This window comes from Gavia stellata, chromosome 17 (genome assembly GCF_030936135.1).
Source record: "Gavia stellata isolate bGavSte3 chromosome 17, bGavSte3.hap2, whole genome shotgun sequence".
NCBI lineage: Eukaryota > Metazoa > Chordata > Aves > Gaviiformes > Gaviidae > Gavia > Gavia stellata.
In genome coordinates, this window is record NC_082610.1 from 13396988 (window position 1) to 13508033 (window position 111046).

The 111046-nt window shown below is 41.6% G+C and overlaps 1 protein-coding gene across 5 annotated transcripts; it reads left to right on the forward strand.

Annotated features, from left to right (window-relative positions):
* The first annotated feature begins 36047 nt into the window (after positions 1-36047).
* On the forward strand, positions 36048-110138 carry DENND2B (DENN domain containing 2B). Of its 5 annotated transcripts, XM_059825668.1 has the most exons (19): positions 36048-36703; positions 48629-48639; positions 49590-49618; positions 54783-54926; positions 57642-57857; positions 60757-60853; positions 61797-61841; positions 64030-64214; positions 64871-64980; positions 67209-67278; positions 76884-76961; positions 80925-81065; positions 84068-84216; positions 104129-104306; positions 105398-105439; positions 106447-106558; positions 107560-107799; positions 108912-108998; positions 109395-110138. In XM_059825668.1, exons 1-19 carry the CDS (start codon positions 36063-36065, stop codon positions 109427-109429), a joined length of 2610 nt encoding a protein of 869 aa, XP_059681651.1. In that variant the 5' UTR covers positions 36048-36062; the 3' UTR covers positions 109430-110138. The 5 variants fall into 5 exon arrangements, with proteins under 5 accessions (XP_059681651.1, XP_059681650.1, XP_059681652.1 ...); XM_059825667.1 differs by lacking the exons at positions 48629-48639; positions 49590-49618 and adding an exon at positions 40564-40700 and having other exon boundaries at positions 54778-54926; XM_059825671.1 differs by lacking the exons at positions 36048-36703; positions 48629-48639; positions 49590-49618; positions 57642-57857 and having other exon boundaries at positions 54870-54926.
* Positions 110139-111046: the final 908 nt, after the last annotated feature.

Consider the following 111046-nt stretch of genomic DNA (forward strand, 5'->3'; position numbering starts at 1 on the left):
ATGTCAGAGAGAAAATGTCTTGATGAATGTTTTTATCCTTTTTGTTCTCAAAAAATTAAGATCAAATATAGCCTGCATGTTTGCCAGGCCAATATTTTATTTTATACACTGTAGGAACATATTTATAATGTTTAGAGTGCTGTCCACAATCAAAAATATTTCTGTCTTAAAGAGAAAGCGTGCAAATTTAGTTTTAACTAACACATATTTTGAAGGCACTTTTAAGGTATGTTTTCTGACAGTCCAGAAGAACCCAAATGAATGGCTGAAAAATCAGCCTCACCAAAACAAAAAAAACTCCAAATGGTTGATTTTCAGATTAATCAGTTCCCTGAACCAGATACCTGCATGAGTGTGATGGGGTGAGAATGTGTGGCTAGTGTAGGCATGAGAAAATAAGACCGTAGCATTTCAGATTGACATCAGTTTTAAGGGCAGTGTGAAGGTGTGTTTCATGACCAGCTAAAGCCATGTGAGTTCACACCACCACCAAAATGTATAGTTAAGATTCCTCTGAGCTTATAATAGTACCAGTTAATTGTATTGTTAAGTATTGTAAACTCTTTCTACCCTGATGTCTCAAATCAAGATAGTTAAGCTTGAATTAGTCAATGTATTTTTTAGAATACAAAGCTTTTCTTCAACATACACAGGGAAATACTAACTTCTGATTCAATGGCAGCCATATTTTTTTTGTTAATGTCTCCTTCTTGCTTCCCTGGGGAGCAGTCACTTTTAAAGGAACCTTCAGTTTATTCCAGTTTGATTTGTCAATAAATGTGAACTTGTTATATTCAGTGAGAGCTCTTTAAACACTCATTTAGCACAAACGAATCAGAAGAAGTCACAGTGAAGTTACTTCCTTGCTGGTACAATAGCTGTAATTTATCTAAATTGGAAAGAAGTCTTGTACGGGCTACTAACTAGATGAAAAGCGGCTGTTGGAGACTGTACTAGATGTGGCACAAATCAATACATCTTTCCCTGATGCAGAGAGGAAGAAAGATTCAGTCCAAAGGCTGGATTCAGTCCACGTTCTTCAGCTGAGATACAATTCCAGTGACGTAAGAGAGCAAAGAACAAACAAAACCTTATTGGTCCTTTTTAATACTGAAGCAAGCAAGATAAAGCAAATGCCCTAAGCGCCAGAGAGTTCCCATAATTATATTCAAAAGTTTTTCAAATACAATGTGCCCTCTGTAGTCTGAGAACCATGGTCACCCTAGTATTAGTGAAAATTCCTTCATAAAAGACAAGCGAGTATGCAAGGTACAACTGGTCTCTTTGATTTTCATGTTGTTTTCCTTCCATTTCAAAGCTGTGATTGACGTAGCAGTGCTGAAGGTAATAGAAGAGCTTAGCACTGAATTCTTACATTTGGACACAAGTTTTGGACTGCAGTGTACTTCAAGTGAGGTCTGTTCTCTCCACCAGGTATTGCCTGCTTTCAATTCAAGGGAAAAAACAGCTTGAGGGAAGATAAATGGAGTAATAGGAAGGTAAAAAAGGGTGAGGGGGACAAAATGAGAAAGGCACGAAATAGGCAAGTGCAAGAATATCAGAAGAAGGGGAAGGCATTTTAAGTGGTAGAAAAATAGGAAAGGAGGATTAGGAGTGAGTGGAGAGCTGTCCTTGCTCTAGGCAGCATGCTTGCTTTTCACCTGTCTGGTTCTGCAGCCGCCCAGGTCTACCAGCCTACACTGCGGGGAGGTAACTTCCTTCGCCTCCAATACGTGCCACAACATCAGTTTCCTAACGTTACCAGTTTCAGTTCAGTGGGGACTTAACTGCTGAAAAGATGCAAGGTTGCAACAACAACCAAGTCCACCACCACTATTGGTTGAACTAGGAAGTTTGTGCTGGAAGTAAACTTGTCACCTAGCTGTGAAAGCCTAGCAGAGAGACCATTTATTGACTTAATTGGAAACAGGCTGTCTGTGGATTGTAGGGAGGGAAACCTTGGATGAGATTGTGGAGTTAATACCAGTTAAAATCTGTGCCTTTTGCAGTGTCATAAAGATGAGAAGTTTGACAAACCCTCTTCCTTTGGCTCTGTTATCCACAAACATTGTCACTTGTTCTCAATCAGGGACTTGGGCATACGTAGCTGTGTGAATGGCTTGGTCTTGTTTTCTCACTTAGAGATTACACTAATTAGAGCATAATATGGCTCAGACGTGTACACATTGCTGATAGCACAAGCTCTGTTTCTCCAGTCTTTAGGACTAGCCTTGAAGGCAGTTAATTCTCGTGTCTTGTAAGAAGCCTGTTGATGTGATCATAGTTAGGCTATCTGTGTGCTGCAAAGACTAAACTTGGGATGATATAGTTGAATTAATACTTTCTGAATATCTTCATGCCAAGTCCTTGCTCAGCAGGTCATTTAGCTCTTTATATTGGTTTGTAAGGTATTGCATGGCTAAACTTACAGTGGCCCAGCTTAGAGAAGAGGTATACCTGATAAAAGCACGTAGTTCTTATAAAAATGTTCTTTGGAGTCTCTACAGAAGCCCTCTGAAGGCAGAAGTCTTCAAAGATTTTATTGGACTTTCCAGTTCATCAAAACTGACGTCGTTCTGGGAGGACAAAATTATCTGTTTTACTGGAAGGGAGTAGGCAAATTGCCACAAAGCTAAGATGCGACTCTTAAACAAAAGTTCAGCTATACAACACCTCTTGAAATGTGGGCAAGATTTCCTTAAAGCACTCAGAAAAGCATAATAATGTTTTAAACTAACTTCTCAATGCCTAAATACATTCTGCTGTAGCTACTGTTAAGAGAGAAATAGGTAGACCAAATCCGTTATTATTAATAATATGTTTTGGAGAACTTGTCTTTATTACAAGGTACTTTTTCAAAAGCATGAGGTTGTCTTAGCAGCCTGTAGTTCTTCCTGGTAATGCCTTCCTGTTATGTCTCCAGGTCTCTGCCCTGTGGGACAGACCAAAGCAGTAATAGTTCCCCATATTTCCCAGATCAGTGGAATTTCAAGAGGAAAATCATCTGCCTTAAAAGGCTTCAGATCATAAGCAGATCTCAAGAATCCAAATTATACCTTATAAATTATATTGATTGCAGTACAGATTGGTTCGGCCTAGGACAGTTAGGTGTAGTTTAATCTTTGCAACGTGTGAGGTGACAAGGGCTTTACACACAGTGAACTGTCACTGACAAACCTCCCTCAAAAATAACAGCAGAAGTCCAGAGCAGAGAAGTGTTATGTACACACTTGATGTCCTGGCTGGACATACGCATTTTCTTTGTAGAATTTGCACCTGTGTTAGTGATAATGCCAGGAGAGAACTCGGGAGCCTATATTCAAAGGCTCCTTTCTCAAGTCATTAGAAACCCTATATATATATATGCTTCTTTGCCACCTTCCTAAATTCATCTTCTCTGTGCTGCAGCCTGGGTCCCAGCGAATGCCTGGCTGAGAGGGCTGGAGCCACGTATGCATTGTCTTCTGCTTATGCGAGTTCAGTGTTCATCAGTAAGCAGCAGAATCTGGATTCTTTTTCATTAAGCTGCCAGAGAAACAGTGCTAGTGTTCCTGATGCTCAGAAAAAAAACTGGCTTTGAAGCATTGCAACATACTCTAAGGACTTTTTATTGGAACTGTATATTTAATGGAGAATATGCTTTAGAAATGAGTGCAGAAAAGGCAGTGCAATGAATCTGTTTTAACTCTAAGTAGAGAAAAGGACCATATGGATAGGAAGAGATATTGAGCATAGTATTAAAAACAACAAAAAAACCCCAACAAACAAACAAAAATCATGCATGTCTGTTAAGCTGAAGAAATTTCAAATGAAAAGTCCTCTTTTGCTCCCATTATACTAACAGAATGGAAGATGGAATGATTCAAATTATGAAAATGTTTTGTCTAAGACATCTGTTGATCTAATACATGTATAAGACATCTGATCCTAGACATGAATAACTAGGCTCAATGTTATTCACCTTACACAGAAGGAGAGGATGCAATCTGTTCCTGCAATGCAGAAACTGGTGGATACATTGTGGGTAAAAAAGCAGAAAGTTTTCTTGAGACCTCAAGAGGTTCTCAGATAGTACAAATAAAGCACTCTTGATTGCTGTGACTTTTCAGGTGTTTGCTCCAAGCCTAGCCCTAGCTCTGAACCACTTGTGAATGGGAGTGGGCTAAGGAAAAACTTGCATTGTAGTGGGACTGGGAGTGGCTCTTCTGAAGTGTTGGGATGCTTTAGGAAATTAAGAATAATTTTAAACTGCAGAGGGGAGGAGCGTAGGATTTACACCTCCCCTATTAATACCTGTTAATGGAATTAAAGATTCAGTACTGCCATAGGGTTCACTAGCACGAAGTGTGATGGTTTTCAGTGCCCCACCTGTCTGTAAAAAAAACTCCAGGCCACACTTTCATTTCTACCATTTTGGAAGTGGAAGGAAACCTTTAAGAGGTGGGGAGGTGGTCCACAAGGAATATTCTGTCATCTGGGCTTCCTGCAATGATAAAAAGCTGTTAGGAAATACCTGCATTGCAGCAGTCATTTTCAGTCAAGATGATGAACCTTGCCTGGTCCTAGCAGCAGATCCCATGTTGCCATCACACCATTTTTTTTATATTTGTCTGTTGTCTTTACTCTTTGATCCTGCCAAATGGTTTGTGGAGGTTTTAGACAAAATGGATGTAATAATGAAGAAGGTCCAGGTTCTACCATCTGGGCTCATTAAATTACCCATTTGAGAGTTGTCCTACTGAAATTAGGGAGACCACGCCTGGAGTAAAGCACAAATGATGACTAAATAAGGATTTCAGAGTAATTATTTACATTTACAAATAAAAAAGAATTCTGCATTTTTAGGCAAAGTGTAGTTTGATGGTTAACTAGGCAATGTGGAATCTGTGTGACATGACTATTTTTGGATTTGTTTTTAACAGTATGTCACAATACTTGAGAGATTTTGGTTTTCCTTGCTTTGTGAAGAATAATTTGCAAATACTGTGATGGAGAATGCTCTCTCACAAGCCCAAGGGATGTGATTCTTACCATTCAATGAGTCATATAAACTTACGGGGCTGTCAGACTCATTTGAAGGCTCTGAAATAACTTTCTACATGACCATAAAATTTAGTTTAGTGTTTTTTTCTGTCTCTGTTTTGGTTTTGGGGTTGGGGATTTTTTTGGTATTAAGCCCTTGCTTCCAGACACTTCTATAAATTGTTGATTGACTTTTTTTTTCCCCCAAGTTATTTGGATTTTCTCTGCATATGCTGGGATGATACCAGCATCATCTGCAGTAAAATATTCATGCAAAATAAACATTAAAGAAAAAATGCATAGAAAAGTCAGTTGATGTCACCATATACACCTGACTCTCAACTGCATGGGAAGAAACACACTTATGTCACTAAATTTAACATATCTTGTGAGATTTTCTTTTAGAACTCAATTCCTCTTTTGCATGAAAACAAACCAGTTTGGCCTATTTGACATTTAAGGTAGCTTTGAAATGTGGGGTTTAAATAATCAGGTTTTTTTTATATTGACCCAATAATTTTTATCAAACTTTTGGGAAGCTGAAGTTTGAGAAGGACAAACCTCCCATGAAAAGCAAACATGCTGATGCATATGTATGCTTACCTTTTTTTCCATTGGATTTTGGGTATGGGAAAAGTGGACTCTTAGTATGCTTTTATGTTGCTGTTTTCTATCTTTTTTTCCTATGTGCCAGGTCAGTATCCCATCTTTTTGAGGGTCTATTCAGCTTCTTTTGGTCTTAAGCAGAAAAGCAAATCATGGAAAATGAATGTAACACATGCATTATAACAGTTGTTATTCACCCTATGCCACATTTATATCTCTTATTTTTCTCACCGTAATTGCTAATAAGTGATTCAGATTTAACACAGTAAAGGCATTGAACAGGTGAGTGGAAAACATTAAAAAAGCTGCTGGTTCCCTGTGGAATGCACAGTCCTGGAAAGCTTGGCCAGCATCAGCAGGTTTCCTTTCTTGTCCTAAGCAAGCCCTTTTCCAATCAGAACAGGCAGTTCTTTACAGTCCCGTTATCTTGATAGTGTAACACTAACAATAACACTGAGGCACTGGAGGAACTTGGGGAGCTACATTTTCTACATTTGTAGAAAAAATGTTACCAACTGGGGAAAAAAAATATCTCCACTTAATCTGGGAAAATCCATACACATAAGACAATCGGAGAAGGACAAGTAGACCTGGAGTCTGTGGTCAGCATGACTGACTCTGCCTCTGGAGCTGCAATCCGCAGGAGATTTTCTAACCTTATTTGTGGCAGAACAATTTGGAATAAAGTGGTTTGGAGAATGTCCTCCTCACCATGATGGGTCTGTTTGTACAAGGGTTTTGTGTTGTCTGTACCCAGCTTGCTTTTAGCATCACATTACAGTTGGTTTCTCAAGCAGTCTGGACTTACTGTGTGTTTGAGTAAATAAGAAGTTTTTGTAATGCTCCTTATTTTTGCATTAACTATGCCATTAATGGTTGTAAAAATTGGTAGTTCTGGTCAGACCCCGAGTGGCAGTGCTGCAAACCATGGTAGATATTTTAGCCTATAAACTAAGGAGCACATCAGAAACCACCCAGAGTGTGTGCCAGCAGAGGTTACCACTTTTACATCCTTGGGATTACATCTTGGCCCATAGCCATATCATCATATTCTCCCTTCACTCGCAGCACAGCGTTCCTGTTAAGATAGTGATGAGGGCAAAATAAATCATGGTACTGGGCTGTTTCTTTGCCAGTATGCAGCAACATCACAGAAGTAAGGCCCATCTTTTGGGCACTTAACTGGATATATAGGTTTTTTACCATGGCTGAAATGAAATTTAGAGCTTTTTGGGTTGTTACCAAATTACTAGGAAATAACTAGGAATTAGTAATGATTCTTTGTATTACCCGAGGTCTTAAAAGTGTCCTAAGACAGTTTTACTTAAAGAATCATGGGGCCAATAGAGAAAACTATTTGTAGATATTTTCATATCACAAGCGGATTTGATAATTATATTCAACATATTTGCTATTGAATATATTTCACTATTAGAAAATATTTCCATAATAGAGCTGCACTTTAAAATTGCAAAAAGTTTCTTTGTTCCTTGGAATAGCTTTTGTGTGGCCAAAATGGCAGTGTTTGCAAGTATCACACAGTGCAGTTACTGGGTTCTCCGCGTGTACTGATGGATGGAAGAACCACACCAAACCTGTGATATTTTGTGAACTTGGTATCAAGCTCTGTACATCAGACATGCCAGAACCTGAGGCATACACCTAATTCCCATAAAATATCTGTCTTTGTAGCACTGGGCTCTGATAAACTTGGCTGTGGATGTGAAAGAGCAGCAGTAGACAGGTAGGGTGTAGTTTTTTAGGTTCATAACTAGACTGATTGCATTTTATAGAATGAAAAGCAGGCCAGAGTTCTGCCTTTGCACAGCATAGTACTTCTAGTAGTCTTGAAGGTTAATTGTCATTTGGGCTTGTTGGAGCTTAATTAACTTCTCTTCTCACAGATATCCGCATTTCTAGAAAGCAGAAATGACCATGACTGCCAACAAGAATGCCAGTGTCAACAGCAGAGCTGGAGGGAATAAAGTGCCTCAGGATACTCTGGATAGGTAAGTGGTGAACTGCAGGCTTTGTAGATTCTGAGGAAGGTTTGTCTGTGTTTGGAACAAAATCTCTGTTCAAAGGTAAGCAACCTCTATTCTGACACAGAGAGAGCTTTGCAGGGCTGAGAGAAGTTTTTGGTAGGGATTGGAGGAACCAAGGTATGAAAAAAGGTCTGCTTCTGGTGTATTTCTGTCAAGCTATTGCCGCTCGCTGGCTGGTTATGATGAAAGTGATTGCAAGGAAGGGCCTGGGGGGAAGGCACTGTGTACGCTTCAGGAGGTTTGAACTAAATTTCTTGGCCATATGACTGCATGTCAACTTTTCTCCACTGCCAATCTCCAGTTTGTATTTTGTATTGGTTTCTGTCACATTTTTTCTGCTGTATCTGCCTTGACAGACAGTGGGCAGAGACTGCCTCCTGTTGCAGGTCAGGCAGCAAGTGTGAAAGGGCTGAATGTAAAGTATAGGGCTCATCTCTGTCACTTCGCTTATTTGTCCTCCTTTCTGTAGCATTAAGTAATTTACAGAGTAAGTAGATCAACTTAGTCATTCACAGCTAAGGGAAAACTGTAGCCAAGGACATCTTAGGTCCCCAAGCCTGGCAATCCTGAGGGAATCAGTCTATTTAGAGACTAGACCAGTAAACAAAGTTCTCTTGCAAATTTGTGTGTGTTGACTTGTGGCTAAGAAACACTATCCTAAATAAAGTTCCAGTCCATCAGAAGGTTGTGATGTGACTGCATGCAGTGATGCAGATGCCTGTAAATAACAGAGACCTTTCACTCATGAATTAGTACAGTGAAATGCCAAGAAGGGTAGAGTCAGTTATTGCTCCCTTGTCCTTCAGTTTACACTGATCAAAGGCAGTGCTTTGAGGACAAGAAGTTTTTCTTTGGGCAACTCTACTTTGGAATATTGCTTTCATATGCAAGTAGCCAACTCACCTGCAGCCAGCAAGTTCACATATCAGTGTCAGAAGGTGTCTTGTTCTCAGCCACAGCCTTTACAAAGTAATGCTGACTGATTCAGCCTGTGGCCTTCACACAGGACAAGCCCACCAGCTCCTCTTGTTCTGGGACTGACAGTTGCAAAACCCACAGTTAAATCTGCAGTCCCACTAGGGCAGCCTTGGTATGCTTTGACTGGGAAAGTTTAGACAACAATTGGATTAAAGAACCTTTACAAATTAACTGTTTGAACACAGCAGCAAAGCTCTAGACTTTGGATGTCATCTTAGTGAGGTGAGCAGAAAGCCACACAAACTGTGGAGGGTCTTTCTTCAAATGCATGAAAAGTCTGTTGACATATCTCTCTGTCCTTGCTGTAGCATTCTGTCCAGCTCTCCATCAGATTCTTGCATGGATATATTGTCCTATTCCGTTTTTAGGGGCTGCTCTACACCACCTTACACAATAACATGCCAATGTCTTAATTTTTCTTGTGTTTTGGCTCAAAACAAGACTTTAACCCCATTATAAATAGCATAGAGTAGGAACGTGCAAATAACTTGCACTGACCTTATAGAGTCTCTGTATTGCAGTAATACCTTTATGCGAGGTATTGGACATAGAAACAAGGAAGACACTCTTTGCCTTAAAAAGTTCAACATGTAACTCTGTAAGCCATTAAGTAGGCTGCAGTAAAATGTGTCTGTGCCCAGAAATGAATGTTGTAGAGGAAAAAAGCTGTGGAGGTCCTGTTTATTTGTTGGACACTTTGGGATAGGAGTGTGGGTTGTACCAATGTCAATGAAACGCTCCAACGACTTTGGCCAGGCCAGTCTGCATCTGTTCTAGCCATACCTGACTGAGGGTGCCACACCTGATAAGCTGTACCAGGGTTACTCCTAGCTGACAGCAGTACAGTCTAAACCATGTCTAAACCTTTCATTAGGCTGATTTGCCTTTCTTCCTTCTGGTGCTGTTCTCCTTTCACTTTTTAAATTGTGCAGTCAACTAAAGATATAGATAACCAGCATCCATTCTAGTGTCTTTTATTAGGCATATTATGCTGTGTTAAAGCTCAGCAGAAATGGACTCAATATCTTTGTACGCTTCCCAGTTTGTGTGTTTGGCACCTCTTAGTACAAAACAGTAAAAACATAAAATAAAGTGGGGGGGGACGGTGGCTAGAGGAATTTCTAGAGAGATATTCATATGTGGATATTAAAACCAGATCCCTAATGATATCTGGCATTCTCAAGTTGTTTATCATCCTTCCATCAGTGCAGACAGATTGGTGCTGGGAACTTGGGTCTAGACTTTAGAAAGCTTTGGACCTACTCTTTTGTTTTAAAATCTTTTCCATTCTGAATAGCTTAGAAAGTACTGTGGGATACTAAGTTATTGGATAATAACTGTCAAATAAACTGTCTTTCCATATCATCACCATCTGTTTTGATAAGAATTGGTCAGGAAAAGATTTTGTAAGTACAAGTATGGACCTGAAGCTAAGGAAAATCTTTGAGTTGCACTTGCATGACAGGTGAGGAGATGAATAGGTTGTCATCCACCAGTTCTCCATCCGTTATTTTGCCTTATGTAATATTCTTCACTTGTCTTTGTGAAACCCTGTAAGAGGACGTTATTTGAGTCAACCATGAGGATTCTTCATTTTAGTTAGACTGTAAATCAGTGGATTAAGTGCTGGCATAATAAAAGTTTAAGGCTTGCAGAATTTATTGCAAACGTGTTCAAAGATCCACTTACACTGAACAGTCATTGTCTCTGTTTAGTATGGAATATGACTGGAGATTTGGAAATCTGCAAATGTGCTTTCTCTGTAATTTGTGGGAGTAGAGTTTCAGTAAGGGCTGATACTGGCATAACACAGGTGTATTGGTCTCCTAGTGGCTAAGACATCTTCTTAGTGTTATTTTCTTGTCAGTCCTAGTTTTGGTGGGGTTTATTGTTGCAAGGCTGTTCGGTTGGACTCAATGATCTTAAAGGTCTTTTCCAACCTAAATGGTTCTATGATTCTAAGATGCAAGGTATGTTCCAGTGATACAGTGTCACCATCTGGTTCAACCTTTTGTGAATCCTTATGGGTCAGAAACAAAAATCAGTAAAGTCTATAGAAGTATTTCTAATTGCTTTGGCTCTGAATCAGACCCTCATAGATGAAGGTTTTAAATTTTAATAATGAAAATCTTCAGTGGAAAGGAGGTATCTACAAGTAAACATCTATACAACTGCAAGCTTTGCAAGCATCAACATTCTTGCAGTAAGTAAGATTCTCTTGGTCCTCACTGGAGTGTGGATCCACTGGTGTGAGGCACCACAGCCATTTTTCCACCAGAGTTGTGCTCATGGTAGTTTAGGAAATGAGGGAGAGACAGAACAGACTGAGGACATTATATGGGAGGAAAACCATGAATCTCACTTGAGAAACTGGTTGTGGGATTCACAAGTTTCTGCTGTGAGCACAGGAGGGGGAAACCTTTGGATCTGAAGAAAGTGAAGTGATTTAAATAAACATCCACACTAATGCATTCTTTCTGAAGTTATCTGAAGTTCATTCGCCACTTGTTACAAATGGAGATTTTTGTCTTAGTTGAGACAAACTTGACTGCTCTCTGAATAGGAAAATACTGTAGAAAGATGACAAGGGTGGTCAAAGGTATGGAACATTTTCACTACAAGGCAAGAATGGATAGACTGAGACTCTTCATTCTGGAAAGGAAAGGTTTGGAGGGGAAAAAAGGGTAATAGAAGTCTCTGAAATGATATATGGAACAGATATGGTAAATAGTGGAAAAAATCCCTTTCCATTTAAGAACGAATACAAATCAAATGAAAATAGAAGACGACAGGTTGAAAATCAGTTGAAAAGAAGGTACTTCTCTGCAGCATGTTTTTAAACTATGGAACTTACCACTCCAGGATGTTGCAATCAGAAAAATTCATGGAAGAAAAATCTACCAAAGGCTTTTAGCCACTGAAGCAAAATTTGTGAATCACCAGACTGTTAAGCTGGTTAGGTAGTACTGCATGCTCATCATCTTCTTACTCTCTTCTGTAGGAACCTGCTAACCATCACGGTCAGTGACAGATCCTGGACTAGGAATGCTCTTAGGCCCAAGCCAGTGGGGACATTCTGATGTTGTTTGGAACAAGAGTCAATTATAGGAAGCAAATATTATAGAGTTTGCAAAAGGATTGTTATACTTACGAAATGAGACTTTCTGGCTTTCAGTGAACTTCAGGGACACAACTTTAATCCTTCCTTGTGAGTCACTGAGGTGAACGCCAAGGAACAGGAGGTTAGGAAAGCACCTTACATGTAGCTGAAAGCGACTTCTCAGCAATTATGTCAGGAAGCAGCTCTGTGAAATCTTATTAACTCTTCAATAGGAGACAAAGGAGCTCATAGCATGCTTGCAACTGGTGCGTGACCCTTTTGCATCAAATGACTACTTGGTTTGATTGCACCATGCTTAAGAGGATCAGTGTAACTCTGAGGAAACCTTAAGAGAACAGAAGTCAAAGAAAAGGCATAGCAGTGTTTGTAGCTCTCTCCCCACAACATGGCTTGCTTTCCCTCAGCAGATGATTTAATATTTATCTGGGGTCTTTGTGTTTTATGCAGAAACTTTATTTGAATTAATGAATTGATTTATAAAGTATTCGTCCTAATCTTGTGTTTGCTCCAGTGCAAAGGTAAATGTAGAAATGGTACTACGAGCAAAATTTAATTTAAAACTCACCTCAATGCTATACTGTATTAAAATGGGCCTGTAGTTATGTTTATGAGGTCACGCTCTACTGAACAAAATACAGGTTTCAAACTTGTAGTCTGTTTAGTCTAACAGAGAAAAAGAGAAAAAAATTCTGAACAAAATAATTATATATTAACGTGTCATTATATCTTTAAATTGCAACCTAGTTTGAGATGCTAGATGTGACAATGACCAGTCCAGAGCTGAAAAATATTTAGAGCAAGTGTGGCTACATAACTTCTGTAAATCATTCCTAATGTTTTCACTTGTGGTTAATATGCCATCCCTTAACTCGGGGTCTCAAGGCATGTTTTATACACTTAACTTCAGTCGTCTCACCTGCTGCAGTATACCACTAGAGTACAGGAAGGGTTTGTTTTTAGAGGAGCCCATCGATTTACAGTTTTTTATCTGAGGGTATTGCATAAGGCATAATCAATTTCAGAATTTGGAGATATAGACTTCTTCCAATGTATTTGTGAGTAACTGGTAGAATTTCCCTTTACCTCCAACGTTTTCTCTGGTGCAGGCTGTCCCTGACCTATGGCTCTCACCTTGTGTGCTGGATGCAGAGCTGGAAATAGAAGAACTGTGCTCCTGCCAGGTGGTGTTGTCCTAACAGAGGCAGCGTTGGAATGAGAAACAGAATAAATATTACAAGACACATTTTTACTATAGGATAAGATTTTAAAATAAATGATCTAATTAAAAATATTTTAAAACATGGCAGTATCCTTCTGCTGTAAGCACAGATTATATCCCTGCAAGCAGGATTACTTAGACATTGATCTGATGTACTTTCTCGATTAATAGCTTTTGGCTAAATTTCTGTTAATCTGGAAAAAAAATTATACACATTAATATCTATTTTTGTAAATGGAATACTTAATGTAGACAAAAATAGGAAGATATTTTGATTAATTAAACAATAAATGCACTTTTCAGGATATCTCAGAATAATGTCATTACAGTTATTCTCAATTTCTTGAAAAGCAAGGTGATTGTCCTCTGATTTCTTACAGAACAGTGCAAAGTCTATCCCATGTAAAGCACATTTAACATGTGTCTGTATGAGTTTCACAAATCAAGACTTAGGAGTGAGCTTTTGAAAGCTTAAGCACATTTGTATACCATTTACAGTGAACAAAAATCAAGTTCGCTGCAAGCATTTTACTAGCATGGTGTGACTTTAGTAGTATGTATAGAGGGACTGCCATGATGAGCTAGAGCCAAATATCTTTTTAGTTTAATGTCACTGGGCTTGATTTGGGAAGACAGCCAAAGCAGAAACCAATCCTGGTTCCAGCTGCACAAAAGGACTATGGGGCTGTTCATCTGAGGAAAAACTATGTCATCAGAACCACGTGAGTTTTGTCGCAGATCGGATTTTGTGATGTGGGCTGTCGTCTTTCCACCCAATCTGCACAGGAAAGGTGTTGTTGTCACTGAATTGGAGAATGCTCTCCACCTGAGCAATCATGATTTAATGACATGATAAACTGAGGGTGCTGATGTCAGTGGTTCGTATAGCAAGGCATCAGAAATTTGTGCTAGCAAAGGATTGCATCTGCAAATTGCTGTGAGCACAGAGTTGTAAGTTGTGAAGTTCCTAGTCTAATAACATTCATAAAACTCCTTTCTAAATACTTTTAGTTGGATCTTTGAATCAAATATACTCTTGCTTGATTAAAACTGAAATCTGATCTCTGAGTTGCATCTTTCTCCTTGCTTGGGAAGAACTGGGCAGTGTCCCCACAAACCTCTAAAAATAGGCTTTGGTTTTTATCTCCCAACAATGTGTGAGGCCATTCCTGCTGTCACTGACAATTTGTCAGCCCCATTAGTCTAACATGCACTGAGATGTATTTACACTGGCTTTGTGGTTCAGACATTCTTCAGAATTTAAGTTAATGGGACAGAATTTTAATTGGCAGGAGCTAGCTTACCTCTAGTGAAGGCAATGGAGATGCACCACATAAACCAAATGACTAACTGGACTAATCTAACTCTAGAGGTACCTAAGGAGTGTTTAGGCTGAATTGTTTATAATTCTTTAAAAAATCAAAGAAAATAACGACTTCATTTCCTAACCAAGTGAGCCCATGGAGTAGTGTTGTGTCCAGCTTTATCATGAGTCCAGGATTATTTACTGTTGTTATTTGTAGGTAAAATCACTGTTGGAAATTCAGAGGGAAGATTCCGCAGGCTGATGCATTCACTTGCTGCTAGCTAAACCAGAGGCTAGATCTGGACCTGCTTCCCCATGGCCCCAGCTTCTACAGAGCCATCATCAGCCATATAGAGGGGAGCCCAGGTGCTCCCCTTTTGGAACAACAGGTCTTTGCACATGGTCTGTGCTTGACTCTTGCTTTGGGGTGTTACAGGTTACTGCAGGAGGTGCAAGGCTGTGGAGGACTGATTTGCTGTTGGCAGAGCCATCAGAGTCGTGGAGCAGTATTCTTGTATTGGTCTTCCAGTACCCACCCTGATTCTTTTGTTTGGGAACCTGGTAAATAATCACTGCATTTGCGTAAGCAAACAAAGCCTCTCTTGTTTGTTTTAACAGCAGAGGTCTTGATGTTTGAGCATGACAGAACACAGCAAAGCTGGGCTGTGTAGGAGAAGTATTGCTTGGGTTGGTTACTAGGAGAAGTGTTGTCTAGGGTTGGTTACCTGTCCTCATTGTGCACGTATGTCCATGCTCAGCTATGTCACGCGCACATCAATGTCTTGTGCTTTATTACTGCATTTCTCTGATGAAAGCAGAAGCAATAAAAGCTTTAAGAAAAATCTTAGTTAAAGGAATACTTCATGTCTGTGTTTTAGCCTTAAGAAACTGAGATGTACAATCATTTCGAAAATCAGTTCTAGTCAAGCCAAATTCATTCAGTTTTACAGCAAATAGATTAATTTATTTGTTTTTAAGTAAAATTAATTCTTGGTCCACGTTAATAAACCCAACTGAAATACTTCATTTCCTTTGAAGAAGGGATTCTGTGGTTGTGGCCTGGGCAGAGGACTAGAAATATTTTGCCTTAGGAATTGAGACCTTAAGAATTCTTAAATAAAAGAATGTGCAGATATGTCCAGCATTGGGGTTAAGCAGTGCTCCACTGCTGTTGGTGTTGGAGTGTGGGTGGCAGAGGCAGTTGTTCGCTCTGCTGGCTTGTCCTGGGATCGCTGTATTCTCTTCCTTTTCCACAGTAAATTTTTCATTTCAAAGGTGATCTCGTGTCAGGAGAAAAACCTGTCTGTATAGGGAGAAGTGTTGTCTTCATAGAGGCAATCTGTGTGCAGTGCTTTTCTCTCATTTAAAGAGATCAGTTCATGGATGCGACTGTAGTGCCTTTTGCTTGCTGTTACCTGATACGTAACAATATGATTTTAACTTAATTCATATTATTTCAATCCTTCTGCTATTGTGACTCCCCACCCCTAATAAAAGAAGAAACCCAAACCAAACTAGTGTCCTTCAGCTCTGTGTTCAACTGTAGACCCTGTCCAAATTTATTGTCAGGTCATTCATCCAGATGCAGTCCAGTCTGCCTGCACTGACAAATGAATTATCTCCCAACTAAAGCAAAAGAGCTGTGTTCACATCCCGGGCTGGATGCCTCGGGGGGCAGATAAGGCAGGCCGACGCAGAGCAGCTCCCTCACCATTACTGCAACAGAGTGTGGTGAGGGAGATAACTCTGCATCCACCACAATGGAGCCCTGATCCTACTGTAAGAAAAATGTTAATAGAGTAGTAAGATAAACAAAATGTAATTTTTTGTTTTCACATATTCATGTAAATATAAATTTGAAGACTGTGATATTTGTTACACGTCCTGAGTTTTCTTAATGGAGAGCATCGTGCGGAAAGCAGTAACTTGGAAATCAAAGGGTGCATCTTCAGCTCCCTGTGTTGTTCTAAAATAAGGAGGTTTTGGTCTTACCTGAAACTCTAATGTGTACAGTTTTCCCACTAATTATTATGTGTGATTGCCATTGTCTTCGCACAATTGTGATAAAGTATTCTCTTATCTCTTACTCTTTGCTAAGTATGTGGACAATGTTGCTGCAAGTGATAGAAAAGCTGCCTCTTTCCCTTTTGTGGATGGCTGCATTGCAATTACAAGTGAAAGAGTCTCTCTGCCTGGGCTTTACAGTCAGTTGCATGGTTTAAAGGAGTCTCCATAAAACATTGGTTACAGATAGCTATATATTCTTCACACTTGGATAAAATTTTCTATTCATGCTTAACAGAAAGTTTAGTGGGATGTTTGGATGCCAATTCAGTTTATGTTATAGTGATACGCTGTGGGAAAAAATGCTGGTGTGTTTGCTGCTGCCTCAACTGTGTGCTGAAATGCTTACCAAAACAGCCAACCAAGAGCGGTGTGTCTCAGTGAAACCCTTTCTCTGGAGAAGACATGCAGGTGTAGATGCAGAAAACAGCAACAGAGAAGGCAGTGGGTCTAGAAGTGGTTGATGGTTTTGCACAACTTTAGGGAGATTTGTGCATGGATTGGTAGGTTAGTGGTTGCCATTGCTTTTGGGTGTACAAGTCTTTGTTTTCAAGGGAATCTGGCCAGGGAGGAGTAAGACCAGCTTGGAAAGGAAGGCGAGCTATTTATGCCTAAAGCAGGGAGCCAGGTGTTCATTTTATACATTTTAAAATAAAAACTTCTTTTGCCTCATCAGTTTTGGGGTAGCCTGGGCTAAAACAGCTCCCAGTTTTCCCAGTCAGAGCAGCCCTCAGGGACTTTGTTAGAGCATCAGGAGGCCAGTGGTGTGTGTTCAGCTAATGTGCTCTCGACCTGTCCGTGCCTCTCCCGGCTGCATGTGACAGGAGCAATGAGGCAGGGCCAGGACCGCTCGCCTCCGCTGCTGCGGGAGAGCTCCTGGCAGCTGAGCATGGCTTAAGGCAACGAGGCGCTCCGTACTGAACTGCTGAGATATATTTTCCTGCCAAAAGTATTTGCCTACTGCTCAGAAATACTGGTGAGAATCTTTTAAGGTCTTTATGAATTTGTGAAACAAACCCTGTAGAAAATGTTTGTTACTTTAAAAAAGAATAAAGTTTTAATATTTTGACAGTGACATTGAGAATAGGAAGAATACTGGTTCAGTAAAATTCTACTAAGAGTAATCAATATGCTAAGTTATTGGATCTGAAACACTGCACTTTTTTTTTTAAACCATTGAGATTTAGAAAACAATACAAATAAACTTCAGCCAAACAACTGTGAAAACCAAATAACTGGTGTGAAATCTATTAGCAAGTATTGTACTCCTTTAAAAGCAGAAACAGCTTGAACTGTGCAGCTGACAAATTTTCAGCAGGTCAGTTCCCAGCAGCACAAAGTTACATTTGGTTCAGAAAGGAATAAAAGCTGTTGTTTACCCTGTGAGGTTGGAGGTGCATTTGGGACCCAGAGCTCTGGCAGCACAGCTCTGAACTGGGCCATGGGAGGTGGGAGCTCTCCTACTGTCATCAGGAACAGAAACAGCAGTGGGAACAAGTCAAAGCGCTGATTCCAGTGACCCTGAAACTGGGAAGAGCTTGAATACAGGCTTTGACTTTCCTGCTGTTCTTTGGGTAAGCGGCATCGGTGGGGTGCTGATTTCCAATGATCTGAGGCATAAAGTTCCCCTCTCTTGCCCTGCTCGGCAGTGACCTCGGGGCAGTGGATCAGAGGGCATACTGAAACCTCTTGAAATCTCTTTAGCAGGGTTGCAGAAATATTCTTGTAAGCACAGTAGTCTGGAGACATAAGAGAAGAATGGTTTGTAAGACGAGGTAACAGCTGATCTAATTAGATCAAGAGATAGAACTGAAGAAATGGACCTAGTTTTGGATACATCCTTTGGGCTTCCTCAGACAGCTGCTGGTGAGGGGCGGGGAATTTTGCTATTCCATTTATGTTGTTGGCTATTTTGTTTCACTTTAGGTATCCGTTCAGGAAGAAGAATTGCTTACTTTATATGCACTTGTTAGGCAAGCAAATCACTTTTTCTTAGGTGGAAGTTGTGTTAATATATCCCTCCCACTTGCACAGGCTTTAAGGAAAAAAACAAACCTAAAATTTTGATTGCATTTTGCTTCATGCAGCTTCAGATTCAGTTTGCTTTATTATTACTTGGAAGCTGCGGGAATGTACCCTGGCAAATTACTTCCCATTGTAATTTAATTCTCATTGCACTTTGAAAGCTTTATGCTTTTATATGCAGCAAGTCATACATCATCATTAAGATTACCTTTTGTCTTCTATTAAGGTTTATATTTGCTAAAACCACTGGAAACTAACTAAAAAAAATAAAAGTAACAACTCTCTTAAAAAAGCAGAGAGTTGTAGTTGACAGGTTAGACTGAAAGTGGCATTTTTAATGCAACTGTGATCCGTTTTTTGGGTGGTGATAAGAAGTGAGACAGAAGTCCACAGGGGATATAGCATAGTAGTCATGTGCAAAATATTTTTACATCATAATGCCAATAGTTCAATTTTTCTGGAGGAAGTTGTTCTTAGGAATGAAAATCTATTGCCTTCTGGACCAGGAAGATGTTGGCAATCTCACTGAAACGGCTAACAAAGATACAAGTCATGAGCTTTGCTAATGATGTTTCATGTTCTGTGAGTATCTGTCTATTAGGAGCTGGTCTAAGACCCCCATCTCTTTGCACTTGAGCTGTTGAAAAGCCATCAGTATGGGAGAACAATTTCCATTCTGTGCCCTAATCAGTCTGGATTTGAATCAGTGGTTTAGAAATGAAAGAGTCTGTGTTCTCTTACCAGTTTCCTGCACTGTTTAGTTATCATTGAAAGATATTTTCCACTTGAGCAGAACAGAAAATTAAAAAAGACATAGCAGAATTTGTGAAGAGTATGATTGAAAGGAAGGTCTGAACATAATGAAATAAAGATAGTGAAAGAATTATTGTGCATTTCTTCCCTGATTTGGAAAAAAAACAGTTTGTCCAGAAAGTCAAAGCAAGAAGTGCATTGGCATAGCATCCTCACAATCTTTTCGCAGACTTTATCCTCTAAATAGCATAATTATTCACCAGGTTATATTGTGTACAGAAACAGGGAATTAGCTAAGTGCTTGATTCAGTCTCCACAGTGAGTGTCACCCTTATACTCACACTTGAGGAACATTAACAGCAAATGGCCTTTAAAAGGAAATGAAACTGTAAGCATTTTCCTGCAAGCAGGAAAATAGGACCTAATGGAAATACACAGGTACCATCCATATTATTACAATATATAAATGCAAAAATGCCCATAGTGCCTAGGAGACTTTGAGCAAGAGATGTGTCAGTGAGAGCTCTCCATAGGAGAGCAACAGGTCTTTGATTATGCTAGTGTTGCTATCAGCACAGAGCCAAGGACTTGCAAAAGTATGCCTGTAGACTTTAGCTATGCATAGGACTTCTGGGTCACCCATCTTTGTTTTGCATTAGATGTGGCTTTTTTGAAACTTTTGTCACGTTTCACATCACATACTGAGATTATTTCCATTTTGGCCAGCTCCTCTACATAGAACTGGCCATAGAACGAGTTCTTAAAGAGGGGTGTGCCATAAGGGAGTGTAATAAACATCCACCCACTGGAGCAGTTGAAAACAGGCAGCAAGGTGCAGGCAGCTTGTAGGTTGAACTTCAGTATTGAAAGCACAACTAAATATAACAATTGTATGATGTTCCTAATAGTCAAATAGCACTTTTTATTTTATTATTTTATTTACTTGTTGAGCCAATTCATAACATTCTATTGTAGTCAATGGGAATGTCAGTTCCTGTGACAACCTGACTGCTTTTTTTGGGAGCCTAAATATCTTGCAAGTTTGTTATTATCCAGATATGGGAATTTTGTCCAGAGTGCCCAAATGTTACTTTTGAGGCACTTTGTTAAAGCAATACAGAAAAGAGTTGGGGGGGGGGAAGGAAATATTTTATGATTGTCATATTAATGATGAGTTTGAATGCATATGTGTGTTAATATTTTATTATGAGGGAGCTGCAGATAAGCCCTGGAGTAAATCAAAAGGATTAATTTGTTTTTTTCTCTCCTTAGCTGTAGAAAGAAAATGTTAGGATTGCAAAGCAAGGTAACTTCTTCAGCATAGGCCGTCCACAATACTGTGGCTGTACAGTGTGTACACCTTTATGACAAGCAATTAACAGCAGCTAATAGATGGAAATGGTATTTTGCATTTTGGATTCATAGAATAAGCCCAATTTGCATCAGAATTTCTCAGAAGTAATCTTTTTCCAGGTAACAATTTAACTGTTTGAACTGTGAAAACAGAATTCATTGCAGTGGCAGTAGCATAGAAATGCTTTGTGTTTCAAATCCTGCTAGCAAAACCTCAGAAGGTCTTTTTTCAGCTGATGCTGGAAGGCAGGTGGACTGCTGGTACAGGGGATGGCTGTGGATTGGGATGGGGTAGTACTAATGATGTTCTGGTATGGGTAGTGTTGGTTAATCTTCCTGTTATCACAGTGTAGGAAACTCCAGCTGACTCACCTTTTTTTCTGTGCAGCGGGACGCTTACCTGGGGAAGCAGCTGTATGGCTGCGCAGCAGCTGAGGCCATGAGAGGACTTGTCAGTATGGACAATTGAACAAATGCCCAGTAATCAAACTGCTCTCACATGAAACCTCTGCCCCCTTGATTTGCTGCTGATTTGGAAAACCACTTTATGTCAACATAGGCAAATAAGGGAGATGGCAGATAGCCTGTGTCCGTTTGAAACTGTTGGCAGAGACCTGAAAGCATTTTAAAGTGGATTTTTAACCTCTCCCTTTCCTGTCAAACAGTACTGTCACCCATGTGGACTTCAAGATATGTATTGAGTCTAGCAGGCTTGTTCACTGTGTCTGCGTGCATGTGGTTTGGTACCTGATACAGCTTCTATGATTTCTTTAGCAACAGGCAGCTGCATTGCCTTGGTTCAGAGGTTCAGAAATTAATTGTAAACTGTTGCTCCCTGCAACTTTAAAATAAAAACACAAAAAATACAAGATTTTTTTTCAAGCCATGGCAACCAGGGGGAAACTTCTGGCTTGCCAGATTTCTCACACACCTGTGCCTTCAAAGTCAGCAGGTCAGATTGCAGAGAAAGCCTTTGCTACTGTTAGTTTTGTTAAACATTAATGCCAGTTTCCTCCCTTTAAGCATACAAAGAGACAGAGGTTTGACAAACGTGCTCAGACCGTAGGTCATTTGTTGCTTGACAAATGAAGCAGGCAGCATTCAGGAAGCACGGAGGCTACAGCAGGACATGAGGGACTGAGAGCAGAATTCCTCCGTCTCCATTCTGCATCTTTCCAGGAGGGAAGAGCTTCTGAGTAAGTCTGGAATTGTAAGCTGAAGCGATCGCAGTGATGGATAGTTGTCTGCTTGTCAGAGGCATGAGAGGAGGAAACTAAATAAAGCAAAAGTGAAGAGCATGAAGTGCCATAGCACTGAACTCTTTAATGTCCTTTCTTATAACCAGTTTTGCAGTAGGTGGGCTTTCTACTCATAGGCAGGACCAGCCTTCTGCTTACTAAAGATAACAATAGGAGTACCTTTAATTTCCAGAGTTTGCAGTTCTGGTATAGGACAAGGGACTTTGTGAGACTAAAACTCATTTTTACAGCTCCTCTCTTCCCTTCCTCCCTCTGCCTCTCTTGCTCTTGGCTAAATGCGTGTTTCTTGCCTAATCTGATGTGATTCCATTTTTTCCTCTTTAATTCTTAAAGATGATTTTTAAGTTATGCAGCAGTATTCACACCCATGTATTTTGCCACTGCTCTCTTTCCCTCCCCAGATATGTCCCTGGATGACAGTGTGTATGAGGAATGACACCCATTTTTCTGGCATACTTGGGGTGCATACTTTGGACATGCTAAGCTAGATTTGTTTTTATGGTGCAGAAAGTGTTAGTCAATTAGGGAGAGGCCATACTTATTTATACCTAGCCTGAATATGGCTTACAATGACTGTGCTTTTCTAAATGCTGGCAAACTGCTGAGATGGAAACCCAGCATTAAATGCAGTGCTGCTGGCACACTTTTGTGTGTTATGTTGTTTTTGATGCCTGGTTTCAAGTTTGGTTTTTTTTTTTAATATGTTTTCTAAGAAACTTACTTTCTGGGGTATGAGACAGCTTGAGGGATTTTTTCCACTGAATAAATAGCAGAAATCTTATGGGTTTGTGCTTTTCAAGAAAAAAATCAGTATTGCAGGCCAAACTCTGCGGGGCTCTGAGGGATGTAACTTAGGGTCAGAATCTGGACTTCAATTTATTGCTTAAAATATTCATTAGTTGAGAGCCCATGGGTTACTGCAAGGAGTTTGTTGTTAGTTTTTGTAGTCTTTAGAGAGCAAATATTTTCACAGCTGATGAGCTTATAAACGTTGCTAGTTGCTTTTCCTTGCTGCCTTATACACAGATGTTGGTATTGCTTCATTTGCTCCATAACATTTTCATTTTCTTGATGCTTTGCCTGATGCTATCTATGTATCTGTCTGTAGGGACATGAGGTTTATTTTTGGCTCTGTCCTGAAAAGAAAGGATGGGTGATAGAAGAAATGTCTACTTGCTTTTAGTTGCTCTAAGTTAAAGTTTAGTTGCCCTAAATTAAGTAAAACTTGCAGTTTCTTATTACTGTACAGCATTCCCGTTGTATGTCAGTGGTAGCAAAATGTTTTCATCTTCAGGGTTATAATACATGCAAATTCTTTCATAAGATATGAAAAGTAAAAATGTATTGGCCAGCTCCTTATAAAACCTAATAGGCCAGCAGAAGACCGTGAAACTAAATCCACAGTTTTAGAAGAAGCCAAGGCCTTGTGAGAATGAAATGTTTATAAAGGGTATATAAATCCCCCAGATACTATCCTGATTCCAAATTTAGGCTTGAGATCCCACAGCTCTTGTAGGTGTGGTGATGAAATGTGGCCTGGGAGGCTCATTTCAGCTGTGTGAGTAATGTACACGTTTACATTACCCTTGATCACGGTGAAGAAAGTGATGGGGAGTGTCTTTCCCTGACCTAACTCTGCTCCTGTTGACAGTTATGGTCAGCAAAGAGCAGAGAGAAGCCAATGTCTGAATCTTTTGGAAAGTTTCTTTTAGATCATGTTTTTGAATATTGGTGTGCGCAGTGCTTGAGCACTGGCTGATCGCTCTTTTGTTACTATTCAGTGAAATTGGATTAGGGCCAGATGTAGTCTTTAGTCAAGTTAAATTTGGCCTTGTCTGGGCTCTTAGGTAAATAAGTATGATAGCAACAAGCATTGCACGTCATAGCTTGGCGCTTTAATTTTTTTTTTTTAATTTTTTTCTTTTTTTTTCTTTTTTCAGTTTATGTTAGTCTGGCAACAGATTGGGGAATAAATAGATCAAAGATTTTTTCAAAGCTGTGTTCAACTAAAAAAAAACCTCAACTACTCTTGGCTGGCAAAGTCTTTCATATGACACCCAGTTGTGGGTATGCCCAACACGTTTCCTTGTTTTCCTGGTTTGTTTAGCTAAACAAAGTAGAATGAAGCATACAGTAACCAGACAGATATAGTAACCTAATTTAATTTTCAGTGCAAATGTTATTTAGACTGAAACTTTGTTTTGCATAAGTGTGCATTTGCGCCAGGTCAATGCCTTAAACCCTCCTATAACCACATGTTTTGCATCAGTTTGCATCTTTAGCAACTTCTCTTTAGTAACCCTTGATTTGCGCTGACATAAGCCAGAAGAAAATCAAACCCCAATTCATAGATATTTAGAGAAAGTGAATGAAAAAGGGCCGTCAGTGAAACTGAAAGAAAATTGCCTCTTAAATTCAAGCAAACTATACAATTTCTTCTTAAACTGTACAAATCTATGCACAATGTAACATGTACCAAGGGTCATATTTGTCTGTCATAGCTGGAATTTATTTTGCATTCCATAAGGTCAAAGCTACTAAAGAAAATTATGATGATAAGAGAGGCCAGGGTTGTAAACCTTCAAATCTTTCCTCCGTCAGAGGCAGGATGCAGCCTCCAAAGATGAGACACGTTGTATACTCAATTTTTAATTAATACAAATTAACTTGTACAGGGTAGACTCTTGATGTGTATTTTATGTTATTTCACCCGTAGTTATGTTCCTTTGCTCCTCTCACCATAGTGTCCTTAAAACATAGAGTGTATCTGTGAATGTCAGGCGGTGCAGCTGCAGTCTGTTGTATAGGTTTGGATGGGTTGTATATGATGCTATGAGGGATGTCAGCTCACAACTTACAGGTCAGTGTAAGCCATGGCAGGCAGTGGCACCTTCTGAAATGCTGTTAGTACCATCAATCTGTCCTGATACCAAAACTGTACTGCAAGGCTGTACTAGCTGTTTCTTCTGAACTTACAAAGTATTGCATATCAAATGAGCACGTATTTCTGGTATTTGAGAAAGCAGCAAGTGTCCATGTGTTTCCTTCCCTCTCCCTTGCTTTGGCACCTCCATAAGTCATATTTCACTTATCAACTGGTTCTTCTCTTTTCTGCTTTTTCAGGTGCTGAAAAAAAAATCCTGCATCTAATTTTGTTCTTGCAGTTGTTCACATAAAAGTCAAGTGTTGTGAGAGATTATTACTAGTACTCCCCTCTACAAAGTCTGTTATGAATGTTGGACTTGTTCTTAAAAAAAAAGAAAGAAGTGTAACTTTTGCTAGGAAAACTGGTTTGGCCATCTTCAGGGGTTGCAATGAATGACAACATACGGGTGAGAGACAGACAACAGTCGGGGTGCAATCACATAACTAAGTGACTGGAAAGTTCATAGAGGAAGGTAATACCCTTTATTATGTTGGAAAAATAGTCCAAGTTTTAGGCACAGAGATCTTTGGAGATCTCAGCAGGTGGAAATCCACTCTTCTAAGGGACAAAGGATAGAGGGTAAAACTTATCACATGAAGCTAAAGATGAAGAACAAAGGCACATTTGTCTAGTCTTATAATATTAATACAGTAACAAACAAAAAGCTGTCAGACTGCTTCATCCATGTTACAGAAACATGTACAAAAAGTGCCCTTCAGAGGACAAATAAGCTTTCTTAGCGTCCTGTTGTGACATACTGTATTTTCTCCAGATGTCTCAGGCCTCAAACTTGCTGGATTGTGATATTAGTAGTTGAAATGATGACAGAAATTAAGAATGTCTTTCATAGCAGACAGATGAATAATGGCTTTCAGTTTTATAACCTGCTCTTCTAGGATGCTTTCTCACTGTGTTAAATAAACTACTTTACAAACCCAGAAAACTGGAAAAAGCAAATCTCTACAGAAAGACTTCACTGGACATTGGCTGCACATTGGGGACGAGAGCTAAGCTGGTGGGTCTTGAAGGAAACTGTGGATAGTGGTAGGAGAGGCAAAGAATAGATTTTGTATTTATTCTGAAAACAACTTCTCTGAGTGGATGAGATTAAGAATTGTTGTTAAAGATGGGATGGAGTCCTGAATTCCCATTCTTTTTCTGCCCCTATTAGGTATTTATTCTTAGGTGTATTTGATGAGGTTTTGCATGACCTAGAAGTTGATTTATATGTAAAGCAGGCTTGGCTGTATTCTGGATTAGTGTGCAGCCAGGACTCATGACTTTTTGGCTTCCAGTTCAGTTCTTTTCCCTTTGGGTATAAAGTATTTCAGTAAAGTATACGGTGATCTCGTAAAGTTTTCTGACTTGTCAGAGCAGAAAAGGGATGAATCTATTTTACAACAGCTTTTCCAAACCAGAATTCTAGACTTGGAGGTCACCAAACCCAGAATGGCCTCAGATATGTTAGAAATGAAGCATCACAATTTATAAAAATAATTTTTAACCCTTCCCAAATTATATGCATGTAAGTGTAGAAAACTTGCAAAGCTCTGGCAGAATTAGATCCACAGAGTTTATTGCTTTGAGATTCCAGGGCAGATAAACAAGCATGTTGAAAAATCACCTCTGCTTTGAAAAAGCAAAGCTGAGAGCTTCCATGTGTGCTGGGATTTTGAACAGTCATGTTTAGACATGCTGTTAAAGAACAAGTTTCAAGGGCTGGCAGTTCTTAAATAGACAAATAAGATCTTGTGCATTCTGCCTGATTTAAGAAAATGCTATTGTTTGCTGTGTTGCCACTCTCTCTCCAACAAAACTCCCAAGATCTTAAGAAAGCAGGTGAGACTTAAACATGCTGAACGATTTCCAGAACACGATAAAAATAAGTAACAGTGGAGATATAACAGTGGAAATATCTATTGCACAAATTTATTATTCAGAACATGTTATGGGAAAAGAGTAACTGTGAGGGAGGCTTCCATTTTTCAACTTGGAATCATATTATTTTTTTGAGGAGAAAAGGGGAGATGGTCCTATGAAACCAGTGCACTGTACTTCAGTGGAAAAGAGAGAATGGCTCTCTGATACTTCAGTTCTTGCTTTTGATTTTTTTCCCATGTGCAGTCAGCTTCCGATCACTGTGACGGAAGGTAACAGTGCAGGCTAGTCAATATTCTGTGCTTTGGGTAGTCATTTGTATCTGAACAGAGGGGGTGAAAAAGGCTTAAACATGGCATTGTTTAAAAACCATCCTGCACTTGCCTTGTGACAGAGAGAAGACTGCCATAAATCTAGAGCGGCAGGGAAGCTAGCCCTCTCAGTCTCGATAATTTCACAATTTCCTGTTATCTTCTTCACCCTTAGAAATTTCTTGGCATGTACCTAGTGCGTGTTGATTGATCACATTTTATTTTACAGTCATTGGTCATTGTCAGATTTTCTTGCTGTCTTTGCTTTACAGATCCAGTCTAATTCAAGTATTTAGGATCTGACTCATCAGCTTTGATTTATTTGCCCTTTTTTTTTTGTACAGTTGTAGAGCATGGTTGCCACTTCACGTAATTTACTTTGGCAGAATGATTCCTGAATTGCACTGGTGTAAATCAGACATTTTGCTTCTAAGCCATAAAAGCACAGTTCAACTGCAGTCAGCTGAGTTTCTGTGTACTTCTCTTCATGAACTGACTGCAAAGACCCAGAGGTCTGGAGGGGTTTTATACGCAGGAATTCACCACAGCACTCTTGTGAATGCATGCCACGATTGTTATCATTAACTCAGTACTTCTTGGGAGCACAGAAACGAGAGCTTTCAAAAATGGCACACAGAGCTTGATCTTTTTTTGTTTTGTTTGTTTCACAGTCCTAGTGGCCTATCATTTTGTAACTAGTTCCGATATGGTCTCAATTTTTATTTAAATGGAAAGTATCAAATTTCCTTGGGGAAAAAAATTCAGAAGTACAAACAGAAAAATAATTGGTGTTTCTATTTTTGCTCTGTCTTTAAACATTTCATGATAGTTATCCACTTTGATTTTATTGCCTCATTCTCTCTAAATGCTGGGACTTTTCCATCACTAGCCACATGTTCATGAGAGTGAGCCTATTTCAAACAGTCTTATAATGCAAATTCATTTTTTTAGTTTGGAAAGTATTTTCTGTCTTGTTTTTGTCACAATCCCAAAGTCAACAATAAAGGGAGGAGGTTATCTGGAATGCAGATTTTTCGGGGATTTTGAGCCATACTCCTGGTGAGAGCACAAAAATCAGAAAGGGTCTGGTGGAAGAGGGGTTGTTCTGCCACTTACATCACTTTCCTTTCCAACTGAGAGGCAAGATATGACAAGTTGTACTACTTGCTTCATTACCAAGTTGAATCAGCACAAAACCCACCTTACTACTGTGTGCCCAGCACTGAGTGTGAAAAGTTCACCTCCTTTACTCACCATAGGCTCTTACTTAGATTTAAGATAATTAAATATCTGTAGTTATCTACTTGAGTTATGTAGAAAATTACTATACTGTATGCTATGCCAGAGTGCAGAATACATTGTAATAGAAAGGTTTACTGCCAAACAAAATTGAATTTAAATTCAGTAATGCAGGAGGTCCCTTTTTGTCTGGTCTTAACTAGTGATTATGGGAATGTTACAAGGAGTAACAATAATCTTTATTTTAAAGTCCTTTTCTAATCCTGGTACAATTAGTACAATGAAAGATTCAATTCATCTTCTTTGACGTAGTATAGAAGGCAGTTTTCCAAGCTTAGATACTCATTTGTATTTGAAAAGAAAATGTCAAAACTCAAAGTATGGTCAATACATGGGATCCTCTCGGGCTATCTCAGCTAAGCAAGAAAGCCATTTCATACCATGTATTTTGGTGATGGTTGTACCTGTGACCCTCATGCTAACCACCTAGTAACCCAGTTAGACCAGCCTGACTACCTGCATTTGTCCCCTGAGTATTCACTGTTGCTGCTGTACAGTAATGCCTTGCTGAGTGCTTTGCAGCAGTCACTGATATGGCCTTTCCCCACTGGTAAGGATGTAGCTAGGGGTGAGGAAATGAAAGGAAATGGCACAGTGTCACAAGCAAATGATGCTGAATCTTTGCTTCTCTATTCAGCCATTTGTTTCATAACTAATCTCAAAATGTAACCAAACCACTAATTGGTAGTGTTTGATAGCTAAAAGTGGACTTCTCATAGCTCTTCGGAGGAAAGTGTAGAGGAAATTATTCCTAGTTCTTGTACAGAGGGAGGAAGAAGGACTTTTTTGTTGACATTGCTTCAATTAAAGTCATTAAGGTTTTTTGGCCTTCTTTCAATTACCCTGCTTTTTTGCACATGAAGAGGCATGACTGGAAGATTGCTGTACTGCAGTAGAGTGTTCAGTTTTTGTTTGTGCAAAAGTATTGATTTGTACCAGGAGCTTTCACAAGCGTGTGTCTGACAGAGGCAGAAGAGTGCTTTTCTGTTTGTTTGCTGGGTGATTTCCTAGCAGCAGCAGCACCCTTAGGGTGAGGTGAAACTGTACCGAGTTACAAGGAGCTGTCAGTACTGAACCTTTTCAAAAGTGCTTGTTTTGTCCAAGTCACAGAAGTAATGACACAGAAACACTGGTTCTAATTTGAGCTTCTGTTGGTCTCTACACATTTTCTCTCCTCTGCCTACTACGTCAAATCAAGTGGAAGTGCAATGGAAATGAATACCATAGTAAGCCATTACATCTGTTCCCAGTAGTGGTGCATCAAAATGTGCATGGTACACTTAGTTCCAGTTAACAGGTGAGCAGGGTGTGCTTCCCTGTCGCATTGCCTTGCTCTGGGAAGGATGGATTCCAGTATTTGCACTCACAGCAGCTGGCACAAAGTAGGAGCTGCTCCTAACTCAAGGGACCTTTCTGTGCTGCTGAACCACTCTGTTACAGTCTGACCGTACAAGGCTCTGCTTTTGGGTGGGCATTGTCCTGCCTCTTACTCAGTTCAAAAAACGTGCATCCTCATTTTTGTTTCTGCATACTGAATTATGGGTAGAGGTCAGGTCTGAACCCATAATACAATCCATTTTTAGTCTGAATACAAAAATGCTAATACAGCTTTTTAACGTGGTGAGAAGTTACATTTGCATGGGAGAAAACACCCTTTTGAAAATCCAAGAATCCAGTAAGTTGTATTTTGTTCTCCAAGTTTCTTATTTCACTTCCCTTTCAACTATTTGGAGGCTTATACTGGTTGAAGAGCTGGACGTAGATAAGCTCATCTGGGCACACCAAAAAATCCCCAGGATTTATTTTCAACATTCAGTTATAATTTCAGTTTTTCATCCTGAAGTCTGAACACATCCATTTTGTTTGCTCAGTAGCCAAAAAGACTAACAAGATGCCAGAAAGGTGTGGGCTTTACTGTTCTCTCCAATGGAGTGTTAACAATGGATATCTGAATTAGTCCTTCAAGTGATCATTTTTGTGCAATCTTTTGCTTGAGAGAGGTTCTTTACTCAAAGAAATGAGGATCATCATTAGTCATAAAATGTTATTAATTTGTAGTGCTGTATGAAATAATTTGAAAGTTGGTAGCTGAGCATTTCCTCACATCCTCGCTTACAAATTTCTGGAAAATTTTGCAGTTACACCCTCAATTACCTGAAATCAGCGCAGCTTTAGTGTCTGTATTAAAAATGAGTTTTGCTGCTCTTGCGAGAAGGAATTTTGGTTGGTTCTTTTTGAGATCTCTTCACATATTGGCTAGAGCAACAAGAAGTCTCTAGTCTTGTGTGGCAGGCCAAATCTGCTCAATACACAAACTAACATGCTGACGTTATTATCGTTACTCTGAAACAGGTTAGGTTGTTGTGATGAAATGGCACAATGCCCTGAGAAAAATCAGGGATAAGCAGAAAACCTAAATAAAATACTAAGAAAGCAATATTTTCCTAGCAAAAGGGGGGAGAAAGTCCTGAGGAATAAAAACAGCGCTGTGTGACTTTGTGTGAGCTCACCAAACAACAGCGTTACTGTGAAATGAGGGGATCTCATCAACAGAAGCCTGGAAAGACCCAGTACCTTTTTGTCAACACGTTCTTGCTCTTTTTTCAGTAAATGGGCTCCCGAGCATGAGCATGTTGAAATGGGAAATTCCCTGGATCAGAGAGCCAAAAACTGTCTTATTATTCTGTAGGTGTTGGTTTAAACAGGGCAGATGGGATTTGCAAAACTGAAAGATCGTTGAGCAGCTTCTGCCAGTTTGTCTTTCCTCAGCACAGGATGATCTGTGGCGTCACTCCTGATGCTTCTGGAGAGCTAAAACGGTGCTGTGGAGTCTGAGCTGCTTAGCTCAGAGGTCAGAGCAGGGCAGTGGGAGTTAGGAGTCCGGTAACTCTTTCAAGGCAAGTCACTTAATTACCCTCCAGTCACCTTTAATCCCTGGTCTGAAATGCAACTTAATATTGTTATTAGTGTTTATAAAAAGCATGTGGATCATGGATGCAAACTCCTCTATAAATGCACATTCTTATTATCCACCATACTCTGCTTTCTGAAAGATGTATAAAGCCAGCTCTTTGACCGCCATTCTGTCTGCCTCCTGTTGTTGAAAGCTATCTCACAAAGTTGTGGGAGTCATCTGCAGTCATTTCTCCCCTTATCTGGAGTTGATGTTTGGCAATGGAAGCAGGTAGGAGCTGTGCTTCTACTCAGCTGGATCAAAAGGCCAGGCTCACTGCTTTTGGTACTGATATTTGTATCGCCCACTTTCAGAGTTGTCTCCAGGAATTAAATTCTCCCTCTTCTACACACAGCCAAGTGTTAGCACCGACGTTTTGCAGGGAGGAAAAGATTGGTGTGTTGTCTAAAATCGGAGACTTTCTGACTTTTGGGTCAGATACAGGGTGAGGGCTCAGGCATCTCCATCACCATAGATTTTTAGCACAAGTCAGCCTTGCTAGAGGCCTCACAAAGAGGGCAGGAATCTAGTTTTTTCATCTTTTGCTTTGCGATGAGTAGGGTGCAAATTATCTCAAAGCAATGTGGCAAGTGATTCTGTTCTCTTCTTGGTGCAGATGAGATACAGCTCCACTGTTAGCCACAGGTGTGGAACTTAAACATCAATTGTATCTAGAGTTCAAAATTCTACAGAGTGTGACTGATATTATCAGTTTTCTCCTGCTGCGGGTAATTCTGCGGATTTCTCAGGGACCAACTCACAGCAGCAAAGCTAAGCATGGTCTAGAGGGCTGGAAACCACCTCTCAGATTCTGTCTGGTCCCCTCACTGCGCAGCAATGAGTCCCACCAGGGAGGTAGTTTCAGGGTCTGTGACCTGTTTACAAGACACTGTGGGCTGCTTGGTAGGTGATTTGCCTTTGAGACTGCAATTTGCTGCTGGCTTGCCAGTGGTTTGAGAGCTGCAGGTGTGTGTTGGAAGAATACCCTTATCAGATAGGTGATCGGAGCAACTTATTGCAATGTGTTTTGTGAAATGCTGATATCCTCAAAGAAATGTCATTGCCCAGAAAGAAGGTGCTGTTCAAGTGAACTTAAGAAAACTAAACTTGATTCCATAATTTTTATTTATGCTGTTTATACATAATATTTTGAAAGTGTATGTAATGATATGCTTTGTAAGGTGCTGCATGTATCATTGTTTATGTAGAAAACTTCAATAAAAACATTTTGCATTACAATCTTTGTATGGAAGATTGCACGTTATTTAATTATTCGTCTCTGTCCAATAATACTAGTTTTAAAGTCTGTGGAACTGTTGGGCCTTCAAGAGAATATTCTTTTCATGGAAGTAGGTTTCTTGGGGAAGGACCATTTTGTTATCCACTGATCAGCTTTTGGACTTTTTTTTTCCCCACTCTGTTACTTGCCACTGTCCTTTAGAGAGCGCATGCCTGAAGACATACAGACAAAGCTTTGTTTCTCTTTCTTGTTGAATTAGTCCTATAGCTTCTATCTGGATTACTTAAATTTACAGTATAATGCAATGTAAACCAGGGTCTTTTTCTTGACTGTGGTTTCTCAAGTACTTAACAGCATACACCTCCAGAGAGCCTGTTGCTCTGCAGCCCCAATCTTGCACAATGGAAGTGAGTGGGAGTTTTGTAACTGAATTCAGGGGTTTCAAGATCGAGCCTTAAGTGCAGTTACCTTACTGGGGACCTGGGATTTAAAAGAATGGCTCATATCTCTAAGGAGAAACATTTTGCAAATTCTGCAGGTTATGCAAATCATACTTTTCCCCTTTTTCTCCTCTCCTGATGGGTCAACAAACCTTTTCCTGACAGTGGAAACAACTGAAAAGATGTTTCTTAGAGCGTTAAGGAGATGAGGGACTACGCCTCCAGTATTTTCTATATAGTGAGTCAAAGGCAGAGAGGATTGTCAGCATGTCCTTCACCTCTGTTGTCCCATTACTGACTTTACCCCAGTCATTTTGTATTTTATTCTTGCTATTGTCAATGTAGATTATAATTTAGAATCTAATAAACAAGTTTTAACATGCTAAAGCATTCTGCATGTCCTCTTCGTGGGGTCTGTCCCTATCCCTTAGCTGAATCCTGACAGTGGATTTAGCCAACATGCAGCTTCAAAGGCTGCAGTGGAGGCTGTAGTCTTTATATGTAAAATAGCCTTCTACCAGGTGATACCTGTTTCATTGAGAGAAATGTCAGTGCAGCTCTGGATCTGTCCTGCACAACATACGGGAATTAGGAGAACGTGATCTCAAGTCTAAGCTAAAAGAGTGTTAAGAATAATGTAAAATTCTGACTTTGTGGTATTAAACTGAAGAGATCGAGGTGAGACAGACAGGAATAATGAAGAATCAGGGCACCGCACCAAGTCTGAGGAGGCTGATTTAGGTTGCATCTTCAGCCACTGTAAAGGTATGTAGGCCAAGGTAATTCACTACAAACTCTATGCTGCAACAACCAGCCAAAACCACTCATCATCCGTCACCTGCTTTTGATCTTCTGAGATCTCTTAAGCTGTCTGAAGCTGTATGGAATAGCAGGAAATTTAACTTCTAGGATGAAAAGAGTATATTCTGACATGCATCCTTTCTGTCCTGAAATGAGGAAGCTTTAAGCAGTTGTTGGTGGAGTATTTGCCATTGTCTTTGGCATGACATCTCTCTTTTTCTATGGGCATTTTTATTTTTCAAAACAAGAAACAGAAGTCATCAAGCAATGCAACTTCTGTGCCAAAAAGGCTTGATTATCATAGGACTCTGAAAAAGAAATAAGTTCCCTTTTGTGATAATTTGATCATTGTCCTCTTCTGACCAGAACTTTTCTCTTTTGTGATACTTCCGAGCTTTGCTTGCAAAGTATCCACTGTAGGAAAATGGGATGAAATCTAATAATTTGGTTTGAGGATGTGTTTGAAGGAGAAGAAAATATCTCCTGTGTCAAAGTAAATTTTTCAGAAATTGCCCCAGTGCTCTGCATTTTCAGATTAATGCACAGAATTTGGCACCTGTGCCTGTAGGTATTGGCTGGCTGTTGGGGAGAAAACCGTATAGCAGCAGGGGTCTTCTGAAACTTTTCTCCCTTTGCTATAGTGGAGACGTTTGCTTCCATGATTTCTTTTGGTCAAATAGTTCTTTCGTTTGGATGTTGTGTGTACAGGACAGGTTATAAAAAACCAACTTGTTGTCCACAACCTTCACGGAACAGAAACTTAACCATAGGTGCAAGGCATTACTTTTGGGTCATTCCTCTTCTTTCTGTACTGTTTGGAACAGAAAGGTTGCTAGGGCAAAATGTTAAAGGAGTCATGATTGTTTCTGCTATGGTTTGTATGTATGGATGTATTGTGGCAGGGCAGTAAATCCCCTTTTTTTGACATTGTTTTGGCTTAATTCTCTTATTGCTAGCTCATCGGTGATGAGCCAGTTGATTAATGTGTCTTTAATTTTCTTTTGTCTTTTTGTTCTTAAAGTCTTTGCAACAATGTACAAAACCCCAGTTAACAATAGCTGATTTTGCAAACCATGGCAAAAATTTGTTCTGAGGGTTTTTTCTAGGGTAACACTAAGACCTTTCTGTACAGTTTATATTCTTCAACACATACTGTGGGCAGATTAATGTGTTTTTTCAGTCTAATATTCTTTTGATAAGAAATTACTTCTGTTTGATAAGGAGAATTTAATCTGTTGGCCACAACATCAGACCAAAGACAAAACAGGTGTTCCTTTTGCTGTTTTATTTAGTTTACTGTATACATCAGGGATGGAAATGCTGTGGCTAAAATACTGCGGTGGCTGACCGTGGCAGTACTTTCCTTCAGAAGTTATGAATTAAAAACTGACATCTTTTTATATCAGTTTGCTCACTGCAGCCAGTGAGTAAACTGTGCTCCTTGTTGGTCAGTCTTTCCCACTTTTGTTGCAGTGCGAATCTTCTCCCTGACAGTTCCCTTCTCCTGCAGAAGGACTCTCTAATCTGGGAGGCCAAGGAGCTATTCTGCTGGAGGTGGTAGATGCGTTCAAGGCAATGGTGTGCTATGAGAATCTCAGCTGTCTTTAAACTTAGGAAACTTGGAAAAGCTGGGGCTCAGACAGAGGTGAGAAAACTGGCTTTGGACGTGCTGAATGCCCTGCTCATCAGCTCACCACTGATATCAGTTAATTGCTGCCACCCCCCACCCCCGACTCTGTGGCTGAATGGTATTTGTTGTCTTGGCGATGCTTTGGGGTAGTTTTGCGGTGTGCAGACACCCTCTGCTTTACCTGCAGTCAGAAGAAATTTAGCAAATAACTCTAGTTTCCCCAAGGACTTGATTTTTTATTTCTTTCTACTTCTAGGTGTCAGTCAGTCTCTCCACCACCTCTTTTGTCCCCGCGAAGAAGCCCAGCCTACCCCCTCAGTGATAGCGAGGACTCTTGCCACTCTACTCGGCTCACCAAAGTCTCCAGCTCCAGACTGCGCCTCAAGGACTGGAGCAGCCGCACATCTACGCTGCGAAGCACCTCCACAAGCCCATTGGACACTGACTCCCCAGGCCACCATCTCAAAGCCATCAGTGTGGGCGCTTTGGATAAAAGACTGTCCGTGTTCAAGGCTGAGGACCAAAAGGAGAGTCCAAAGGAGGCTCAAGATGGGGAAGCAATAGGGAGCCATCCACTCGCCCGGAGCACTCTGTCCTTGGGCACTGCCACCAACTTGAGGAATCTCTCCCTCAGCCGAGCAAGCGTCCGCTCCCAGGCGCTGGACATCAGGCAGAAGATCACAGAATGGGAGTGCCGCCGGGAGCTCTCACCCAGGAGGAGCACGTGTGGGGACAAGAGGGATGCTGGGGAGAGGTCGGGCAGTGAGAGCTGCCCCAGCGTGCTGACCTCTCCCTGCAGCGAGAAGACATTCGATTTCAAAGGGCTCAGAAGAATGAGCCGAACATTTTCTGAGTGCTCATACCCAGAAACGGAGGAGGAGGAACTGCTGGACAGGGATTCCTGCCATCGGTTTGAAAAGAGACCAGGCAGGAGTGAGCCGCCTTCTGCGACTTTCCTCAAGGGCCACGTGAGGAAAGAGTCCTCTGCCGTGCTCAACAGAATACAGAAGATCGAGCAGGCACTGAAAGAGCAACCCGGCAGAGGCCTCCCCCAGTTACCAAGTAGCTGTTACAGTGTTGATAAAGGGAGGAAAAAGTCTGTGACTCTGAGTACTGTGGAGGGACTGAGTGAAACCCTAAGTGATAGCAAAGGAGGGAGTGTTATTTTGGGGAGTGAACCAGAAACACCTACTGAGGCTGAGAAAAGCAGTAAGACAAAACAGGGGGTTACTGCAAACTCAGCTGGCCCTAAACTGCTCCTTGAAAGCCCGGCTAACACTGCGGTGAATCCTGTCCCCAAGCCCAAACGCACCTTTGAATATGAAGCAGACAAAACCCACAAAAGTAAACCAAGCAATGGCCTACCTCCATCTCCTACATCTGCTGCTCCTCCTCCCCTCCCATCCACCCCTGCACCCCCCGTGACCAGAAGGCAGAAGAAAGAATCGCGCTTTCTCAGAAAATCCCAGAATAGGTAAAATTCAAGAAAATGTCTTGTGCTCAATCTTCAAATAAATAAATGTGCTGGCTTTTTTAAATAACAATATTTTAAATTCTCCCCGTAATGCAATGCTTTTGACCTGAGAAATGCTAGGAATTGCGTGCAAGACAAGTATTTTTTCTGCTGGACTGCACTGATGGGGTGCACTGGTACAATACATTTACATGGCTACAGTTTTGGAATTCTCCAACCTGCATTTCTCAATCCCTGGAAAAGGCTCTAGGTCATGTGTGCTAAAGGTTACCTCGTTTATTTTGGCACAAATGCCCTTACTTGATATTTTTAATGGAGCATAATTTCATTATCCTCTTGTAGCAGGACCATAGCTGATCTGTCATAGTCCTGTCTGCCTGTTCACTGCAAAAAATACCTGCAGAGGGTTTGTGTTTCCAAAGCTTGTTACCACAGCAGTTGTGTCAGTTTTATGCAATGTTGGTGATTTTATTTAATTCAGCGCTAAGTTACTATCAATAGCTGTAGAGGTTTAATGCTGAGAAAACTACGTTTTAGCACAGAAAGGCCTTTATATCCTTCCTGAGTTAATGATGAGCAGAGTATATGGCTACATTTCCCCAGCAGTCTGTGCAGCTTGGCTTGTCTTAACTATCTGATTCCCCTTGACTTTTTGGAAATGGTAAAACTCATTCTGCTCACTGCTTAGAAAATTGTAGGCATAGTTGCTGATAAGCATTCAGAGTTGACCTATCTGTGCATGTGTACCATACACACACTCTTGGTATTTAGTGATGAGCTTTGCAAGTAACTGCTAAATGGCATCTCAAATGCACACTATCAGTTCAGTATCTGGTGCTTGATGTTGGCTCAATTAATTAAAAGTTTATGTCAGCACAACCTGACCTGAAGTATGCTGGGGCAGGAAACGGAGAAGAAGAGCCTTCAGATTCTGCTCTTTACTTTCAAGAGACACCTGCTTCTGAAATGGATCAAACAGCTTCGCTGATGTGCGTTGTTTCTCTGAGAAAAGTGGGGGGGAATGTGGAAAGCCAAGCTCTGATTAGCAGCGCTTATCTTTGAGTTCTGACAGAGAAAGTAAATCTAGTTTTTAACAAGATTTTGTGAAATAAAGCTGACCTCATTTTGTTCAGCACAGCATTTCCAATGTACAGAAGACAAATAATAATTTTTAAATGTTCTGCTATAAATGATAGCCTTTATTGGAAAATTAAGGGGCAAGTGGTAAAATGGTCTGTGTGGTGGGCAGCGGAGAGGAGATAGTTCTTGCACAGAATCACCATGTGACCTACAGCTAAGTGATCTAAGTCAGTCTCCAAGTACACAGTCATGCTAAGTTTGAGACCATACAAGTCATCTAAGAACCACAGTATTTTGTTACGATGAGTTTGTGAGATAAAGTTTTGAACCTTCTTTCAAGAAGAGATACAATTCATGCTTGCACCTGCTGTTCTACAGGTTGTCTCCTGCCATAGCAGAGTTAGACAGCAGCAAGGTTCAGCAATGGAGCCTCAGACCTGGGTGGGGCTAGTAGGTATGAGCCCAAACCAAAAGCAATATTTACCAATTTAAGTTGTGATTAGTGGAGTATAAGTTTATCATGTGTACCTGATGATTCTTGCAAATCAGTTTGACATTGTACAGGGTAGTTTTCCATTTGTTTGTGACAGCTATACCCCACTGTAGTTTAGTGATTTCTCTGGACTTACCTCTGATTAATGATGATCTAAGTAAGTTCAAATCATCCTCCCAAAATCACAGGTTTGCCAGATGACTTCAAGGCTGGGTGAAAATCCTTTATAAAATCTTAACTTTATTGTCTTTGCTACTGTCCTTCCTTTAGTTACAGTAAGGAGAATTCCAGCATTTACAAAGAGCTTGAGACCATATAAGTCATCTAATAATGGCAGTATTTTGTTAATATTAGTTATTAAAATCTCATTCTCTAAACTGTTCTCTTTTTGAGAACAGACATAATTCATTATGTCTACAGCTTGTAGCTGTGTGTTTCAGATTGAACACACATGTGGCTTGCACTCACTGGAATGTTATGAGAATGGACTGTGGGTATTTATTCTTCTAATATTTTGGTTGAAAATACTGGTTTTCTTTGTGGTGGCTAATTCAACATTTTAGTAAAATTGGGGAATTCTCTCATATTTGTCTGCTAGTGTAGAGCCAGTCTGTATTCAGGGGACCTGGTGCTCATGGTAGCTTTTACAGCTCAGATTGATGTGAGCTGGACATTCCCTGGTGGTTGGAGATCCTCTGGCACAGGCTAGGCTTGGGACACATGGACCACAGCTGAGTGCTGGTCCACAAAACCATTCCCTATGCAGTCCTATGGAGCGTCACTGCATTGTAGCGTTGCCTTGAAATATAGGAGTTGGATATTTAACTACTTTAGAAAGTCTCATTTCATACACCGGTATGTCTTCAGTGCCTAAGCATCTTTTATAACTGCCAGTAGGTGTGGAGGAGTGGATGTCTGGGTCTGAAATGCATGGCTTGTTTCTGCCATGATCCTGATGTGCATAACATGGACCTGGACATTCTTAAGATTAGGGAAAAGAGAGAGAGGGGACTCCTAAGCCTGCCCCAGGCCCATAAGTCTGCTTCAGCAGACAAATAGGAAATGCACTTGTCAAATGCAGTGTCTGTATGATAGTCGCTGTATTGCCTGTAGGGATACTCTTGAGCCAACTAACAGGCTGAAGTACGTCTCATGAGACTCTGCCACTGCCATATGGATATGCTGTCAACCTATGTTTCACTCCAGCTGGGGAGAAGAGGAAAGGGGGTTGATGGCAGGAAGATTTACTCTTAATCTATTTTGGCTATCAATGAGTGAAGTATGGGCATCAGCACAATCTCTGCAAGCCTTACAGCACCTGGGCTTCACACTCTGACCTGAGCCCATTTTTCACACCATTTCATCCTCAGCACTAAATCAATCAAATGAATGCTAGCCCCTGTACAGCTGGCAATGCAAACCATGCACCTCCCAACTTCATTGTAGATATTGCCTCAGAGAACAAGTGCTGGGTGAACTGGAGAAGGAGGAGGGCTTGGGCTCCTCTTCCCCTAGAGCTGTTCAGCAGCACCGGGGCAGGTGTGGGTGAGAGGCGGTGAATTGCCCCTCCTTTGAGTACCTGGATGGGAGACAAGTTGTATGGGTTCATCTGACTCAGCTGCCCCTCACCTTCCTGCCAGAAAGCCTGAACTTTCAGGCCCCCAGCCATCAGCCCGGGTTGCTTGTCCACCCCAGAGAGCCTTAATTTCCTCCATGCTTTGTTCTTTGCTGCCAGTTCTTGACACAGGGTGTGCAAGGGAAATGGGTGACTTTCACATGAGTCTGCCTTTGGCATTTGTATGCTGATGTTTATACGGGAATATATCTGAAGGTTCAAGACATGTGAGTGTTTGCAAACTAACAGCTATGTCTCCCAGAGCAATTGGTAGAGGAACGCTTTCCAGAGAAATGTCTGTCTTGAAGAGAGAGGGCCACATGTTTCTGGGGCCCCTGGCAAGAGCAAAGCAATTTCTAATCTGAGGACTGTGCTGCTAACTTACTCTGTAACCTTTGAAAAATATCCCATACTTTCTTGGTATTTTCTCCCTGTCCGCATAATGGGAATAACAGTACTTCCAACCTCATAGAAGTGTCACATTGCTCTACTGAAGACTGCTGTGAGCACAGGACTTGAGGTCCTCTAAAAGTTAGTCCTTAAAGCAAGATGCGTGATTTTTTTTTTTTTGTTGGTCATTTTATATATATATTTTTAGCAAACAAATGCCCAGCTAAATATTTGAGTAATTTTGCATTCTAGTTACTAATTACTTACTGTTTTAAACTTTAGAAAATCCTTTGAGTTTGAGGATGCGTCAAGTCTGCAATCCCTGTACCCTCCCTCTCCAACTGAAAATGGGACTGAGAGCCAGCATAAATTTGGATCCAAGAGCACTTTAGAAGAAAATGCCTATGAAGACATTGTAGGTAAGATCCTCTTGCAGTACATGGGCTCACAGCGGGATGTTGAGCAGTTGCGGGCAGATCGTGTATTGTTGAACACATGCCCTGTGCAAGAACATTCAGTGCAGTTCAGTAAAGAGAGATTAAATGGGTTCGATGCATCAGTGCAAACATAACTCTCAATCTGCATGCAGGAAGTCTTGATTCTTTTGGACTTCATTGGGTGGTATTGGAAACAGATTGTTTGGTCAGCTTTTTGCCACGCTTTTCAAGAACAAAATAATTCTTTTTATCAAGGCTTGCAGCCTTGAGCGGTGGAAAAATGTAAAGAACTGAACTTGAGATAGTGCTTACAGAACTATTCAATAGCAAGATTAACCTCACAGGCCTTGTGTGGTCAGCCTGAGCTTTTCGGGACTCCTGTGTGGACTGCCCCAAAGCAGTTGTTTGTAGCACTGTTCCTGGTCTCCCCTCAGTCCCAGTTGCTGGTTAAAGAAAAAATAATTTCCTTTAGCTATACAGCCATCAGGAATGCACAACAAAAACAGGGTTTTGATTAAGCTTCACAAGAAAAACATGTTTCTTTTGGTCTTAGAAGGAAATGTATGGCCTATGCATACATTCTTTTAACATCAAAAAAGTTGTTACAATTACCGAAAATTGGGCAGCCCTTCAGAGCACAGATTTTCCACACAAGTGATGAATGAATGCATTGTTTTTAACTCTTTCAGTGTTGTATTATTACAACAGATACAAAGGGTACTTCATTTTACTTTGGACAATGAATCTTTATCTACTGAAAACTGGAGGACTACCAAGATAGTCAGCGGCCCTAGAGCACATGGCCTCTGAAGAGACACTGACAAGCTGCGCTTGTTTAGTCTGGTAAAAACGAGGACCAGCGGCACTCTAATACTGCTTACAAATGTTTAAAGTGCAAACAAAGACAATAGAACAAAACTCTTCTTGGACATATCAGTTGATACAGCAAGGAACAGTGACCACAAATTGCAGCTTGAGGCTCTTTCTCCTTATACCTAAATTCTGTCTCTGGCTTGTCAGGCTCAGTGAAAACAGGAATTTACTCTTTCCATTTTCAGCTGTACTTTCCCTCTATGCCATTCACAAAAATGTTTTCAGAACACAAAAAAATGCTGCTGTTCATTGTCTGTTAATAAAAACTAGAACTTACGTAGATACTAAAAAGTTTTTTCTGTGGCGCGCGTCCGTATATGATGATCAGACTTCTCCACGAACAATCAGACCACCATGCAATTGACACTTGAAAATGTATTGTGCATTAATTACAGTGCTCATTTTTGCTCAGGACCTGTCAACATGCTGCCAGATGTTAGGTGGTAATGCTGCTTTTCCTTGCTTTGGTTTATTAAATAGCAAAATAAAATGTGCAGGACTGGTAAGAAGCTTTCTCCAGATGAGAAGAAATCTTGGGTTCAATAAAACAAAATCATAATCGTCTCTTCCAACTCATGGGAACTATAAGCCAGCTCCCTGCAGATTATAATTTGGGTATTTTGGCAGGGCAGTGGGAAGAGGATGCAAAATTTCAGATCTGTGGACAAACACAGAACTTCATTGTTTTGTACTACTTTTTAACAACCTCTTTCCAAAGCACTTCATTCAATACAGGCAGTGCGAGGGGAATACCAAATCAGTCTAATTCTTATAAACTGTCAAGCATGATTAAAGACAAGCCAAAGTAGTTTGATCTCTGGCTTTAAAGAAACTGTCATAGTTTTGTGTATCACATCTGCATAATTTATACCAGTAGTGCTAGACCCCAGTCTCTAAGTAGCCTTTTGTACTCATGCAGACCAGGTGTTTATAAGAGTGAGTTTATTTTATAGATTTACATCTGCTTCAAAGCTATAAAGGACTCTGTCCCTGCTGCTTTGGGTTTTCTTTGCAAACAGTTGCTCTAAAGGTGGTGGTGGTTTTTTTGTCTATACCTGGTTGAATCTCCTGCCTCCTGCTTGTAGGTAGTTAAAACATTGTCACTGTAGTAATAAACTCAATAAATTCCACTCACACCCTACCCCCTGTAGAATTAAAACTTTTAATGCAAGGAAATGTTAAAACACAAGAAAAAAAGGCTGTAAATCTTGAGCAATGCTCTAAGCACTCTCCTGTGAGACAGAATTATAAGAAAAAAATTGAGTTTGGAAGAGACTCCGGAGTCAGCTGGTCCAACCTCAGCTCAGAGCAGGGCTAGTTTCACAGTTAGATCAGGTTGCTCAGGGCTACGTCTAGTCGAGTTTTCAAAATATCTTAGGAGGGTGGTTCCACTGCCTCCCTGCACAGCCAGCTTGACTGCTTAACCTCCACTGTGAAGAGTTTTTTCTTGATATCACTGTGAAGCCATTTTTCTTTCTATCCAGTCAGAATTCTCCTTGTTGCTATTTGTGATTGTTGTCTTTCATCATTTCACTGTGCACCTCCAAGAAGCGTCTGGCTCCATCTTTTCAATAACCCTTCTAGGTAGTGGAACATAGCATTTAGGTCCCCCCCTGACTTCTCTAGGCTAAACGGCCCGAGTTCTCTCAGCCTTTTCTCATTTATGTCATATGCTCCAGCACCCAACCATCTTAGTAGCCTTTCTCCAGACTATCTTCATTCTGTTGATGTCTCCCTGGTACTGCAATTACTCCAGATGCAGCCTTGCAAGGGCCAAATAGAGGGGAATTACCACTTCCCATGACCTGCTGGCCACACTCTTGCTAATGCAGGCCAAAGTGTGGTTGACCTTCCTTGCCACAGGCACATGCTGCTGCCTTATGTTCTGTTTGTCGCCCACTGGGACCCCAAGCCCTTTTTTCGCAGAGTTGCTCCCTAGCCAGTCAGCCCCGGCATGTACTGTTGCAGGGTTATTCTGACCCACGTATGGGACCATATTTGTCTTTCCTAAACTTCCTGAAGTTCCTGTTGAGCCCTTCCTTCAGCTTGCTGAGGTGCCCCGGGACAGCAGTCCAGCTCTGATGTCTATCACTGCGTTCCCCAGCCTGGTGCTCCTCAGCAAGACGTTTCTCCCTCACTGGAAAGCAGAGGAGAGCTGTGTATAAGTTGTGAATTATCTATTGGAGGTTATAATCTTAAAGCATATTTAATGTTAGATATCTACAGGATACTGTGTGGGGTACTGAATGCTCTCACTCAGTCTAGTACAACGATCAAAATACAGCTTCTAAGCACATAAGTGCTAGAGTTGTTGGTTTTCAGGTTACTATATGACCTCCTCATCTGATACACATGCACACTAAACCTTTGTCTTTCTCCTCGTGCCCTTACACTGTTTCCTTCTTTAATGACCAGGAGACTGATGAACTGCTATGGCTAGTTTATGTTATTTTGAGACCTGACTTGAGGAAAAAAAAGTTTTAAGGTACATTAAACCCAAAAATCATTGTGCTTTGAAATCTGGTGACATCATGAACCAGAAGCTTTGTTTAATTTTGTAATATTTTTGTACACTTCAATAGATGAAATATCTGCATGTTAAGTTCAAGACAGATATTGGATTGGAACATAACGATCCATTCTGCATTAATCAAGAAGCAGTTGTATAAAGGGGTGCACATTCCTAATATTAATCAGAGCTGTATTCCATGTGCAAGGAACCGTGTGGACTTCATTCATCTTCTGTACTAGCACTCACAGGAATGTGGCAGTCATAGTAAACTTAACATTGTTTTGCTTCTTGTGGTTTTGAATGAGTCTTTAATCAGACCAAAATTGATGTGGCTTTATGAATCCAGTTAGGGAAACCATGCTTAGCTTTGTGCAAATTCAGGAAACTATCATAGTATTAAGAGATGTCTGAGATGGTTGCTTCTGCCGTGTTTGTGGACAACAGTATTTCCTGTCATATGTACCATACGGTTTCAGTTTTCCAGTCTGTTCCCCTAAATGCAGTTGAGATATTTGAATATTGTTATTTAACCTTTAGTGTCTCTGAGGCATTTTTTACCTGACATCTAGCAGAAAGCACTTGTTATCACCAAAAAAAGTTGAATGCGTAGAGTGAAGGCAAGGTTAAGGGCACAGTATTAACTTAAGAAAGTCTAGTAAAACCATGTAAATTATTGTTTGTGTTTGTAAGAGGAATTGCACTCACAGTTCAGAAATTAAATATAGTGGAAGAAATCTTTGACAAGGCAAGCCTTCTTACTCTGTGTGTAACTCCTCAGAGTGCTGGACACAGTAGAACAGGTGGAGATTTCCTCTAAGAGGACACTACATAGATGTGCAGGAGACCCATTGCTCAGCTGGGCTATGCGTGTTGCGTCGTATATTGAGAATGTTTAATTTGCTGTCGCACAACTCCATTTGCCCTGTCCAAGCAAGAGCCATTTGCTTTTATAGCTGCCTGGCCCTCATTTAAAACACTTTTTTCCCAAGAAGAATGAAAGTGATTAAAATGCTTTTCCTCCCTGAAGATCTGTGACTAACAGGGTTTCTTGCTTCTCTGCTGTTTTTGAAGTCATAGGTGGACTATTCAGCACATAGCCTAGGTGTATGAGTATCAGATTACTTGTCTTCTAACGGATTTAGTCTCTTACTGGTGCAATAAGAAGAGCAGTTTGTATAAGAATGGGTTTCTTTCAGCCACAGATATTAGTGCAGAGAGGTCTTGCCCCAGTAGGGTTCCCGTTCTGTCTGACTGACTCACATGCATGACTGGTGCCTGCTCACTAAATTGCAACGGCCCAAAGCACTCGTAGAACTCTGTTAACTAACATGAAAGACAACGCTAATGAATTAACCTCTTTTAGAGTCCCCAGCTGGGATTAGGCTGTACTTTTCTTCAGGACAAGACTGGCTTGACTTTGTGGCCATAGCTCTTTTGAATACTCACCATGCTGGGTTGCAGTGGACAAACCCATGCTCTGTCTGACTTGGCCACACGTGTTGGCGTGTGCCTGGCAGTTTGGGGTGACATTAGCCCTTCGTTTGCGTTGGTTGGCAGTCTTCCTGCTAGGCCTTTTCCCAGTGCATAGATCTGCCAGAATCACTCCCGGGCTAAATTGATCTTTTAGTTTATTCCTCTCCATCAAATTTCTGTGAGGAGGAACACAAGTGTCTGCTACTGCCCTGGGGAAGTTTTGGTATTTCACTGGCAGCAGAGTCCCTAGGAACACAAATTCTGGGGACACCAGCATATGCCAGTTACATAGAGCCAGGCCCTGGTCTATGCCAGAGCTTAGGTGGCATGCCAAAGGCATGATAGGTATCAGTGCCAAAACTTGTTAAAGCTACTTGGTGGCAGGTCGCAGTGCTGTGTAGATCGCTAGGCCATGCGTCTCTCCTTTAACCTTGTGGCTGATATAGTCAGCAGCATGGGGCTCCTTTGTTCATTAAATGCAGGTATTTTTTCAACTGACATTTTGGGACATACTGTGGAAGATGGAGTCCATCTAATACCCACTGGCTGAGGAAATGCTCTTTTCAAGGAGACTCCAGCAGCTGGAATGTGAACCTGGGCAGATGGATTAGCTGTTAAAAAGGGACCGATAACCTGGGCAAGAGAAGGATAATCAAAAGCGTATGGTTCAGGCAACTGGCACAAATTCCTATGAAAAAAACTTTTCTTCCAGGCAATGCCACAGCTATTATGCAAAGTTAAAAGTTGAAATGTTTTTATTTTAAAGCTGAGATTAGCAGTTGAGTTCTGGTTCTAAAAGAGCACAGACAGGCCTTTGGATCTGGGGTTTTGATGTTGTCTGCCGTGGTAGAGGCCAGCTTGAAAGCTTGCCTTGGAACTCAGTTCCATCTTTTCCTCATTTCTCCCTATCTCCACAGGAGACTAGAGTCAGTCACACATTCTTGATGGGGATACAGGCTTCTTCCCAGCTCAGAAATAAATGCTGAGAGGCAGAGTTTAGGTTCAGGCCCATCTCTGGTTGTATTTATGTTTGTTGAGAAGTAATTGACGAAGCTCAGAATGCTCTTCTGGAGTCTGTGAAGCTCTGTCAGCAGAGTCAGATCATTTCAGATCAGCTTTAAATAAAAGGTGATAGTTAAATTGTGTGGGAAATCTGTCTGGAGGGGGAAAAGCGAGAAAAGGAGGCAAACAGCAGAGCTGACACAGTTGAAGGAGAAGCAGCTGCTGACAGCTACTGTGTCTGCTTTGACAGCTAGAGCTGAAGTAGTCTAGAAAGTAGTGCAATGCCCCAGAAACATTACTGTGGGATCTCTAAAACCAGGATGAATTTCTGAATACGATCTTGCTGGTGGGCTTCTGTTGGGAATGTCCTGCAATCCTTGGTCCCTGGCACAGCTGGCCCTCCTGGGGAAGGTTTCTTATGCACCTTTCTGCTCTCTGGACCTGTTCAGTGTCACGTATAGGAGATTTTCAGCCCTTTCAATAGCTCGATACTTCTCTTAACAAATATTTTTTTGCACCTTAAGAGGAGTTAGACTAATGGTAGCAACTTAATCACTGTGCTTCTGGAGGTATACAATTGAACCTTGTTACAATTGACATCCAAGGTGACTGAAAAGTGAAACAGTTGTAGTTAGACACAATTGTTTAGCTGGTTTTGTCTGTCAAGTTGAGTACCTCACTTCAGTTTGGGGAGAATCAGCTGCTTCTTTACTCCTGCACTTTAACAGGACAACTAGCTCTGGGTTTGCGTGGGCCTTCTTTCCAGTCAAAGAGTTGAGTGAAAAATAAATCATTATAAAGCCCCAAACAAGGCAGATTGGTACCAGGCCCACAAAAGGGTGGGGTTTTTTGGTTTTTTTTTTGAGTGAAATCATATCCACATAATTCTTGTATACAGGTTTCAGGTAATCACTCAGGGATCAAAATGTCCTTCTTTTGGTGTAGCCATCTCTCCTTAAAATTAGTGAGGGCCAGATTGTTGTTGTACTTGGGTAAGTACAGTCTTTTCCAGAGAGATGAGAATGGATGAATCTGGGTCTCTCAGCTATTTCCCAATACATCAGAACTCGTAAGAGAGGAGATGGAGCAATATGTCTCAAATCAACATTACTAAGTGGGGTGTCAGGGCAGCCCTACCCAGGTGGGTGCCTGAGCAGTTAAAATAGGCAGGTGTGGACCTACAAGCAAGATCCTGAGCATGGAGGGAATGTCAGTGGCTTAACCTTCCCTGTGGAGTCCAGAACAGTGTGTCACTCCCTTTATCCCTCCTGGTAAGGCACCTGGTCTCTCCTAAACCAATTAGTTGTTTTGAATTCTGATGTAAATTGGACATAGTGCATGTCATGTAACAAATGGGATGATTTAGCTGTTTTACTGAATCCTCCGTTGTGTGTGCCAAGAGCTGCAGAAATGATGACTGAGGTCCAGTTGGAAGATGTTCCAGCTTGACATTGCTTTCAAATTAGAACATTTGCAAAGTTCTTCCAGTAAATGTGGAAAAAGGTTAGAAAGACAACGAGCTGATCTTTCCAGTAAAATCCCATCATCACATGCCACATTATTGCCTGTCATGCTTTCGTATCACATTATTGTCTGTCATATTATCATCTTGCATCAAAAGGGTTGTACAAATCTGGGAGAAACTGGAATTGCTGGGCTGCTGTGAAGCCAAAGCAAACTTGGAGAGATTGCACCTCTGCCAGCAGTGCTATGCTAGTTGCTTCTCTGAAAACATTTTGGGTTTTCAGTTCAGACCTTTACCAGGAGGTCTCTGGATAGTTGTTAGTCAAAGACAGAGCTAGGATTGATACAAAATGATGGTGCAGGCAGTGATCAGGGAAACGTATGTTCCTGTCTTCTTCCACACCCCCAGTCTGCCTCTCACAGTCTAAAAAGTATGTGAGTTTTTGGAAAATGTAATAGCGGCAATTTTAGTAATAGACAGTGTAGGGTAATAGCAGCCAGAGCACATTAAATCAAACAGTATCCATATGGGCCTGTCAAAGAAAGGCCAAATACTCTAGCTGCCTGAGATCCTATTGATGATCAGCCTGCTGCTTTGTTGCTACATCGGGGTACATGTATTTCAGTTATTTTTAATAATCACCTCATGCTTTATTTAGATCCCCATTTTTCTCTGTGGAGTCTGTCTCACAGCTATACTATCCACTATAGCTTCTTCTGACAGTCTCTGTCAGCTTTATCGCCTCGTTTTCTAGTCAGTGCTGCAGGTTAGTAGAACGGAGAGTAAAATGACCATGAGGCTGCTCTCCCAAATCCTAGTTTAAATTCACACAGGCAGTGTTGAAGTCAGCAGGGTTAAACCTCTGTGAAGTGCAAGCTGTTTAGGCATGCTGATACTGTACTGTGCTAACAGTTGCTCATCACATGTTTTCAGGCACATGATTTTGGACTGAGTGTTAAATGGATGATTTTTGGGGTGAAATTTCTTATCAGCCATGCTTGTTCTTCCCCATCTAATGCTTCATTATGATTACAACACTAAGCTCTTGCAGTCCCTGCAGAGATGGCAGGGAGCTGAAAGTATCTGCAGTGTTTCTTCTGCTTATTGCAAGGCAAAGCAAAACTGGAAAAGTTTAGAAAGCACAGGCTGTTGCCTTCAAACTCCAAGGACCTTAAAAGGCTGATTGCATTTTAGACTTGTCACCCTGCATGTTGTAGATGCTCTACTACTCTTCTGAGAACGTGGTACTGAGCTGATACACTGGCTGGTAGGATTATAAGCAAGTAATGCTCTGTAACTTAGTAGCGTTCAGCAATAACTTTTCAAAGCAGCTATAGTGTGTCTTAGCGGTAATTTGATATTGAAATAGTTCCTCTTTCTACAGATTCCTGGGGTAAATTCCTCAGCTGAGATGCACAGTTGCAGCTTCTCTGATGTTGAAGGAGCTCATCTATGCACTAAAGATCTAAGCTTAGACACTTTATGAGAGTGTGGAGATTTTGTGGTTTTCATCCATTTGATCTGAACATGCTCGTAAACATCCCAGTGGCTGAGTTTTCCTCCAGCACTGGCGGTGTGAATCTGTGTTTGTGTAATTTTATGAATAAAATGAGTAATGTATACTCAGAACACACCTGGATTCTCACCATTGAGCAGTTCTTTGGACTTAAGTGCCCGGAGACACTGGGGAGTTGTAAGTCTACACAGCGCATGAATCCCGTGCTGTTCCCTCATGCAGTGCTTGCACTCAGAGGTTCATTCCCATTGCTGCCTCTTCAACGGCAGCAAAAGCAGAATTCCCCAACCACCCTTCTCTTCTTGCTTCTACCTTGCCCACTTGTATTTTATCTTAATCTTCTGCAAGAGCTTGTGTGCACTATGTGTGCATGAGCTGGATGAATTGGGCTATATCTACAACTGAACAGAGGTCACGGGCAGAGGGCAATAAAAAGTAGTTCAAGAATTTGTAGATCCCATCGGTGGGATTATGCATGGAAAGGAGTTGATGTTGCACCTTGTGTCTGTTGTTACAGAAACACTGCAAAATGTTCAGGGGGTAGATGCCACAAGCATCAGAGGTTCTTACAGACTGCTTGCTTGGGTATTCCTACTTGCCTATTCGGGCCTCTTTTCCTGCCCATTTATTTCCACTATTTCCAGCTCCTTGCCTCCAGCGGTACATGCTGCTTTTTTCCCAAGTCTCTCCTGGGATGGCAGCTGAAGATTTCATCTCCCAGTTCATGATAATGTAAAATACATTAATTGCCCTATATTTTGTGCACATGCTGTAGTACATGGGAAATACATACTTTATCATTTGTGAGGTACTAACTCTAACTTGGCCATACAGCTCAGGGGCCTGGGCTTTCCATGTAGCAAGCACGGAAGGCAGTAGGCTCTTATCTTGGGCCTTCAGCATCACCCTCTGGAGACAGTATCTCCTCTGCGAGCATTTCTCCTAATTTAGGCACCCAAGTTAACACAAGTTGATGAGCCTTTTCTCTTACTGTATACCTGCTGTTCAATTCTTCTCGCTTCCTGGCAGTGCAAAAGGCAGCACTTATGATCAGCACTCAGTGAATCACTTCATTCCTCTGATAATTATTTCTCCCATCTAGAAAGAAATGATGCATTTCCCTGCTTTCTGCCATTTACAGAGAAGTGTCTGACTGCATTTTTTTTTTTACCCCTCAGCCTTACTTTTCACTCCTTTCTCAGCATGAGACAGGCTTGCTGAGTCTGCCTGTGCTTCCCATTTGCCACGTGTGAGAGGCTGAGCAGAGGAACATTGTGTGCTGCCTCAGGACTCGGTGGGGCTGACTCGCAGAGCATCATGGAGTGAGGAATTGCAACTGCTGGAGGAAACTCATCGATGCTTAAGCTCAAGGCACTGCATTCCTCAGGACTTTTTGAAAGATCACTGGTTATTTTATCTTTCTTTTTTTTTCTTTCCCCTCTGGACCAATCATTAAATTGCTGTGAGATCTTCTGAAGATAAATGTCATGTAGGTAAATGTCCTATGTTAACTCAGCAGTTCGGTACGTAGAATTCAAGAGAATGGGAAAATTGAAAAAAAAAATGCTTATAAAGGGAACTGATCTGGAAGCAGGGATGGTGATTAGAGACAGTATTTGCCAAAGACTTGCTATTTCAAGTGACCATATGCATTCTGGGGGTCTGATTCATCTTCCTTTGAAGTCGGTGATAGTCTGCTGCTGTTTTGTGTGGCAGTTGGATCAGCCTCATTAAGACAAGCCTGGCCTCTGTACTGCATAATATTTCTCCTTTTGGCTTCCAATAGAGACATCCATATGGAAGGAACAGGGATGTTTCCTTGCTCTTTCATTGTAAATGTGTTTTCCTTTTGCAGCAAATCCAAATGAATGCATAAGCACTGCCGCTTGCAGCTTGTGAACATTCTTTGTCTGGGTCTTGGGACTAGAGAAGTGATGGTGTTGAGAAGAAATGCAGAGATCAAAGCTCCAAACCTCTGAGCCAGCCCAGCTGTATGGAAACTTCCCTCATTTTTGTGCTGCAGCAGCAGCAGTAGCAGCCACCACCGCAGCTCTTCCCCAGAGCCTCCCTCTGGTGTGGACCCACACCTGCTGGTGGCCACCAGGTCTTTCTCCCATGGAAGGGAGTGACTGTGCAGTCAGATGGGGTTAAATGCTGCTCTAAGGCAGTTGAGGGCATCCTCACACATCTTTTTAGCTTACTTGACATCTTGATTTTCTTGTCACTTGTACAGAAACCAGTCTGTCTGGGCTGCCTAACACTTTTTTTGCATATCCGGTCTTTTGTTTCTCATCTACCAGGGAGAGCATATATACTAAAAAGTGGTGGTTGTCTAAGGTTTGAAAATTGCTGAAGACCTAGACAAATAAGTTATTTCTTCTAGTTCACTGGCTGAACCAATTACTTGATTCAAACGCCAAATCAGAAAAAACAGGTTGTTTTGGGTTGATCAGACTGTTTCATTATCAGAGATTTGGTGTGGATGGAGCTTGTTCTTTAAAAAAAAAGAATAGGTGATGCATATTTGGTCTCAAGGCATCATTTCAAAATGAAAAAAAACCACCCTGAAATAATTTAATTTTTAAGCAAATGAGAAAAATAAAAGAAACAAGTGTTCTTGAACAGCAAACCAGTCATCTGAAGAAACTCTCACAGCTCTAGGGAAAGGGTTAAAATCCCTGTGGTGTCTTCACTGACCTCCACATTACACTGGAGAGGAATTTGGCCCAAGCTTTCTTTTGGGAGAGAATCTGAGTCAGAAAAGCAGCCTCTGCTCATGGTTCCTTGCTCCTCCCTCTTCTCTCATCCAAGATTCTCTGGGCCTGTTTCTATACTTATTATTTTAGGTCAACATTAGTAATGTTGAGTTTAACTGGGTTCAAGCAATTCTGTTTTACATTGTGTCTTGGAAAGAGAATCACCCTAAAACTTTTAAATGCTTTACATTTTAAAAAAGGTTTCTTTTCAACTGATGGGCTTGTTTCTTCTCAGTAGTTTGGATACTATGAAGACTAATGTAATAATATTTGTTTTCACAAGGAAGCATATGTTTAAGCACTGTTTCATGTAGCCGGGTGTTTTGAAATCTGTTAATCCATTCTAAAATGCTTGCTTGACCTATACTTGACTTGGACTTACAAGAAATTTATTATGCTAGTACAGTCCAATTAGCTGCAAGTAAGTGACAGCATTTTGCAAAGTTGACTATTTATTGTTGTTATGATTATCATATCTAGAGCTCTAGAGTTTACAAGTTACAGAATTAGTGTGCAATATCTATTTATTTTTCTTCCTGCAGAAGGAATCAATCAATTCCATAGTCCTCCCAGAACATTTGTAGATTTAATTTTTTTTAGGAATATTTGTTGCTTAAGATTTATCCTGTTCATTGCATTCATCAAAAGGTCTTTCTTCTAAGTACCCCACGCACCTGAAGGTGTTCTTTCCATGTGGCGTGCGGACTGACTATGATGATAGTGCAGCCTCTAGAATCAGATTCCCTCTGGATGAAATAATAAGCTGTGATTGCCAAATCAAACATTCTTCAAGAGCAGCAGTTATTCAGGCTTCTAATTAAAACAAAGCTAAAACATTCACTCCTGTGCTTATATTTGACTAGAAATCTTAGTATGACACACTACCAAAGCAAAACTATATTTTTACTTGTATTGTGAATATGTGAACTTGCTAAACAAAAGCTCTTATCGCTATAGTTGATGAATCAAGCGGTTTCACGCTTCCAGGCTTAACAATAAAGTAGAAAGCACAAACTGCTTTTGTTTTCTTCTGTACAATGAGGAAATGTAATATTCTGTCTAGAACAAAAAAACTGGTAGTCGAACAAACTGGGTATTAATCCAGGCCTTGCTCTCATTGAAAACACCTATGCCTCGAATGTCATCCCTGTAAAAGCGGTGAATATTTTCTGTAACAGTGTGAATAATAAGCCATGCTATAGCTTTCTGTCCTCAAATCTTAATTGATACAGTATGTCGTAAAATCTGAATTTCTTATATTTAATAACTTGTATTGCAATATATATTGTACTAAACTCATGAATTTTAGAGTCATCTTTAGACATAAAACCAAAAGCAAGTTGGTTCAAAAGCTTTGAACTTCCTGCGTGTTTCAAGTTTCTGTGAATTCAAGTCTTGAATTTGAGTAGATCACTCTTTTGGGGATGATATTCTGTGAAGGATTGTTGGAAAACTGGAAGGACCTTGTGTTCGAAAAACCTGAAGTTCTAAAATGGTTGCTGATTTTGAACTGTCTGAAGAAATGGATACAAAATGTTCATTTTACTGATAGCACTCCTTCATGCTTCTTAGTTCAGTGAGAGGTTTAGTGAGTTCAGGAGTTTTGAGAAGATGGTGGGTTATTCCACTGGTCCTTAGGCTGCCGAAGGGTATTGGATCTCACTTAAATCTGGTCTATAAATTTTGGTTCTGGTTTTCAAATGCTAAAAATTCAAAGACTGCAGTCTGCTTTTTGATGTATTATTAATTTATGTCATATTTAATGATTAACTGTTCAAGCCTCTATATATTACTGGCAGGATGAGTTTCCTTCTGGGAGATATTAATTTTACATAAGTTGAAATGAATAGCTGCTTAATTAGAAGGCATGATGTGTTTTAAAGAACACTTTGAGGTTGCAGTATGGTCAGGGCAGAAATTCTTCCCTCATCTTTTACATTTTTCAATCTTCTCTGTTGGCAACTGCTGAGCTGAAGTGTTTATTCTTTCTTTGCCTTCTCTCAGGGGAAGAAAAAAATGAAGGTAGCATCAAATAAAAGTTGTCTTATTGTGTGTAAGGGTGGTATGTTGAGAAGTTATTTATTGCTATTCATTTCACCCTGTGAGTAGCTGCTATAGATTTCTAAAATCTACTGATACACTTTAAAGTAGTTGTGTGCCTTAGCTTTTATATATCAATAAATTTTCCACAGCTGCGGATGCTCAGAAGCACATATTGTGAAATCTTTGCATTTTATTAAAAAAAAAAAGGCCATAAAAAAAACCCAAAGAAACTTGCCGACCTCATAGCCAAGTTCTCCTCCAAATACTTCCAGCTGCAGCTAGAGGGATGAGTCATGCTGAAAGCCGAGGAGCTTTTCTAAAAGCCTTTCACTTGGTTCACATGATTTTTATTTTTTTTTAACTTTACATTCCTCTCTGTTTTTCTTTTCTTAAAAAAAAAACCAAAACCCAACGTGAAGGCGAGTCACCCAAGGAAAACCCGTATGAGGATGTGGAGCTGAAAGGCCGTCACGCGGGCCGAAAATCCCATCAGCTCTCCGAGAATTCCCTAGATTCTTTGCACAGGATGTGGACGCCGCAGGACAGGAAATACACATCACCTCCCCAGGTAACGGCATGAGGGTGCTGGTTTTTCTGTGCTTGAAGTTTATTTAAAGCTTTTGCAAGAAAATCAATCATAGGAGGAAGAGCAGTCATACCAAATGAGAAAGAGTATATGGAAAAAGAGTGCGATCAAATGCATAAGTCGTTGCTGGGAATGCTCTTGGCAGCTGTAGCTCAGCTTCTCAGTGCTGCGCTGCAGAAGCTGATGGCTTTTTGTGCTGGCTGATGAGTTTAAGCAGAATCCTTCTATCAGTTGTTTGTGAACTGAATCTGGCCCTAAATTATTTGTATGGCTGTGCCTCTTTGTGAATTGCCTCTGCGTTTGTTGCTGGGCTTTTAGTAGGGACAGGAGGGAAAGAGTCAGTTGCTTAAGCTTGCCCATGTATTGTTACGTGAGGCCTATTGTGACTTTGCTTACGTGAAGCACGTAGCGTGGCATGTTTTATTGTAAAATAGAGAAAGCCAAGTATGCCCCTCCAATAAATGGATAATAAAATAATCAGAAAAACCTGAGTGTCTGCATTTAACAAGGCTGTATAAGTTGTGTTTACAGAATAAAGTAAAAGACCAGGAACTCTGCAGACTTTCCATTTTGTGGTGAATTTGCCAAAGCAGTCTGTTTTTTGTGAATGCTATGAAATGCTAGGTTGCTTTGTTGTTTATGGGATCATTGTGTTCATAAGGACAAATATAAATTTCATCACATACTTAATTTTGAGATTCAAAATGCCTTTTAAAGGAACTCTGTTTTGCATTGAATCAACAGAAAATTTGCGGTTGAACAAAAGGTCACAACAATTTACATTTTTGTCTTGTAAAGAGACCTAGAACAAAACTGAATATATTTTCTTTCACTTATTTTGTGTACATGTGAGCACTACAGTACAAGAGACAAAAGAAGTATCACCAGGATTCTTAGTATGCACCTAGCACATCATTTGTAACACAGGAGTGTTTTCAGCAAAGCTACTGAAAAGAGAACAAGTGAAAAGTAGTAATCAGGCAGAGTGAGGAGAAACAGAAATTGCAGCCATGAAGATAACCTCGTAGTGAGAGACATACAATGCATAACGATTATTTTTGGCTGTGTGTATGTTAATAGGAATTGTGTAGCATCTAGAGGATCCAACAGAGTGTACCGTTAGGGTAGGAACCATATAGGTCCATAGTAAGATACTGTCCGCTGTTCTCTGTTTCACACGGGGTGACCAAAGAATATACAGATTAAAATGACTTCTGTAAAGTTGCTTAGTACATAAGTACTCTCTGGTATCTTTGCAACAGGGCTATCTTTATTCTGGTAGCTTCTTTTTGAAATGGTGCCAGGAGTTTCCTGCCAGGAGCCAGTCCTGCCATAATTGCACTGTCATTGTGCTGATATATAAAGCAAAAGACATTGAGTAGGTCAGCTATGGGTCTGCATAATTCTCCAATGACCAAAAATAGAAAAGTCTCAATTTCCTGAAGAATGGCAGCTTTGGCAACGATTTATCACCCAGTTTTTCCAGCATAGCAACATAGGTGGATTAGCAACATGACTTTTCAGTCATGGGTGATGATAAACAAGATGGAAGAGATCAGAAGGTCAGCAGGCTTTCAACAATCATCTCCAAAAAGAATTCCTTTCATTAAAGTATAGACTGCTGCAGATTTTCCTGGCATGCTAACCTGTGGTAAGCAGAGACTTCAGAAACACTGGCTTGTGGACATTTTGAATCCCACTGTGTCTTTTTCTTTCCCATTTGTTATTTTCAGTTTTTGAAATCATCAGATATAAAAAGAATGTTTTATTGATGACACTGTATTTGTGATGCAAAACCCACACATACAGAAACACCTATGCTTATTCCCAGATAGTATGGCACTGTAATAGGTAAGCCCTCCAAGTAGAACAAATGGGACATTTATTACTGCAGGTTTATAGCTTGTAATACTGCTAATAGAATATTAGCAAATACCAATTGACAGCTGTTTGATATAATAGTACTTTTTTCTAGACATGCTGGTTAAGCTTCTTACAGTGTTTCTGTTTGGGAGGAGAAGGCAGGGACCTGGCCTTGCCAGCCTGCCGATTAACCTTTCTGAGAGCTGGGCGGAGCTGCTCGAAGGACTGCTCCAAAAGAGCCCCAGTTTTTGTAAAGATAGCTGTTACTTGATGCTTAATCCTGTCAGTGATATTTTCCTTTCCCCCTGCAATGATAATAGTTTTGTGTTTTAAAGGGAATTCTTTGGGAATGCAGGACAAAGTTGTAACCATGTCTCTGCACATTGGCAGATCTTAAAATATCTTAACACCATGTAAATACAGCAAGCTTAATTTTCTGCTTTCTTTCTCTAGGATAAAATAGCAACTTCAATGTAACTGCTCTTGATTTTCACTACTGCAAGCGAAAGAGATGGATCAGGCCCATTGGGTCAGTGTTCTGATGTCAGCCAAGCCTTTAAGTTAGGTTTGAAGGCTCATAGAGTTGATACGATGTAGGTGCATGGAAATGCATCAAAGCCAAAAGTACTATTGTTTTCTTTGAACTTTAAAGTCTTAGATATTGACCCCTGTCTCTTCATTTTGACCTTAAACCCTCTCTTCACACACACCCCGCAGAGCAGTGGCTCACCTGGCATGATGTCCTTGTGTAGCCACCACTCACTCACAAAGAGCTGCTCCTGCACTCAGTGTTGCTGAGAAGGGGAAGAGCTCAAGCTGTTCTTGTTCCTGCAGCTATCTTTGAAGCCCAGCAGCCAGTCTCTGCGCATCGGGAACTGGTCAGAAAGGAAGAGCCACCGCTTACCACGGCTGCCCAAGCGGCACAGCCATGATGACATGCTGCTGCTAGCTCAGCTTGGCATTCCCTCCTCCCCTTCCAGCCTCAATGAGGACAGCCTGAGTACCACAAGCGAGCTACTGTCTACACGGCGGGCCAGGAGGATCCCAAAGGTACTGGCAGGGTGATCAGGCTTATGCTGAGGATAGGTCACCTGTCTGCAAGAGCTTGCAAATTTCTCTCCAGGGTTTAGCAATCACTGAAAGCTTTTTTTGTATCCTAAAGGAAAATTGAGATCAAAACTGAAAGAATAATTTTCAGGAGCCAAGACATAGTCCTTTTTTACATACAGCTGTACTGTGAAAATTCCTTCTCTAGAAGTGGGTAACTCTGCCCTGGTCAAAGAGTCGCAAACATCTGATTGCCATTTTTACCATTTTGATTTTAAACCAATTCTGTTTTCCACACTTTTCTTCAAGCTCTGTGGACCAGAGTGTTGTTGTGTACCTAACTATGATTTTTGAATGGGTGATGGCCAAGCAATTATTATTTAGAACATGCAGCAGCATCTGAAGTGGGTTTTTCCCCCATCATTCATTTGCTGGTCTCAGGAAAATAACTGTTATTGGCCTTCGTTTACTCACAACCTACCCCATCCTGATAACCCTGTTGTCTTGATGGATTTGAAGTAAAAATTAATTTTCCATTTTTCAAGGAGTTTTCCAATTCAAAATGGGATCTGAAAAAACCCCAAGCCACCAAACAACAACAAAACCCCACCACAAACCTTTTCTGGTACAGTTGCAACAGAGGGGGGGAGAAATGCCAATATATTTATTTTTGGCTTGTGAACAAAGTTGATTCTTACTGTATATTCAGCTCTTTCCTGTTCTTATTAGAGAGCATATTTTAAAGTACGTGGCAGTAAATATTGTGAGTAGAGGGAGATTTTTATGTTCCTGTCAATTAGTCTGAAATTCTGTCTAAGCAGGAAACAAACAAAAAGGAGGAAATTAATTCTACGTCCTTAATATTTATTGTATTTGGAATATACTATTCTACTGCACAAATGAGCATACATCTGTGAAGGAAGTTACAAAGTAACTTACAGAGTCGCTTGCTACTTGGTTTTGAGTGAAACTTTGAAAATTTCGCTGTTAGTTTTGTACCTAACTTTCTGGGGGGTTTTTTGGTGGTGGTTTTTTGTGGTTTTTGGTGTTTTTGGTTTTTTTTATTGAAGAGATGGACATTCTCCTTATATAAAATTATGTTTTCAGCATAGTTTTATAATAAAACGCGTGCTAATTTCTATTTTTGGCCACTCTAGCTCTTAGAATCACATGTTACTGCAGAATCTCAGATTTTTATTCAGAAAATGTTAGTTATTGGAGGGAAAAACTTGAACCTGAGAAACTCCTGTTTTGTACCACCCCCAGTGATGCTTTGTGAAACAATATCCAAATTCTTTAAACATCTGGGCTTTCCTCACCACAGTGCAGGTATTTTACCCCTGGTGAAGTAGCTCAAGCAGACAAAGTGCCAAGCAGCACAGCGAGGGGAGTGAAAAATGCCGGCAAGGCCCCTCACTACTGGTTCCTGATGTCTTGTGTAGTCCTTCTGCAGAGGACTTTCTGGGCCGCTGCATGCACTGGAGCTGGGCAGGATTTCATCTTGCTGGCTCTGCCGTGGTGCTGTGCAGATTCCCAGCGGGCAGAGCCAGGTGCATGGCTGCAAGCGGGGAAGTTCCAGCTGAGCCTTGCTGGTGGGTTGCACATGGCTCAGTCAACATGTAGAGGCAAAATCCCTGATACTGCTTCAAGCAGGAAAACAAGGGAGGTTTTTAACACTTCAAACTGTCCATTCTGGGCCAGACCCTCTTCCTCTCTTGGAGGGGTTGCATGACTTTTTGTTCCAGTCTGTGCTCTGTTACTGACTTTCTACTGTGTCTACAGCGAATTAATTTCTCTCACTGAGTTTATTTCTCTCTGCAAGCTGAGGTAAAACAGCTTTTGCAAAATGTATTATAGTCCTATGATTAAAGCTGCTATGAAATGAAATAGACTATTCCTGACTCATAAAAACTTTATGAAGATTAATTGCTATATATTTATGCCTCTCCAGAAGTTATAATATTCTGTTTAATTACTAATTCTTAGTAATCCCAACCTCTTGTTGAAGGCACTAAACACAAGTTATCTCATTAATATTTTCCATAACCTCAGATTTTTTTTGATAGACAGTTATTATCTGCATTAGCCCTCTTGAGGGAAGTCATAAAGGTGTTACCAGGAGTTAAAATTCTGGCTAGTGCTGGTTAAAGCCAGCAAAAGCCAGTACTAGTAGCTAACTTCAAAATACTTTTGTAGATAAGGATAAGATTGGAGAAAGTAGATACAGCACCTATGAAGTAAGGTAAGTACAGCACGAGTTGGGAGGGGGAGGGAGGAGAAGTCCATGTGGGCCAGATCCTCAGCTGATACGATATAGCTTCAAAGCAGCTGGTTCACTCTGTATCTGAAAAGGCTTTAAAAAGTTAGGGCCATCTCTTTCTGTGCTTATTTGAACACACTAAAATCTCAGTTCAGAGAGGTGCTAATACACACATTACTCACATTCAAAATAAGAATGTGTTCTTAAGGTCCATAAGAGTTTGGATATGGCTAATGGATCACTGTTACTTAGACAATGCAAGTGAAGAGAGAAACAATAGCATAGAGAGAGAGAGGAATGAGGTGGTAGAGGATAACAGCTACCTTTTAATCCTCAGGCTCATTGTGCTTTTATTACAAATGTCTACATGATTTTTGAAAATGGGATTTAGGTTTCTGAGTTATTTAATTGTTTTTTTTAAATATTTCCATAAGTAAAGGAGTGAGTTTCAAAATAAGTGATTCAAACACATGGGACTCAAAATAAGAGAGATAAGAAATGCGCTTTGAAATAGTAAAGGCTTTGGGGGGGTTCAGCTGGCCTATCATCCGTGGTCAAATTCTTTGTTTGGATAGAATAGTTAAAAGTCTCCTGGCAGAAAAGTGTTTGGTCTTACTGATTCTTCATTTTCTTTTTTTGCAGCTTGTCCAAAGAATCAATTCCATCTACAGTGCAAAAAGAGGAAAAAAACGATTGAAGAAACTTTCAATGTCCAATATTGAGACAGCATCCCTACGAGGTATGACACAAGCATCACGGTTCAGTGAATCCATTTGAATGTTACAGGATTAACAGATTCCCTTCTTTCCTCCACATCTACCCCGGGCTCTACTTTGTTTAGAACTTTCTTCTATGAACAATGATAACTTTGTGTCTGCAAGAGGAGAAAATGGGAATCAGTTAAAAATAATGGAGATTCTCAGCATTGTCTATCTTATTAAACCGATGATCAGCTGGACTTACCCAGTTTCTTCTTTAGTTCCCTTTTTGAGTAATTTACACCTGTAAGTTTTGTCCAAAATTCACAGTGACCTTATAATTCATTCATGCTTTTTCCTGGCATGTGAATATAACTCATACTGCGCTTCAGACTGCTTCTGGAAAAGCAGGGGCCAAAAAGAAATTCAGGCCATGTTTGTAGTAGGAATACAACAGAGCTTCAATGTGAGTACACCTCAGAAATACATTTTGTCATAAGGTTACTTTTGCATGTTACTCTCACTCAGTTCGGTGAGTTCTAGTAATTGAAAATGTTGCCCAGGCAGACAAAGCTTATAAGGCTTACTTTGACTTCTCAAATGCTGCATAACTTTTTTTTTCAAAAAATTGAAGTCTGAAAAAGAAGTGGAAGGGTTAAAATCAATTTTCCAAACGGCACATTCACCTCCGTAGCTTAGCATAGATGGGGGTTCAGTGCAACCAATTGCTGTAATGGAGAATGAATTTTCAACTTTCATCAAAATGAATGTTATTCTCGAGCAAAATGGAAACTTAATCCAAAGAAAACACAATCTAAGGAGTCATTCAAACTGTTTATTTCAAGATGTTTTAAAACTGAGGAGAGAGTATGCACGGATCACAAGGCTCAGTGTGAGATACGATTTTTCCCAGTTTCACTACAGTAAACGAAGTTTATGTTTGCTTTGGTTTTGCATTAACTGATCCCTCTATTCCCTTCTCAGATGAGAACAGCGAGAGTGAGAGTGACTCAGACGACAGGTTTAAAGGTAAGGGGTCAGCCTTCAATAACTTGAAGTCAGCCACTGTCACAGACCTTATCAATGTACATTCTCCTGCTGCTGCACGTTGTTTCTGTCCATGGCCTATATTTTCCTTCCTGAACTATGCTAACTCCATTACTGCAGAGCTCACGAAGTTTCCAACACAGGAGCATGAATGTGGAAAGCAAGGACAAAATGAGCTGTGAGGATCTAACAAGGATTTGGCAACTGTGTCATATAATGAAGAACAGGACCTTTGATAGATTTGCTTTGTCAGCCACTTCACAGATGCTGATGTTTTCCAGACTGACTACTGGGTGCAAACTTAGAGGGATCAGATTGGATAAATATGCTCTCTTCTTATTCATACACCGCATTAAGTGTTTACAGCTAGCTGCTGTTGGAGGCAAGATTCTGGGTCTGATCCAGCGTAGCAGTTCTTATACTCTTTTATAGGTCTGCAGTCTCCAAATTGTAGAAATTCCTTTATCAGTGCACAGCACCTGCACAAACTCTGCTTGAGCCACGCCAGTAAATTAGTCCCTCATTTTCAAGAGTCCTGATACACAGAGAAAACGATAAAAAAGTTGAAGGCAGCAACAACAGATTTTTTTACTAAAAACCTATCATGTTGTTAGTAAGTGAGGGGAAAAAAGCCACGAGACTGCAGAGCTCTGATTATAAGATAAGGGGCAGGCATTTGTGTCTATCTACTGCAGATGTCACCTGCTTACTGTTCATGCAGGAAAACTTGCTGGAAAAAATTTCTTGGGGAAACAGATTTGTTCCAGATAGGTGGTGGTAAGACCACCCAGAACAGGCTGTATGCGACATTGCATAGTGATGTGTGGAAAAAGACTCATTGCTCCCTTTGTAGACAGGTACCAGCCCAAAAGCACTTTTGGTTCTATTTCTCATTGTTTCAAAAAAAAAATAGGGGTTGCTTTTGCTCATAGTCTGTGAAAGAAGTCAGACAGGGCCTGGCCTCTTTCTCATTTTTGGGACGATATTCTGATTTCACTGGCAACTGGGAAGCTTTTTCCCCCATTGCTGTGGAACAGAGGGTCTTCATTCTGATGGCTCACTAACTGACTGCTCCTGCATGACCTTATATTTACATTGATGCTCTCAGGGCATCCTGAGCCAAAGATCCATTTGTCACATGTAGCATGACAGGATTCACTGGGTCCCCGTCTGTTGGGGTGAGCTGGGCTCTTTGGTTTCACCTCTTGCAAATATGAAGCCCTGGCCAGCTGTGTGGAGCCATCTCAAGGCAGGACAAGACAGGTTATTTCATGGGATTTAGCTTCCCTAGTTGTGTAGTCGCACCAAGACCCAAGTGCTTTATCAAAATAATGTTTCATTTTTGTGTTGTTGAACCAGTTGTATGATGGCTAGTCATCAAGGGGTTTCCCATTCTTTCTGTTAATTAATTGCTGCTGTGATCAAGTGCTTGTGAACATCTTATTCCCTACCACAAGGGACAGTCTACCTTTCGCAAACTGTGGGCAGTGTGAGTGAATGTAGCTTTAAGGGATTGATGTGTGCTGCTAATAATTCATTTGCCATTGCATAGACATCCTGGTGTGAAGAGGTGGGGAAGAGCATGCAGGAAGGTCATTTTACTTAGCTGTTTTCACTTACTGGTCTACCAGAACTGGTAATGATGTTACTGACTAGTCCACCATAGATGTCTAGCGACAAGTCACTGGATCAAGGCATACCTTTGAATCAGGACTGGATGTGACCATGAATCTAAGATTGCCCTTCAATCAAATTTGCACAAGAAAAGCAATCCCACAGGAGGCAATCTGAACCTCTTTCCTTTCATTCCCCCTTCCCAGGCCTGAGATGTGTCACCCCAGAGGCCATAGGGTATTTGCATACCCACATAAGGGTTTATAATCTAGTCTTATGTGTGAAGAAAAAGCAGAACTTTGGCAAGGTAACAGTTATGAACTACAAATTATTTCAGTGCCTTAGTGTTGCATCATTTCAGTACTTGGAAAGAGTTTTGATTTATGGGTGCAATTAGTGAGGGAGACTACAGTGTGAAGGTTTGCTTTTGAAAGGAGAACATGCATGGAATAATACGCTGGCAAATTGAAAGTCCTTTGTGAATGGCTGTGGCTTACACATACAGATTACAGTCCCAGGTAATGATCTGTCTCTTTTTTTCTTTTTTTAATGCTAGCTCATACCCAGCGTCTAGTACACATCCAGTCAATGCTGAAGAGGGCTCCAAGTTATCGAACCCTGGAACTGGAGCTGATTGAATGGCAGGAACGGGAGTTATTTGAGTATTTTGTGGTAGTGTCACTGAGAAAGAAGCCCTCTAAAAACACTTACCTCCCAGAAGTGACATATCAGTTTCCCAAGGTAAAAGAAAAATTCTTACGTACAGTTCATTCTAAGATCAATAAAGGGAATAAGTGGGAAAATTAATAGAAATCTATTTTTTAAATGGAGTTAATTATTTAGCTTTCGTAATTTTTCCAAACTGATCTGTTACAAAGCAAAGGGCATAGAGAAGGTGACTGAAAGCTTTCCCTGTTTAAAAATGTATCTTTTCCAGTGCTGGAGAGTTTGGTCTGATGGTAGGTGCTTTAAAGACTGTGTTTAAATTCAGTTTCTAAATATTTCACTTCTAACTCATTTTGGCTATATTAGGATTTTTTCCAAAACTCAGTGAAGTCAATGGAAAGACTTTTGCTGATCTATGGCATTTCTCTTGTGCTCTTGCAGCAGAAAGGAATTTGAGTTAGTACTGTGTTTTAAGTGGCCATTGTGCAACAAGGGAGTTTCAGGCAATTAAAAAAAAAAATAAAAAAAAATTAAAACCCAGCAGTGATTACTTCTATTGTCCTAGCATCTATAAGCCTGTCCTGGGGTCATGCCTCACTCTGCCAAGCACAAATAAAGAACAAGCTAATGGGCCCTTGCTCTTCAGAGCTCGTTAGTAACCCCACCTCCTGAGAGGTGCTGTGAAGCTGGCACTAACAATAACTGACTGAACCTCAATTTTCTCCCCGCAGCTAGAAAGACCAACCAAGCAAATGCGTGAAGCGGAGGAGCGTCTCAAGGCAATCCCTCAGTTCTGCTTTCCGGATGCCAAGGACTGGCTCCCTGTCTCTGAATACAACAGGTAAACTCTCCGGTGCTCCTCTGCTGCACAGTGCTGATGGAGTGCATCTGGAGCAGCCACAGGCTCGCTGATGCCCAATTAAGGAAGTAGCAGTTTGAGTCTTGGCCACTTCAGGCTTAAGCAGCTGTATTTAATTTTTTTTTTTTAAGTTCTGTATTATTTTTCTTCCCTATTCTGCCTGGCTCACAGGCCTGTATGGCTGCGGGGAAGAGGTTTGAAGGTTCCTCTCAGTGCTAAATGCAAAAGCATAAATAAATGAAATATTTAAAATAAATCTTAAAAAGGACAGGGCCCTGCCCACCACCTGTCCTAGTCATTTAGCCCAGAACGCTTCTCTAACATTGCAGGACACCTCTTTATTTGGCTCCAAGCATTGCTGTTCTGAGACCTTTTTTGGAGCCGAGCTCTATGCCAGCAGAGGATCCATATCTTCCTTCCCTGGGAGATGAATGACTACAGGAGAAGGGCAAGGGAAGGGAGAGCCAGGCTTGCATTTTCTTTTTCATTCAAAAGAAACCTCAAAAAATGTATCTCTTCCACTTCCCGCCCCCCCCCCCCTCCCACATTGATGTGTCAGAACCTGTTGATCTGAGGTGTAGAAGTAGTAGAATAGGCAGAAGGGATAGAATTATAGAATGGTTTGGGTTGGAAGGGACCTTTAAAGGTCATCTAGTTCAACCCCCCTGCAGTAAGTAGGGACGTCTTCAATTAGATCAGGTTGCTCAGAGCCCCGTCCAACCTGACCTTGAATATTTGCAGGGATGAGGCACCTACCACCTCTCTGGGCAACTTGTTCCAGTGTTTCACCACCCTCATCGTAAAACATTTCTTCCTTATATCTAGACTGGATCTACCCTCTTCCAGTTTAAAACCACTACCCCCTGTCCTATCACTATAGGCCCTATTAAAAAGTCTGTCCCCATCTTTCTTATAAGCCCCCTTTAAGTATTGAAAGGCTGCAATAAGATCTCCCCAGAGCCTTCTCTTCTCCAGGCTAAACAACCCCAACTCTCAGCCTGTCCTCATAGGTGTTCCATCTCTCTGATCATTTTTGTGGCCCTCCTCTGGACCTGCTCCAACAGGTCCATGTCTTTCCTGTGCTGAGGACTCCAGAGCTGGATGCAGTACTCCAGGTGAGGTCTCCCCATATTCCCCTAGAATATGAGATGGCTTTTTAAGATGCGTGGTCTGAGACGTGTGTAAATGAAGTAAGACCTGTTCTGAGTGTGTCTAGAGGGACTTTGAACAGTTACAAGGAACTAGCATTCACCTGCAGGAATTACTGTAGCCAAGAATATGTGTGGAACTTCTTATTGGCTTACGTATGGCACATGCAACATATCCATGTTATATTCTGTGTTGCTTGGCTGCATTATTCAGTACGTGGAAGCACCGGAATAGTGAGTTATTCAAAACACTGAAGGAGAAGTGGACAACTGTGTGGTCAACATTGGTATGAGAAGCACAGAGCCCTGCCTACACAGCATTTCACGTCTTCTGCTGCCGCTCTCCTAGACAGACCTTTCATGAGCCCATGTTTGTGAAACAAGATATCCCTCCCATATACAGCTATAATTATATAAACCATGGCACTCCAGCACAAAGAAAAAGTGTTTTATATAATGCCATTTAAAACTTGCAAAGCAATCAGGAATGTTTCTCAGTCCAGGCACAAATTCACAGACCTATCCCTTTACATGTACTGTAATTATAGCCTTAAACTGTTGTTCTACTCCTCTGTCACAAATGGTACTTATCCTAGACAGGGATATAAAATGACCTGGATTTTGGAAATCTGTGTTGTTTCTGGATTAGAAAATAATTTCTCTACTCTTAGAGAATATCTAAGGTTCTCCCTTTAAGAACAAAGCAGAGTCCAAAGACAGGATCTAACTAAAGATTAAGGGAGATGCAGCATTTGAATACTGCCCTCAAAATCTGATTCTTGTGTTCCTTCCGCGGTACAAAGGGACTGACATGTCACTGAAATTCAGCACCCATCTTTTCTTATAATAAGATAGCTAGGTTGTCCACAACTGTGCAGATACTTTTGCTCTACTACTGATGGAATTTGTTCACAGAGCATGTCCAGATGATGGGCAGAGGGAGAGAAGATTCTCCAGTGGGTAGAGTCTCTCACTGGATGTCAGTGTCCCTTTCTAAATGATCTACCTTGTAGCTATGCTGTATTTCTGATATTAAGATCTGGGCAATTTATTTTCTTCTAGTGAGACCTTCTCTTTCATGCTGACTGGGGAAGATGGGAGCCGGCGGTTTGGTTACTGCAGGAGGCTGTTGGTAAGTATATCATCTTCACCTCAAAATGCAGAATTCTGTTAAACAATATCTCAAAACCATAGTCTGAACTTTGAGAGTGCCTCTCATGGTTTTAAAAGAAAACAGAGTTACTCACTTTGAAATTTGGAAATGTAAGGAGTTCAAGTGAAATAAGAATTTGTAATGGCTGTCTCAGTCAAATAGAACCCAAGGCTTGTAGGAAATGCATAAGAATGTGGAAAGTTTCTTGTGTGAGCATTTACTTTTAAAATTCTTTATATTACATGCTTTCAAGCAGAATCAGAAATACTGCAACACTGCAAACACAGGCAAATGTGGTGTTTCTAAACATTTGTGAATAGCATTTATCTCTTGGACAGCTGCTTACATCTCCAAAGTACTCTGTCAGCACTGCCTAATCAGTCTGCAGCAGGTCCGTGATGTATGTAAATAAGCCAGCCTGTTGAGTAGGAGGGCAGTCATGGTGGAGAGCAGCCCACCATCACCATTTGCTCAGGACCATTCAATAAGCTGATGCCAGTGCTAGGAAGTCTAGGTTCTCAGGCTCCTTTTCAGTCCTTGTGACCAGGGGTGGTCAAGTGGTGGTGTGGGGACCTGACTCATCCTACCAAACAGTTTTGTCTCATGACCTGGAAAGTCACTGGTTACTGATAAATTGAGAGCATGGCAGTGTGTGTATGTGTTGGGGGGAGGACGGGACGTCATAGGGAGGAAACTGCACAAAGGCTTGCAAAGTGTATTAAGGCAGGTGAAGCACAGTGCAAACAGGGGTTTTGCTGTCCATCCTGCAGATCTGACTGGATAACAGCAAAGCATACAGCAGCACCAGCCTACGTTCATCACCTCTTGGATAGGTTTGGAGCTGGTTGCAAGTGACTAGGCAGGGAGCCATGGCTCCTGTACTGTTCACATGACAGTTGCATACACTTGATTGGAGAGCTTATATGGATATTGGATGCTGCAGGAGCATTTTGCATACTGTCTGTGCAAAATGAATGTCTGAAGCAGCATTGCAAACTTGTAAATAGGTACCCCCTATCTAAGAGAATGGGACACTGTCACTTTCCCCTTCCTTCCCTCCCTGGCATGACTTCCCATTTTTCTAAGCAGGAAGCAGCTGCCTTCAGGAGCTTTCAGTGGCTTCCAGTAGATAGAGCAACCTGCTGTCATTAGAACAGCACACTCCATCCTGCATGCTGCCTGTACCTGACCCTGCTCTTACCCTGCTCTTTGTCTGTGGCAAAGCTCCTTGTCATGCAGACAGCAGATGCTCTGTCTGGGAGGTATTGCTGTGTGTGGTTCCTTTATTTGTAAGAAGATTCGTTTAAACTAACGTAACAGAAAACTTGTTTATCAATTCTGTGGGCGGTATTTGCCATAGGTAGCATCACAGAGACTCGCTTACTCTGTATAACACAATGTGTAAGTGTGGGCCACGACAAGGTTTATATGTGGAAAGGAAATGTCAATGAAGGCTTGTGTTGCAGTAAATCTAGGACTAGTCAGGGGGTGATTCAGAGATAAACAAGTGGAGCACCTAGAATGTATCCTGGCTGGTGTAAATATGCATAACAAGATGTAGAGCAGCAGTACAATTCAATTACTTTTTAATGTCTTGTCATTTAAAAGGATAATAAGGTATATTTGGAAAAAAAGTAACAAAACCTCAGAAAATGTTGACTAGAATTAAATTATGGAATGTTTCCACTCTACCAGGTAAAGGTGGTTTAAGACTTATATTTCTGGCAATGTTAACAGGTTTGGAATCATGCACAGAGCTTACGTTTATGAAATGCAAAACAGTTGACCATAGACCAGGCTGAGACTGAAATAATCAGCCACAATAAAAAAGATATATGCACAGGAATGTTGAATTAGTTTGTCAATGAAAGATTAATGTAGGCTTTTTTTACTCACTTAAGGCTCAGTGAAATCTACCCTACATTAAAGGCAACATAAAAATAGAACACTGACTTTCAGCTGGTGCAGAAGATAGGTTAGCATAGCAGGAAATACTGGGAACAGAATGAAATCAATACTACACAGTTTTATATAAATGGTGTTTTGGAGACAGTATTGGAGATTGATTTTATCCTCCATTGGCTATGGCAAAAATCAATCAACCAGATAGCAAAAAGTAATTTAAAAAAGGAAAAAAAGAAGTACTGTCTTGCTAAATCTATCTAATAATTATAAAGCTGATCTGCTGCTGCCCTGGGAGATCACTTAATTCAGGATGTTTCATCTGGTTCCAAAACCTGACATGCAGAAGCTGACGTGTCTCATCTCACTGGTACAGCCTACCCAGTAGAGGAAAGTGGAGTGATACCAATGTACTTTACCAGCTTGTCCCTTTCTGGGGCAAATCCTGATGTACCTTCTGAGAGCAAAACTGGCACAGTCTGGGGCTTAGAAAGAAAGAGGATTTTGGAAGCTGCAGAGAAACACCTTAGCATTTCTCTATCTGGGCAAATGGCAAAAGTAGCAGACATTTGCTGTTTTTTTGGATCCTGCAACCTCTTTCTGTCCTGCTGGGAGAAATGGTGGAATTGGGGTTGTTACCTGAAGTACCTTCTCCATAGGGTTCAGCTGTGGTCACAAAGCGTAATGATTTCTTGTCCCCTACAAATGTTGGTGCATGGGTGGAACAGCCTTACTGATATGTATCTCAGTGTGATATTTCTATTTACAGTCATGTGCATACTTTGTTATTTCATATATGCAAATACAGAGTTTGTACAGGCAACAAGGAGCAGGTAAATTCTGCAGGTACTGTTTATATGCCAGAGGCTTGGGCTGTAAAGCAGATTTTTGTATTTAGGTGTCCAATTTCCTGGGCAGTTTCTGAAAGCTTCAGTCAGGGTGGGTCTGATGTCCAGGAGTGCACAGCATCTCCTCTGATTAGTCCCATTCCTGACCCACAAGTTCTGTCAAATACAATAACCATAATTCAGGAACTACATGCAGTTTTTGGCAAACATTACATAAGAGAAAGGTAGGGCCATACTGTATATCATAGAACCTTAAGAAAACCCTAAAATCATTATAAACTGCTATGCTTCAAGACAAGCCAACTGCTGTGAGGCTAATTCCTTAGAACATATTCGCCAGCTGTCCTGGCGAGGGATGCTCTTGTAATACCCAGCAAGAGGTGTCCCACACCTTCTAGAGCATTTGGCAGTCCTTGGCAGCAAGCTCTGTGCTGGATGGGCCAACCAGCCTAATCCTGTGAGGATGGCTGACTGTGTCTTCTGCGGAGGTTGGTGTTAACGATTCCTTTGTTTATGAAACAATTGCTTTTTGTCAGCCTTGTTCGCCTTTGGCATGCTGTGATATGAACAAACTGCTCCACTATTTCTTTTCTGCCTTCAGATTTCAGATTCTTCCAGATCCCTTTCTTTGGGGGTGTGTGCTAAAACCCTGCCAAAACTACCTCACGGGATACGGTGACAATTATGTTCTGTTTGTACTACAAATCCTGTACAGTATCCCCTTTAAATGTATTTATATTGTTTTGTTTCATTTTGGAACAGGATTAGTATGGAATGTAACCTATTGTACCACAGCAAACAATCTGCACTTCCATAGATAGCATGAAATTTTCCAGTTACATCTTGATACCTTCAAGGCGATCGTGTAACAGCTTTCCTAGTGACTTGATGTGAGAAGTATGCATCTTCATATAAAAAGAAATGGGCGAATATATAGTAGAGATATTAACTCTCACTACTATGCCATTTTACTGCAAATAAGACATTTTTCTTTAATAACTCAGATTAATTTAACTTTTTTCCATACTAATTAATCTGTCAACTTGCTAGGCTCTTTTCTAGAGCTGTTCTCAGGCTGTGGCTCTGCGACACGCACATGTCAGCAGCAAAGATGACTTGAGCATTTCCTGCTGAGGGCTTAGCCTCACCTGATCGGTCAGGGCCCTCTCCAGCGGACATTACAATACCCCTGGTGCTACGGGGCAGCAACTTGGGCAGGGGCAGAAGGGAGAGCAGGAGCACAGGAACAGCAGGACCCACACGGTGGGGAAGGAACAGGGGTGAAGCTGCTGTAACATGAATCTGAGTGTACCTTGTAAAATACAGGTTTTTTAATTTGGTTTAGTGTATAATTTCATTTTACTAATTGCCTTGATTTAATATGTTCAAAAATTGTTTTCTAAAGGGTGTGACTGAAGTCTTAGCTCTTCTCTATCTGTGCAACCCCAAGCAGTCAGAGCACAGTGGATAGGCAAGGATCACAGTGGTGAAAGCAGGGACCTTCTCAGCGGGTTTCTCCTGACAGAGCCTCAGCTGCAAGACCCACCAGTGCTGGAAAGTCTGCAAAACTTTCCTTACTGGGAGGCCATGAATGGTCTCTGCAGCCCAGAATAAGGGTGTAGACAGCCAGAGAGACACCACGCCTGTATCCTTTGGGAGATGCTTGGATCCAGTGCATCTCCTCGGCAGCCTGGGCTGTCAGTGGCCTTATGGCTGGGATCCACAGCTGTGCCAGTCTGTTTTCTGCAGTTTGTTGCCCCATGGTTCATGGGAACAATAGGAGACGCACATTTCTATCATATAGGGCAGACATCTGAGAAGACCCAGTTCTCTGAGCAGAAAGCCTGACAATGTCAGGATTTCTTGGCTGGTAACTTTGTACTTGCAGAAATAATATGAAAACTTGCAGGGTCTGTTTCACCCTATCCTACCTCTTTCTTCCCTCTCACATAAAAAATGCTCCTCCAGCACTTTTCTAGGCTAAGACGAGCCAGCCCCAGCAGTCAGTGGAGGAGTGGATGCCTGAACATGAAGTGTGTACATTAAAACATGAAAAACAGTTGTTAGGTGGGACTAGTTCATCCTGCATTTGCTGGGGCAGGAGAGGGGAATTCGCTACATTGTGAAAGCAACTTTTGTGGCATGCAGACTAGTGTTTATGGAACTGAAAAAAGTTCACTGGAAAACCTTTTATTCCCCTTGCCTTCTTCCCTCCATCCTGTCCTCCCCCAAGCACCTTTGATAGCCCTGTGCACATTGGGTGCTCTGGCATTAGAAGTTCATGTTTCACATATAACAAGACGATTTTAAGACAAGCTTTCGGATTTAAAACACCCACAGTTTTCTCATGGTCTGAATTTGGATTGGCCCTAACAAGGAATCAAGAGTTGCCACAGAAGCTGGCTTGTGATGGACATATTCATTTTGGACTCTAAACTTTTGAATTGTTCTGATTCCTGACACCATTAAGGAACATCTCTGTTTCTGGATATGTTGGCTTGCTGGTGAGGCTAGGGCTTGTGTGGCCATGAGGATGTGATTGTGATCTGATCTGACACAATAACCTGATTTCTGCAAACCTCCTTTTCAGTCTCTGTATTCATAGGTCCATCATTCTTTAAATTAAGCCAGCAACAAAACAGCAGACTTCCCAAGAAGGAGCCTTGCTGGGTTTTCAGCATGTCTCTCTCTTTCTAAAACTGCCAAGCCTTATCCAGTATATGCAGAAAAATGTTCATGGGAGGCATCTCCTCTATCTTCTTGATGTCATACATTCAAGCTATGCACACCATCAGCTTGTGTGTGGCTCTGATAGAACTGAGCAGGAGAAATATGCTGGGAGGTTATTCAGGAATATCGTGTTTCCCTGTTTAAACTTTGGATTGAATTTGCAACTTTCATTGTTCCAAGATCAAGACAGTCCTAGAGCCAGGTAGAATTAAAATAGCGTCCTTTTCACTCTCCTGCAGAAGGGAGTAAACATTACACAATATGTGTGTGAAAATGGCATTTGCATTGTCATTTAGAGTTAAGTATTTTTATGTACTATCTCTGTCATATGATCATTGCTTTAATTACAGCTAATTGCAATTGAAGCATCTACAATTCTGGTCTCAAAGGGAGCCCAGAATGTTAGAGGCTTATGCAGAGCTAATGCATGTGATTTGCAAAGGCCGCTTCCTTCAGACAATTCAGCTGCTGCTGTGCATTTGTGATGGTCCTTTTTCACCTGGCCTTGGGGCAGCCCATAGTGCTTCCTCTGGTTTTCCTAATAATGCTCTCTGGGGAATTATTTACATCTCAGCCGAGATGTCCTGTCCCATTTTGGGGAGGAAGGAGCACAGCCTTCTGGAGTCTTCAGGTTGATGCTAGTCTGTTTCTTGCTGCACTCCTGCTTCTTTCAGATGGCGGGTACGACTATGATGCATGTTTCTCTTTCTTGCTGTTTGGTAGGTCTGTTTTTGCTGCCTTTCCTCTCCACACAGTGTATCTTCAGGTAGATGGGAGAAGCTGGGAGGGGAAGTGCAGGAGGAAAAATGTGTTTGGTTCCCACTGCTTTGGTTCCTCTGATGTCAACATGCTGGGACTAGCATTCCCCAGTTATTCCTGGGCCTGTGAAACCAGGAGCTTTCCTGACACTCCACAGCCTCCCCAGTATCTTAAAAAACCCAAACCACTAAGTTATGTATCTGAATGGCTGGCAAGTATGCACGCTGCAGGGACAGCCTGACTTGCTTTGAAAGCAGGTCTGTGCAGTGTGTGAGAGACTCTCAGTGCTATGCCAGATGGGGAGGAGCTCTCTGAAGGCTCCCCTAGATTTCAAGCACATGGGCAGGGAGGTGTGATTTGAAAGAGAAAAATGGCAGGATTATTTTCTGGAGTAAATGCCTTCTGTTTCTCCTGCCAAAGCAGGTTTTGGAGTGGGCTTTAGTCAGTAAACTTCAGATTAAACTCACTATAAAAAAGATTGTCTTGAGCCACTTGCAGACCAGCCCTGATGCAGATCTTAGCTCCTCCATCTCATAGCCAAATTCTTGTCAGTTTATGTTCATCCTCTTGGGAAACTGTCTCATTACCAACAAAACCTATTAGCATTTTCATTCGTGATACTGGACTAAGGCTGAAAATATCCTGGGCTCCATGAAAACAAATTGAAAACAAATCAAAAGCAAAACATCATCCCCTCCATCCCTCTTCTTCCAGGAGGAGTGCAGTGCATCAAGCTAGAGTCACTCAGATGCCTCTCAGCTGTGCTACTTTACCATACAGCTTCCCTGAACTGGACCTATTCACTGTGTGGAAGAGTGAGCCTTGGAGAACATGACTCCAAGGCTTTGTAGCTACCTTCTAGAGCACAGCCTGCAACTTGGAAGCACTCCCTTCTGGGAAGAGAGGAGGTTGAACCAGTACTGTTGGCCAGACCCAGTGCCCAAGTCTCACCTAGTGAAGAGAGAGGAGGCCAGACAGAGCAGGGAGGAGTGTCATGTCCCATACGATGTTTTTCTGGGAAAGAAGCAAACTAAAGCACAATGAGCAGGTGTTTTAGATCCATCTTTGAGGTGTAAACTAATGGCTGAGAGGGGAGGTTATGTGAAGAGTTGCCAGTGTTAGAAATTTGAGAAGTCCTGTCCCTCAGAATGGCTCTGCCCAAGGCTTTTGCTTGCTGCCTCTTACAGATGATTTGTATGCATCTGGGAGGCTGTGCTGTTTGCAAGAAAAAGTCTCTGAAATAACAGAATAGGATGTCCTATATGATGAGCGCAAGGAGGGAAGAATCCCAGCTCTCAGAGACATGTAGCCTTTAAGACTTTTGAAAGCAATGATGTTTCATAAAGAAGAATCTTTGAGTAAGTGCTAAGCAGTTATTGTTTCTGGTCTTATAGATGACCCAGGAATGTGATGTTTTTACTGGCACTCAGTGAGACAGCTCTTGCTTGGGAGCTATCCAAGGGTCCTGGCATGGCTTCGGCATTCCTGTAGATTTGACACAATGATTTTAACCAAAATCCCACATGCTTGATATAATCACTCAATGCCTTTAGAAGGGGTTTTATACCTAATATGGACAAAAAAGGGCTCTGCTTTTTCAGAGATGTGACGTGTAGTGAGCAGGTTTGGATCCAGAAATAGACTCATCTGTATTCACTTAGCTTTGGTATTTTTTTGTGGTCTTTATTATAACAGGCAGGCACCTGCTGACTGTCCAAGTCTAGATTGCAATATTCAGATTTAAAAAGTACAGCTATCCCTCAGTTTCTCTTGACTGACATCTGTGTGGCATGTAAATGTCAAACACACCGTGGGGAAGTTAATCATTGTATCAGCAGAGTCTAATGATGAGACAAAGATAAAAATGTACTGGCTTTCTGTGTGGATACAGAGGAGATGATGAGCCACTTTGGCTAAATGTACAAGTGGGCAGAAGCTGATGGAAATAGTGACTTGAGCTCCTTTATCACAGAGTTGTTATTAATGGAGATGATTCTGTCACTGCTGCATATCAATAATGTACAGCTGTGGAAAGAGCCTAAGTGATGCCAAGTGATTCTTTTACAGCCATTTTTCACTCCATGTGGCACAAGTGCAGCTGACTCCATGAGATGCAAGGAAGTACGCAGCCTCGCCTCTTGTCTCAGACCCCACTTTCAGCTTTTTGCTGCTGCGGTACTGGGGTTTGCTAGCATACCTGCAGCCATTCTGTGCCATGATGGACGTAGCTCCTGGATGAGGCAGCATCAGGACTTCCTTGCATTTTATCTTGGGGACTCCTTGTGACTGCATCTGAAGTCAACAAGCTGCCTTGTTAAAATAACAGCCCCTAGCAACTGTGTGCCTGCTGATCTGGTGAAAATCAGTTGCAACTACACAAAACTGGAATGCTGCATCACAGCTTATTAAAAATACAGTGGGAAGCTGCTATACATGGATGTCACTGCCATCTGCGTGCATTGTACACATGCAGGACACAGGCAGACCAGCTCTCTGCTCTGAGGACCTTGACAGTGAGGATGGTTTTTCTAAAGTGCTCAGTATTGGCCTAATTCTACTTCTTCTCCAGTAAATAAGCTGAATCCAGCAACTGGTTGTGCCCTTCTTTCACACACAGTCCGGACAGGCCTTTCCCTGCAGCGTTATAGGCAGGGTTGCAGAGTCCATTATGCTGAGGGAATATGTGTTAGTTATGCCAATTTAAACCATTTGCTTCTCTAGGAAATATCTTCAGTACGATGGTTATAGAGGACGGTCTTCATAGTTTTTTTGGGTTTTTTTGGGAGATGTGCATCATACTTGCCACTGTTTAAGTTATTTAAGAGTTTCATGTTTATCGTGCATTAATCTGAGGAACTTAATGATTTAGCTCATGCAGCTTGTCTTTGTTTAGGTCTATGAGCTTGCTTTCTGTAAGCTGAACTCTCTTTGAACATCATGGAGTGAGTGGGGAACTAAAGCCGTCATAACCTCCTTTAGCATTGTAGTTCTCATCTCCCAGCACGTGGCCCCACTCCTTGTGCCGCAGCAGGAGCAGAGAACAATGATAGCACAGGCATGAGTTACAGTCGTAGTTAAATGTGCTTTTATGGCTGAAAGCTGGAAAGATATTGGAATACAGCTCCAATGCACTCTGATTTCCAAAGTGGATAAGCAGTATTTATGCTTTTTAGTTTCCTGTCTTATGGAAGAAATATGATGCTTTTCCAAGAGTAGCTATTTTGATGGAGAAACGGATAGTGAAAGATGTCACATGGTGGCCAACTGTGTGATCAGAGAGAGAAGTGTATTTCCTTATGACTCCAAATTCATATGTAATTTCAATCTCCTTTTTACTGTTATCAGCCAAGTGGAAAAGGCCCACGCCTACCTGAAGTTTATTGTGTCATCAGCCGGCTGGGGTGCTTTGACTTATTTTCCAAGGTAAGAAGTTTTTTTTTTTTTTCAGTATTACTTTTTAATTTGATTGTTTACTGAGACACATCTGCAGTGATGAACCAGATGAGAAGAATTTCTTCCTTTGATGGGAGATAACTGTGTTTTACAGTTGCTGTTTTGGATATTCCATCCCTATTATTGGGTTCATCAAAGAATGTCTTATTACTTCTGTGACTGAGGCAGAACTTGATTCAAAAAACATCTGGGTGTCTGTATGATCTGGCTGACTGAAGTTTTTTCCATTGTTTTCTAAAGCCGTTCTGTGCTGAGCTGTAATTCTTGGCATCCACAGTTTGAATGATGGGCCAGTACCACTTTTACTCCAATACCCTGTGGAATGACGAGCTTAAGAAAAAAGATTATTTGATAAGTGTATTCTATATGCTTAGCTCTATTGACATTTTTTTTTTATCCTAGGAGGCTAGGAAAGCATGGATAACCTTTTAACTGGCCTCCACGTTAATGAATCCAAAGTTGCGTCGTATGCTGATGTAGTTTACCTAGGTAATACATTTCTTGACACAAGAGTTTCAAGACAATGAGTAGGGCATTGCAGCTGAACTGAGGGATTGAATAGCCATAGAAACAGTTAACTGCCAGTCAGCTCCAGAGCCGCAAGCATTCTTCTTTTGTAAGACAAAAGATTATTAAAATTAACTATTAATAACATTTCTGATTGATTAACATTTGAAATATCTCTCTAGCTGCCAGTTTAGGGCCTCCTAGTCCTCTGAGAGCATGTCCTGCAAAATCCAGTGAGCACAGAAGAGCTCCTATCCTATCGTATAGGATTTGCTGGTGATCTGTGGAGAACAATGATATATCTAATGTCAAATGGCTGTCTTCCCCTTTTCCAATTTCAATACAGTGTTCATAGAAATGTTTTAATTTGCCAGAGATTTTCACTTCAGATATGGGAAACCTCACAGAATTTACACAGGTTTTTCTTGTTCATGTGTATAGGAATAAAGTTGAAAAGAACATGTAAATCATCGAAGTTAATAAAAATCATAGCATTTATATTGTTCCTATGATCTAATACAGAATGTTATCTTCAAAGCAAACTTCAAGCTTTTCTAGATAAAACTTTGTTTAACACAAATCTTGCGTGAAGAAAAACAATTGGGTTGCAACAGTTAATTGCAATTCTGCTTCTGACACCTTTCATAAAGCTCTGAAATCAAGGGTTTATAACAATGTCTCTTAGACATAATATGTATCTAAACACAGATATCTGTGAGCAAAATGGAATGCCTTGTTCTGGCAGGATAACACAGCTCACCAAACATGTGGTATGGAGAGATGTCCTGAGGCTCTTTGTTTGCGTTTATGTTTTTATCTAATTTTGATAGTGCACTAATTTTCAAAGGGAAACTTGTGAGAGGGGAAAAAACCCCAAAAATTGAAAAAAAGAAAATTCAAGTATCCTCCTTACAACCAAGTAACGTTGTAGCTGAGGTATAAAGTCTGCAGCAGACAAGGAAGGTCATACCAAAATTGCAAATAATCTGCTTTCCCAGTTCAATCTGTCACTTGAAAAAAAGTGTCTGATCATCCAGCCAAAGTGAACCCAAGGCTGACGACTGAGTGTAATTTCGCTGGCTTCAGCAGGGGCTGTTCCCAGCCATTGTGACAGGCAGGCCCTGGCCACACGGGCCTCAAAGCCTTGGTCTGTGCAGGAAGGCTGGCTCCCGCTCAATCGCATATTGGGCCCTGAATGGGGCTGTAACACACCTGTGCTCTTTTTCAACTACCGGGCTGGTGTAGGGGCTGGGCTGCAAAAGGACCCGATCACGCTGGAGTCTGGCCACAGCGGTACTGTCCTACAAAGCGCTGCTCCCCTCCTGACAGTACTGGCGCTGGGGTGAGAGCCGGGTGTTTGGCAGCACGCAGGGCTGCCTCCAGCCTGGGGCTGGATCTAGCACAGCTCTTTAGCACACACTCCAAGCACCGCATTTGGAAAGGGTTTGGACAACACAGCTGTTAAATGAAGGAGGAATATTTTGAGCCTTAGCATGCCTGTTGATTTTGAAGAAAGATGTGGTGTGGATGGAGACAGAAGTTCTTGAAAAGTAAGACAGTCTATTTTTCCAGTCTAGTAAGACGAACCTGGGCTGTCCTCATTGATAAATCTGGTGAGAGGAAAACAATCATGATGGTGCACTTTGCTGAATTAGTGAAAACAAGAAACAGTTGTCTTTACAGAAAAATTTGAGTGATGAAAGACCATGAGATATTAAACCTTGGATATTATTTATCAGAAAAGCAAAAGGAATCCTCTGGTTTAGAATGTTTATCATCCTGTTTCTGATAGCCTGCATTATTTTCATGTCCCTCAAAGCCTTTTATGCGCGCTGCTGTAATACCTACTGCTAAGACAGACTTGAGAACCACAGGTATCCTTACTTGTGGCCAGTTCATTTGGTCATGGTTTCAACAGATGTTTTTGACTATTTTATCTTCTGAGTTCTCTCTTCAACTTTTATTCAGTTTAAATGCTCCTTTTTATTTGTATTGTGAAGGTTGTCAGGACTGGAATATGACACACACGGCCCCCAATGCCAGTAACATAAAGCATCAAATAGCAATTGCAGAAAAGGAGATGGGTGTTGGGCACATTACAGTTGTGTGCTGGCAGTGTGCAGGAGCACTAAGGGACCTGAGGCATAGCCTTGGTTCATTACTACTTCCCATTAGGCAGCTGATTTTGTTTGGTGAGGATAGTTGTTGTGCTGCAAATTACATCAAGAATGACATCCATATCTTCGTTTATGGTTATCTGCCACTTCCACAGACTGGAATACAAGCTACGTATATAGGGCCAGCTTTGCTTTAGTTAAGTCTTTACTATGTTGCAAAGAGGAAGGGGAAGCTATGCACCAGTGAATGCCTCTGTTGGTGTTTGGTGTCACTAGCTATCGTGCTTCTGCTTAAGTATCTCTCAATGTTCTGTTTCAGTGAAAAGCATTTCCAAGAGAAACAAGGCAAAATGCCTGGCTCAAACCCACTAACTCTTGTATGGCCTTTTACTCTTGAGTGGTGGTTAAAAGATCACCATTTCAGGTCAAACCACTAACTGCTTTGAAGCTTGCTTTCTTGTCTTCTTTAGGTTTATCATCTATACAGTCTGTCTAATGTGGGAAAACTTAGCTGTGATCTAATTTATGTTGGCCCATGTGACCAAAGAGAGAAGAAAATAATAGTCCTCTCTATCTGTAAGAAGTTCCATCTGCTCATTTCAAAACTAGATTGCCTGCTCTGTGTCATGTCAAACAGAAAATGACCTTAATGCAGGCACCCAGTGTAAACAGCTGGGCATGCTTCATGAGGCTGCTCACGGCTGGCTCCAGCTCAGCACAGACTGCGACGTGACTGCTGCAGCCACGGCCGGGACTCTTCCAGGAGCTCTTTCCTGGTGGAGCACTGCTGGTATCATGGTGTGGCAGGGTTGCTTTTCTTGCTGGTCTGGCTTTTTCCTGCCCTCTCAGTTGAAATGGAAGAAGTGCTCAGGGCGGAAGAAAGTGCTTCTCCTTAATACAAATTTCAAGATGTACCACTGAGATCTGATGCTGACACCTGGTCTGTCATCATGGAATTTGTCTTGATCTTTCTCTCCTTCAGCTCACCCTGTTGTTCAGGCAAAATCCCAACAATATAGATCCCTTTTGCCATGGTGAGTCTTCTGTCTCCTTTCTAGATTTATTATTACTTCCTTGTCTCTGTGTAACTGCATTTACAAACAGGCTCCATTTTGTAACTGGAAAAAATATTTTTAGAGTATGATCGAATCCCATGGCTTTAACAGTCACGAAGAAATGCATGGCAGAGGAGAATTAAACTTAGATCTGCCATGTGCTTAGGCACATGTGGGTCAAATGATGCTTCAAAAGTGTATGTGGTGCTGACATGTTCTGTCTCTTTCTCTCTTATGTCTTACTAATGGATCAGATCCTGGATGAGGTTGAAAGGAGAAGGGGAATATCTGCTGCCTTGGTTTATCCATTTATGAGGAGTCTAATGGAATCTCCTTTTCCTGCACCTGGAAAGACAATCAAAGTCAAAACTTTTCTGCCTGGAGCTGGAAACGAGGTAAAAAGCGGCTGCAAACATTAAAAGTCAAAGCCTCCCCCTTCACCACTCCAATATCAAACAGCAAAAGAAAAACAGGAGGAAACATATGGATACTGCAAGGCATGTGAGGTGGCACACCCTCAAAATGAGCAGTGGAGGAGCTGCACCGGTGTTGATATGCTAATGCTAGTTCCCATTGATGATTATCAGTCAATTTATTGTTACATATTTGTTATTTTACATTTATTAATAAGTTGTGTTTAAGAAAAAAAACACAACACACATGTCCTAGTATGCCTGGCCTAGTGTAGTTAACAGAATGACAGTGTTGCTGGGCTTTATCGCAGTGATAACAAGCAATTGTAGGTTTCCCATGCTGACTGTACTTGAACAGTTCAGCATCTGGTTGTCATTGCAAACCTCATTACTGCTGGTCCTGGCCTTGGTAGGAGGAGTGACCAGCAGCATTTAAATGGCTCTTTTTGGCAATAAATACCCTTTAACTGGCCCTCAAAGAAATAGTCTATATTTGGAAAAGCATGTCATGTAAAAGTTTTTGTGTGTGTGTGCGCGCACATATAATAGATTTAATTTCCTTTTATTACTGACTCAAGTAGCTAGAAGCCTAGAATTATACAACATAGGTCTTACTGGAAAATGGCAATATTGGTGCCTTGCTTAAGAAGTTTTTTGTAACTTGAGGCTTGCTAGTCATTTGCCGTGTCAAATTCTGCTCTCTGCATGTCCTTATGTAAGTATAGAGTAGCTTCACTCAGGTGGGTGAGCATATAGAAGAAATACATTACTGCAGATAGGAATAGAATTTGGCCCAGTTAGTGAAAGCAGGAAAAAGAATTCCCCTCTAGGGTTATTTTACACTCCTTAGGGTTAGTTTTACAGTGCTATTACTATTTTTACATTGAATCATATTTTCTCCAACTGTAATGCCACTGAATTCAAGGAAGTGGGCCTGTAATGTCACTTGGTATGAAATGTAAAGGGTTCCTTGTATAAATGACTTACAAGGCATGTTTAAGTCACAAGCATTTTCTCCTGGAGAAGCAAACGAAAACTGAAAGGCTGATTGGCCTAACAGTGGTAAGATCTGATAGTGCTTTTTTGATGTGAATATATCTGGGAACTATGGATCTGCAACTTCTCTATCTTCTGCTCAAGCTTCTGAACTCTCTCAGAGAAAAACATTGAGATAATTCCAAACAAACAAACAACTCTCTTCTGGCTGAGCTTTGCTCTCTGTTATGCTAGTACAAACTCGTTATTTAAATGGAATGCACTGGCTTAATTAGGAACAGAATCTTGTCCTTCCATTGTGGCTCCTCTGGCCTAAACAAAGATGATGATTAATTGGGAAGTAGACAGTGTATTTCTTTGTGATGAGCAGACTGAAGCAGAAGGCTTTGCCAGGCAACCGAAAACATCCATGGCATTTGTAAAAGCTGCTGTAACTTGCATTGCATCCTACCCCGCAGCAAGATTTTAGTGTTGGAAGTTTTGCAGTAAAACCAGCTCCTCATGATTTGGCACATAAACGTGATTTGAGCTTGCAATCCCAATGCTAAGGAGCGGAAGTGGGCACCTTCACTGAATATGAGAAAGGGGTAGGCAGGCAGTGTTTCCCGAGGAGGTATTCATAGTACACCATCACTCCACGATGCCATTCTTACTGCTGTTTGAAGCAACAGCTGAGTGATGGGTATATAATACTCTGGCACCATAATGTTTCTGTACTTCAGGTTTTAAAAAAAAAACCAGATCTGTACACTGTTCTAACAGTGACTTTCTTTTTACAGTCCTGTGTTACTGATCACAAACAGTATTACAACTAAACTGGTATGAACAGGTTTTGTTTCCGGTATCCTGTGGTCTTGCTGCTGATCATATCCTTAAAACAGTGTGATTTTGAGGATTTTTGTAAGGGCTACTCAAGTTTAAACGCAATACAGTATGCTCGTGGAATGTGGTGTCATGTGCATGAAAACGTAAAAGTGGTCTAAAGCAATAAAGTGACGGTGATTTTTGGATGTACGGAAAGGAGGAGATATATACACATGTGTGTTCCTGTTAATATGTCTTCAGAGATTTAAACACAGCTTCAGGCTGGCCAATTTTTCCTCTTTCCCTTCTGTTTCCTCAAATCCCTCAGTAGCTCATCATTTGCTGTCTTGCACTTCATATTTTTCTTCCTCTGTAACTCCCTTCTTCGTGTTATTTTTCCCTCTATTTTCTGTCCTCTGCCTTCAAGTTCCACATCTGAGCATGTCAATTGCAGAGTAAAAGGAAGATATAATAAAGGAATCAAGCAAAAGGCATTTGAGAAAAGGAAGGAGAGGGCCTGAGGTCATGGACGAAGTATGAAAATTAGACTTTAAAGGGATGTCACAAGTCACCATCTAAGACCTTTTCCTGACTCCCCAGTTAAGTATATATATGTACATATCTCTATGACAAAAAATGGGTTTTAAACATTTTGTAGTGAATTACACATCATAGAAGAGTGAAAACGAACTAAATTTGGTTTAAATTTTGCCTGGCCTTTAAGTTCAGTCCCTGGCTCCTACCTAGATGTGAATCTGAATTGCTAGCCAAGTTTATAACCAAATTTACCTTGTTGTTATGGCTGTTTTAACTCTGTAAGCTTCCAGCTCTAGTGTTTCCAGTTTGTTACTTGCTTCATACTGTTGACTCAGCCAAGCTTTACATCTCTGGCAGGGTGTTTACAAGGCAGAATTATGCTTCCCTCGGAAATGACAGCAGATTTAATGCACAGAACTGTATTTTGGGAAGAAGAATGACTTGATAGTGAATTGTGTAATACACCATTTCTCTGGAGCGCTGTGCCTCCAGCCTCAGTTTGCAAAAGAGGATGGGGGTCATTCTCTGTGTCCCCTCAACAGGAAAGCATGGAGTGGTGCTGGAGGGCCTGGGCTGGGGTGCCGGGCGCTCCTGGTGCTGTCAACCCTGACCAGTGGTGCTGACTGATGTTTGTTGGATGTATTCAGGTCATTGAGCTGCGTCGGCCAATGGACTCACGCCTGGAACATGTGGACTTTGAATGCCTTTTCAAGTGCCTCAGCGTTCGTCAGATCATCAGGATCTTTGCTTCTCTCCTGTTGGAGCGGCGTGTGATTTTTGTAGCAGATAAGCTCAGGTAAGTGGCAAAGGGAGCTGAACCACATGTTGTTCAGGACAGTACTATCTCCAGATACAAAAAGCTTTATGAAATGTCCAGAATGGTTGTCAGATGTGAGGATCCTCTCACTGTAGGATTTAAACAATTTTTACATCAATGGAAGTTATTTGCATCAGGTGAGGAACGCATTTTCTGGTGGTCACTAGCTAAAAGCCGCTTGTTCTGTCTTACTTTCTTGTCTGTAAAATGGTGATACCAATACTCACCTGCTTCATAGTCAGTAAATGTTTGCACAGGGTTTTGAAGCAATATAGTCCTAGCAATATTCCATTTCAGGCTTTGGAACAGAGTATTCATAAACTGTAGCAGAGATCACCTCTGAGGTGCTTTACCTTGTGGCCATGCAGTGCAGCCAGGCAGGGAAGTAGGGTGCTGAGAGTTCACCTCCGTGCAGTACAGAGAGTTTGTAATGGGGCTGGGTTTCAAATCCTGCACTACCAAACCCATCCAGTGGGAGTGTTAAGAATGCTATTACGGTCCATCCCCACTAGTTAGGATATTTTTCTGGGTGCTCATGTGACCAGAAAACATTTCCTTTTCGAAGCTCCATCTTGGGCTCCTTGCTACATCCTTTCAACACACCTCTTACTTCCCTGCCCTTTGATTGCAATCTCCCCTCCTTGGCTCCTCTGAGGCATGAACTCACCCCAAGGTGTAAAGAGTGAGAGTGACAGGTCACAACTCCACATGGCCTTTACCAAGGAAATGGGATCTCTATGTAGGCTGCACCCCTACCCCGCAGCAAGGAATCATCCCTTTTATAGATGCTTCTGTAATGTGTATAGAAAAATGTGGACATTGTAAAGAAGATGTTCTTCGCTGTGGCATGATAAATAATCAAAGATGGCAAATAAAAAATAAAGACCCTAATTTATTAGACTCAGGAACATCCAGCGTCTTTTAAAAGGACACAAAAGACTGTATGGGTGGTTAAAACCACAGATGGATCTACCCAAACAAACTCTGTTAAACACTTTATCAGCCCTGACCTACTCTGAATGACCGCCAGAAATAATAGCTGCACTTAGTGGCGGCCAGTGTATATAATAGCAAAAATACTTTGCATAGTAAAAGCTTTACAACCTTTAGGGGAGAATTTCTTAAAGCTGCAGACCCTTCTCAGGTTATAAAGTTACTTCCTTAGCAGTCTTTTTTGTTGTCTAGAACAGGAACATTTTATTTCATCCCTTCCCTTGTCAGTAACCCTTAGTTTGAATGACCATTTGGGGTGACTTAATTTCATATAAACTCCCAGTGAGAGTTGTGTAGCTAGTCCAGGGTTTCTGCAGTACTTTAGTAGGTATGTGAGTCATACCATGAATATTGGGGCAGGTGGCTTTTGAAAATACTGCTGGCGTGTTCCTTCTGACTCTTTTTCTACACTGATTTGAGTGGAAAGTCACAGAAATGGTACAGAGAAAATGAGGGCTGTGCTGCTGCCAACTGTTACTCTGCTTCAGGGTTCCCAATCACCCCTTTGTAATGTTGTCCTGGTTTGGTAAAGTACCCCGAGCCTCAATCCGTGGACCGCAGGCACAGTACTGCGGGGATGGCTTGCTGCAGGAGACACCCTCAGCCCTGAGGGCTGGACAGAAAGCAGCTGTTCCGTGGAGTGTTTCCCTGGGACAGCTGGCCTAGCCGATGTCATATAATGCTTCTGGGCACTGTTCAGAGAAAAGAAGCAACATTTAAACCTATTTTGACAGGCTTAAGACAGCTTGGCTTGGAAAACAGTCATGTTGCTGATGCTGAGGGTTCATGGTAACCCAGTACTTCATCAGGCAACCAGCGTTTTATACACATTGCAAGCCTGACTGCAAGCTAATAGCTCAGGCTTGCCTGTGCAATTACCTTTCTCCTGATAGCTGCCTAGTCCTACAGGCCCCAGAGCAGAGGGTAACAGAGAGTCCTGCTTACAGACAAAACACTGCTGCTCTCCCTTTCAGCACACAGATATAGAGCACCAGGACCAACAGGAACCTGAAATGATAAAGATCTCTTTCAGTAAACACATATCCAAACGTTGCACTGTCCTGCAAAAACTGTTCTCCAGCGAACAGTTGTTTCTGTTGTGAGAGTGAGCCATCCAGTCAGGGGCCATTAGCAGGTACTTTGAGAAAGGGGAGGATTCAGATGGATCCAAAAGGCTTATGAGGTTTTGTGGTTGCTCCTGTAAGAAGGGACAGAACCTTTCTTAAAAAAGGTTTACATACATGTACTTCATTATATCCGCATGTACCCTTTATTATATACATATACTTTGTTTTGTTTAAAAAGAGTGTGACAAAACCTGATGTGGTAGATAAGGCCCTGGATTAAGACTTTTGAATCCCGAGCCCTCCTTCTGAACCCTCTGACCTCCTGTGTGACACATGCTGGAAACATAGCTCCTCTTTCTTATCTTTTGTCTGGTCTGTCTGGGATCCTAAATGCTCCAGGATGGAGTCTGCTTCTTGCTCTGTGTGTGTACACAGCTCTACGGTGTGGCCCCTTTCAGCACTGGGGATCTAGGAGGTACTGTAAAATAGAAGCTAATAATGAGTCCTTTGACAAAGGCCTGGAGAAAGTGACAGTGGATTTAAATTCAATACTTACTGAGGTTTTCATGGTTTAAATGGGGATGAAGTCTAAAATGAAACACTCTGGCTTTGAGCTAATAACTGTCTGTCTTGGAACCTTTGCCTTGTCTGACGTGAATTTTGTTTATGGGCATCACGGCTGAAACCGAAGGAGTTTACCAGTAATGTGGAAAAAAAAGAAGTGAAATATCTTACAGGTCCAGTCTGTGGGCCCAAAGAACGAAAGCAGGAAATTAAAAAGATTTTACAAGGGTTTGATTTCTGCATGTACCCAAAAAATAGCTTAGAAATACATGATGTTGAGGTTTAGGCTTCAAACAATGAGATGCAATGGGCTTTTGTGGCTGCCTGTTTAACAGGTCTCCAAGCAATAAATGATTTCACACATTATACACATTTGGGAAAGTCATGTCTAATGAAGTGAGATTCATTCAATAAATTGTTGTTTATGGTTCTTATAGTGCCCATAATGTGAAAATGTATAGTCCTCCATCTTTGCACAGAAGAGGTTGCTGTTTTTCAACACAGAAAGTGATGCTACCAGCATTGAGGAAACAATAGTAAAGTTTTGAATGATAGGACTGTGAGGTTGCCTTGATTAGTTATGTGCAGTTAGGTTTGGGGTTTTTTTTCCCCAATAAGTTGCTTATATATTTTTTCTGTTTGAAATTGGGTGAATAAATCCCTGTGGCTATTTGCTTACCTTCAAAAATTAATTTGAATCTGCCAGTGACGTTTCAGTATTTTGCTTTCAATGAACAGTCAAGAAGACAACAGAGAAATAAAGATAACAATAGAGAAACTTGGAATAATAATAACAACTCATAATGATGTAACTTAAAGCTCCCATTTCTTAAACATCTGCTGAAAGCACAACTGAGATGGTATGTCTCATCCCAGTTCAATCCCTGTCCCAGCTGGGAGCCCCTATTTATGTTCCCGGCATTCTGCCTGTTCACCCCAACTCTGAAACAATCCCACAACTCTGCCAGCTGCAAAGGGAGAGCTGCTCTCGTGCAGTGTAAAAGGCTAGGCAGTAGATGCAGATCAGTGGGTTCTGGGGCTCGGGGGACATTGGTGTCGCTGCAGGCACAAAGGTAGCAACAGAAAATAAATAGAAAGCAAACATTGCAAGAAAAATAGTCTCTGCTTGTTTTAGTTTTATGCTGGGGAAACAAATTTGTGGACATGTTTGCTGAGGAGGTGATGTATCTGTGCTTGTGAGAACAGTCTCTTTGCCTTTTCTCCTGAATGTTTGGAGAGGGGGAAAGGAAAGCCTTGGGCATCTCAGTGTCCCTTTGTTATAACCCCATTTTTTATAAATAAAAAACACTCTTGCTGTAATCCACTATATTGTGAAGGACTCTGAGCATATTTTGCTTACATTTCACATGTGTGTCCAGTCCAACGCCAGCCAGAGTCAGGGGGAGTGTTTGGATGAGGCTTGTCTTTTGCTGTGGATCTAAATCCAAGAATATTCCTTTCAATGGCCTTTCTGAACCTTTAGGGGCTGTGAAAGGTTTCGATAGAGTCCTTGCTCTTGTAAAAGGCAAAATAACTTCTCATTGTTGTGAATTTTTTTTTAATGAGAGATATTTCAGCTACTCTCAGTGAAGCCCGAGCATGGGCCTCAAGCTAAAAATCTCTGTTGACAGCAATGGGTTTTATGCTCCTAAACCAATTAGGTGAATTGGGAAATGTACCCCAAGGCGAAGGTGAGCTAGGTGTTTCTCTAAGTGGCAGTGCCAGCTCAGGAAGTCCTCCCTCCTCCCCTTGTTTGCTCCTGCCCTGCACCACACTATCCCTCACCCAGGAGGCTGTGCCAGCCCAGCCGCAGTAGGAATTACTCATTTTGCAGTTTCTCCAAACCAGACCGGGCCCTTTGCCAGACCACACCAGGAGCTCCTTTGCTGGGAGAGGGGCAGAGCAGGGTGCTGGGGCTGGGGGTGGGCAGGAGCACTGGTATGGGCACACTTCAAGATGGTGTTGCCACTGAAAGGGGTCTGTCATGCACCATCCTTAGGTGTAAGCCAGCTGAATTTACATTCATGACATACTGTAAATTTGTGAATAAGCCCACAAGTTTTTACCTATGTGCAAGGGAGATCTGTGGGAATGAGGCTGAGGAAATGTTGGATGACAGTGAACTGCAGTGCAGCTAAAGCTCCTGCACATCAGTGTCTTCCTTCCTTTAGGGATGGCCACAGACTACTTTGCCTTCCCAAGGAGAGGTTTTTTCCCCTTCGTGTTTCTCTGCCCCTCTGCCAACACACATCCCCTGGCCCAAGATGGACCAGCAGTCTGTTACCTGGTGTGCTGCAGCCCTCTGAAACCCTCCTCTGCAGTGCTCACCCCATGCAGTCAAGAGGTGCTGTTGCAAGCAGCAGCTAGGCACCTATGAAGTGGGAAGGCTTTATCCTGTTAAGGATAAAAGCCTTTTATCCTGTTAAAGATAAAAACCTCCCTGTCCCTCCCCGAAGTATTTTGGACCGCCGGGAGGAATCTGTTGTCCAGCACAACTATAGAAAGTCCAGGCAGATCCCAGACCTGACCAAAGGTTATGGGCTCCCGACAGAAACACTGACTAATACAGGACAGAAGCATAACTATGTAAATACTGGGGGAAGTCATCCCGCAGGCATGTCTCTGTTAACTTTGTGGAGCAAAAGGGGAGCAGAGTGTACTTGTATACAAGGGCAAAGGCTTTCAGAAGAAACAATGGTATTTCCCGAATCTCACGGACAGAGACTGCTTAGGGCTGTCCGTGCTATCCCCTGGATGTTCGGGGAACGTTGACACTTGTCCTCATATTTGACCTGTTGTTTTCAGAGTTGTGAGGCCACGCTAGAAAGCAGCACAGTTAGCAGTTGAGAGGCAGCCTGGTCTCAGTCTCCCAGTGCCTACCTAGAAAAACAGTAGTAGGGATCCTTTAATCTAGCAGACAAAATCATAGCATGATCTTGTAGCTCGTTAAAATATGCAAATTTAAAAAGGAGATAAGTGGCGATGTTTTAGTAGTAAGAGCAAACTATTGTACCTCAGCCCTGTAGCAAGGCCAAGTGGAAAAGCAAGAGTAGGTAAACTTTTGGGCAGATTACTAAAGTGAAAGCTCATTCCCTATTTCCTTGTTGTTCATTTTTAATTAACAAAAGTAGGATATAATTCTTACAAGCTAATCACGGCAATGATAGGCCTGACCAGGCTCACCTGCTGCCGGGGAATGCTCCTTTCCAGTAGTTTGCCATATCGTAAAACTTGTAAAATCTGCCAACCTGCAGGTTGAAAGGTAAAAACCCGTGTGTTAGGACAAAGAGAGAAAGTGTGCTCGGTAAACAGACAGTGGGCAGTGGACAGCTTTGGGCAGTAATAAAGATTTCCTTTACTTTCCCCTGTCACAAAAACCTCCATTAAAAAAAAAAAAAAAGGTGAGATAAATTTGACAACATACACACGCCAGAAACCAGCTTGTGAGGGAGAATTTACTGTTGTCAGTCTCTAACTGGTCTGTACCATTTCTGAGCACATGCTACAGGAGACTCCACTATGTCTTCTCTTGGTCACATCTGGCACAGCCCTATATTGAGCTAGAAGTTCAGTTCTTTGTCTTGGGGAAAACTCTTTTTTCAGTCATCAGCTGTGCACTGAAGAAGGAGATGTTTAGAGATGCAAGCTACTCTACCTGTGAAATGTGTAATAGCTCACAGATCTTATGTCTAATCCCAGGAGAAGTGTGGATGTCTGACATTTCTTCCGGGATTTTTTTATCCAAAGATCTTGAAGTGCTTTCTTAAGACTATCCGGATTATTGTGCTTGTCTGGTCTGACATGCTGAACACAAGCTAGAGAATTTCTTCCACTAATTCTTGCAGTGGAAGGAATGAGCACTCATATAATTATCCAATATGTAATCATGCACAGTAGACAGAATTTATTCTACAGCAAAACCAGCCATTTCTCATGTAAGTAACCAGAGAGTTTCCATATCCTCCAGTGAGAGCCAGATCAGCCCCCGTTGAGGAGCGATTTAGAACCCGCAGACCACCCCTGCTTTAACCAAGGGACAACAACTTGCAGCTCCCCTCATCTTTTATAGAAGTAGCATCCTCTGGAGTCCGTCTGAGTCTCTGTTACCTTACCCTGAAATTGCTTTCCTTTTGTGAGACTGATTTTTCTCAATCTGCTTGCACAATGAAGCATCACTAAGTAGAAACATATATACTTAAACAAACCTTAAACCTTTTGTAGCGTATGTGATTATCTGGCCATTATCTGCAATTTCTTGATATTCTGCCTCTTTCTTTCCTACCAAATATAGCTGTCATCTTTGAGCAGGATGTTTGTATGCAGCCCAGTCCTGCAAGATGCTGAGTGCCCTGTCTTACAGTCTAAATGCTAGAATTGAAGCTGTTCAATGTGATGTGAAATTGGTGGTTTAAGGTAACTAGCAGAGCTGTCTCTCAAGATTTTTGAGAGAGAAATTTTGCACTTTATTCCCCCCTCTCAAGAGATACTTACATTTTGTACCACTTGGATTACATTTCTCTGGCACTCGGATTCTGTGATGACTGATGCCAACAGAGGAGCTGTACGTGGACAGTAGGAAAATATGTGTCAGGCAGAAGAGACAGCCCGAGAAACAAAATTAACTTTCTAAGCCTCTGGCTTGTTTAAGATTCCACAGTCCCAGAGAAAAGCAATCTAATACTGACATTTTTAATATGCAGTAAACTTTGATGGCATTTTTAATATGCCATATCACAAGAAGGGTAAAGCTTGTATGATTTTCCTTTTCCTGCTTGCCTCCTGCCCTCCTTTCCAGTGGTATTTATTCATGTCACTTCAGGCTTTGGCCAAAGCTCTACAGTGGGAAAACATCATCATTTTTCCACTTATGATTTGTGCAACAAAATTCTCTCTCCCTTCCCCTTCCCCATGAAAGGGAATGGGATAAGAAGATGACCATGTTGTTTGGTAATTCTCTTCTGGATTGCTTATTGGTGCAATAACCATATGGCAATAAGTTGCAACATTTTCCCAATTTGGCCTCTAGCTCCCAGCAAGGGGATTTAGATAGATTCCCTCTTTTTGGCTTTTGAATGAATAGGATTAGGGGATTGGGATTGTTTTTCTCCTCCTTTGTTACTACCTAGAAAAATTCTTCATCCTACTTCACAGCTGTCGTGTTGTTAATAGTGCAATGATCGCCTGCAAATCTGAAACCACCAGTCTGAACATTAACAACGACTGGTGGGAGCAAAGGTCCCAGTGTGGAAAGAACAAGCAGTTAACACTCCTGTGGAGCACCTGGGCCAGAACCACTTTTGTTACGGATTTTTGCTAAGAAACTGTCATGCAGGAAGGGTCTGGATCACTCAGTGGGCACTAAGGATAACTTTCCACTTTGAAATGTTGGGTTTTTTTCTTGTAACCACCTGACAAAGCTTGGGCAGGTGGCTGATCTGTCAAATCAATGATTTTTTGCCAAAAATCTCATTTGCTTGAGCTTTGCGGAAAGTATTGTTGAACACCAATTGCTTGAAAAGCCAAATCCTTGTTCTGAAGGGCACTTTGCATGTCTTTTTCTCCAGGGGCTTTCGTGTGCCTCTCTTCTCATGCCCAAGCATTATGGGAGCAAAAAATAATGTCTTCATTAAAACCACATTCCCCTTTAATCAACTTTTCTCTGCTTTCTTTTAAATTAAGTGCTTCAAAGCTATTCTCCCAGAGAGAGATCTCCTGACAGTGCATTCTCTGGTCTGCAGTCCTCAGCTCCATGTGATGCAACCTTGATCTGTGCCATGAGACAGAGTTGTGTTTTGCAGGTTATCTGTGGGACATCAGACTGTCACTCAGGCGTTCGAGGCAGGTGGGAGCTGGATTCTGAAAACCCAGCTCTTAAGGAAGTAAACCAACTTACTAATTTGTGTAAACTTACGATAACTTTTGGAAATTTTGCATAAAATATGTCTTCCAATATTTGGATAAAAAACAAAAAGCAAGCCTCCCGTATAGTCAAAATGAACCCTGCATTTACTATTTCTTTGATAAAATCCCCTAATGAGTTGTGTAATTATAAAACATTGAAAATCTGAATTACTTTAACTGATTGACAAATCCAGCGGCTTTAAAATAGGAACCTCTGAGAGCACATCATATTTCTGTCCATCTCTCTTTAGCTAGGGGACATGATCCCAGCAGGGTAGACAACTACTAGGTGCTGGCTGTTCCTGATGTTGTCTCCTGGCTGCACTACGGCATGCTATGTAACGTACCTGCTCATTCCTTCAGCCATTGACTGTGAACTGCAGTTGGGTACAGACTGCTGCAGCAGCCCTCCTGCATAACACGGGCTGCCAGGAGCACCACAGATATGATTTCTGGTCTCTTTGTTGTCATCTTAGAAAATACTAAAATTTAAGTTCCTTGCTCTTAGCACAGTGCCCAGTGTATCAAAATATCACCTGAAGTTATGTGATGTTCTCTGTTCTGGTATGATGGGACATTTATGGTGACAGAAAAGCTTTTCTGTCCGCATGCTTCTGAACAAACTTTCAAGGGGGAGCGATGAAAGGATAGGCAAGCACTGTGACAGACCCTCACCCCTTCTGCTCCACATTGCCTGGTATACTCGTAACACGCTGTGGGGACGTGTTCAGGTAATTATAGCAAGACTGCTGATGCAACCATACTGGTAGGATAAGATAGCACAAGACAGGAGAGGATGTTGCAAGCTTAAGCTAAAGCGGATGTGGTCAGAGAACAGTTTATGGATGAAGATGTTGCCCACTCAATTTTCTGTACAATCTGATAAGAGGGGACCAGAAGTGGGACACAGATGATGACTCAAGCCGTTGGGAAAGTCTGCTCCATGAATTGTACTCGTTGACATGGCAGCGTGGCAAACCATGGCTCCATGAATTAACGTCAGAGAAAACAAGTCCAGAAACTGGGTTGTAACCACTGTGTTGATAATAAAAAATCTCCTACCTGGAATCATCAGTAGCACAGAGGAATCGGTGCCTGAGCTCTCTGTAACTCACCTTTAGTAGTCACGGGAGTCTGTCCCAAAATTAACTGCATCACTGATGCCCCACTGATAAGGAACTGCAGCACTGCTTTCGCCAGAAAGGTGAGGCCATACTGTGATTCCTTTATGCAAATTTTACGAGCTTGGCTTTTCTCAGACTGCTCTGTAGAAAACACCAGATAAAACCTGAAGTGTGACTAATTTCTTGCAAAACAAGGTTTAGGTTTGGCTTGTTTTCATGAGGGAAAAACCCACCATTTGAGGGGTGTGAGGGTTAAGTAGCTACACTTTTTGAGTTGTAAGCATAGTTAAAAAGGTTCTGCAAAGGACGAACGTAACTGATAATTGGGCTGATGTGATGTGGAAAATATGCATTTCCTCCTCAGTCTGTGCCCCTCTCTCCCTGCCAGTGTTATCACTGAGGTCTTGTTTGCACTCTGAGATATCACAAAGGTCACTTACAGCAAATGTGTCAGCATTCAAATTAGGGGATCCACTGTGACTTGACTTTGCCTTTCACCCTTGGCAAAAGCACGGTTAAGTTTTCACTTTTGCAGCAGGCTGTTGCTGCCAGGTGGGGGAAGCCTGGCTGGGGAGGCGAGGAAGCAGTGGAAGGGCCCTTGAGACTGACAAGAACAGTGCAGTAGCAGTGCTCTGGGTTTGCTAAATCAGTCACCCACCCTGGGAAGCATTCGTCTCCTGAATAATATTTTTCCTTTGTCAAGCTCCTGTGCAGAGTGAGGGATTTTCACCTGCTTCTGGACTAAGAGCGAGTCCTTAGCTCACTGCTAATACTGAGTAATATATGTTACAGTCCATAACAGACAGGGCACATCTCTCATTTGTGCTTTAGAGAGCTCTTTACCCAGTTGCATAGATCAACTATAGCAGTATTTGTGGTAGTGTGGGGAATGATTAAGTATGAAATGTTCAAAACTGGCTGCTGCATTTGAGTTGGCCCGAATGGATTTGGCTCACCGCAGTTCCCACATGAATTATACGTGTTCCCCTCCGTTGTGATCACATTTACACTAGGGAATTCCCTATTTTATTTAGACACTAGGAGCAGAGCTTTCTATTGTCAGATCTCCCTGGCATCAAGAGAAAAAGTAACCTAAAATACAAACATACAGATTTGTCCCTATTTCTTGAAAAGAAGGATGTCAGGTATTGATCAGAGATACAGTATTAGCTGCATACTTTAGGCCAACTACTAAAGACCTCATGTCATGACTCTTAGTTTACCTCTTACTTAAGTGTTTGCTTTAAAAAAGAAATCACAATGCAAAATATTACTCTGGCTTTTACAGCCTAAACTCACTCAATTTTCCATGTAATATGCACCAACTACTTTGATTTTAAACATTTAATTGATTATTCTAGAGAAAAGTCAGATTTAATAACAGGAAATTCAGAAAGTTCAGAACGCTTTTTCAAGTCACATATGCAACCACTCCATCCTAAACTTCCTGCAGTTATCCAGATTTGCGCAGATTTACCTGAAGGTCAGGTGAGGAGAGATGCCTTGTCTGCAGCAGGGGAGTCCTCCTCCCTGTGTACCCCTACACGGGGATGGGCCCTTTACAGAAGGATTCTGCCATAGGGAATTCTCAATCCAGGAGGTTGAAATCTAATTATTTAATTAAAAATTAGATTACATTATTAAATGTTAATAAATATATTAATAATATATTAAAATTAAATGAGAATTGTTTAATAGCTTCAAAAATTACAGTCTCTACTTCCAAACCACCTTATAAAGGCTTGAAGGATTCTCTGTAGTTTGTTTTACCCCTGAAGGGCTTCTAGAAAAGTAAAAAATTATTCAAATTTCAGAAGCTGAAACATGCTTACTAACGAGACAGGCTGACTTTACAGCCATTCAGGTAGCACTGTTCCACAGCGGTCAGGGTACTCATGGTTCAAAAGAGGCTATCATGTCTTGTGTGTGTACTTGCGGGCTGATCTGATTAAAATAGAAGTGGAAAAAGAAAAGGTCTTTGAGGCTTCATTTCAGCAAAGTATTTCAGCACAATGAAAGTAAATTAAGGCTGAAACTTGTGCTGAAATACTTTGCTGAATCAAAGCCTAAACCAGTATTTTCCCTGTCCCCTCGTGCTTTGTTTTAATTGGGGAAGCCAGGCATGAAGTGAGTATAATTCCTGCTGCTCTGTAATAATTAGAAATAATTTTTCTATCAGTGTCCAGATAAATTACTGTATTAGAATTAATTTGGGTCAAATAGCAATAAGCTGAGCACAAATTCTGGTGTTTGTTTTGATCATAACCTTCTGTCTCTCACAGACAGGTAAATATAACTGTTGTGGAGAAAACCTGTCTTTTCAGTGTGAAAATTATTCCTGACAGAAACTGTGCTTTTGTGTGTGTCTGCTTATCAGCAGGCTGTGCGTAGTGAGGCAAGGGGGAAGCAGTACAGGAGTGAGTGAAGTGTATGAGCACTGGTTATATTTGATATGCACCTGATCCACGAGCTGGCTTCGAGCCTCTGTCACGCACCTTCAGCTATGCTGGTATCTGACCTTCCCTCCTGCAGCTGCAGCCTCTCTCAGCATCTGTGGTACCAAATGAGGATGCGTAATTGGCATCAGCCAGCCTCGCAGTCCCTCCATCTGCCTGTAGCAACAGGAAGGAACAAGTTTCACAGGGACGTAATAATTTGGGGGCATGTGCATGACAGAGCTTTATCCATATTCATATTAGATTGTTTTCCCTGGTCCTTGCGTCGTTCAGCCCAGCCAGTCACTCTCCTGTCCCTTAGTTTTGCATCCCAGTCTCTTTGCCGTCAGTTCATGTTTCCTTTTCACTTGCTCACCGGCCTCATTTTTTCTTCCTCCCCTCCCAGTTCTGCCTCACAGGTCTTATATTTACCCCTTTGCATTCAATTCAGCTTCCCCCTTCCCTTCATAGGCTTCCCTTCCCTTCATAGGCTTCCCTTCCCTTCATAGGCTTCCCTTCCCTTCATAGGCTTCCCTTCCCTTCATAGGCTTCCCTTCCCTTCATAGGCTTCCCTTCCCTTCATAGGCTTCCCTTCCCATCCCTAGGGTTCCCTGCAAGATGAAGATGATCTTCCTCTCCCAGCTAAGCCTCCTGTTTCTCTGTGTTGCCCGGGCTACAATGGAAAGGAAGGTGCTGTTTAGTGTGAACAATTTCTTCTGAAGAAGTTAGCAGCTAAATAAGTCTCTTTTTAGCATGCACAAAATTATTCTTTTAAGATGGCTTCTGACATAACCAAATCAGAGTGAGTAGTGACAAGTCCTTGGCACACAAGTCACCCCCTCCTGCCTTCAAGTCCTTGCCACCAAAGCATGCCACCCTTTCACAAAAAAGGGCAGCAAGGATGTTTTATAGCACAAAATAACAATTTTTTTTATCTGGTTTTGGAAGCAAACTGATCTGATGCCAAGCAAGGGGGTCGGATCAGCTGACCTCCTGAGGTCTCTTACCACCTGAATTACTTTATGATTCTATGTCATTTTGCCTGAAATTGGAAAACAAAACAGTTATCCAGAGGCAGACACACAAGCTTAAAAATTTCCGTGAAAACAAGTTAAATTTTAAATCCTGATCATGTGAAAACAATGCCTTACAAATGCAAGCAATCCTACAAATAGGCAGGTCTCCCAGAACCTTCAGTAGTTGCAGGCCTTATACGTGAATACACAGAGGTATTCTTTAATCCCTAATCAGCAGTGATGTTACCCGTGACAGCTTCACTTTTCAAAAAATCTCCATTTCAGCTTTGCTTCAGTATTAGTTTACAAGCATAAAGGTATTTATTGCTTCATGTTGTTCCTGGTGAGAAGGTTATCCCATACGCGTCCTGCAGTCATGTTCTGCCACAGCCCCCTCCCCACCCTCTCTGCATCTGATGCTGCGCCTCTGAGTGTGCCTGTTGTTCCTGAGCATGTGTGCTTGCACATTCCCGAACCTGGGGACGCAGCCGTGCAGTCAGATGGCTCCATCACCATGCTCCCTTTTCCTCTAGCAACAATGACTCACATGATTTTATTTTGAAATGTTCACAGGGTAGGTCTTCTTGCTAAAAAGCTGCAAAAACATGTAATTTCTTTCGTTTGAGTCAAAAGAGAGGAATCAAAGTGGTTTTCCCTTTTAAATGTTCTAGAGTGGTAACAGAGAAACAATCAGCAATAAATTTGCATAGGAAGAAACACTGTCATGTCTGACACTTTTACACTGTCTAGAAAACTGGAGATGTCCTGCACCATTGTATCAAAGACTTTCTCATTTTATTCCTCCCTGCCTTATTTGGTGAGTAGTTGGTAGTATTTGGGTTAATGAAACATGTGTCCTCACAGCACAGCAGCCCCAGGAGTGAAGCACAAGCCATTTATCTGGGGGCTCTGCGTGCACACAGCCTCAGAAGAAGGGTGCCTGGGTGTCAAGGAGGGTACCGGAGCTGAGCACCCACACTGTGGAGCAGGGAGAAGGTGGTAACATCTCCTCGTTGGCAGCCAGCTTTTCCGACAGGCCAGGGATGCTTGGGTTTGCTTTAAAAGCTGACCTTCCACAGGAATGCTGCAGGAGCTGATTACAGCGAGAAAGCCCGAGTATGGAGACTGTCACTTACAATACTGATAGGTTTTCATTTATATCTTGTCCCTGATGCTATTACTTAGTCTTATCCACCTGAATAAAAGTGCTGCTTCTATTTATTCTTATCCACCCAGAGAAACCTTTATTTTTTCAAAGCTTAGGTGTGTATTGTATCCAGCACAGCACAGTTCTGCTGAAATACTGCCTGCCCAGTAACAGCAATCCTACATGCACTCCATCTCCCATCCAAATTGTAGCAGTCTGTTACAATTTTTATTTCTGTTCTCTCTTTAGTTGATGCTTTTCAAGCTTTCTGCTTTGTTCTTCCCCTCCACCTCTGCAGTCCGTGTGTGTTGGAGGGGAGATGGGCTGAACCCTTGGCCCTATAGCCTTTTCCCAGAGCCTTTTACAGAGTCCTTTGCAAACCTCTCAGACCATTTTATCTTGCAGCAGTGTCACAGACTTCTCTCTCTCTCAGAGACTGGAGTTAATCCAGGATCTGGGGAGGCGCTGAAGGGTGTAGGAGGGAAGTGTCAGGCATCTGGTTTTGCTATGTAGCTCACCAATGGCACAAGGGTAGGAGCTATTACAGAAGAACACAGCCATGCCCCGTGACAAAGCACGTGGTTGTGTAATACCCACCTGAGTCAAGGTATTACATCTGCGAAGGACGGAGACTCCAGCCTCAAGTGGGAGGAAGCTCTCCCAAGCTGACGAGAGGATGTGGGTCAGGGAGGTAACTCGGTCACAGAGCCGCTGTGGGCTGGAGCATGTATGCGTTAACACAGCAGATGAAAGAGTTCAGCAAATGTGGACAGAGTAACATAATTAAATCAGCAGGGAGAAATGGGAAACATGAAAAGGTTGTGGAAAAGTAAACACGGGCAGTGGAAACACTTTGTGAATTTACATTTTTGGCTACGTTTCTCCATCTGAGGAAGTGGAGGGACCAGATTCTGACAATCAGTCCCAGCCCTGTGCAGGGTCCAGCGCATTGGCATAGCACAGAGCTGGCACCAGTCCTGGGGTGACGGAGCCACTGTGTGGTTTGGCCCTCCCTCCGCTCCTAGCTGAGTAAAGTTGCCTGTCCCTTAGGAAAGGAGGAAGGGGAAGGGATATTCTCACCTTCTTCTCCTTCAATATAAATGCCAAAATGACTGTGGAGATGCACAAGAGTAGCAAGGTAGGATCAGGGAGCCCCGCCAGCAAAGGACTGTCTGTGCTAGAGGCTTAGTCCTGGACTTAAGGAGATGCTGAGGGTGTGAGGCTCCCTTGGGTCTGCGAGAAATTGCAGGTAGGGGGGAAGTGAGAATGAATATAAATTTTGGCTATTATAGAGAAAAGAGAATTATCCAGTGTATCTGTGGAATATTTCCAACATGAGTAGCATGTGTAACTGAATATGACTTTAACATTTCATGAGAGTTGGTGATTTGCAGTATGCAACGAGCCATGGTTCTCTGAAACAGACACACCCAGCACTAGCATCCACATCGGCAGTGCTCCCCGCAGCCAGGGCGGTGTCCGTTCACTGTTCAATGGCAGACAGTGTGTGTTTCTCAAAATAAGGTAAACGTGCTGTAATTATATATTAATATAGCCTAGACTTGTGGTTATTTATTGGTTGACCAACTGAGAAATTGATAGCAGACATCCTCCTACCTAAAAGATAGTAAGTGTTCTTGTTAAGTCAAAGTTAATTCACATTAATTTGCTTTTGACATGGGCCTAAATCATGTTCACAAGCAGTCCCCACAATTCATCTGAGTCACCGTAGTGTCTGAAATTCCTGTGCCTCAGCTCTTAGTGTGAGCCTTGTCTCTCCACAGCCAAGTACCCAACAAAGAAAAGTTTCTATGTGCTATCATAAGAAAATTATTTGGAAAGCAAAATAGCCTAAAGGACGAGAAATCAAATTTGAGTGGGAAAGAAGCATTGTCATCTTTTGTCCGTAACATGATAAAAGATCTCTTCTTCAAGAGATGTTTTAATCATAATGTAGCCTTTCCGTATTTGAAAAGATTTATCAAGTTGTGTGTTTATAAATGTAAAGGAAAAGTGTCTCTAATTTCCTATAATTATTCATAGACTTACAGTGAAAATGTTAGAAATTTGTGATTAAGAATGTCTCAATAGGACTATATAATCTCATATTACTGCTTCCATGGGGAGAAGGTCAAACACTGAAGGTTTTGTTAATCTAGTGAATAAAAGGCATGGGAAGAACCAAAACCTAGGCAAACCCCAAATAATTTTTAACAAGATGATAACTGGAAGGAGAAGTGGTGGATTGCCTGTGTTTTGAAATCGATTGTAACTGGGTGTTTTTCTAGAAATTGTTCACTAATTTTGCTTTAGCAGACTGCAAATTATTGGGATGAGTACAGGGCAATGGGGTGAGTTCAGTGACGTAGGCTGTGTAGTACGGCTGGATAATAGCCTTACATATCTGTATGTAAGAAAATTCCCTTATCCCACACAGTCACCTTTTCACAGTCAATTATCACTAGCAGACTTACTCTGTGTGTACAGTTCAATGTGTGTGCGGGACAGCCTGTAGCTGACAGAGCAGAGACTCATGCTGCGTTTAAGCAGAAGGCTGCCTCTTCCCATCAGCAGCTCCGCAGAGACAGAGCGTCGCAGGCCGGTAGAGTAGCCCGCATCTCTGGGGCGGGATGAGAGCTTGGTGTTAGTGCTGTGGGCATGGGCCAGTGGGACTACCTGTGTGTCGGAAGGAGGGAGCGAGCCGCATGCTAGTGCAGTGCTGGGACCCCCAGTACAGCTGGTCCCATGCTGTACAGGGGTGGCTGGAGCCCTGGGATCATCATAGTATGTCTCCCACATGCATACGACTCCAGCAGCGCTTCCCCTCTGAAGTATGTGATGTTTTATATTCCTTGTTAGTGCGTGACTCATGCAACAGTTTGGTTTCTTGTGCCCATGTATAAAATTACCTGCATATGGGTAATATAAGAAGTGTTTTCCAGTAGAACGACAGCTATAACATTATGCAGCATCCTGTAAGACTGCACGGACCAAATAAAAAAGCCCACTCTCAAAACCAGTTCTCTGTATTATCAAAACTGCCCTGGACTATGAAAAGTGAAAACATTTTGAAAATCTAATTTCTTTGACTATACTATTGCTTTACTTTGTGTGCTTCACACACCTTAAAGAAAATAAATCATCTGACCTTACTTCTTATTTCTCATAAACAAGAACAGTGGGACAATGTGTGGGTTGCACATCTTGAAAGGAAAAACTGGAGTGGACTTGGTTTCTCAGGGTAGGGCTTTCTTTTTAATTTACCAAACACGCTTCTCATGAATAATACCCTTTTAAAAGGGTTTGAACCATATTTTAGAGATTTAAACTGGGGGTTTCCTCACATCCATCATCTTTGAATTTGACTTTACAGAATGTAAAAACCTCACGCTGAAGTGAAAGATGTGTATCCTTTCTAATTATGAATCTTTCCAGCTACAGAAGAGACAGAGGCATTTTGTACAAGCAAGAGTTTGGTAACAGCGTGTGGGACTCCTGCTGCCCTCTGCATGAGCAGAGTCCGGGAGGGAGGGCAGCGGGCGATTCTGGGGATTGAAAGTTCAGAGCGAGTGTTTCATGGGGGTCAGCCTGAGATGTCTCACAGGGAAAGATTTTCTGAGGCTGAATTCTGAAAATCTGTGTACAGAGCCTTAAAATGCACAGGCCAAGGAGCTGACAAGGGGGATGGTGTGACCTGCGGGACACTGGCAGAGCAGAGCAGGGTGCTGCTGCAGGACACCCTCCCCATGGCCGCCTGCTGCGTTCAACTGCTGCCCTGCCCAGCCAGCTCCAGGGAAAGCTCTGGAAGAGAAACCAGTGTCCTGGGCCAAAGCCCGAAGCCTCCCCTAGCGTGGGAATAGCACGCACGAGAGGATGCAGGGACCGATTTACGTCACAGCACTGCACGTAAAACAACAAGTTACAAAAGGGCATTCTATAGAAAGGAAAAAAATATTAACCGAGTATCAGAAGAATGTTTGTCTTCCTGCTTTTAGCTTAACGTGGCTCTTTTTTTAGTCACTAAGCTAAGATGACCGAATTTGTAGTAGTTGAAAATGCCACAGAGTTATTAAAGTGAGCTTGAGAAAGTGCTGGGAGTCTGTACCATGCTCCACAGCTCTTCTGAAACACACCCCTGTGCTTGCTGTGGCAGATACTCAAGGCCAAAATATCAGTCAAAGCAGCACCATTGCCTGCTATTAAAAGAAAAAAAAAAAATTAGAGAAACGCATCATTTTACAACAAACCTGTGTCAGACAACATATGTTATAAAAACATGCAATTGATAGATGTTAAAGGAAATGTCAAGTAAAAAAACCTAACAGGTTATTTGCAGTAAAAGACAAGCATTTGCTCTTTCCCAACCTTTTCTTTCCTTGTCCTCCAAGTCTCAGTTTTTCCATTCAGCAAACTTCAAAGGTTAATCACTGACAGGAACAAACAGGTGAAACCTTTCTCCTGGCTTTGGAATAACCCACAACCAAAAATGCTCGTGAGGGTTATTCCAATGGAGGTCTGATGCCACCTAAAGTCTCCAACAAGTCTTGCAGAAGAAGAAATCAGCATTTTCACCCAGCATTCTCAAGCAGTAACAGCTCTGAAGTTATTAGTTATTTATAGTTCTTTGTGGCTACATTAAGCATAGCAGAAGTTTGCACTGTGAGAAAATTAGCTCAGTCATGCTAGGCTGGGTAAAAATCCAAATTTCTGTCATCTTCAGCCTGTGAGAAGCAGATGTTGTAACTCAGTCCAAAATCAAAGCTCTGAAATTGAGAGTCTGTCTTTATTCCCCTGATGCTAAAACTAGCTTGGTAATGATGTGCCTTTATTTTTAACATTTGGAAACCATGTGACTGTAAGAGGGAGTCAGATTCAGTAGATGGAAGGACAATGTATGCAAGACATTTTCCACGAATGATATCAAGTCTTAATGTTTAGGGGATACCAATGTGTATTTTAGAGTACTCTACTGAGCAGGGTTAATACCTTTATCGTTAGAGTTGGTCAATAAGCCTGTTAAAATGTATTATAACAAAAATACGCTGTTGTCACAAAAATATACAAACTTTGAAAAATGTGTTCCTTTTACTAGATTTCCTTTGGAGTGAGTACTGATTGTTGGGGTTTTTTTTACATCTGATTTAGTAGAGTTTTTCTTTAGGATTTTTTTTTTTTAATTTTATTTTATTTTTCATTTTCATTTTCCCTTGTTTGTGTATTAGCAGTTGACATAAGAACATCAGCATTATGCTTTCTTACTACTGACATGGTTGTAACAGCTAAGAACTGAAGTTGCTTTTGCATTTTAAGCATCATTCAAAGTGGCTGCTGTTGAGTGCTGTTGGGAACATTAAACCTTGTCTTCTAGATCAAAGTGTCTCTTGAGTGCTATAATGAAACAAATTGATTCTAGCTTTTTACCTTTAGTTTCAAGTCACCTAGAGGTGAGCACGGGAGGAACTACCACCCTGCACAGTACAGAAGTGGCAGGGACTGGAAGGGCATTTTGGAGGCCTGAAGTCAGAAGTAATAGAAGGGCAGCCCCTTGGGCACTTGCATTTTAACACGCTAAGCTTATCAGCAGGTGGTAGGTGTTCTGGACAAAGAAGAAGCTCTGCTAACGTGGTTGTTCCTCTCTCTCCAGCACCCTCTCGAGCTGCTCGCACGCTGTGGTGGCCCTGCTGTACCCCTTCTCCTGGCAGCACACCTTCATTCCTGTTCTGCCCTCATCCATGATTGACATTGTGTGCTGCCCGACCCCCTTCCTGGTGGGACTGCTCTCCAGCTCTCTGCCCAAACTGAAGGAGCTGCCCGTAGAGGAGGTAGGAGCTGGCAGCAGAATTGTTTGCCTGGAGTAAAGCTGGCCTCACCCTGGAGAGAGCCTGCCATTCGCACATAAATCACGTTTAATTTTTAATCTGCCTCTTTGTTTCTTCTCTGCCTAATTCTTATGGGCAACTGCCTCTTGATAAAACTGCAGCAGCAGGTTTAGTCTTCTCTTTTTTCCGCCCCTCTTCCCATACCTGGCACCTTGACAGAGAGAAGTGAATGTTAACCTGGTCAACAAAAGTACAGTGTAAATATGCTGATTTGTTCTGATTTTGTTGTACCTGGAACAAGAAGAGGAAGACATGAAGTGCCATCTGCTGTGATACCTGTTAATGCTAATGGAAGTTGAAGCCATAGCCAGCACTGAAAATAAAACCTTTAAGGCTCTTTTTTTTTTTTTTTTTTAACTTCTAAGACTTTGTTAATACTATATTGGAAATCAAATGAGAGTTGCACTTCATCAGTTCTTCCAGTAAAATACCGCAAAAATACTCAAGGGCACGGTCTTCTCTCTTACTGCTATTAGTTTCCTGTCATTTTTCTATGAAATTTTCTTTCCTTGTGCTCGCTTTCAAGGCTCTCTGTGCCTCTGGCCCATGTAAATCTCTGCTCTGTTTTCCTCCCACTTTCCTAACGTCGCTCTCCCGTATCTTCCCAGCTCCATCTCTCAGCTTGGCTGCTTTGTTACCATTAATATTTCACACCCCTGCCCTTCAGAAGCTCTGCTGCCTCAAATGACCCCATTTTCTTTAAACCTCTCTGAAATACTTTTCATCTGCATGTTAACAAAAATGATTAGCAATAACTTGCTTAGGTTTAAGAAAAAAGACCTGCCTAACCCTTTTAGCTTTTTTTACGTATTAACCTAGTATGAGATCTCTTGTATCTAACTATGTTAAATTAGACTTTAAGCTCTAAAGAAAAACTTCATCTTCCCATTTTATAAAGTACACAACCTGTTGTTTCACAGTAGGAATTTGATTCATGTTGAGGCTTGGGACCATTCAGATGATCTTTCACAGACACAAATGAATATTTTCTGCCTCTTCAAATATATTTTACTATAGTGTTTTCTTTTCTTTAGGCTTTGATGGTTAACCTGGGATCTGATCGATTCATCAGACAGGTAAAATACAGCTCAAAATGTTGCCATGCAGTCTAGCAAGCTGTTTACTCCTACAGTGTGATTTGGTTTCTTTGATTAGAGATATTTGGCATGAATTGTGCAGTGGGAAAGAGATCAGAAAAAAAAAAGTGCTCATTTTCTGTTTCACCTGCAAATAAGTACTACTCCTCAGGTATGCAAAAGGGATTGAGGCTGTGACTGTCAGAAGAAGAACTGTATTCACAGTGCAAAGAAAACATCCAAAGATAATAACATCATGTTAGCAAGAAAACTTACACTGTTGGAGGTGAAAAGATCAAAAATTGCAAAGAAAAGTTTCTGAGTGAGAGAGCAAAGGTGAGGAAGAGTTTAATGTGGTAGGAAAAGCAGGAGCCCTGTAAACAGGGACATGAAGGATCACCATCTCCTGATAGTAATGTGGCACTAAATAATTTCAAAAATAACGATCTGTAGGTTAGATGAGTAAACTTTCTTGTATGATTCTCTGGAAAACATGGCTGGTGAATAGTGGTTGCAGAGCTAAGATTCTTGCGTCTACTCGCTTATGCTGATCGTACATTAAATAAGATGAAGAGAGCAACAGGGGGAAAACCAGGAAATAAGATATCATAGAATGTAAGTAAAATCAACTGTCAAGAACCAAGTAAGCTGTCTAAAACAAAGTAGAGCAGCTGTGTGTACACATAGTTAGGCTTTGCATGATGTGTATTTAGTTAAAAACAACTATTGGGACTCTTTGTCATGTAAAGAGCTGATCCCAAGTTTCTATATGATTGCCTTGCTCTTTGGATTATCATTCCTGACTTTAATCTCATTAAGAGTGGCAAGAAATTTTGTTTAGAAATATATGATAGTTGCACATAGATTGTCATTATTTTTTTTATGTAGGCATGACAGTAGCAGATAACAAAATGCTTTTCTTCTGAATGTTAAACCTTGCAAAAGTATTTGCTGTAGTTGCTGCATAGATTAATGTAATCTAAAGATATTTTTCTTTCCTCTGTCAGATGGATGATGAAGACACACTATTACCTAGAAAATTACAAGCTGCTCTGGAGCAGGCTCTAGAGAGAAAGAATGAACTGATAAATCAGGATTCAGATAGTGATTCAGACGATGGTAAGTTCATTTGGAAACAAGGACTTGTATAAACAAGCATGTAGGTAGTATTGTGACTTTGCATCCAGGAGAAAGATGGGACTTTAGTACTCAAATACCTTTCCTGACATCAAAGATAGTCTCTGAACACACAAGGAATGGGACTGATAGTATCAACCCACAGTAATACATTGTCAGCGATCTATTTTAATTTCTTTGTAAACTACATGCACTCCCATAAGTACCTCTAAACCTTTACTCAAACAGAGGTTTGCGGTTAACTTGGCCCTAATTCAATCCAGATAACTATACATACTTAGGGGTGTGTCTGAGTTTGGAGTTGTTCTTGGCGCTCCGTATATTCAGGGGAGAGAAGCAGCTACCTCCAGAAAACAGTTTCAGTGCAAGAGGGTCTGAATTGCCTCTGAAGGTTCATATTTCTCTCCAGCAATTATAAGAACAGCCCAGGGTGAATTTAAATGCCTGTGGTTAAAAGGTATGAAACAAGCCCCTACTCAGTTTTTGAAATTTATTTCTACTCATCTGTGTTACATAAGTAAAACTCCTTTAACAACTCAGAAATTATGAAAACCCAAATTCTACAACATACTCTTTTTGATCAGTTCTTGGTAAAGGCTTATTATCCCCAGAGCAAACATTTTAATTCTGAGTCATTCAGAGGTTTCTCAAGAAAACTTTTACTCAAGAGTTAAAATATGAGGTATCATTTTGATGAGGCACCCACAAAATTTTTAATTTTCTGAGCTGTTTCCTGAGGATTTGTATTTCTCATTGACTCTTGGTTATGAAACAGCGATTATGTAGACTGGCACTCTTGATTATAAAGCTGTTACCCTGTCTGATGTATATCCAGGTCTGCAAGGAGCCAGTACAGCTCCTTTCGGTTATTAGCATGGCATCGGTAAACCAGTAGATGACAGTACCTGGCCCAGTGTGGGTGAGAATGCTGACAGCTCTGGTAGCAGCTGATTTTGGTGTCTTATTGCCGCCTTATTTTGCAGAATGTAACACCCTGAATGGATTAGCGTCTGAGGTTTTTATCCGATTCTTTGTGGAGACAGTTGGCCATTATTCCCTGTTCCTAACCCAGAATGAAAAAGGAGAGCGTGCCTTCCAAAGGGAGGCTTTCCGTAAATCTGTGGCCTCCAAGAGTATCCGCCGCTTCTTGGAAGTTTTCATGGAATCCCAAATGTTTGCTGGCTTCATCCAGGACAGAGAGCTGAGAAAATGCAGGGCAAAAGGTAAGGGTGGTTTTCTTTCCTGCAGCGCGGGTTACTCGTGTTTTGCACAGGTCCTGTGCTCAGCGCCTCTATCTACCGTCAGCGCTGAGCAAATTCTGCATGGCTGACCAACCTCCCGAAACACACTGCGCGCTTCTCGCGGGCCTAGCTGTAGCCATGGCGGGGATAATACAAAGGCTTTAACCAGAAGAACATTCACACCTGAGCTCCTTAAGTCACTCAAAGGCGAAACCGGGAACGATCCTCTGACGGGCGCGGCCCACCCCGGGTGGGAAACCGCCCCGGAGGCTGCCGGCCGGTGCTCGCCGGGGAACAACGTGAAAGCATTCCTAAGATGAAGCCCAGCTACCCAGACGGTCAACTTAAAGTCAGGCTGCTGGCGGCACCCCTCACAGCCAGCCCCGCCCCGGGGCTCAGCTGCCGCCCGTGCCCGGGGGCCGCCGGCGCGCTCCCGCCGCGGCCGCGCGTGGCGCTGCAGCGCCGCCTGCGGGAGCTGTGCGGGCACGGGCCGGGGCCGGGGCCGGGGCCGGGGCCGGGGCCGGGACGGGCACCGGCTCACAGCCCCCGCCCGTCCGCCCCGGTGGCCGGGAGGTGCCCGGTGCCGCGGGACGGTAAGCGGCGTTTGCAGCCGTGACCGCGTCGGGCAGGGGCAGGGAGCGGGAGGCGCGGCCCGGGGCGCTCCGCCCTCGCTGCGCCGGCGGGCCCGCTTTCCGGGCTGCAGCCACCGAGCAGCGCCGCGCACGTGGTGCCGGCGGTCCCGCTCGGCTGCGGCGCGCCCGGCCGCCCGGTGCCGGCGTGTCGCGGAGCGGAGGCGAGGCGGCGGAGCAGGCAGCCGGCCCGGCGAGGGCCGCCCGGCCCGCAGGAGTGCCGCGGGGCCGCCCTCAGCCCCTCGCTTTCCCGCCCGGGGATCCGTTACCCTTCACGTAACGCCTGGGGCTCCCCATGGCTGCCCCGATGCCGCGTGAAACTGAATAGCGGCTCACCGGCAGTAACGTTTTACGGTGTTTCAGAGGCAAAGGGCGGTAAAAGTGCGAAGTTGGGCGTGCACAAAGGGGCCGGGGGATTCAGCCTGGCCCAGCTCACCCCAGCTCCCTTTCTCCCCTCTTCCACAGGTCTCTTCGAGCAGAGGGTTGAACAGTATTTGGAAGAGCTTCCAGACACAGAACAAAGTGGAGTAAACAAGTTTCTGCGAGGCCTTGGTGAGGAAAATCTTTAGAACTATTTCTGAAATAAATTTTCATGTCTTTTTCTTTTTTTTTAATTCATCTTACCTGAGGTGAAACCAGATAATCAGCCATTTTCAGTATGTGTTAGGAAAAATCAAAAGGGATACAATGAAAGTATGCTTAAAGCTGACAAATCCAGATCTAATGATGATCCTTGTTAACACTTCCATTTTCACTTGGAGGGGCCACCAAACCATAATCGAGGAGGAAAAACGGGAGGCGGCTGACCCCTCAGGGTTCTGTGAGTTGGCTGTCCCTGCTGGTGTCAAGTAGAAGAGTAACTCTACAGCAATTACATTACAAATTAGACCCATTTGCTAAGTGACTTTTCAGTATATGCTAGAGACTGATGGTGTGTGCTTTCTCTAGGGAACAAAATGAAGTTCCTTCACAAGAAGAACTAACTCCTTTCTGCTGAAATATCAACCCAAAGACTATTTATGTCACTGTGCCTGAGACACCTGCAGCGTTCCAGAGTTTGATGGGGGAGGAGAGCGGAACAAGCTGACTGTAGCTTTAAGTGACGACCGATGCTGTTAGACAGTGTGCCAGATGATGGCTCCTTTATGTATTTGGATAGAATTTGTACATAATGTGCTGTAAGCTTTTGTAACTGATTTTGTAATGAGCAAGGAAAACTGTGGTAAATATTTGTATATTCCTGAGAATAACAGGTGCTTTTTTTTTTCTTTAGTATGAATTGAGTTATGCTTGGTGCAAAAATGAGTAGCTGATAATGTGCAGCTGACTGTCTCAGCAGAACCACTGACTTCACAGATGTTTGTGAGAGCTACACTGATGCCTGAATACTGCGGGGATGAATGAACTTGGGTATGTGGGAGAGGTTGTACGCATGGGGGCTGCTTTCATGTGGTGGAGTTGGTTTTGTTTTTTTTCCTTTTAATCTTTTAAAAGAAAGAAATAACAAAGTAACTTGATAATAAGGTACTTGGTTCACAATACAAAACTTCCACTTGGTTTGAACTCTGGTCAGTAAACTACTTGTAATTCATTCTGCACTAAGACTGCTAAACCTGAGGAGATCTCAGTTCTTTGACATGCAAGCTGCAACGAGTAGGTACAGTACATCCTTTCCTAATGTATGTATGTATGGTTTCTAATAAACTCTGTAAATATACCTGTTTGTTTATATTCATTGCAAACCTCTGCAGCTTCTGCTGTTGAGTAGGTACAAAACCAGTAACTTTCCTGTGATTTTTCATGAATTTGTAATTAAAATGCAAAATCGTTATTACAAATTTTTCTTTTAGTAGGTTTGCTATTTCATGACATGTAGCTTAATTTTTCTTCAATGTTTTTCACTAGGGCTGAAACAAAGCATTTTATATTCCTGTTCTGTTAATTTTATGCTAAAAGAAGCATCTCTTAACACTTTTTTTTTCTGTGCATCGGTTAGCAGCAAATTACTTTGTCATTGTATCATAGCAACTGCTCCTGAACTGTGGTATTTTCAGGTTGGTTTTGTGCTACTTTGGTTAGATGATCAGAGTAGAATACGAGCAGCTTGTAGCAGCCAGCCTTTGCCTAAATTTCTGATAAGCAGATCATCTACATTTCATGAGAGTTTGCTTTTCTTTTGCATTAATTGCAGTCTGTTTAGGTGGTGTTTCCACTTCAATGAAGGCTCTTCAGCAGGACAGGAATGGTTAGCTTGCCATGGCCTTCTGCGCAGCTGTGAACGTTGCCCAAGTACTTTGATCTGGTAACATAACTCCCGTTGAGATTCTGTAAGTTTTCCCTTAGTCTGAAGAAGAAAACACAAAATACTTGAATATATGTGCAAGTCTGACAGCTAATGAAAATTAGCTAAACCATCTTGCCTTTAAAAAAAAAACAACAAACACACTGTATTTTTGTTCACTTGCAGTGTGATTTCTTTACTTAGATTGGCTTTGAGGCTTGCGCAATTCCTAACCTGACAGTGGTTTTGGTTTGCTATCAGCCTCATAGAACAAAATCGAGGGATTATTTACTAAAAAGGTGAAGTCGTTTCCTTTTTT

What these genes read in the sequence shown, in the direction of transcription:
- DENND2B (XM_059825667.1), top strand. Translation starts at nt 36,063, where the DNA reads ATGAGCCGAACATTTTCTGAGTGCTCATACCCAGAAACGGAGGAGGAG. An exon ending in CCTGTCTCTGAATACAACAG is followed by an intron (nt 64,981 to 67,208) that starts GTAAACTCTCCG and finishes ATTTTCTTCTAG; the next exon opens with TGAGACCTTCTCTTTCATGC. An exon ending in GAGAAAATGCAGGGCAAAAG is followed by an intron (nt 107,800 to 108,911) that starts GTAAGGGTGGTT and finishes CCTCTTCCACAG; the next exon opens with GTCTCTTCGAGCAGAGGGTT.